The 143,232-nt window shown below is 40.8% G+C and overlaps 11 protein-coding genes, 1 non-coding gene and 1 pseudogene across 12 annotated transcripts; 2 read left to right on the forward strand and 11 right to left on the reverse strand.

Annotated features, from left to right (window-relative positions):
• Positions 1-1,600: 1,600 nt before the first annotated feature.
• LOC146669234 (uncharacterized) lies at positions 1,601-3,451 on the reverse strand (annotated as a pseudogene).
• Positions 3,452-7,196: 3,745 nt separating this feature from the next.
• On the reverse strand, positions 7,197-9,048 carry LOC146669235 (uncharacterized). Its single transcript, XM_085405732.1, has one exon. It carries the CDS (start codon positions 8,591-8,593, stop codon positions 7,199-7,201), a length of 1,395 nt encoding a protein of 464 aa, XP_085261858.1. The 5' UTR covers positions 8,594-9,048; the 3' UTR covers positions 7,197-7,198.
• A 3,747-nt stretch (positions 9,049-12,795) lies between these two features.
• Positions 12,796-14,645, reverse strand: LOC146669236 (uncharacterized). The gene has a single exon (XM_085405733.1). It carries the CDS (start codon positions 14,188-14,190, stop codon positions 12,796-12,798), a length of 1,395 nt encoding a protein of 464 aa, XP_085261859.1. The 5' UTR covers positions 14,191-14,645.
• Positions 14,646-18,230: 3,585 nt separating this feature from the next.
• Positions 18,231-20,326, reverse strand: LOC146669237 (uncharacterized). Its single transcript, XM_085405734.1, has one exon. It carries the CDS (start codon positions 19,869-19,871, stop codon positions 18,477-18,479), a length of 1,395 nt encoding a protein of 464 aa, XP_085261860.1. The 5' UTR covers positions 19,872-20,326; the 3' UTR covers positions 18,231-18,476.
• A 3,745-nt stretch (positions 20,327-24,071) lies between these two features.
• On the reverse strand, positions 24,072-25,923 carry LOC146669238 (uncharacterized). The gene has a single exon (XM_085405735.1). The coding sequence runs from the start codon at positions 25,466-25,468 to the stop codon at positions 24,074-24,076; it is 1,395 nt and encodes a 464-aa protein (XP_085261861.1). The 5' UTR covers positions 25,469-25,923; the 3' UTR covers positions 24,072-24,073.
• Positions 25,924-29,668: 3,745 nt separating this feature from the next.
• On the reverse strand, positions 29,669-31,520 carry LOC146669239 (uncharacterized). Its single transcript, XM_085405736.1, has one exon. The coding sequence runs from the start codon at positions 31,063-31,065 to the stop codon at positions 29,671-29,673; it is 1,395 nt and encodes a 464-aa protein (XP_085261862.1). The 5' UTR covers positions 31,066-31,520; the 3' UTR covers positions 29,669-29,670.
• Positions 31,521-35,022: 3,502 nt separating this feature from the next.
• LOC146669240 (uncharacterized) lies at positions 35,023-37,118 on the reverse strand. Its single transcript, XM_085405738.1, has one exon. It carries the CDS (start codon positions 36,661-36,663, stop codon positions 35,269-35,271), a length of 1,395 nt encoding a protein of 464 aa, XP_085261864.1. The 5' UTR covers positions 36,664-37,118; the 3' UTR covers positions 35,023-35,268.
• Positions 37,119-40,863: 3,745 nt separating this feature from the next.
• On the reverse strand, positions 40,864-42,715 carry LOC146669241 (uncharacterized). The gene has a single exon (XM_085405739.1). The coding sequence runs from the start codon at positions 42,258-42,260 to the stop codon at positions 40,866-40,868; it is 1,395 nt and encodes a 464-aa protein (XP_085261865.1). The 5' UTR covers positions 42,261-42,715; the 3' UTR covers positions 40,864-40,865.
• A 3,502-nt stretch (positions 42,716-46,217) lies between these two features.
• Positions 46,218-48,311, reverse strand: LOC146669242 (uncharacterized). Its single transcript, XM_085405740.1, has one exon. It carries the CDS (start codon positions 47,854-47,856, stop codon positions 46,462-46,464), a length of 1,395 nt encoding a protein of 464 aa, XP_085261866.1. The 5' UTR covers positions 47,857-48,311; the 3' UTR covers positions 46,218-46,461.
• A 3,747-nt stretch (positions 48,312-52,058) lies between these two features.
• On the reverse strand, positions 52,059-53,910 carry LOC146669243 (uncharacterized). The gene has a single exon (XM_085405741.1). The coding sequence runs from the start codon at positions 53,453-53,455 to the stop codon at positions 52,061-52,063; it is 1,395 nt and encodes a 464-aa protein (XP_085261867.1). The 5' UTR covers positions 53,456-53,910; the 3' UTR covers positions 52,059-52,060.
• Positions 53,911-59,336: 5,426 nt separating this feature from the next.
• LOC146669244 (N-acylethanolamine-hydrolyzing acid amidase-like) lies at positions 59,337-71,460 on the forward strand. Its single transcript, XM_085405742.1, has 11 exons — positions 59,337-59,573; positions 68,577-68,741; positions 68,824-68,947; positions 69,050-69,140; positions 69,217-69,302; positions 69,388-69,560; positions 69,654-69,716; positions 69,797-69,863; positions 69,956-69,984; positions 71,041-71,110; positions 71,218-71,460. Exons 1-11 carry the CDS (start codon positions 59,401-59,403, stop codon positions 71,236-71,238), a joined length of 1,062 nt encoding a protein of 353 aa, XP_085261868.1. The 5' UTR covers positions 59,337-59,400; the 3' UTR covers positions 71,239-71,460.
• A 1,561-nt stretch (positions 71,461-73,021) lies between these two features.
• arl8bb (ADP-ribosylation factor-like 8Bb) lies at positions 73,022-79,786 on the forward strand. Its single transcript, XM_085405743.1, has 7 exons — positions 73,022-73,248; positions 75,536-75,616; positions 75,744-75,817; positions 75,950-76,043; positions 76,458-76,525; positions 77,169-77,239; positions 77,863-79,786. Exons 1-7 carry the CDS (start codon positions 73,126-73,128, stop codon positions 77,910-77,912), a joined length of 561 nt encoding a protein of 186 aa, XP_085261869.1. The 5' UTR covers positions 73,022-73,125; the 3' UTR covers positions 77,913-79,786.
• Positions 79,787-105,008: 25,222 nt separating this feature from the next.
• On the reverse strand, positions 105,009-105,081 carry trnah-aug (transfer RNA histidin (anticodon AUG)). The gene has a single exon. It is a non-coding gene; the product is annotated as a tRNA-His (tRNA).
• Between the last annotated feature and the right edge of the window lie 38,151 nt (positions 105,082-143,232).

Raw genomic sequence — 143,232 nt, forward strand, 5'->3', positions numbered from 1 at the left:
GTCAAACAATGAGAGAACTTGAAACAGTAACATCACCTAGCAGCTTATTTTAATTAGTGCTAACGTTTTGTTTGCTGGCTAACATTGCTATTATTATAGTCACAGTTAATTGACTTTGAATAGCTTTATTTCAAAAGTAATTTTACAATTTCACAGCCATTTAGCTGTGTTAACTGTACATGCTGTAGGTCATAAGGCGTGCATGGATCATTTTTATAATCAGCCTCTTATCTTTTGTCCACCACAGGCTTTGCCATGATAAATTGGTCAGTTGACAACCAGGAGCCGTACACCTTAACCTCAGAGGCCAGGACATCCAGGGGCAGTGTGAACACGCACTTGCTTAAATGGGACGCAAGACGGACTATAGAGGGCCACCCGCTTGCCAGACAACCAAGTGCTGTCCCTGTCCACGGCCAGTGTGAGAAGGACTCTCACTAAAGTCAACCCACACAAAGCTGCTGGACCAGACAATATACCTGGACGCGTGCTCGGAGCCCGTGCTGACCAGCTGACTGATGTCCTAGCGGGCATCTTTAACATCTCCCTGAGTCAAGCTGTTGTGCCACAGTGCTTTAAAACCACCACCATCATACCTGTCCCCAGACCTTCCCAAAGCCTAATTCCACAATGATTGCCTGAGCCTATTCTTGTTAAATGATGAAAAACTCAAAGGCACGTTTGGGCAGTGGATCTGTGTGAAATCAGCAGCTTGCAAAACGAAATCAAAATGTGTGCAATTGATTCTAAAAATAGAAATCACAATAAAGTTCAACATTTACTAAAACCGCCATTCAGTCATCTGAGAGTCTTTACTCATGAAATTATAACGGTTAGATGAATGTATATGCAGTGATTTACTGATCAATGATAAAAGGGGAGATTTATGCAATAACGAAGACTGTCATGAAAAGTATTTGGCATCTGATCTCCTGTAACCTGCGGAGCTAAGCTGTTTTACCAGCTCTGCTCTCTGATTTTTCTTTTTTCTTTTATGAAAAAACACAAGTTGTCAAAGTTATTTGTTTGCAAATGTATTTCAGAAATATCAACATACTTTTTTTTAATCAGCAGAAACTTTATGTCAGTAGTGCAAAAACCTGCACTGATCTGACCTCATTTCTTCCTCATCCTGATTCCTGACCTGGGAAGGGAGAGAAATATTTGTTTTTGTTTGTCTTCTTGTTTTATTTAATTCCTTGTGGGATTTGGATCCAACACGTAAAGTATGCATATTATGCACACACACAAACACACATGCAGCTATTACCCATTTCTTGTATTCTTGAATAAAGACATTGATTTGACACATTTAATTAGTGACCAATTGTTTTTATTGTTCAATTATTAAGAAAAAAGAAAAGGTGGGGGTGGGTGGGATGGAAAGTAAAGGGAGAGAGGAGAGAAAACCCCAACAATCCCCTCTGAGCAAGCACTAGGCGACAGTGGATAGGAAAAACTCCCTTTAAAGGAAGAAACCTATGACAGAACCAGGCTCTAGAGGGGGCAGTCAACTGTCGGGACTGGTTGGGGGGTGACTGTGAAAAAACGGGAGGGAGATGGGAGAGGTGTTAGTAGTTAAGGAGGGGGGGGGGGGGGATTAAGCTGGAACAGAGGTGGGAGAGGAAGAGGTGACATTGGCAGTACTGAAAGAAGGAGTGTTCCTCCTCCAGAAGAAGCAGAAGCGTTTTTTCTTTTTCTTCAGCTGCTCTTCCACGAGCACCTTTTTCTCGAGGATGAGGATTTTCAGCTCCTCGATTGTTTCGGTGTTTTGCTTCTGCAGCTTGTTGCATTTTTTCTCCACTTCTTCTATTTCAGCTTGTTTTTCTTCCAACCTTTCTTTCAGCACTTTAGATGTTGCCTCCTGTTTCTCAAACTCCTGGAGAAGAAGTTTTTCTTCTCTCTGCTTACTGACCAGCTGTTCTCTCTCTTGAAGCAGGTCTTGATATTTGTGCAGTGTCTCTTCGAACTTTACCTGCAGCATCCTGTTGTTTCCCTCCATGAGCTGGAGTTGGCACTCCATGTCTCCCTGCTTTCTGTCCAGCTGCTCTTTCTCTTGAAGGATTTCTTTATTTTGTCGCAGAGCTTCATCAAGCTTTCCTTGCAAGCTTTCATTTTGTTGCTTGATGCTCTGCAGATTGGAATCCATTTCTTTTTGTTTGATTTCTTGTTCCCTTTTCTCTTGGAGAAGCTTCTCATTTGCTTGCTCTGTGCGATCAAGCCTTTTTTTGTCAACATTGTACATTAGCTCCATGTCTCGGAGATTGGAGTGCAGCCCTCTCTTCTTCGTGCTGTCTTTCATCTTCTCCTGGAGGAGTTTTCTATTTTGCCGCAGAGCTTGATCAAGCTTTCCTTGCAAGCTTTCGTTGTGTTGCTTGATGCTCTGAAGCTTGGAATGCATTTCTTTTTCTTTTAACTCCTGTTGCCTTTTCTCTTGGAGGAGCTTCTCATTTGCTTGCGCTGTGCGATCAAGCCTTTTTTTGTCTACACTGTACATTAGCTCCATTTCTTGGAGATTGCTGTGCAGCCCTCTCTTCTTCATGCCGTCTTGTTTCTTCTCTTGGACAAGTTTTTTATTTTGTTGCAGGGCTTCATCAAGTTTTCCTTGGAGCTCCTGGTTCTTTTTGTCCATGTCATGGAGATCCTGTTGTTTCCCCTCAATAATAGCTTCCTTTTCTTGAAGCTGGAATGACAACTTTTTTAGTTGAGCGCTCTTTTGCTCATTTTCCTCCATCAAGAACTTAATCTTCTCTGCGTTTCTGAGCGCTTCATCCTCCAGTTCTTCCAAACGCTTTTCCTCTAGTTCCACTTGGTCACACCAGGGAAGAGAGGAAAGGGAAGAGTCTAGTGGCTCATCCCAAGGAAGAGCGTATGGGTCAACTTCTTGTCCCTTTGGATTTTTTTTGAGACATGTTGGGTCTGGATACAGTTACAATTGCAAAGGATCCAAATATTTCAAAAGGCTTTTCTGGCGAACGGTTCAATGCTGCACACATCAAGGCTGCGAGAAACGGACTAAAAGTCGTTGCTCTTCACCCCTATTTATAGGTTTTTGGATCAAAGGAAAGAATGGTGGTAAGATTCTACGTGTGTGACGTCATAATTCTGTAAGGCAATGAGGTTGTCACGTGATATTTTTGGAGGAGGGCATTTTTCAACTTGGACAAATTATCAGTAAAGTTTCAATCTCTGTTATTTTCCCCAAAAAACGTGTTGTCGCAATCATGTTTTCTACTGTAATTGGTGCCAACAGATGGCGCAGTTTAAAGTTGGCTGTTACTCTGCCCAGGCTGCTACCATAGAAGAAGAATGTAGACCAATAGTACTTTAACGATGTCCGCTGATCGTTTCCGTGTAAATCTTAGCATTGCTTTAGCCGTCAAGCTAAAGGTTTAGCTTCATACTGCCATATTTTCAGAGTAACAAAATATTTAAACGGTCTCAGATCATGGTGAGTATTTGAAAAAATGTTTATTTAATGTGAAGCCTGTGATGTGGAAAGGTTAGCAAGCGTAATTTTGCCTATTGTGTTATACACGGGTGCTTACATCCGAGTAGTGTTGATCTTTTCTAAGGTCCATGGGTTTATCCAACGAGCAGCTAAGTCACCGTTATAGCTGTAATTTTGTGTGCAACGTCTTAATGCAAAAAACAAAAACAAAAACACAATGCGTTTTTAAGCTCTCTCTGCGTTCACTGCCTCTGCAAGTGTCAAACTTCCTCGCTTTAGCTGATGCTAACCAACATTAGCGCTTACGGTTCGTATATAAACACAACTGTCAGCCCTTCACTTTTGGTGCCGACAACATTTTGAGCATTTTCTACAGTTTGTGAAATGGTCGCCATTGGCATTACATGCCAGTAGTGTTCGCTAATTGACTTTACCGGGGATTATATTTATTACAACGTTACTGCGTGGAAGTGATCATAGTGTATGCTTATGAACGTGAGTGGTAGGTGTTATTAGTGCGACTTTACCCTTAATTAGTTTTCCCACCGGAAGTAGAGTTGTTTATGCGACGTGATGGCTAGAGCAGTCCCAAACAATCGATTGCGTTTCTTAACAGACCAATTCTCTCCAAACTTTTAGGGTAAGCTAGACTCGAGATATGGTTGCAATAATACGAACAAGAGCGCAACAGCATATTGACAATGGCGAGAACTTTAATATTTACATTGTGTTAGTGCACCCATCGCTCCGCATCCTTAACGCTACATTGATGTCGAGAGTCTCTGACACAGCTGTGCTCTGCAGCACAGACACCCTGCTTATCTGTGATTCGGCCAGACTGGTGTTGAACTCCAAAGACATGCGCGGGGTTAGGTTAGTTGGCTGTTGGTGTGAGTGGTTGTCTGAGTCTCTCTAATAACCCTCCAACAGACTGGCGACCTGTCCAGGGTGTACTTTTGCCCTATGACAGCTGAAATACAACCTGAATAAAATAAGTAGGAGAAAATGAATGATGTTTATGAACTGTAGTTAATGTAGTCAGACAATAAGTTACCGAGCAACAGGCCACAAGTCTTGGTGCAGAATCATACTAAGATTTAAAAAATAAAATGTTGGCACTGGTGTTTGAAACAGTATACTGTCAGTAAGACTGGAGCAACTGCACACATCTGGAAACTAATAACTAGAGTAGTTAGTAACATTTTGTTACTGCATCCATTTAGCCAGGTATAATTAGCATGTCTACATACATGTCATTTCTAATGTGGTCCTATGTGGTATGTTGTAGGACAGTGAAGTGTCTGACACTGACCATGTACCAGTGCCTGAGAACACTGGTATGGAGGGGGAGAACGCACCTCTTTACTGTATTTGTCGGAAACCAGACATCAACTGCTTCATGATGTAAGTATATATCAGTTTTATATTTGCAGTATGCGCAGTAGGGGTGGGCGCTAGCTTCAGCAATGTTATCAGAGGTTTTTTTTTTTAAATGAAGAGCTTCTATTTCGAGAAAACTACCAATAAGGATATATGCACAGATATAGAAAACAATACTGTAACATTTTATTGATGCTTGCAGTTTGGAGGCAGCAGTATTTGCAAGTGTAACTAAATTCCAGGCATTTTCCATCCTTCTTTTCCTATCAGCTTTTTTCTAGTTGTCAGTGTGAACCAAGGTGTCAGCAGCAGCATTATAGTGCAAAAGTAGTGACCCAGCATAGATCAAATGTAAGCACAAAAGTAGCCAAGGTAGTGTTTTTCCTGGAAATTTTAAGTGAAAGGATAAAGTAACTGCTTACCACTTTAGTTTAACAATGATTAATGAAATGTAACCGTGTAACTCATCAGCAGTCTGCACAGTATGGTCACATATTAAAACTGAAGAATATGTTGTACTTGTTGTAGTGTTTCATCATGGGTCCAGTTTTTACCCAGGTGCTTAAAGCCCTTCTTTACCCTCATGTAACACCAACAGTAATTTCCAACCACTATTTCCTGTTCCTGTCAGTCAAACAAACAGACGACAAACATCTTCTATAAACAGGAATAATGTCATTTTATCGGATTAGAAAACATCTAATCTAGCGTTGATATTACACTGCTGTTTAGTGTCTGGCTGATCTCAGTGTCACCAAAATATCTGCCCTACGTGTCAAACAATGAGAGAACTTGAAACAGTAACATCACCTAGCAGCTTATTTTAATTAGTGCTAACGTTTTGTTTGCTGGCTAACATTGCTATTATTATAGTCACAGTTAATTGACTTTGAATAGCTTTATTTCAAAAGTAATTTTACAATTTCACAGCCATTTAGCTGTGTTAACTGTACATGCTGTAGGTCATAAGGCGTGCATGGATCATTTTTATAATCAGCCTCTTATCTTTTGTCCACCACAGGCTTTGCCATGATAAATTGGTCAGTTGACAACCAGGAGCCGTACACCTTAACCTCAGAGGCCAGGACATCCAGGGGCAGTGTGAACACGCACTTGCTTAAATGGGACGCAAGACGGACTATAGAGGGCCACCCGCTTGCCAGACAACCAAGTGCTGTCCCTGTCCACGGCCAGTGTGAGAAGGACTCTCACTAAAGTCAACCCACACAAAGCTGCTGGACCAGACAATATACCTGGACGCGTGCTCGGAGCCCGTGCTGACCAGCTGACTGATGTCCTAGCGGGCATCTTTAACATCTCCCTGAGTCAAGCTGTTGTGCCACAGTGCTTTAAAACCACCACCATCATACCTGTCCCCAGACCTTCCCAAAGCCTAATTCCACAATGATTGCCTGAGCCTATTCTTGTTAAATGATGAAAAACTCAAAGGCACGTTTGGGCAGTGGATCTGTGTGAAATCAGCAGCTTGCAAAACGAAATCAAAATGTGTGCAATTGATTCTAAAAATAGAAATCACAATAAAGTTCAACATTTACTAAAACCGCCATTCAGTCATCTGAGAGTCTTTACTCATGAAATTATAACGGTTAGATGAATGTATATGCAGTGATTTACTGATCAATGATAAAAGGGGAGATTTATGCAATAACGAAGACTGTCATGAAAAGTATTTGGCATCTGATCTCCTGTAACCTGCGGAGCTAAGCTGTTTTACCAGCTCTGCTCTCTGATTTTTCTTTTTTCTTTTATGAAAAAACACAAGTTGTCAAAGTTATTTGTTTGCAAATGTATTTCAGAAATATCAACATACTTTTTTTTAATCAGCAGAAACTTTATGTCAGTAGTGCAAAAACCTGCACTGATCTGACCTCATTTCTTCCTCATCCTGATTCCTGACCTGGGAAGGGAGAGAAATATTTGTTTTTGTTTGTCTTCTTGTTTTATTTAATTCCTTGTGGGATTTGGATCCAACACGTAAAGTATGCATATTATGCACACACACAAACACACATGCAGCTATTACCCATTTCTTGTATTCTTGAATAAAGACATTGATTTGACACATTTAATTAGTGACCAATTGTTTTTATTGTTCAATTATTAAGAAAAAAGAAAAGGTGGGGGTGGGTGGGATGGAAAGTAAAGGGAGAGAGGAGAGAAAACCCCAACAATCCCCTCTGAGCAAGCACTAGGCGACAGTGGATAGGAAAAACTCCCTTTAAAGGAAGAAACCTATGACAGAACCAGGCTCTAGAGGGGGCAGTCAACTGTCGGGACTGGTTGGGGGGTGACTGTGAAAAAACGGGAGGGAGATGGGAGAGGTGTTAGTAGTTAAGGGGGGGGGGATTAAGCTGGAACAGAGGTGGGAGAGGAAGAGGTGACATTGGCAGTACTGAAAGAAGGAGTGTTCCTCCTCCAGAAGAAGCAGAAGCGTTTTTTCTTTTTCTTCAGCTGCTCTTCCACGAGCACCTTTTTCTCGAGGATGAGGATTTTCAGCTCCTCGATTGTTTCGGTGTTTTGCTTCTGCAGCTTGTTGCATTTTTTCTCCACTTCTTCTATTTCAGCTTGTTTTTCTTCCAACCTTTCTTTCAGCACTTTAGATGTTGCCTCCTGTTTCTCAAACTCCTGGAGAAGAAGTTTTTCTTCTCTCTGCTTACTGACCAGCTGTTCTCTCTCTTGAAGCAGGTCTTGATATTTGTGCAGTGTCTCTTCGAACTTTACCTGCAGCATCCTGTTGTTTCCCTCCATGAGCTGGAGTTGGCACTCCATGTCTCCCTGCTTTCTGTCCAGCTGCTCTTTCTCTTGAAGGATTTCTTTATTTTGTCGCAGAGCTTCATCAAGCTTTCCTTGCAAGCTTTCATTTTGTTGCTTGATGCTCTGCAGATTGGAATCCATTTCTTTTTGTTTGATTTCTTGTTCCCTTTTCTCTTGGAGAAGCTTCTCATTTGCTTGCTCTGTGCGATCAAGCCTTTTTTTGTCAACATTGTACATTAGCTCCATGTCTCGGAGATTGGAGTGCAGCCCTCTCTTCTTCGTGCTGTCTTTCATCTTCTCCTGGAGGAGTTTTCTATTTTGCCGCAGAGCTTGATCAAGCTTTCCTTGCAAGCTTTCGTTGTGTTGCTTGATGCTCTGAAGCTTGGAATGCATTTCTTTTTCTTTTAACTCCTGTTGCCTTTTCTCTTGGAGGAGCTTCTCATTTGCTTGCGCTGTGCGATCAAGCCTTTTTTTGTCTACACTGTACATTAGCTCCATTTCTTGGAGATTGCTGTGCAGCCCTCTCTTCTTCATGCCGTCTTGTTTCTTCTCTTGGACAAGTTTTTTATTTTGTTGCAGGGCTTCATCAAGTTTTCCTTGGAGCTCCTGGTTCTTTTTGTCCATGTCATGGAGATCCTGTTGTTTCCCCTCAATAATAGCTTCCTTTTCTTGAAGCTGGAATGACAACTTTTTTAGTTGAGCGCTCTTTTGCTCATTTTCCTCCATCAAGAACTTAATCTTCTCTGCGTTTCTGAGCGCTTCATCCTCCAGTTCTTCCAAACGCTTTTCCTCTAGTTCCACTTGGTCACACCAGGGAAGAGAGGAAAGGGAAGAGTCTAGTGGCTCATCCCAAGGAAGAGCGTATGGGTCAACTTCTTGTCCCTTTGGATTTTTTTGAGACATGTTGGGTCTGGATACAGTTACAATTGCAAAGGATCCAAATATTTCAAAAGGCTTTTCTGGCGAACGGTTCAATGCTGCACACATCAAGGCTGCGAGAAACGGACTAAAAGTCGTTGCTCTTCACCCCTATTTATAGGTTTTTGGATCAAAGGAAAGAATGGTGGTAAGATTCTACGTGTGTGACGTCATAATTCTGTAAGGCAATGAGGTTGTCACGTGATATTTTTGGAGGAGGGCATTTTTCAACTTGGACAAATTATCAGTAAAGTTTCAATCTCTGTTATTTTCCCCAAAAAACGTGTTGTCGCAATCATGTTTTCTACTGTAATTGGTGCCAACAGATGGCGCAGTTTAAAGTTGGCTGTTACTCTGCCCAGGCTGCTACCATAGAAGAAGAATGTAGACCAATAGTACTTTAACGATGTCCGCTGATCGTTTCCGTGTAAATCTTAGCATTGCTTTAGCCGTCAAGCTAAAGGTTTAGCTTCATACTGCCATATTTTCAGAGTAACAAAATATTTAAACGGTCTCAGATCATGGTGAGTATTTGAAAAAATGTTTATTTAATGTGAAGCCTGTGATGTGGAAAGGTTAGCAAGCGTAATTTTGCCTATTGTGTTATACACGGGTGCTTACATCCGAGTAGTGTTGATCTTTTCTAAGGTCCATGGGTTTATCCAACGAGCAGCTAAGTCACCGTTATAGCTGTAATTTTGTGTGCAACGTCTTAATGCAAAAAACAAAAACAAAAACACAATGCGTTTTTAAGCTCTCTCTGCGTTCACTGCCTCTGCAAGTGTCAAACTTCCTCGCTTTAGCTGATGCTAACCAACATTAGCGCTTACGGTTCGTATATAAACACAACTGTCAGCCCTTCACTTTTGGTGCCGACAACATTTTGAGCATTTTCTACAGTTTGTGAAATGGTCGCCATTGGCATTACATGCCAGTAGTGTTCGCTAATTGACTTTACCGGGGATTATATTTATTACAACGTTACTGCGTGGAAGTGATCATAGTGTATGCTTATGAACGTGAGTGGTAGGTGTTATTAGTGCGACTTTACCCTTAATTAGTTTTCCCACCGGAAGTAGAGTTGTTTATGCGACGTGATGGCTAGAGCAGTCCCAAACAATCGATTGCGTTTCTTAACAGACCAATTCTCTCCAAACTTTTAGGGTAAGCTAGACTCGAGATATGGTTGCAATAATACGAACAAGAGCGCAACAGCATATTGACAATGGCGAGAACTTTAATATTTACATTGTGTTAGTGCACCCATCGCTCCGCATCCTTAACGCTACATTGATGTCGAGAGTCTCTGACACAGCTGTGCTCTGCAGCACAGACACCCTGCTTATCTGTGATTCGGCCAGACTGGTGTTGAACTCCAAAGACATGCGCGGGGTTAGGTTAGTTGGCTGTTGGTGTGAGTGGTTGTCTGAGTCTCTCTAATAACCCTCCAACAGACTGGCGACCTGTCCAGGGTGTACTTTTGCCCTATGACAGCTGAAATACAACCTGAATAAAATAAGTAGGAGAAAATGAATGATGTTTATGAACTGTAGTTAATGTAGTCAGACAATAAGTTACCGAGCAACAGGCCACAAGTCTTGGTGCAGAATCATACTAAGATTTAAAAAATAAAATGTTGGCACTGGTGTTTGAAACAGTATACTGTCAGTAAGACTGGAGCAACTGCACACATCTGGAAACTAATAACTAGAGTAGTTAGTAACATTTTGTTACTGCATCCATTTAGCCAGGTATAATTAGCATGTCTACATACATGTCATTTCTAATGTGGTCCTATGTGGTATGTTGTAGGACAGTGAAGTGTCTGACACTGACCATGTACCAGTGCCTGAGAACACTGGTATGGAGGGGGAGAACGCACCTCTTTACTGTATTTGTCGGAAACCAGACATCAACTGCTTCATGATGTAAGTATATATCAGTTTTATATTTGCAGTATGCACAGTAGGGGTGGGCGCTAGCTTCAGCAATGTTATCAGAGGTTTTTTTTTTTAAATGAAGAGCTTCTATTTCGAGAAAACTACCAATAAGGATATATGCACAGATATAGAAAACAATACTGTAACATTTTATTGATGCTTGCAGTTTGGAGGCAGCAGTATTTGCAAGTGTAACTAAATTCCAGGCATTTTCCATCCTTCTTTTCCTATCAGCTTTTTTCTAGTTGTCAGTGTGAACCAAGGTGTCAGCAGCAGCATTATAGTGCAAAAGTAGTGACCCAGCATAGATCAAATGTAAGCACAAAAGTAGCCAAGGTAGTGTTTTTCCTGGAAATTTTAAGTGAAAGGATAAAGTAACTGCTTACCACTTTAGTTTAACAATGATTAATGAAATGTAACCGTGTAACTCATCAGCAGTCTGCACAGTATGGTCACATATTAAAACTGAAGAATATGTTGTACTTGTTGTAGTGTTTCATCATGGGTCCAGTTTTTACCCAGGTGCTTAAAGCCCTTCTTTACCCTCATGTAACACCAACAGTAATTTCCAACCACTGTTTCCTGTTCCTGTCAGTCAAACAAACAGACGACAAACATCTTCTATAAACAGGAATAATGTCATTTTATCGGATTAGAAAACATCTAATCTAGCGTTGATATTACACTGCTGTTTAGTGTCTGGCTGATCTCAGTGTCACCAAAATATCTGCCCTACGTGTCAAACAATGAGAGAACTTGAAACAGTAACATCACCTAGCAGCTTATTTTAATTAGTGCTAACGTTTTGTTTGCTGGCTAACATTGCTATTATTATAGTCACAGTTAATTGACTTTGAATAGCTTTATTTCAAAAGTAATTTTACAATTTCACAGCCATTTAGCTGTGTTAACTGTACATGCTGTAGGTCATAAGGCGTGCATGGATCATTTTTATAATCAGCCTCTTATCTTTTGTCCACCACAGGCTTTGCCATGATAAATTGGTCAGTTGACAACCAGGAGCCGTACACCTTAACCTCAGAGGCCAGGACATCCAGGGGCAGTGTGAACACGCACTTGCTTAAATGGGACGCAAGACGGACTATAGAGGGCCACCCGCTTGCCAGACAACCAAGTGCTGTCCCTGTCCACGGCCAGTGTGAGAAGGACTCTCACTAAAGTCAACCCACACAAAGCTGCTGGACCAGACAATATACCTGGACGCGTGCTCGGAGCCCGTGCTGACCAGCTGACTGATGTCCTAGCGGGCATCTTTAACATCTCCCTGAGTCAAGCTGTTGTGCCACAGTGCTTTAAAACCACCACCATCATACCTGTCCCCAGACCTTCCCAAAGCCTAATTCCACAATGATTGCCTGAGCCTATTCTTGTTAAATGATGAAAAACTCAAAGGCACGTTTGGGCAGTGGATCTGTGTGAAATCAGCAGCTTGCAAAACGAAATCAAAATGTGTGCAATTGATTCTAAAAATAGAAATCACAATAAAGTTCAACATTTACTAAAACCGCCATTCAGTCATCTGAGAGTCTTTACTCATGAAATTATAACGGTTAGATGAATGTATATGCAGTGATTTACTGATCAATGATAAAAGGGGAGATTTATGCAATAACGAAGACTGTCATGAAAAGTATTTGGCATCTGATCTCCTGTAACCTGCGGAGCTAAGCTGTTTTACCAGCTCTGCTCTCTGATTTTTCTTTTTTCTTTTATGAAAAAACACAAGTTGTCAAAGTTATTTGTTTGCAAATGTATTTCAGAAATATCAACATACTTTTTTTTAATCAGCAGAAACTTTATGTCAGTAGTGCAAAAACCTGCACTGATCTGACCTCATTTCTTCCTCATCCTGATTCCTGACCTGGGAAGGGAGAGAAATATTTGTTTTTGTTTGTCTTCTTGTTTTATTTAATTCCTTGTGGGATTTGTATCCAACACGTAAAGTATGCATATTATGCACACACACAAACACACATGCAGCTATTACCCATTTCTTGTATTCTTGAATAAAGACATTGATTTGACACATTTAATTAGTGACCAATTGTTTTTATTGTTCAATTATTAAGAAAAAAGAAAAGGTGGGGGTGGGTGGGATGGAAAGTAAAGGGAGAGAGGAGAGAAAACCCCAACAATGCCCTCTGAGCAAGCACTAGGCGACAGTGGATAGGAAAAACTCCCTTTAAAGGAAGAAACCTATGACAGAACCAGGCTCTAGAGGGGGCAGTCAACTGTCGGGACTGGTTGGGGGGTGACTGTGAAAAAACGGGAGGGAGATGGGAGAGGTGTTAGTAGTTAAGGGGGGGGGGATTAAGCTGGAACAGAGGTGGGAGAGGAAGAGGTGACATTGGCAGTACTGAAAGAAGGAGTGTTCCTCCTCCAGAAGAAGCAGAAGCGTTTTTTCTTTTTCTTCAGCTGCTCTTCCACGAGCACCTTTTTCTCGAGGATGAGGATTTTCAGCTCCTCGATTGTTTCGGTGTTTTGCTTCTGCAGCTTGTTGCATTTTTTCTCCACTTCTTCTATTTCAGCTTGTTTTTCTTCCAACCTTTCTTTCAGCACTTTAGATGTTGCCTCCTGTTTCTCAAACTCCTGGAGAAGAAGTTTTTCTTCTCTCTGCTTACTGACCAGCTGTTCTCTCTCTTGAAGCAGGTCTTGATATTTGTGCAGTGTCTCTTCGAACTTTACCTGCAGCATCCTGTTGTTTCCCTCCATGAGCTGGAGTTGGCACTCCATGTCTCCCTGCTTTCTGTCCAGCTGCTCTTTCTCTTGAAGGATTTCTTTATTTTGTCGCAGAGCTTCATCAAGCTTTCCTTGCAAGCTTTCATTTTGTTGCTTGATGCTCTGCAGATTGGAATCCATTTCTTTTTGTTTGATTTCTTGTTCCCTTTTCTCTTGGAGAAGCTTCTCATTTGCTTGCTCTGTGCGATCAAGCCTTTTTTTGTCAACATTGTACATTAGCTCCATGTCTCGGAGATTGGAGTGCAGCCCTCTCTTCTTCGTGCTGTCTTTCATCTTCTCCTGGAGGAGTTTTCTATTTTGCCGCAGAGCTTGATCAAGCTTTCCTTGCAAGCTTTCGTTGTGTTGCTTGATGCTCTGAAGCTTGGAATGCATTTCTTTTTCTTTTAACTCCTGTTGCCTTTTCTCTTGGAGGAGCTTCTCATTTGCTTGCGCTGTGCGATCAAGCCTTTTTTTGTCTACACTGTACATTAGCTCCATTTCTTGGAGATTGCTGTGCAGCCCTCTCTTCTTCATGCCGTCTTGTTTCTTCTCTTGGACAAGTTTTTTATTTTGTTGCAGGGCTTCATCAAGTTTTCCTTGGAGCTCCTGGTTCTTTTTGTCCATGTCATGGAGATCCTGTTGTTTCCCCTCAATAATAGCTTCCTTTTCTTGAAGCTGGAATGACAACTTTTTTAGTTGAGCGCTCTTTTGCTCATTTTCCTCCATCAAGAACTTAATCTTCTCTGCGTTTCTGAGCGCTTCATCCTCCAGTTCTTCCAAACGCTTTTCCTCTAGTTCCACTTGGTCACACCAGGGAAGAGAGGAAAGGGAAGAGTCTAGTGGCTCATCCCAAGGAAGAGCGTATGGGTCAACTTCTTGTCCCTTTGGATTTTTTTGAGACATGTTGGGTCTGGATACAGTTACAATTGCAAAGGATCCAAATATTTCAAAAGGCTTTTCTGGCGAACGGTTCAATGCTGCACACATCAAGGCTGCGAGAAACGGACTAAAAGTCGTTGCTCTTCACCCCTATTTATAGGTTTTTGGATCAAAGGAAAGAATGGTGGTAAGATTCTACGTGTGTGACGTCATAATTCTGTAAGGCAATGAGGTTGTCACGTGATATTTTTGGAGGAGGGCATTTTTCAACTTGGACAAATTATCAGTAAAGTTTCAATCTCTGTTATTTTCCCCAAAAAACGTGTTGTCGCAATCATGTTTTCTACTGTAATTGGTGCCAACAGATGGCGCAGTTTAAAGTTGGCTGTTACTCTGCCCAGGCTGCTACCATAGAAGAAGAATGTAGACCAATAGTACTTTAACGATGTCCGCTGATCGTTTCCGTGTAAATCTTAGCATTGCTTTAGCCGTCAAGCTAAAGGTTTAGCTTCATACTGCCATATTTTCAGAGTAACAAAATATTTAAACGGTCTCAGATCATGGTGAGTATTTGAAAAAATGTTTATTTAATGTGAAGCCTGTGATGTGGAAAGGTTAGCAAGCGTAATTTTGCCTATTGTGTTATACACGGGTGCTTACATCCGAGTAGTGTTGATCTTTTCTAAGGTCCATGGGTTTATCCAACGAGCAGCTAAGTCACCGTTATAGCTGTAATTTTGTGTGCAACGTCTTAATGCAAAAAACAAAAACAAAAACGCAATGCGTTTTTAAGCTCTCTCTGCGTTCACTGCCTCTGCAAGTGTCAAACTTCCTCGCTTTAGCTGATGCTAACCAACATTAGCGCTTACGGTTCGTATATAAACACAACTGTCAGCCCTTCACTTTTGGTGCCGACAACATTTTGAGCATTTTCTACAGTTTGTGAAATGGTCGCCATTGGCATTACATGCCAGTAGTGTTCGCTAATTGACTTTACCGGGGATTATATTTATTACAACGTTACTGCGTGGAAGTGATCATAGTGTATGCTTATGAACGTGAGTGGTAGGTGTTATTAGTGCGACTTTACCCTTAATTAGTTTTCCCACCGGAAGTAGAGTTGTTTATGCGACGTGATGGCTAGAGCAGTCCCAAACAATCGATTGCGTTTCTTAACAGACCAATTCTCTCCAAACTTTTAGGGTAAGCTAGACTCGAGATATGGTTGCAATAATACGAACAAGAGCGCAACAGCATATTGACAATGGCGAGAACTTTAATATTTACATTGTGTTAGTGCACCCATCGCTCCGCATCCTTAACGCTACATTGATGTCGAGAGTCTCTGACACAGCTGTGCTCTGCAGCACAGACACCCTGCTTATCTGTGATTCGGCCAGACTGGTGTTGAACTCCAAAGACATGCGCGGGGTTAGATTAGATTAGATTAGATTAGATAGAACTTTATTAATCCCTCGGGTGGGTTCCTCTGGGAAATTCGATTTCCAAAAAAGCACAGGTTAGTTGGCTGTTGGTGTGAGTGGTTGTCTGAGTCTCTCTAATAACCCTCCAACAGACTGGCGACCTGTCCAGGGTGTACTTTTGCCCTATGACAGCTGAAATACAACCTGAATAAAATAAGTAGGAGAAAATGAATGATGTTTATGAACTGTAGTTAATGTAGTCAGACAATAAGTTACCGAGCAACAGGCCACAAGTCTTGGTGCAGAATCATACTAAGATTTAAAAAATAAAATGTTGGCACTGGTGTTTGAAACAGTATACTGTCAGTAAGACTGGAGCAACTGCACACATCTGGAAACTAATAACTAGAGTAGTTAGTAACATTTTGTTACTGCATCCATTTAGCCAGGTATAATTAGCATGTCTACATACATGTCATTTCTAATGTGGTCCTATGTGGTATGTTGTAGGACAGTGAAGTGTCTGACACTGACCATGTACCAGTGCCTGAGAACACTGGTATGGAGGGGGAGAACGCACCTCTTTACTGTATTTGTCGGAAACCAGACATCAACTGCTTCATGATGTAAGTATATATCAGTTTTATATTTGCAGTATGCGCAGTAGGGGTGGGCGCTAGCTTCAGCAATGTTATCAGAGGTTTTTTTTTTTAAATGAAGAGCTTCTATTTCGAGAAAACTACCAATAAGGATATATGCACAGATATAGAAAACAATACTGTAACATTTTATTGATGCTTGCAGTTTGGAGGCAGCAGTATTTGCAAGTGTAACTAAATTCCAGGCATTTTCCATCCTTCTTTTCCTATCAGCTTTTTTCTAGTTGTCAGTGTGAACCAAGGTGTCAGCAGCAGCATTATAGTGCAAAAGTAGTGACCCAGCATAGATCAAATGTAAGCACAAAAGTAGCCAAGGTAGTGTTTTTCCTGGAAATTTTAAGTGAAAGGATAAAGTAACTGCTTACCACTTTAGTTTAACAATGATTAATGAAATGTAACCGTGTAACTCATCAGCAGTCTGCACAGTATGGTCACATATTAAAACTGAAGAATATGTTGTACTTGTTGTAGTGTTTCATCATGGGTCCAGTTTTTACCCAGGTGCTTAAAGCCCTTCTTTACCCTCATGTAACACCAACAGTAATTTCCAACCACTATTTCCTGTTCCTGTCAGTCAAACAAACAGACGACAAACATCTTCTATAAACAGGAATAATGTCATTTTATCGGATTAGAAAACATCTAATCTAGCGTTGATATTACACTGCTGTTTAGTGTCTGGCTGATCTCAGTGTCACCAAAATATCTGCCCTACGTGTCAAACAATGAGAGAACTTGAAACAGTAACATCACCTAGCAGCTTATTTTAATTAGTGCTAACGTTTTGTTTGCTGGCTAACATTGCTATTATTATAGTCACAGTTAATTGACTTTGAATAGCTTTATTTCAAAAGTAATTTTACAATTTCACAGCCATTTAGCTGTGTTAACTGTACATGCTGTAGGTCATAAGGCGTGCATGGATCATTTTTATAATCAGCCTCTTATCTTTTGTCCACCACAGGCTTTGCCATGATAAATTGGTCAGTTGACAACCAGGAGCCGTACACCTTAACCTCAGAGGCCAGGACATCCAGGGGCAGTGTGAACACGCACTTGCTTAAATGGGACGCAAGACGGACTATAGAGGGCCACCCGCTTGCCAGACAACCAAGTGCTGTCCCTGTCCACGGCCAGTGTGAGAAGGACTCTCACTAAAGTCAACCCACACAAAGCTGCTGGACCAGACAATATACCTGGACGCGTGCTCGGAGCCCGTGCTGACCAGCTGACTGATGTCCTAGCGGGCATCTTTAACATCTCCCTGAGTCAAGCTGTTGTGCCACAGTGCTTTAAAACCACCACCATCATACCTGTCCCCAGACCTTCCCAAAGCCTAATTCCACAATGATTGCCTGAGCCTATTCTTGTTAAATGATGAAAAACTCAAAGGCACGTTTGGGCAGTGGATCTGTGTGAAATCAGCAGCTTGCAAAACGAAATCAAAATGTGTGCAATTGATTCTAAAAATAGAAATCACAATAAAGTTCAACATTTACTAAAACCGCCATTCAGTCATCTGAGAGTCTTTACTCATGAAATTATAACGGTTAGATGAATGTATATGCAGTGATTTACTGATCAATGATAAAAGGGGAGATTTATGCAATAACGAAGACTGTCATGAAAAGTATTTGGCATCTGATCTCCTGTAACCTGCGGAGCTAAGCTGTTTTACCAGCTCTGCTCTCTGATTTTTCTTTTTTCTTTTATGAAAAAACACAAGTTGTCAAAGTTATTTGTTTGCAAATGTATTTCAGAAATATCAACATACTTTTTTTTAATCAGCAGAAACTTTATGTCAGTAGTGCAAAAACCTGCACTGATCTGACCTCATTTCTTCCTCATCCTGATTCCTGACCTGGGAAGGGAGAGAAATATTTGTTTTTGTTTGTCTTCTTGTTTTATTTAATTCCTTGTGGGATTTGGATCCAACACGTAAAGTATGCATATTATGCACACACACAAACACACATGCAGCTATTACCCATTTCTTGTATTCTTGAATAAAGACATTGATTTGACACATTTAATTAGTGACCAATTGTTTTTATTGTTCAATTATTAAGAAAAAAGAAAAGGTGGGGGTGGGTGGGATGGAAAGTAAAGGGAGAGAGGAGAGAAAACCCCAACAATCCCCTCTGAGCAAGCACTAGGCGACAGTGGATAGGAAAAACTCCCTTTAAAGGAAGAAACCTATGACAGAACCAGGCTCTAGAGGGGGCAGTCAACTGTCGGGACTGGTTGGGGGGTGACTGTGAAAAAACGGGAGGGAGATGGGAGAGGTGTTAGTAGTTAAGGGGGGGGGGGATTAAGCTGGAACAGAGGTGGGAGAGGAAGAGGTGACATTGGCAGTACTGAAAGAAGGAGTGTTCCTCCTCCAGAAGAAGCAGAAGCGTTTTTTCTTTTTCTTCAGCTGCTCTTCCACGAGCACCTTTTTCTCGAGGATGAGGATTTTCAGCTCCTCGATTGTTTCGGTGTTTTGCTTCTGCAGCTTGTTGCATTTTTTCTCCACTTCTTCTATTTCAGCTTGTTTTTCTTCCAACCTTTCTTTCAGCACTTTAGATGTTGCCTCCTGTTTCTCAAACTCCTGGAGAAGAAGTTTTTCTTCTCTCTGCTTACTGACCAGCTGTTCTCTCTCTTGAAGCAGGTCTTGATATTTGTGCAGTGTCTCTTCGAACTTTACCTGCAGCATCCTGTTGTTTCCCTCCATGAGCTGGAGTTGGCACTCCATGTCTCCCTGCTTTCTGTCCAGCTGCTCTTTCTCTTGAAGGATTTCTTTATTTTGTCGCAGAGCTTCATCAAGCTTTCCTTGCAAGCTTTCATTTTGTTGCTTGATGCTCTGCAGATTGGAATCCATTTCTTTTTGTTTGATTTCTTGTTCCCTTTTCTCTTGGAGAAGCTTCTCATTTGCTTGCTCTGTGCGATCAAGCCTTTTTTTGTCAACATTGTACATTAGCTCCATGTCTCGGAGATTGGAGTGCAGCCCTCTCTTCTTCGTGCTGTCTTTCATCTTCTCCTGGAGGAGTTTTCTATTTTGCCGCAGAGCTTGATCAAGCTTTCCTTGCAAGCTTTCGTTGTGTTGCTTGATGCTCTGAAGCTTGGAATGCATTTCTTTTTCTTTTAACTCCTGTTGCCTTTTCTCTTGGAGGAGCTTCTCATTTGCTTGCGCTGTGCGATCAAGCCTTTTTTTGTCTACACTGTACATTAGCTCCATTTCTTGGAGATTGCTGTGCAGCCCTCTCTTCTTCATGCCGTCTTGTTTCTTCTCTTGGACAAGTTTTTTATTTTGTTGCAGGGCTTCATCAAGTTTTCCTTGGAGCTCCTGGTTCTTTTTGTCCATGTCATGGAGATCCTGTTGTTTCCCCTCAATAATAGCTTCCTTTTCTTGAAGCTGGAATGACAACTTTTTTAGTTGAGCGCTCTTTTGCTCATTTTCCTCCATCAAGAACTTAATCTTCTCTGCGTTTCTGAGCGCTTCATCCTCCAGTTCTTCCAAACGCTTTTCCTCTAGTTCCACTTGGTCACACCAGGGAAGAGAGGAAAGGGAAGAGTCTAGTGGCTCATCCCAAGGAAGAGCGTATGGGTCAACTTCTTGTCCCTTTGGATTTTTTTGAGACATGTTGGGTCTGGATACAGTTACAATTGCAAAGGATCCAAATATTTCAAAAGGCTTTTCTGGCGAACGGTTCAATGCTGCACACATCAAGGCTGCGAGAAACGGACTAAAAGTCGTTGCTCTTCACCCCTATTTATAGGTTTTTGGATCAAAGGAAAGAATGGTGGTAAGATTCTACGTGTGTGACGTCATAATTCTGTAAGGCAATGAGGTTGTCACGTGATATTTTTGGAGGAGGGCATTTTTCAACTTGGACAAATTATCAGTAAAGTTTCAATCTCTGTTATTTTCCCCAAAAAACGTGTTGTCGCAATCATGTTTTCTACTGTAATTGGTGCCAACAGATGGCGCAGTTTAAAGTTGGCTGTTACTCTGCCCAGGCTGCTACCATAGAAGAAGAATGTAGACCAATAGTACTTTAACGATGTCCGCTGATCGTTTCCGTGTAAATCTTAGCATTGCTTTAGCCGTCAAGCTAAAGGTTTAGCTTCATACTGCCATATTTTCAGAGTAACAAAATATTTAAACGGTCTCAGATCATGGTGAGTATTTGAAAAAATGTTTATTTAATGTGAAGCCTGTGATGTGGAAAGGTTAGCAAGCGTAATTTTGCCTATTGTGTTATACACGGGTGCTTACATCCGAGTAGTGTTGATCTTTTCTAAGGTCCATGGGTTTATCCAACGAGCAGCTAAGTCACCGTTATAGCTGTAATTTTGTGTGCAACGTCTTAATGCAAAAAACAAAAACAAAAACACAATGCGTTTTTAAGCTCTCTCTGCGTTCACTGCCTCTGCAAGTGTCAAACTTCCTCGCTTTAGCTGATGCTAACCAACATTAGCGCTTACGGTTCGTATATAAACACAACTGTCAGCCCTTCACTTTTGGTGCCGACAACATTTTGAGCATTTTCTACAGTTTGTGAAATGGTCGCCATTGGCATTACATGCCAGTAGTGTTCGCTAATTGACTTTACCGGGGATTATATTTATTACAACGTTACTGCGTGGAAGTGATCATAGTGTATGCTTATGAACGTGAGTGGTAGGTGTTATTAGTGCGACTTTACCCTTAATTAGTTTTCCCACCGGAAGTAGAGTTGTTTATGCGACGTGATGGCTAGAGCAGTCCCAAACAATCGATTGCGTTTCTTAACAGACCAATTCTCTCCAAACTTTTAGGGTAAGCTAGACTCGAGATATGGTTGCAATAATACGAACAAGAGCGCAACAGCATATTGACAATGGCGAGAACTTTAATATTTACATTGTGTTAGTGCACCCATCGCTCCGCATCCTTAACGCTACATTGATGTCGAGAGTCTCTGACACAGCTGTGCTCTGCAGCACAGACACCCTGCTTATCTGTGATTCGGCCAGACTGGTGTTGAACTCCAAAGACATGCGCGGGGTTAGGTTAGTTGGCTGTTGGTGTGAGTGGTTGTCTGAGTCTCTCTAATAACCCTCCAACAGACTGGCGACCTGTCCAGGGTGTACTTTTGCCCTATGACAGCTGAAATACAACCTGAATAAAATAAGTAGGAGAAAATGAATGATGTTTATGAACTGTAGTTAATGTAGTCAGACAATAAGTTACCGAGCAACAGGCCACAAGTCTTGGTGCAGAATCATACTAAGATTTAAAAAATAAAATGTTGGCACTGGTGTTTGAAACAGTATACTGTCAGTAAGACTGGAGCAACTGCACACATCTGGAAACTAATAACTAGAGTAGTTAGTAACATTTTGTTACTGCATCCATTTAGCCAGGTATAATTAGCATGTCTACATACATGTCATTTCTAATGTGGTCCTATGTGGTATGTTGTAGGACAGTGAAGTGTCTGACACTGACCATGTACCAGTGCCTGAGAACACTGGTATGGAGGGGGAGAACGCACCTCTTTACTGTATTTGTCGGAAACCAGACATCAACTGCTTCATGATGTAAGTATATATCAGTTTTATATTTGCAGTATGCGCAGTAGGGGTGGGCGCTAGCTTCAGCAATGTTATCAGAGGTTTTTTTTTTTAAATGAAGAGCTTCTATTTCGAGAAAACTACCAATAAGGATATATGCACAGATATAGAAAACAATACTGTAACATTTTATTGATGCTTGCAGTTTGGAGGCAGCAGTATTTGCAAGTGTAACTAAATTCCAGGCATTTTCCATCCTTCTTTTCCTATCAGCTTTTTTCTAGTTGTCAGTGTGAACCAAGGTGTCAGCAGCAGCATTATAGTGCAAAAGTAGTGACCCAGCATAGATCAAATGTAAGCACAAAAGTAGCCAAGGTAGTGTTTTTCCTGGAAATTTTAAGTGAAAGGATAAAGTAACTGCTTACCACTTTAGTTTAACAATGATTAATGAAATGTAACCGTGTAACTCATCAGCAGTCTGCACAGTATGGTCACATATTAAAACTGAAGAATATGTTGTACTTGTTGTAGTGTTTCATCATGGGTCCAGTTTTTACCCAGGTGCTTAAAGCCCTTCTTTACCCTCATGTAACACCAACAGTAATTTCCAACCACTATTTCCTGTTCCTGTCAGTCAAACAAACAGACGACAAACATCTTCTATAAACAGGAATAATGTCATTTTATCGGATTAGAAAACATCTAATCTAGCGTTGATATTACACTGCTGTTTAGTGTCTGGCTGATCTCAGTGTCACCAAAATATCTGCCCTACGTGTCAAACAATGAGAGAACTTGAAACAGTAACATCACCTAGCAGCTTATTTTAATTAGTGCTAACGTTTTGTTTGCTGGCTAACATTGCTATTATTATAGTCACAGTTAATTGACTTTGAATAGCTTTATTTCAAAAGTAATTTTACAATTTCACAGCCATTTAGCTGTGTTAACTGTACATGCTGTAGGTCATAAGGCGTGCATGGATCATTTTTATAATCAGCCTCTTATCTTTTGTCCACCACAGGCTTTGCCATGATAAATTGGTCAGTTGACAACCAGGAGCCGTACACCTTAACCTCAGAGGCCAGGACATCCAGGGGCAGTGTGAACACGCACTTGCTTAAATGGGACGCAAGACGGACTATAGAGGGCCACCCGCTTGCCAGACAACCAAGTGCTGTCCCTGTCCACGGCCAGTGTGAGAAGGACTCTCACTAAAGTCAACCCACACAAAGCTGCTGGACCAGACAATATACCTGGACGCGTGCTCGGAGCCCGTGCTGACCAGCTGACTGATGTCCTAGCGGGCATCTTTAACATCTCCCTGAGTCAAGCTGTTGTGCCACAGTGCTTTAAAACCACCACCATCATACCTGTCCCCAGACCTTCCCAAAGCCTAATTACACAATGATTGCCTGAGCCTATTCTTGTTAAATGATGAAAAACTCAAAGGCACGTTTGGGCAGTGGATCTGTGTGAAATCAGCAGCTTGCAAAACGAAATCAAAATGTGTGCAATTGATTCTAAAAATAGAAATCACAATAAAGTTCAACATTTACTAAAACCGCCATTCAGTCATCTGAGAGTCTTTACTCATGAAATTATAACGGTTAGATGAATGTATATGCAGTGATTTACTGATCAATGATAAAAGGGGAGATTTATGCAATAACGAAGACTGTCATGAAAAGTATTTGGCATCTGATCTCCTGTAACCTGCGGAGCTAAGCTGTTTTACCAGCTCTGCTCTCTGATTTTTCTTTTTTCTTTTATGAAAAAACACAAGTTGTCAAAGTTATTTGTTTGCAAATGTATTTCAGAAATATCAACATACTTTTTTTTAATCAGCAGAAACTTTATGTCAGTAGTGCAAAAACCTGCACTGATCTGACCTCATTTCTTCCTCATCCTGATTCCTGACCTGGGAAGGGAGAGAAATATTTGTTTTTGTTTGTCTTCTTGTTTTATTTAATTCCTTGTGGGATTTGGATCCAACACGTAAAGTATGCATATTATGCACACACACAAACACACATGCAGCTATTACCCATTTCTTGTATTCTTGAATAAAGACATTGATTTGACACATTTAATTAGTGACCAATTGTTTTTATTGTTCAATTATTAAGAAAAAAGAAAAGGTGGGGGTGGGTGGGATGGAAAGTAAAGGGAGAGAGGAGAGAAAACCCCAACAATCCCCTCTGAGCAAGCACTAGGCGACAGTGGATAGGAAAAACTCCCTTTAAAGGAAGAAACCTATGACAGAACCAGGCTCTAGAGGGGGCAGTCAACTGTCGGGACTGGTTGGGGGGTGACTGTGAAAAAACGGGAGGGAGATGGGAGAGGTGTTAGTAGTTAAGGGGGGGGGGATTAAGCTGGAACAGAGGTGGGAGAGGAAGAGGTGACATTGGCAGTACTGAAAGAAGGAGTGTTCCTCCTCCAGAAGAAGCAGAAGCGTTTTTTCTTTTTCTTCAGCTGCTCTTCCACGAGCACCTTTTTCTCGAGGATGAGGATTTTCAGCTCCTCGATTGTTTCGGTGTTTTGCTTCTGCAGCTTGTTGCATTTTTTCTCCACTTCTTCTATTTCAGCTTGTTTTTCTTCCAACCTTTCTTTCAGCACTTTAGATGTTGCCTCCTGTTTCTCAAACTCCTGGAGAAGAAGTTTTTCTTCTCTCTGCTTACTGACCAGCTGTTCTCTCTCTTGAAGCAGGTCTTGATATTTGTGCAGTGTCTCTTCGAACTTTACCTGCAGCATCCTGTTGTTTCCCTCCATGAGCTGGAGTTGGCACTCCATGTCTCCCTGCTTTCTGTCCAGCTGCTCTTTCTCTTGAAGGATTTCTTTATTTTGTCGCAGAGCTTCATCAAGCTTTCCTTGCAAGCTTTCATTTTGTTGCTTGATGCTCTGCAGATTGGAATCCATTTCTTTTTGTTTGATTTCTTGTTCCCTTTTCTCTTGGAGAAGCTTCTCATTTGCTTGCTCTGTGCGATCAAGCCTTTTTTTGTCAACATTGTACATTAGCTCCATGTCTCGGAGATTGGAGTGCAGCCCTCTCTTCTTCGTGCTGTCTTTCATCTTCTCCTGGAGGAGTTTTCTATTTTGCCGCAGAGCTTGATCAAGCTTTCCTTGCAAGCTTTCGTTGTGTTGCTTGATGCTCTGAAGCTTGGAATGCATTTCTTTTTCTTTTAACTCCTGTTGCCTTTTCTCTTGGAGGAGCTTCTCATTTGCTTGCGCTGTGCGATCAAGCCTTTTTTTGTCTACACTGTACATTAGCTCCATTTCTTGGAGATTGCTGTGCAGCCCTCTCTTCTTCATGCCGTCTTGTTTCTTCTCTTGGACAAGTTTTTTATTTTGTTGCAGGGCTTCATCAAGTTTTCCTTGGAGCTCCTGGTTCTTTTTGTCCATGTCATGGAGATCCTGTTGTTTCCCCTCAATAATAGCTTCCTTTTCTTGAAGCTGGAATGACAACTTTTTTAGTTGAGCGCTCTTTTGCTCATTTTCCTCCATCAAGAACTTAATCTTCTCTGCGTTTCTGAGCGCTTCATCCTCCAGTTCTTCCAAACGCTTTTCCTCTAGTTCCACTTGGTCACACCAGGGAAGAGAGGAAAGGGAAGAGTCTAGTGGCTCATCCCAAGGAAGAGCGTATGGGTCAACTTCTTGTCCCTTTGGATTTTTTTGAGACATGTTGGGTCTGGATACAGTTACAATTGCAAAGGATCCAAATATTTCAAAAGGCTTTTCTGGCGAACGGTTCAATGCTGCACACATCAAGGCTGCGAGAAACGGACTAAAAGTCGTTGCTCTTCACCCCTATTTATAGGTTTTTGGATCAAAGGAAAGAATGGTGGTAAGATTCTACGTGTGTGACGTCATAATTCTGTAAGGCAATGAGGTTGTCACGTGATATTTTTGGAGGAGGGCATTTTTCAACTTGGACAAATTATCAGTAAAGTTTCAATCTCTGTTATTTTCCCCAAAAAACGTGTTGTCGCAATCATGTTTTCTACTGTAATTGGTGCCAACAGATGGCGCAGTTTAAAGTTGGCTGTTACTCTGCCCAGGCTGCTACCATAGAAGAAGAATGTAGACCAATAGTACTTTAACGATGTCCGCTGATCGTTTCCGTGTAAATCTTAGCATTGCTTTAGCCGTCAAGCTAAAGGTTTAGCTTCATACTGCCATATTTTCAGAGTAACAAAATATTTAAACGGTCTCAGATCATGGTGAGTATTTGAAAAAATGTTTATTTAATGTGAAGCCTGTGATGTGGAAAGGTTAGCAAGCGTAATTTTGCCTATTGTGTTATACACGGGTGCTTACATCCGAGTAGTGTTGATCTTTTCTAAGGTCCATGGGTTTATCCAACGAGCAGCTAAGTCACCGTTATAGCTGTAATTTTGTGTGCAACGTCTTAATGCAAAAAACAAAAACAAAAACACAATGCGTTTTTAAGCTCTCTCTGCGTTCACTGCCTCTGCAAGTGTCAAACTTCCTCGCTTTAGCTGATGCTAACCAACATTAGCGCTTACGGTTCGTATATAAACACAACTGTCAGCCCTTCACTTTTGGTGCCGACAACATTTTGAGCATTTTCTACAGTTTGTGAAATGGTCGCCATTGGCATTACATGCCAGTAGTGTTCGCTAATTGACTTTACCGGGGATTATATTTATTACAACGTTACTGCGTGGAAGTGATCATAGTGTATGCTTATGAACGTGAGTGGTAGGTGTTATTAGTGCGACTTTACCCTTAATTAGTTTTCCCACCGGAAGTAGAGTTGTTTATGCGACGTGATGGCTAGAGCAGTCCCAAACAATCGATTGCGTTTCTTAACAGACCAATTCTCTCCAAACTTTTAGGGTAAGCTAGACTCGAGATATGGTTGCAATAATACGAACAAGAGCGCAACAGCATATTGACAATGGCGAGAACTTTAATATTTACATTGTGTTAGTGCACCCATCGCTCCGCATCCTTAACGCTACATTGATGTCGAGAGTCTCTGACACAGCTGTGCTCTGCAGCACAGACACCCTGCTTATCTGTGATTCGGCCAGACTGGTGTTGAACTCCAAAGACATGCGCGGGGTTAGGTTAGTTGGCTGTTGGTGTGAGTGGTTGTCTGAGTCTCTCTAATAACCCTCCAACAGACTGGCGACCTGTCCAGGGTGTACTTTTGCCCTATGACAGCTGAAATACAACCTGAATAAAATAAGTAGGAGAAAATGAATGATGTTTATGAACTGTAGTTAATGTAGTCAGACAATAAGTTACCGAGCAACAGGCCACAAGTCTTGGTGCAGAATCATACTAAGATTTAAAAAATAAAATGTTGGCACTGGTGTTTGAAACAGTATACTGTCAGTAAGACTGGAGCAACTGCACACATCTGGAAACTAATAACTAGAGTAGTTAGTAACATTTTGTTACTGCATCCATTTAGCCAGGTATAATTAGCATGTCTACATACATGTCATTTCTAATGTGGTCCTATGTGGTATGTTGTAGGACAGTGAAGTGTCTGACACTGACCATGTACCAGTGCCTGAGAACACTGGTATGGAGGGGGAGAACGCACCTCTTTACTGTATTTGTCGGAAACCAGACATCAACTGCTTCATGATGTAAGTATATATCAGTTTTATATTTGCAGTATGCGCAGTAGGGGTGGGCGCTAGCTTCAGCAATGTTATCAGAGGTTTTTTTTTTTAAATGAAGAGCTTCTATTTCGAGAAAACTACCAATAAGGATATATGCACAGATATAGAAAACAATACTGTAACATTTTATTGATGCTTGCAGTTTGGAGGCAGCAGTATTTGCAAGTGTAACTAAATTCCAGGCATTTTCCATCCTTCTTTTCCTATCAGCTTTTTTCTAGTTGTCAGTGTGAACCAAGGTGTCAGCAGCAGCATTATAGTGCAAAAGTAGTGACCCAGCATAGATCAAATGTAAGCACAAAAGTAGCCAAGGTAGTGTTTTTCCTGGAAATTTTAAGTGAAAGGATAAAGTAACTGCTTACCACTTTAGTTTAACAATGATTAATGAAATGTAACCGTGTAACTCATCAGCAGTCTGCACAGTATGGTCACATATTAAAACTGAAGAATATGTTGTACTTGTTGTAGTGTTTCATCATGGGTCCAGTTTTTACCCAGGTGCTTAAAGCCCTTCTTTACCCTCATGTAACACCAACAGTAATTTCCAACCACTATTTCCTGTTCCTGTCAGTCAAACAAACAGACGACAAACATCTTCTATAAACAGGAATAATGTCATTTTATCGGATTAGAAAACATCTAATCTAGCGTTGATATTACACTGCTGTTTAGTGTCTGGCTGATCTCAGTGTCACCAAAATATCTGCCCTACGTGTCAAACAATGAGAGAACTTGAAACAGTAACATCACCTAGCAGCTTATTTTAATTAGTGCTAACGTTTTGTTTGCTGGCTAACATTGCTATTATTATAGTCACAGTTAATTGACTTTGAATAGCTTTATTTCAAAAGTAATTTTACAATTTCACAGCCATTTAGCTGTGTTAACTGTACATGCTGTAGGTCATAAGGCGTGCATGGATCATTTTTATAATCAGCCTCTTATCTTTTGTCCACCACAGGCTTTGCCATGATAAATTGGTCAGTTGACAACCAGGAGCCGTACACCTTAACCTCAGAGGCCAGGACATCCAGGGGCAGTGTGAACACGCACTTGCTTAAATGGGACGCAAGACGGACTATAGAGGGCCACCCGCTTGCCAGACAACCAAGTGCTGTCCCTGTCCACGGCCAGTGTGAGAAGGACTCTCACTAAAGTCAACCCACACAAAGCTGCTGGACCAGACAATATACCTGGACGCGTGCTCGGAGCCCGTGCTGACCAGCTGACTGATGTCCTAGCGGGCATCTTTAACATCTCCCTGAGTCAAGCTGTTGTGCCACAGTGCTTTAAAACCACCACCATCATACCTGTCCCCAGACCTTCCCAAAGCCTAATTCCACAATGATTGCCTGAGCCTATTCTTGTTAAATGATGAAAAACTCAAAGGCACGTTTGGGCAGTGGATCTGTGTGAAATCAGCAGCTTGCAAAACGAAATCAAAATGTGTGCAATTGATTCTAAAAATAGAAATCACAATAAAGTTCAACATTTACTAAAACCGCCATTCAGTCATCTGAGAGTCTTTACTCATGAAATTATAACGGTTAGATGAATGTATATGCAGTGATTTACTGATCAATGATAAAAGGGGAGATTTATGCAATAACGAAGACTGTCATGAAAAGTATTTGGCATCTGATCTCCTGTAACCTGCGGAGCTAAGCTGTTTTACCAGCTCTGCTCTCTGATTTTTCTTTTTTCTTTTATGAAAAAACACAAGTTGTCAAAGTTATTTGTTTGCAAATGTATTTCAGAAATATCAACATACTTTTTTTTAATCAGCAGAAACTTTATGTCAGTAGTGCAAAAACCTGCACTGATCTGACCTCATTTCTTCCTCATCCTGATTCCTGACCTGGGAAGGGAGAGAAATATTTGTTTTTGTTTGTCTTCTTGTTTTATTTAATTCCTTGTGGGATTTGTATCCAACACGTAAAGTATGCATATTATGCACACACACAAACACACATGCAGCTATTACCCATTTCTTGTATTCTTGAATAAAGACATTGATTTGACACATTTAATTAGTGACCAATTGTTTTTATTGTTCAATTATTAAGAAAAAAGAAAAGGTGGGGGTGGGTGGGATGGAAAGTAAAGGGAGAGAGGAGAGAAAACCCCAACAATCCCCTCTGAGCAAGCACTAGGCGACAGTGGATAGGAAAAACTCCCTTTAAAGGAAGAAACCTATGACAGAACCAGGCTCTAGAGGGGGCAGTCAACTGTCGGGACTGGTTGGGGGGTGACTGTGAAAAAACGGGAGGGAGATGGGAGAGGTGTTAGTAGTTAAGGGGGGGGGGATTAAGCTGGAACAGAGGTGGGAGAGGAAGAGGTGACATTGGCAGTACTGAAAGAAGGAGTGTTCCTCCTCCAGAAGAAGCAGAAGCGTTTTTTCTTTTTCTTCAGCTGCTCTTCCACGAGCACCTTTTTCTCGAGGATGAGGATTTTCAGCTCCTCGATTGTTTCGGTGTTTTGCTTCTGCAGCTTGTTGCATTTTTTCTCCACTTCTTCTATTTCAGCTTGTTTTTCTTCCAACCTTTCTTTCAGCACTTTAGATGTTGCCTCCTGTTTCTCAAACTCCTGGAGAAGAAGTTTTTCTTCTCTCTGCTTACTGACCAGCTGTTCTCTCTCTTGAAGCAGGTCTTGATATTTGTGCAGTGTCTCTTCGAACTTTACCTGCAGCATCCTGTTGTTTCCCTCCATGAGCTGGAGTTGGCACTCCATGTCTCCCTGCTTTCTGTCCAGCTGCTCTTTCTCTTGAAGGATTTCTTTATTTTGTCGCAGAGCTTCATCAAGCTTTCCTTGCAAGCTTTCATTTTGTTGCTTGATGCTCTGCAGATTGGAATCCATTTCTTTTTGTTTGATTTCTTGTTCCCTTTTCTCTTGGAGAAGCTTCTCATTTGCTTGCTCTGTGCGATCAAGCCTTTTTTTGTCAACATTGTACATTAGCTCCATGTCTCGGAGATTGGAGTGCAGCCCTCTCTTCTTCGTGCTGTCTTTCATCTTCTCCTGGAGGAGTTTTCTATTTTGCCGCAGAGCTTGATCAAGCTTTCCTTGCAAGCTTTCGTTGTGTTGCTTGATGCTCTGAAGCTTGGAATGCATTTCTTTTTCTTTTAACTCCTGTTGCCTTTTCTCTTGGAGGAGCTTCTCATTTGCTTGCGCTGTGCGATCAAGCCTTTTTTTGTCTACACTGTACATTAGCTCCATTTCTTGGAGATTGCTGTGCAGCCCTCTCTTCTTCATGCCGTCTTGTTTCTTCTCTTGGACAAGTTTTTTATTTTGTTGCAGGGCTTCATCAAGTTTTCCTTGGAGCTCCTGGTTCTTTTTGTCCATGTCATGGAGATCCTGTTGTTTCCCCTCAATAATAGCTTCCTTTTCTTGAAGCTGGAATGACAACTTTTTTAGTTGAGCGCTCTTTTGCTCATTTTCCTCCATCAAGAACTTAATCTTCTCTGCGTTTCTGAGCGCTTCATCCTCCAGTTCTTCCAAACGCTTTTCCTCTAGTTCCACTTGGTCACACCAGGGAAGAGAGGAAAGGGAAGAGTCTAGTGGCTCATCCCAAGGAAGAGCGTATGGGTCAACTTCTTGTCCCTTTGGATTTTTTTGAGACATGTTGGGTCTGGATACAGTTACAATTGCAAAGGATCCAAATATTTCAAAAGGCTTTTCTGGCGAACGGTTCAATGCTGCACACATCAAGGCTGCGAGAAACGGACTAAAAGTCGTTGCTCTTCACCCCTATTTATAGGTTTTTGGATCAAAGGAAAGAATGGTGGTAAGATTCTACGTGTGTGACGTCATAATTCTGTAAGGCAATGAGGTTGTCACGTGATATTTTTGGAGGAGGGCATTTTTCAACTTGGACAAATTATCAGTAAAGTTTCAATCTCTGTTATTTTCCCCAAAAAACGTGTTGTCGCAATCATGTTTTCTACTGTAATTGGTGCCAACAGATGGCGCAGTTTAAAGTTGGCTGTTACTCTGCCCAGGCTGCTACCATAGAAGAAGAATGTAGACCAATAGTACTTTAACGATGTCCGCTGATCGTTTCCGTGTAAATCTTAGCATTGCTTTAGCCGTCAAGCTAAAGGTTTAGCTTCATACTGCCATATTTTCAGAGTAACAAAATATTTAAACGGTCTCAGATCATGGTGAGTATTTGAAAAAATGTTTATTTAATGTGAAGCCTGTGATGTGGAAAGGTTAGCAAGCGTAATTTTGCCTATTGTGTTATACACGGGTGCTTACATCCGAGTAGTGTTGATCTTTTCTAAGGTCCATGGGTTTATCCAACGAGCAGCTAAGTCACCGTTATAGCTGTAATTTTGTGTGCAACGTCTTAATGCAAAAAACAAAAACAAAAACACAATGCGTTTTTAAGCTCTCTCTGCGTTCACTGCCTCTGCAAGTGTCAAACTTCCTCGCTTTAGCTGATGCTAACCAACATTAGCGCTTACGGTTCGTATATAAACACAACTGTCAGCCCTTCACTTTTGGTGCCGACAACATTTTGAGCATTTTCTACAGTTTGTGAAATGGTCGCCATTGGCATTACATGCCAGTAGTGTTCGCTAATTGACTTTACCGGGGATTATATTTATTACAACGTTACTGCGTGGAAGTGATCATAGTGTATGCTTATGAACGTGAGTGGTAGGTGTTATTAGTGCGACTTTACCCTTAATTAGTTTTCCCACCGGAAGTAGAGTTGTTTATGCGACGTGATGGCTAGAGCAGTCCCAAACAATCGATTGCGTTTCTTAACAGACCAATTCTCTCCAAACTTTTAGGGTAAGCTAGACTCGAGATATGGTTGCAATAATACGAACAAGAGCGCAACAGCATATTGACAATGGCGAGAACTTTAATATTTACATTGTGTTAGTGCACCCATCGCTCCGCATCCTTAACGCTACATTGATGTCGAGAGTCTCTGACACAGCTGTGCTCTGCAGCACAGACACCCTGCTTATCTGTGATTCGGCCAGACTGGTGTTGAACTCCAAAGACATGCGCGGGGTTAGGTTAGTTGGCTGTTGGTGTGAGTGGTTGTCTGAGTCTCTCTAATAACCCTCCAACAGACTGGCGACCTGTCCAGGGTGTACTTTTGCCCTATGACAGCTGAAATACAACCTGAATAAAATAAGTAGGAGAAAATGAATGATGTTTATGAACTGTAGTTAATGTAGTCAGACAATAAGTTACCGAGCAACAGGCCACAAGTCTTGGTGCAGAATCATACTAAGATTTAAAAAATAAAATGTTGGCACTGGTGTTTGAAACAGTATACTGTCAGTAAGACTGGAGCAACTGCACACATCTGGAAACTAATAACTAGAGTAGTTAGTAACATTTTGTTACTGCATCCATTTAGCCAGGTATAATTAGCATGTCTACATACATGTCATTTCTAATGTGGTCCTATGTGGTATGTTGTAGGACAGTGAAGTGTCTGACACTGACCATGTACCAGTGCCTGAGAACACTGGTATGGAGGGGGAGAACGCACCTCTTTACTGTATTTGTCGGAAACCAGACATCAACTGCTTCATGATGTAAGTATATATCAGTTTTATATTTGCAGTATGCGCAGTAGGGGTGGGCGCTAGCTTCAGCAATGTTATCAGAGGTTTTTTTTTTTAAATGAAGAGCTTCTATTTCGAGAAAACTACCAATAAGGATATATGCACAGATATAGAAAACAATACTGTAACATTTTATTGATGCTTGCAGTTTGGAGGCAGCAGTATTTGCAAGTGTAACTAAATTCCAGGCATTTTCCATCCTTCTTTTCCTATCAGCTTTTTTCTAGTTGTCAGTGTGAACCAAGGTGTCAGCAGCAGCATTATAGTGCAAAAGTAGTGACCCAGCATAGATCAAATGTAAGCACAAAAGTAGCCAAGGTAGTGTTTTTCCTGGAAATTTTAAGTGAAAGGATAAAGTAACTGCTTACCACTTTAGTTTAACAATGATTAATGAAATGTAACCGTGTAACTCATCAGCAGTCTGCACAGTATGGTCACATATTAAAACTGAAGAATATGTTGTACTTGTTGTAGTGTTTCATCATGGGTCCAGTTTTTACCCAGGTGCTTAAAGCCCTTCTTTACCCTCATGTAACACCAACAGTAATTTCCAACCACTATTTCCTGTTCCTGTCAGTCAAACAAACAGACGACAAACATCTTCTATAAACAGGAATAATGTCATTTTATCGGATTAGAAAACATCTAATCTAGCGTTGATATTACACTGCTGTTTAGTGTCTGGCTGATCTCAGTGTCACCAAAATATCTGCCCTACGTGTCAAACAATGAGAGAACTTGAAACAGTAACATCACCTAGCAGCTTATTTTAATTAGTGCTAACGTTTTGTTTGCTGGCTAACATTGCTATTATTATAGTCACAGTTAATTGACTTTGAATAGCTTTATTTCAAAAGTAATTTTACAATTTCACAGCCATTTAGCTGTGTTAACTGTACATGCTGTAGGTCATAAGGCGTGCATGGATCATTTTTATAATCAGCCTCTTATCTTTTGTCCACCACAGGCTTTGCCATGATAAATTGGTCAGTTGACAACCAGGAGCCGTACACCTTAACCTCAGAGGCCAGGACATCCAGGGGCAGTGTGAACACGCACTTGCTTAAATGGGACGCAAGACGGACTATAGAGGGCCACCCGCTTGCCAGACAACCAAGTGCTGTCCCTGTCCACGGCCAGTGTGAGAAGGACTCTCACTAAAGTCAACCCACACAAAGCTGCTGGACCAGACAATATACCTGGACGCGTGCTCGGAGCCCGTGCTGACCAGCTGACTGATGTCCTAGCGGGCATCTTTAACATCTCCCTGAGTCAAGCTGTTGTGCCACAGTGCTTTAAAACCACCACCATCATACCTGTCCCCAGACCTTCCCAAAGCCTAATTCCACAATGATTGCCTGAGCCTATTCTTGTTAAATGATGAAAAACTCAAAGGCACGTTTGGGCAGTGGATCTGTGTGAAATCAGCAGCTTGCAAAACGAAATCAAAATGTGTGCAATTGATTCTAAAAATAGAAATCACAATAAAGTTCAACATTTACTAAAACCGCCATTCAGTCATCTGAGAGTCTTTACTCATGAAATTATAACGGTTAGATGAATGTATATGCAGTGATTTACTGATCAATGATAAAAGGGGAGATTTATGCAATAACGAAGACTGTCATGAAAAGTATTTGGCATCTGATCTCCTGTAACCTGCGGAGCTAAGCTGTTTTACCAGCTCTGCTCTCTGATTTTTCTTTTTTCTTTTATGAAAAAACACAAGTTGTCAAAGTTATTTGTTTGCAAATGTATTTCAGAAATATCAACATACTTTTTTTTAATCAGCAGAAACTTTATGTCAGTAGTGCAAAAACCTGCACTGATCTGACCTCATTTCTTCCTCATCCTGATTCCTGACCTGGGAAGGGAGAGAAATATTTGTTTTTGTTTGTCTTCTTGTTTTATTTAATTCCTTGTGGGATTTGTATCCAACACGTAAAGTATGCATATTATGCACACACACAAACACACATGCAGCTATTACCCATTTCTTGTATTCTTGAATAAAGACATTGATTTGACACATTTAATTAGTGACCAATTGTTTTTATTGTTCAATTATTAAGAAAAAAGAAAAGGTGGGGGTGGGTGGGATGGAAAGTAAAGGGAGAGAGGAGAGAAAACCCCAACAATCCCCTCTGAGCAAGCACTAGGCGACAGTGGATAGGAAAAACTCCCTTTAAAGGAAGAAACCTATGACAGAACCAGGCTCTAGAGGGGGCAGTCAACTGTCGGGACTGGTTGGGGGGTGACTGTGAAAAAACGGGAGGGAGATGGGAGAGGTGTTAGTAGTTAAGGGGGGGGGGGATTAAGCTGGAACAGAGGTGGGAGAGGAAGAGGTGACATTGGCAGTACTGAAAGAAGGAGTGTTCCTCCTCCAGAAGAAGCAGAAGCGTTTTTTCTTTTTCTTCAGCTGCTCTTCCACGAGCACCTTTTTCTCGAGGATGAGGATTTTCAGCTCCTCGATTGTTTCGGTGTTTTGCTTCTGCAGCTTGTTGCATTTTTTCTCCACTTCTTCTATTACGGCTTGTTTTTCTTCCAACCTTTCTTTCAGCACTTTAGATGTTGCCTCCTGTTTCTCAAACTCCTGGAGAAGAAGTTTTTCTTCTCTCTGCTTACTGACCAGCTGTTCTCTCTCTTGAAGCAGGTCTTGATATTTGTGCAGTGTCTCTTCGAACTTTACCTGCAGCATCCTGTTGTTTCCCTCCATGAGCTGGAGTTGGCACTCCATGTCTCCCTGCTTTCTGTCCAGCTGCTCTTTCTCTTGAAGGATTTCTTTATTTTGTCGCAGAGCTTCATCAAGCTTTCCTTGCAAGCTTTCATTTTGTTGCTTGATGCTCTGCAGATTGGAATCCATTTCTTTTTGTTTGATTTCTTGTTCCCTTTTCTCTTGGAGAAGCTTCTCATTTGCTTGCTCTGTGCGATCAAGCCTTTTTTTGTCAACATTGTACATTAGCTCCATGTCTCGGAGATTGGAGTGCAGCCCTCTCTTCTTCGTGCTGTCTTTCATCTTCTCCTGGAGGAGTTTTCTATTTTGCCGCAGAGCTTGATCAAGCTTTCCTTGCAAGCTTTCGTTGTGTTGCTTGATGCTCTGAAGCTTGGAATGCATTTCTTTTTCTTTTAACTCCTGTTGCCTTTTCTCTTGGAGGAGCTTCTCATTTGCTTGCGCTGTGCGATCAAGCCTTTTTTTGTCTACACTGTACATTAGCTCCATTTCTTGGAGATTGCTGTGCAGCCCTCTCTTCTTCATGCCGTCTTGTTTCTTCTCTTGGACAAGTTTTTTATTTTGTTGCAGGGCTTCATCAAGTTTTCCTTGGAGCTCCTGGTTCTTTTTGTCCATGTCATGGAGATCCTGTTGTTTCCCCTCAATAATAGCTTCCTTTTCTTGAAGCTGGAATGACAACTTTTTTAGTTGAGCGCTCTTTTGCTCATTTTCCTCCATCAAGAACTTAATCTTCTCTGCGTTTCTGAGCGCTTCATCCTCCAGTTCTTCCAAACGCTTTTCCTCTAGTTCCACTTGGTCACACCAGGGAAGAGAGGAAAGGGAAGAGTCTAGTGGCTCATCCCAAGGAAGAGCGTATGGGTCAACTTCTTGTCCCTTTGGATTTTTTTGAGACATGTTGGGTCTGGATACAGTTACAATTGCAAAGGATCCAAATATTTCAAAAGGCTTTTCTGGCGAACGGTTCAATGCTGCACACATCAAGGCTGCGAGAAACGGACTAAAAGTCGTTGCTCTTCACCCCTATTTATAGGTTTTTGGATCAAAGGAAAGAATGGTGGTAAGATTCTACGTGTGTGACGTCATAATTCTGTAAGGCAATGAGGTTGTCACGTGATATTTTTGGAGGAGGGCATTTTTCAACTTGGACAAATTATCAGTAAAGTTTCAATCTCTGTTATTTTCCCCAAAAAACGTGTTGTCGCAATCATGTTTTCTACTGTAATTGGTGCCAACAGATGGCGCAGTTTAAAGTTGGCTGTTACTCTGCCCAGGCTGCTACCATAGAAGAAGAATGTAGACCAATAGTACTTTAACGATGTCCGCTGATCGTTTCCGTGTAAATCTTAGCATTGCTTTAGCCGTCAAGCTAAAGGTTTAGCTTCATACTGCCATATTTTCAGAGTAACAAAATATTTAAACGGTCTCAGATCATGGTGAGTATTTGAAAAAATGTTTATTTAATGTGAAGCCTGTGATGTGGAAAGGTTAGCAAGCGTAATTTTGCCTATTGTGTTATACACGGGTGCTTACATCCGAGTAGTGTTGATCTTTTCTAAGGTCCATGGGTTTATCCAACGAGCAGCTAAGTCACCGTTATAGCTGTAATTTTGTGTGCAACGTCTTAATGCAAAAAACAAAAACAAAAACACAATGCGTTTTTAAGCTCTCTCTGCGTTCACTGCCTCTGCAAGTGTCAAACTTCCTCGCTTTAGCTGATGCTAACCAACATTAGCGCTTACGGTTCGTATATAAACACAACTGTCAGCCCTTCACTTTTGGTGCCGACAACATTTTGAGCATTTTCTACAGTTTGTGAAATGGTCGCCATTGGCATTACATGCCAGTAGTGTTCGCTAATTGACTTTACCGGGGATTATATTTATTACAACGTTACTGCGTGGAAGTGATCATAGTGTATGCTTATGAACGTGAGTGGTAGGTGTTATTAGTGCGACTTTACCCTTAATTAGTTTTCCCACCGGAAGTAGAGTTGTTTATGCGACGTGATGGCTAGAGCAGTCCCAAACAATCGATTGCGTTTCTTAACAGACCAATTCTCTCCAAACTTTTAGGGTAAGCTAGACTCGAGATATGGTTGCAATAATACGAACAAGAGCGCAACAGCATATTGACAATGGCGAGAACTTTAATATTTACATTGTGTTAGTGCACCCATCGCTCCGCATCCTTAACGCTACATTGATGTCGAGAGTCTCTGACACAGCTGTGCTCTGCAGCACAGACACCCTGCTTATCTGTGATTCGGCCAGACTGGTGTTGAACTCCAAAGACATGCGCGGGGTTAGGTTAGTTGGCTGTTGGTGTGAGTGGTTGTCTGAGTCTCTCTAATAACCCTCCAACAGACTGGCGACCTGTCCAGGGTGTACTTTTGCCCTATGACAGCTGAAATACAACCTGAATAAAATAAGTAGGAGAAAATGAATGATGTTTATGAACTGTAGTTAATGTAGTCAGACAATAAGTTACCGAGCAACAGGCCACAAGTCTTGGTGCAGAATCATACTAAGATTTAAAAAATAAAATGTTGGCACTGGTGTTTGAAACAGTATACTGTCAGTAAGACTGGAGCAACTGCACACATCTGGAAACTAATAACTAGAGTAGTTAGTAACATTTTGTTACTGCATCCATTTAGCCAGGTATAATTAGCATGTCTACATACATGTCATTTCTAATGTGGTCCTATGTGGTATGTTGTAGGACAGTGAAGTGTCTGACACTGACCATGTACCAGTGCCTGAGAACACTGGTATGGAGGGGGAGAACGCACCTCTTTACTGTATTTGTCGGAAACCAGACATCAACTGCTTCATGATGTAAGTATATATCAGTTTTATATTTGCAGTATGCGCAGTAGGGGTGGGCGCTAGCTTCAGCAATGTTATCAGAGGTTTTTTTTTTTAAATGAAGAGCTTCTATTTCGAGAAAACTACCAATAAGGATATATGCACAGATATAGAAAACAATACTGTAACATTTTATTGATGCTTGCAGTTTGGAGGCAGCAGTATTTGCAAGTGTAACTAAATTCCAGGCATTTTCCATCCTTCTTTTCCTATCAGCTTTTTTCTAGTTGTCAGTGTGAACCAAGGTGTCAGCAGCAGCATTATAGTGCAAAAGTAGTGACCCAGCATAGATCAAATGTAAGCACAAAAGTAGCCAAGGTAGTGTTTTTCCTGGAAATTTTAAGTGAAAGGATAAAGTAACTGCTTACCACTTTAGTTTAACAATGATTAATGAAATGTAACCGTGTAACTCATCAGCAGTCTGCACAGTATGGTCACATATTAAAACTGAAGAATATGTTGTACTTGTTGTAGTGTTTCATCATGGGTCCAGTTTTTACCCAGGTGCTTAAAGCCCTTCTTTACCCTCATGTAACACCAACAGTAATTTCCAACCACTATTTCCTGTTCCTGTCAGTCAAACAAACAGACGACAAACATCTTCTATAAACAGGAATAATGTCATTTTATCGGATTAGAAAACATCTAATCTAGCGTTGATATTACACTGCTGTTTAGTGTCTGGCTGATCTCAGTGTCACCAAAATATCTGCCCTACGTGTCAAACAATGAGAGAACTTGAAACAGTAACATCACCTAGCAGCTTATTTTAATTAGTGCTAACGTTTTGTTTGCTGGCTAACATTGCTATTATTATAGTCACAGTTAATTGACTTTGAATAGCTTTATTTCAAAAGTAATTTTACAATTTCACAGCCATTTAGCTGTGTTAACTGTACATGCTGTAGGTCATAAGGCGTGCATGGATCATTTTTATAATCAGCCTCTTATCTTTTGTCCACCACAGGCTTTGCCATGATAAATTGGTCAGTTGACAACCAGGAGCCGTACACCTTAACCTCAGAGGCCAGGACATCCAGGGGCAGTGTGAACACGCACTTGCTTAAATGGGACGCAAGACGGACTATAGAGGGCCACCCGCTTGCCAGACAACCAAGTGCTGTCCCTGTCCACGGCCAGTGTGAGAAGGACTCTCACTAAAGTCAACCCACACAAAGCTGCTGGACCAGACAATATACCTGGACGCGTGCTCGGAGCCCGTGCTGACCAGCTGACTGATGTCCTAGCGGGCATCTTTAACATCTCCCTGAGTCAAGCTGTTGTGCCACAGTGCTTTAAAACCACCACCATCATACCTGTCCCCAGACCTTCCCAAAGCCTAATTCCACAATGATTGCCTGAGCCTATTCTTGTTAAATGATGAAAAACTCAAAGGCACGTTTGGGCAGTGGATCTGTGTGAAATCAGCAGCTTGCAAAACGAAATCAAAATGTGTGCAATTGATTCTAAAAATAGAAATCACAATAAAGTTCAACATTTACTAAAACCGCCATTCAGTCATCTGAGAGTCTTTACTCATGAAATTATAACGGTTAGATGAATGTATATGCAGTGATTTACTGATCAATGATAAAAGGGGAGATTTATGCAATAACGAAGACTGTCATGAAAAGTATTTGGCATCTGATCTCCTGTAACCTGCGGAGCTAAGCTGTTTTACCAGCTCTGCTCTCTGATTTTTCTTTTTTCTTTTATGAAAAAACACAAGTTGTCAAAGTTATTTGTTTGCAAATGTATTTCAGAAATATCAACATACTTTTTTTTAATCAGCAGAAACTTTATGTCAGTAGTGCAAAAACCTGCACTGATCTGACCTCATTTCTTCCTCATCCTGATTCCTGACCTGGGAAGGGAGAGAAATATTTGTTTTTGTTTGTCTTCTTGTTTTATTTAATTCCTTGTGGGATTTGTATCCAACACGTAAAGTATGCATATTATGCACACACACAAACACACATGCAGCTATTACCCATTTCTTGTATTCTTGAATAAAGACATTGATTTGACACATTTAATTAGTGACCAATTGTTTTTATTGTTCAATTATTAAGAAAAAAGAAAAGGTGGGGGTGGGTGGGATGGAAAGTAAAGGGAGAGAGGAGAGAAAACCCCAACAATCCCCTCTGAGCAAGCACTAGGCGACAGTGGATAGGAAAAACTCCCTTTAAAGGAAGAAACCTATGACAGAACCAGGCTCTAGAGGGGGCAGTCAACTGTCGGGACTGGTTGGGGGGTGACTGTGAAAAAACGGGAGGGAGATGGGAGAGGTGTTAGTAGTTAAGGGGGGGGGGATTAAGCTGGAACAGAGGTGGGAGAGGAAGAGGTGACATTGGCAGTACTGAAAGAAGGAGTGTTCCTCCTCCAGAAGAAGCAGAAGCGTTTTTTCTTTTTCTTCAGCTGCTCTTCCACGAGCACCTTTTTCTCGAGGATGAGGATTTTCAGCTCCTCGATTGTTTCGGTGTTTTGCTTCTGCAGCTTGTTGCATTTTTTCTCCACTTCTTCTATTTCAGCTTGTTTTTCTTCCAACCTTTCTTTCAGCACTTTAGATGTTGCCTCCTGTTTCTCAAACTCCTGGAGAAGAAGTTTTTCTTCTCTCTGCTTACTGACCAGCTGTTCTCTCTCTTGAAGCAGGTCTTGATATTTGTGCAGTGTCTCTTCGAACTTTACCTGCAGCATCCTGTTGTTTCCCTCCATGAGCTGGAGTTGGCACTCCATGTCTCCCTGCTTTCTGTCCAGCTGCTCTTTCTCTTGAAGGATTTCTTTATTTTGTCGCAGAGCTTCATCAAGCTTTCCTTGCAAGCTTTCATTTTGTTGCTTGATGCTCTGCAGATTGGAATCCATTTCTTTTTGTTTGATTTCTTGTTCCCTTTTCTCTTGGAGAAGCTTCTCATTTGCTTGCTCTGTGCGATCAAGCCTTTTTTTGTCAACATTGTACATTAGCTCCATGTCTCGGAGATTGGAGTGCAGCCCTCTCTTCTTCGTGCTGTCTTTCATCTTCTCCTGGAGGAGTTTTCTATTTTGCCGCAGAGCTTGATCAAGCTTTCCTTGCAAGCTTTCGTTGTGTTGCTTGATGCTCTGAAGCTTGGAATGCATTTCTTTTTCTTTTAACTCCTGTTGCCTTTTCTCTTGGAGGAGCTTCTCATTTGCTTGCGCTGTGCGATCAAGCCTTTTTTTGTCTACACTGTACATTAGCTCCATTTCTTGGAGATTGCTGTGCAGCCCTCTCTTCTTCATGCCGTCTTGTTTCTTCTCTTGGACAAGTTTTTTATTTTGTTGCAGGGCTTCATCAAGTTTTCCTTGGAGCTCCTGGTTCTTTTTGTCCATGTCATGGAGATCCTGTTGTTTCCCCTCAATAATAGCTTCCTTTTCTTGAAGCTGGAATGACAACTTTTTTAGTTGAGCGCTCTTTTGCTCATTTTCCTCCATCAAGAACTTAATCTTCTCTGCGTTTCTGAGCGCTTCATCCTCCAGTTCTTCCAAACGCTTTTCCTCTAGTTCCACTTGGTCACACCAGGGAAGAGAGGAAAGGGAAGAGTCTAGTGGCTCATCCCAAGGAAGAGCGTATGGGTCAACTTCTTGTCCCTTTGGATTTTTTTGAGACATGTTGGGTCTGGATACAGTTACAATTGCAAAGGATCCAAATATTTCAAAAGGCTTTTCTGGCGAACGGTTCAATGCTGCACACATCAAGGCTGCGAGAAACGGACTAAAAGTCGTTGCTCTTCACCCCTATTTATAGGTTTTTGGATCAAAGGAAAGAATGGTGGTAAGATTCTACGTGTGTGACGTCATAATTCTGTAAGGCAATGAGGTTGTCACGTGATATTTTTGGAGGAGGGCATTTTTCAACTTGGACAAATTATCAGTAAAGTTTCAATCTCTGTTATTTTCCCCAAAAAACGTGTTGTCGCAATCATGTTTTCTACTGTAATTGGTGCCAACAGATGGCGCAGTTTAAAGTTGGCTGTTACTCTGCCCAGGCTGCTACCATAGAAGAAGAATGTAGACCAATAGTACTTTAACGATGTCCGCTGATCGTTTCCGTGTAAATCTTAGCATTGCTTTAGCCGTCAAGCTAAAGGTTTAGCTTCATACTGCCATATTTTCAGAGTAACAAAATATTTAAACGGTCTCAGATCATGGTGAGTATTTGAAAAAATGTTTATTTAATGTGAAGCCTGTGATGTGGAAAGGTTAGCAAGCGTAATTTTGCCTATTGTGTTATACACGGGTGCTTACATCCGAGTAGTGTTGATCTTTTCTAAGGTCCATGGGTTTATCCAACGAGCAGCTAAGTCACCGTTATAGCTGTAATTTTGTGTGCAACGTCTTAATGCAAAAAACAAAAACAAAAACACAATGCGTTTTTAAGCTCTCTCTGCGTTCACTGCCTCTGCAAGTGTCAAACTTCCTCGCTTTAGCTGATGCTAACCAACATTAGCGCTTACGGTTCGTATATAAACACAACTGTCAGCCCTTCACTTTTGGTGCCGACAACATTTTGAGCATTTTCTACAGTTTGTGAAATGGTCGCCATTGGCATTACATGCCAGTAGTGTTCGCTAATTGACTTTACCGGGGATTATATTTATTACAACGTTACTGCGTGGAAGTGATCATAGTGTATGCTTATGAACGTGAGTGGTAGGTGTTATTAGTGCGACTTTACCCTTAATTAGTTTTCCCACCGGAAGTAGAGTTGTTTATGCGACGTGATGGCTAGAGCAGTCCCAAACAATCGATTGCGTTTCTTAACAGACCAATTCTCTCCAAACTTTTAGGGTAAGCTAGACTCGAGATATGGTTGCAATAATACGAACAAGAGCGCAACAGCATATTGACAATGGCGAGAACTTTAATATTTACATTGTGTTAGTGCACCCATCGCTCCGCATCCTTAACGCTACATTGATGTCGAGAGTCTCTGACACAGCTGTGCTCTGCAGCACAGACACCCTGCTTATCTGTGATTCGGCCAGACTGGTGTTGAACTCCAAAGACATGCGCGGGGTTAGGTTAGTTGGCTGTTGGTGTGAGTGGTTGTCTGAGTCTCTCTAATAACCCTCCAACAGACTGGCGACCTGTCCAGGGTGTACTTTTGCCCTATGACAGCTGAAATACAACCTGAATAAAATAAGTAGGAGAAAATGAATGATGTTTATGAACTGTAGTTAATGTAGTCAGACAATAAGTTACCGAGCAACAGGCCACAAGTCTTGGTGCAGAATCATACTAAGATTTAAAAAAATAAAATGTTGGCACTGGTGTTTGAAACAGTATACTGTCAGTAAGACTGGAGCAACTGCACACATCTGGAAACTAATAACTAGAGTAGTTAGTAACATTTTGTTACTGCATCCATTTAGCCAGGTATAATTAGCATGTCTACATACATGTCATTTCTAATGTGGTCCTATGTGGTATGTTGTAGGACAGTGAAGTGTCTGACACTGACCATGTACCAGTGCCTGAGAACACTGGTATGGAGGGGGAGAACGCACCTCTTTACTGTATTTGTCGGAAACCAGACATCAACTGCTTCATGATGTAAGTATATATCAGTTTTATATTTGCAGTATGCGCAGTAGGGGTGGGTGCTAGCTTCAGCAATGTTATCAGAGGTTTTTTTTTTTAAATGAAGAGCTTCTATTTCGAGAAAACTACCAATAAGGATATATGCACAGATATAGAAAACAATACTGTAACATTTTATTGATGCTTGCAGTTTGGAGGCAGCAGTATTTGCAAGTGTAACTAAATTCCAGGCATTTTCCATCCTTCTTTTCCTATCAGCTTTTTTCTAGTTGTCAGTGTGAACCAAGGTGTCAGCAGCAGCATTATAGTGCAAAAGTAGTGACCCAGCATAGATCAAATGTAAGCACAAAAGTAGCCAAGGTAGTGTTTTTCCTGGAAATTTTAAGTGAAAGGATAAAGTAACTGCTTACCACTTTAGTTTAACAATGATTAATGAAATGTAACCGTGTAACTCATCAGCAGTCTGCACAGTATGGTCACATATTAAAACTGAAGAATATGTTGTACTTGTTGTAGTGTTTCATCATGGGTCCAGTTTTTACCCAGGTGCTTAAAGCCCTTCTTTACCCTCATGTAACACCAACAGTAATTTCCAACCACTATTTCCTGTTCCTGTCAGTCAAACAAACAGACGACAAACATCTTCTATAAACAGGAATAATGTCATTTTATCGGATTAGAAAACATCTAATCTAGCGTTGATATTACACTGCTGTTTAGTGTCTGGCTGATCTCAGTGTCACCAAAATATCTGCCCTACGTGTCAAACAATGAGAGAACTTGAAACAGTAACATCACCTAGCAGCTTATTTTAATTAGTGCTAACGTTTTGTTTGCTGGCTAACATTGCTATTATTATAGTCACAGTTAATTGACTTTGAATAGCTTTATTTCAAAAGTAATTTTACAATTTCACAGCCATTTAGCTGTGTTAACTGTACATGCTGTAGGTCATAAGGCGTGCATGGATCATTTTTATAATCAGCCTCTTATCTTTTGTCCACCACAGGCTTTGCCATGATAAATTGGTCAGTTGACAACCAGGAGCCGTACACCTTAACCTCAGAGGCCAGGACATCCAGGGGCAGTGTGAACACGCACTTGCTTAAATGGGACGCAAGACGGACTATAGAGGGCCACCCGCTTGCCAGACAACCAAGTGCTGTCCCTGTCCACGGCCAGTGTGAGAAGGACTCTCACTAAAGTCAACCCACACAAAGCTGCTGGACCAGACAATATACCTGGACGCGTGCTCGGAGCCCGTGCTGACCAGCTGACTGATGTCCTAGCGGGCATCTTTAACATCTCCCTGAGTCAAGCTGTTGTGCCACAGTGCTTTAAAACCACCACCATCATACCTGTCCCCAGACCTTCCCAAAGCCTAATTACACAATGATTGCCTGAGCCTATTCTTGTTAAATGATGAAAAACTCAAAGGCACGTTTGGGCAGTGGATCTGTGTGAAATCAGCAGCTTGCAAAACGAAATCAAAATGTGTGCAATTGATTCTAAAAATAGAAATCACAATAAAGTTCAACATTTACTAAAACCGCCATTCAGTCATCTGAGAGTCTTTACTCATGAAATTATAACGGTTAGATGAATGTATATGCAGTGATTTACTGATCAATGATAAAAGGGGAGATTTATGCAATAACGAAGACTGTCATGAAAAGTATTTGGCATCTGATCTCCTGTAACCTGCGGAGCTAAGCTGTTTTACCAGCTCTGCTCTCTGATTTTTCTTTTTTCTTTTATGAAAAAACACAAGTTGTCAAAGTTATTTGTTTGCAAATGTATTTCAGAAATATCGACATACTTTTTTTAATCAGCAGAAACTTTATGTCAGTAGTGCAAAAACCTGCACTGATCTGACCTCATTTCTTCCTCATCCTGATTCCTGACCTGGGAAGGGAGAGAAATATTTGTTTTTGTTTGTCTTCTTGTTTTATTTAATTCCTTGTGGGATTTGGATCCAACACGTAAAGTATGCATATTATGCACACACACAAACACACATGCAGCTATTACCCATTTCTTGTATTCTTGAATAAAGACATTGATTTGACACATTTAATTAGTGACCAATTGTTTTTATTGTTCAATTATTAAGAAAAAAGAAAAGGTGGGGGTGGGTGGGATGGAAAGTAAAGGGAGAGAGGAGAGAAAACCCCAACAATCCCCTCTGAGCAAGCACTAGGCGACAGTGGATAGGAAAAACTCCCTTTAAAGGAAGAAACCTATGACAGAACCAGGCTCTAGAGGGGGCAGTCAACTGTCGGGACTGGTTGGGGGGTGACTGTGAAAAAACGGGAGGGAGATGGGAGAGGTGTTAGTAGTTAAGGGGGGGGGATTAAGCTGGAACAGAGGTGGGAGAGGAAGAGGTGACATTGGCAGTACTGAAAGAAGGAGTGTTCCTCCTCCAGAAGAAGCAGAAGCGTTTTTTCTTTTTCTTCAGCTGCTCTTCCACGAGCACCTTTTTCTCGAGGATGAGGATTTTCAGCTCCTCGATTGTTTCGGTGTTTTGCTTCTGCAGCTTGTTGCATTTTTTCTCCACTTCTTCTATTTCAGCTTGTTTTTCTTCCAACCTTTCTTTCAGCACTTTAGATGTTGCCTCCTGTTTCTCAAACTCCTGGAGAAGAAGTTTTTCTTTTCTCTGCTTATTGACCAGCTGTTCTCTCTCTTGAAGCAGGTCTTGATATTTGTGCAGTGTCTCTTCGAACTTTACCTGCAGCATCCTGTTGTTTCCCTCCATGAGCTGGAGTTGGCACTCCATGTCTCCCTGCTTTCTGTCCAGCTGCTCTTTCTCTTGAAGGATTTCTTTATTTTGTCGCAGAGCTTCATCAAGCTTTCCTTGCAAGCTTTCATTTTGTTGCTTGATGCTCTGCAGATTGGAATCCATTTCTTTTTGTTTGATTTCTTGTTCCCTTTTCTCTTGGAGAAGCTTCTCATTTGCTTGCTCTGTGCGATCAAGCCTTTTTTTGTCAACATTGTACATTAGCTCCATGTCTCGGAGATTGGAGTGCAGCCCTCTCTTCTTCGTGCTGTCTTTCATCTTCTCCTGGAGGAGTTTTCTATTTTGCCGCAGAGCTTGATCAAGCTTTCCTTGCAAGCTTTCGTTGTGTTGCTTGATGCTCTGAAGCTTGGAATGCATTTCTTTTTCTTTTAACTCCTGTTGCCTTTTCTCTTGGAGGAGCTTCTCATTTGCTTGCTCTGTGCGATCAAGCCTTTTTTTGTCTACACTGTACATTAGCTCCATTTCTTGGAGATTGCTGTGCAGCCCTCTCTTCTTCATGCCGTCTTGTTTCTTCTCTTGGACAAGTTTTTTATTTTGTTGCAGGGCTTCATCAAGTTTTCCTTGGAGCTCCTGGTTCTTTTTGTCCATGTCATGGAGATCCTGTTGTTTCCCCTCAATAATAGCTTCCTTTTCTTGAAGCTGGAATGACAACTTTTTTAGTTGAGCGCTCTTTTGCTCATTTTCCTCCATCAAGAACTTAATCTTCTCTGCGTTTCTGAGCGCTTCATCCTCCAGTTCTTCCAAACGCTTTTCCTCTAGTTCCACTTGGTCACACCAAGGAAGAGAGGAAAGGGAAGAGTCTAGTGGCTCATCCCAAGGAAGAGCGTATGGGTCAACTTCTTGTCCCTTTGGATTTTTTTGAGACATGTTGGGTCTGGATACAGTTACAATTGCAAAGGATCCAAATATTTCAAAAGGCTTTTCTGGCGAACGGTTCAATGCTGCACACATCAAGGCTGCGAGAAACGGACTAAAAGTCGTTGCTCTTCACCCCTATTTATAGGTTTTTGGATCAAAGGAAAGAATGGTGGTAAGATTCTACGTGTGTGACGTCATAATTCTGTAAGGCAATGAGGTTGTCACGTGATATTTTTGGAGGAGGGCATTTTTCAACTTGGACAAATTATCAGTAAAGTTTCAATCTCTGTTATTTTCCCCAAAAAACGTGTTGTCGCAATCATGTTTTCTACTGTAATTGGTGCCAACAGATGGCGCAGTTTAAAGTTGGCTGTTACTCTGCCCAGGCTGCTACCATAGAAGAAGAATGTAGACCAATAGTACTTTAACGATGTCCGCTGATCGTTTCCGTGTAAATCTTAGCATTGCTTTAGCCGTCAAGCTAAAGGTTTAGCTTCATACTGCCATATTTTCAGAGTAACAAAATATTTAAACGGTCTCAGATCATGGTGAGTATTTGAAAAAATGTTTATTTAATGTGAAGCCTGTGATGTGGAAAGGTTAGCAAGCGTAATTTTGCCTATTGTGTTATACACGGGTGCTTACATCCGAGTAGTGTTGATCTTTTCTAAGGTCCATGGGTTTATCCAACGAGCAGCTAAGTCACCGTTATAGCTGTAATTTTGTGTGCAACGTCTTAATGCAAAAAAACAAACAAAAACACAATGCGTTTTTAAGCTCTCTCTGCGTTCACTGCCTCTGCAAGTGTCAAACTTCCTCGCTTTAGCTGATGCTAACCAACATTAGCGCTTACGGTTCGTATATAAACACAACTGTCAGCCCTTCACTTTTGGTGCCGACAACATTTTGAGCATTTTCTACAGTTTGTGAAATGGTCGCCATTGGCATTACATGCCAGTAGTGTTCGCTAATTGACTTTACCGGGGATTATATTTATTACAACGTTACTGCGTGGAAGTGATCATAGTGTATGCTTATGAACGTGAGTGGTAGGTGTTATTAGTGCGACTTTACCCTTAATTAGTTTTCCCACCGGAAGTAGAGTTGTTTATGCGACGTGATGGCTAGAGCAGTCCCAAACAATCGATTGCGTTTCTTAACAGACCAATTCTCTCCAAACTTTTAGGGTAAGCTAGACTCGAGATATGGTTGCAATAATACGAACAAGAGCGCAACAGCATATTGACAATGGCGAGAACTTTAATATTTACATTGTGTTAGTGCACCCATCGCTCCGCATCCTTAACGCTACATTGATGTCGAGAGTCTCTGACACAGCTGTGCTCTGCAGCACAGACACCCTGCTTATCTGTGATTCGGCCAGACTGGTGTTGAACTCCAAAGACATGCGCGGGGTTAGGTTAGTTGGCTGTTGGTGTGAGTGGTTGTCTGAGTCTCTCTAATAACCCTCCAACAGACTGGCGACCTGTCCAGGGTGTACTTTTGCCCTATGACAGCTGAAATACAACCTGAATAAAATAAGTAGGAGAAAATGAATGATGTTTATGAACTGTAGTTAATGTAGTCAGACAATAAGTTACCGAGCAACAGGCCACAAGTCTTGGTGCAGAATCATACTAAGATTTAAAAAATAAAATGTTGGCACTGGTGTTTGAAACAGTATACTGTCAGTAAGACTGGAGCAACTGCACACATCTGGAAACTAATAACTAGAGTAGTTAGTAACATTTTGTTACTGCATCCATTTAGCCAGGTATAATTAGCATGTCTACATACATGTCATTTCTAATGTGGTCCTATGTGGTATGTTGTAGGACAGTGAAGTGTCTGACACTGACCATGTACCAGTGCCTGAGAACACTGGTATGGAGGGGGAGAACGCACCTCTTTACTGTATTTGTCGGAAACCAGATATCAACTGCTCCATGATGTAAGTATATATCAGTTTTATATTTGCAGTATGCGCAGTAGGGGTGGGCGCTAGCTTCAGCAATGTTATCAGAGGTTTTTTTTTTTTTTTAAATGAAGAGCTTCTATTTCGAGAAAACTACCAATAAGGATATATGCACAGATATAGAAAACAATACTGTAACATTTTATTGATGCTTGCAGTTTGGAGGCAGCAGTATTTGCAAGTGTAACTAAATTCCAGGCATTTTCCATCCTTCTTTTCCTATCAGCTTTTTTCTAGTTGTCAGTGTGAACCAAGGTGTCAGCAGCAGCATTATAGTGCAAAAGTAGTGACCCAGCATAGATCAAATGTAAGCACAAAAGTAGCCAAGGTAGTGTTTTTCCTGGAAATTTTAAGTGAAAGGATAAAGTAACTGCTTACCACTTTAGTTTAACAATGATTAATGAAATGTAACCGTGTAACTCATCAGCAGTCTGCACAGTATGGTCACATATTAAAACTGAAGAATATGTTGTACTTGTTGTAGTGTTTCATCATGGGTCCAGTTTTTACCCAGGTGCTTAAAGCCCTTCTTTACCCTCATGTAACACCAACAGTAATTTCCAACCACTATTTCCTGTTCCTGTCAGTCAAACAAACAGACGACAAACATCTTCTATAAACAGGAATAATGTCATTTTATCGGATTAGAAAACATCTAATCTAGCGTTGATATTACACTGCTGTTTAGTGTCTGGCTGATCTCAGTGTCACCAAAATATCTGCCCTACATGTCAAACAATGAGAGAACTTGAAACAGTAACATCACCTAGCAGCTTATTTTAATTAGTGCTAACGTTTTGTTTGCTGGCTAACATTGCTATTATTATAGTCACAGTTAATTGACTTTGAATAGCTTTATTTCAAAAGTAATTTTACAATTTCACAGCCATTTAGCTGTGTTAACTGTACATGCTGTAGGTCATAAGGCGTGCATGGATCATTTTTATAATCAGCCTCTTATCTTTTGTCCACCACAGGCTTTGCCATGATAAATTGGTCAGTTGACAACCAGGAGCCGTACACCTTAACCTCAGAGGCCAGGACATCCAGGGGCAGTGTGAACACGCACTTGCTTAAATGGGACGCAAGACGGACTATAGAGGGCCACCCGCTTGCCAGACAACCAAGTGCTGTCCCTGTCCACGGCCAGTGTGAGAAGGACTCTCACTAAAGTCAACCCACACAAAGCTGCTGGACCAGACAATATACCTGGACGCGTGCTCGGAGCCCGTGCTGACCAGCTGACTGATGTCCTAGCGGGCATCTTTAACATCTCCCTGAGTCAAGCTGTTGTGCCACAGTGCTTTAAAACCACCACCATCATACCTGTCCCCAGACCTTCCCAAAGCCTAATTACACAATGATTGCCTGAGCCTATTCTTGTTAAATGATGAAAAACTCAAAGGCACGTTTGGGCAGTGGATCTGTGTGAAATCAGCAGCTTGCAAAACGAAATCAAAATGTGTGCAATTGATTCTAAAAATAGAAATCACAATAAAGTTCAACATTTACTAAAACCGCCATTCAGTCATCTGAGAGTCTTTACTCATGAAATTATAACGGTTAGATGAATGTATATGCAGTGATTTACTGATCAATGATAAAAGGGGAGATTTATGCAATAACGAAGACTGTCATGAAAAGTATTTGGCATCTGATCTCCTGTAACCTGCGGAGCTAAGCTGTTTTACCAGCTCTGCTCTCTGATTTTTCTTTTTTCTTTTATGAAAAAACACAAGTTGTCAAAGTTATTTGTTTGCAAATGTATTTCAGAAATATCGACATACTTTTTTTAATCAGCAGAAACTTTATGTCAGTAGTGCAAAAACCTGCACTGATCTGACCTCATTTCTTCCTCATCCTGATTCCTGACCTGGGAAGGGAGAGAAATATTTGTTTTTGTTTGTCTTCTTGTTTTATTTAATTCCTTGTGGGATTTGGATCCAACACGTAAAGTATGCATATTATGCACACACACAAACACACATGCAGCTATTACCCATTTCTTGTATTCTTGAATAAAGACATTGATTTGACACATTTAATTAGTGACCAATTGTTTTTATTGTTCAATTATTAAGAAAAAAGAAAAGGTGGGGGTGGGTGGGATGGAAAGTAAAGGGAGAGAGGAGAGAAAACCCCAACAATCCCCTCTGAGCAAGCACTAGGCGACAGTGGATAGGAAAAACTCCCTTTAAAGGAAGAAACCTATGACAGAACCAGGCTCTAGAGGGGGCAGTCAACTGTCGGGACTGGTTGGGGGGTGACTGTGAAAAAACGGGAGGGAGATGGGAGAGGTGTTAGTAGTTAAGGGGGGGGGGATTAAGCTGGAACAGAGGTGGGAGAGGAAGAGGTGACATTGGCAGTACTGAAAGAAGGAGTGTTCCTCCTCCAGAAGAAGCAGAAGCGTTTTTTCTTTTTCTTCAGCTGCTCTTCCACGAGCACCTTTTTCTCGAGGATGAGGATTTTCAGCTCCTCGATTGTTTCGGTGTTTTGCTTCTGCAGCTTGTTGCATTTTTTCTCCACTTCTTCTATTTCAGCTTGTTTTTCTTCCAACCTTTCTTTCAGCACTTTAGATGTTGCCTCCTGTTTCTCAAACTCCTGGAGAAGAAGTTTTTCTTCTCTCTGCTTACTGACCAGCTGTTCTCTCTCTTGAAGCAGGTCTTGATATTTGTGCAGTGTCTCTTCGAACTTTACCTGCAGCATCCTGTTGTTTCCCTCCATGAGCTGGAGTTGGCACTCCATGTCTCCCTGCTTTCTGTCCAGCTGCTCTTTCTCTTGAAGGATTTCTTTATTTTGTCGCAGAGCTTCATCAAGCTTTCCTTGCAAGCTTTCATTTTGTTGCTTGATGCTCTGCAGATTGGAATCCATTTCTTTTTGTTTGATTTCTTGTTCCCTTTTCTCTTGGAGAAGCTTCTCATTTGCTTGCTCTGTGCGATCAAGCCTTTTTTTGTCAACGTTGTACATTAGCTCCATGTCTCGGAGATTGGAGTGCAGCCCTCTCTTCTTCGTGCTGTCTTTCATCTTCTCCTGGAGGAGTTTTCTATTTTGCCGCAGAGCTTGATCAAGCTTTCCTTGCAAGCTTTCGTTGTGTTGCTTGATGCTCTGAAGCTTGGAATGCATTTCTTTTTCTTTTAACTCCTGTTGCCTTTTCTCTTGGAGGAGCTTCTCATTTGCTTGCTCTGTGCGATCAAGCCTTGTTTTGTCTACACTGTACATTAGCTCCATGTCTCTGAGATTGCTGTGCAGCCCTCTCTTCTTCATGCCGTCTTGTTTCTTCTCTTGGACAAGTTTTTTATTTTGTTGCAGGGCTTCATCAAGTTTTCCTTGGAGCTCCTGGTTCTTTTTGTCCATGTCATGGAGATCCTGTTGTTTCCCCTCAATAATAGCTTCCTTTTCTTGAAGCTGGAATGACAACTTTTTTAGTTGAGCGCTCTTTTGCTCATTTTCCTCCATCAAGAACTTAATCTTCTCTGCGTTTCTGAGCGCTTCATCCTCCAGTTCTTCCAAACGCTTTTCCTCTAGTTCCACTTGGTCACACCAAGGAAGAGAGGAAAGGGAAGAGTCTAGTGGCTCATCCCAAGGAAGAGCGTATGGGTCAACTTCTTGTCCCTTTGGATTTTTTTGAGACATGTTGGGTCTGGATACAGTTACAATTGCAAAGGATCCAAATATTTCAAAAGGCTTTTCTGGCGAACGGTTCAATGCTGCACACATCAAGGCTGCGAGAAACGGACTAAAAGTCGTTGCTCTTCACCCCTATTTATAGGTTTTTGGATCAAAGGAAAGAATGGTGGTAAGATTCTACGTGTGTGACGTCATAATTCTGTAAGGCAATGAGGTTGTCACGTGATATTTTTGGAGGAGGGCATTTTTCAACTTGGACAAATTATCAGTAAAGTTTCAATCTCTGTTATTTTCCCCAAAAAACGTGTTGTCGCAATCATGTTTTCTACTGTAATTGGTGCCAACAGATGGCGCAGTTTAAAGTTGGCTGTTACTCTGCCCAGGCTGCTACCATAGAAGAAGAATGTAGACCAATAGTACTTTAACGATGTCCGCTGATCGTTTCCGTGTAAATCTTAGCATTGCTTTAGCCGTCAAGCTAAAGGTTTAGCTTCATACTGCCATATTTTCAGAGTAACAAAATATTTAAACGGTCTCAGATCATGGTGAGTATTTGAAAAAATGTTTATTTAATGTGAAGCCTGTGATGTGGAAAGGTTAGCAAGCGTAATTTTGCCTATTGTGTTATACACGGGTGCTTACATCCGAGTAGTGTTGATCTTTTCTAAGGTCCATGGGTTTATCCAACGAGCAGCTAAGTCACCGTTATAGCTGTAATTTTGTGTGCAACGTCTTAATGCAAAAAACAAAAACAAAAACACAATGCGTTTTTAAGCTCTCTCTGCGTTCACTGCCTCTGCAAGTGTCAAACTTCCTCGCTTTAGCTGATGCTAACCAACATTAGCGCTTACGGTTCGTATATAAACACAACTGTCAGCCCTTCACTTTTGGTGCCGACAACATTTTGAGCATTTTCTACAGTTTGTGAAATGGTCGCCATTGGCATTACATGCCAGTAGTGTTCGCTAATTGACTTTACCGGGGATTATATTTATTACAACGTTACTGCGTGGAAGTGATCATAGTGTATGCTTATGAACGTGAGTGGTAGGTGTTATTAGTGCGACTTTACCCTTAATTAGTTTTCCCACCGGAAGTAGAGTTGTTTATGCGACGTGATGGCTAGAGCAGTCCCAAACAATCGATTGCGTTTCTTAACAGACCAATTCTCTCCAAACTTTTAGGGTAAGCTAGACTCGAGATATGGTTGCAATAATACGAACAAGAGCGCAACAGCATATTGACAATGGCGAGAACTTTAATATTTACATTGTGTTAGTGCACCCATCGCTCCGCATCCTTAACGCTACATTGATGTCGAGAGTCTCTGACACAGCTGTGCTCTGCAGCACAGACACCCTGCTTATCTGTGATTCGGCCAGACTGGTGTTGAACTCCAAAGACATGCGCGGGGTTAGGTTAGTTGGCTGTTGGTGTGAGTGGTTGTCTGAGTCTCTCTAATAACCCTCCAACAGACTGGCGACCTGTCCAGGGTGTACTTTTGCCCTATGACAGCTGAAATACAACCTGAATAAAATAAGTAGGAGAAAATGAATGATGTTTATGAACTGTAGTTAATGTAGTCAGACAATAAGTTACCGAGCAACAGGCCACAAGTCTTGGTGCAGAATCATACTAAGATTTAAAAAATAAAATGTTGGCACTGGTGTTTGAAACAGTATACTGTCAGTAAGACTGGAGCAACTGCACACATCTGGAAACTAATAACTAGAGTAGTTAGTAACATTTTGTTACTGCATCCATTTAGCCAGGTATAATTAGCATGTCTACATACATGTCATTTCTAATGTGGTCCTATGTGGTATGTTGTAGGACAGTGAAGTGTCTGACACTGACCATGTACCAGTGCCTGAGAACACTGGTATGGAGGGGGAGAACGCACCTCTTTACTGTATTTGTCGGAAACCAGACATCAACTGCTTCATGATGTAAGTATATATCAGTTTTATATTTGCAGTATGCGCAGTAGGGGTGGGCGCTAGCTTCAGCAATGTTATCAGAGGTTTTTTTTTTTTAAAATGAAGAGCTTCTATTTCGAGAAAACTACCAATAAGGATATATGCACAGATATAGAAAACAATACTGTAACATTTTATTGATGCTTGCAGTTTGGAGGCAGCAGTATTTGCAAGTGTAACTAAATTCCAGGCATTTTCCATCCTTCTTTTCCTATCAGCTTTTTTCTAGTTGTCAGTGTGAACCAAGGTGTCAGCAGCAGCATTATAGTGCAAAAGTAGTGACCCAGCATAGATCAAATGTAAGCACAAAAGTAGCCAAGGTAGTGTTTTTCCTGGAAATTTTAAGTGAAAGGATAAAGTAACTGCTTACCACTTTAGTTTAACAATGATTAATGAAATGTAACCGTGTAACTCATCAGCAGTCTGCACAGTATGGTCACATATTAAAACTGAAGAATATGTTGTACTTGTTGTAGTGTTTCATCATGGGTCCAGTTTTTACCCAGGTGCTTAAAGCCCTTCTTTACCCTCATGTAACACCAACAGTAATTTCCAACCACTATTTCCTGTTCCTGTCAGTCAAACAAACAGACGACAAACATCTTCTATAAACAGGAATAATGTCATTTTATCGGATTAGAAAACATCTAATCTAGCGTTGATATTACACTGCTGTTTAGTGTCTGGCTGATCTCAGTGTCACCAAAATATCTGCCCTACATGTCAAACAATGAGAGAACTTGAAACAGTAACATCACCTAGCAGCTTATTTTAATTAGTGCTAACGTTTTGTTTGCTGGCTAACATTGCTATTATTATAGTCACAGTTAATTGACTTTGAATAGCTTTATTTCAAAAGTAATTTTACAATTTCACAGCCATTTAGCTGTGTTAACTGTACATGCTGTAGGTCATAAGGCGTGCATGGATCATTTTTATAATCAGCCTCTTATCTTTTGTCCACCACAGGCTTTGCCATGATAAATTGGTCAGTTGACAACCAGGAGCCGTACACCTTAACCTCAGAGGCCAGGACATCCAGGGGCAGTGTGAACACGCACTTGCTTAAATGGGACGCAAGACGGACTATAGAGGGCCACCCGCTTGCCAGACAACCAAGTGCTGTCCCTGTCCACGGCCAGTGTGAGAAGGACTCTCACTAAAGTCAACCCACACAAAGCTGCTGGACCAGACAATATACCTGGACGCGTGCTCGGAGCCCGTGCTGACCAGCTGACTGATGTCCTAGCGGGCATCTTTAACATCTCCCTGAGTCAAGCTGTTGTGCCACAGTGCTTTAAAACCACCACCATCATACCTGTCCCCAGACCTTCCCAAAGCCTAATTCCACAATGATTGCCTGAGCCTATTCTTGTTAAATGATGAAAAACTCAAAGGCACGTTTGGGCAGTGGATCTGTGTGAAATCAGCAGCTTGCAAAACGAAATCAAAATGTGTGCTATTGATTCTAAAAATAGAAATCACAATAAAGTTAAACATTTACTAAAACCGGAGTCTCGGAGTTTTAAGACAATGGATGATTCGATCTCATTGGCACTCCACATAGCCCTATCACAACTGGATCAACGCAACACCCACCTAAGAATGCTGTTCACTGATTTCATCTTAGCATTCAACACCATCATTGCCCAGCAGCTGATCGGCAAGCTGGACCTGCTCAGACTAAGCAACTCCACCTTCAACAGGATGCTGGACTTTCTTACTTTGTATGAAAACGTAATAAATTGGTATTAGTATGTAAAACCTATGTTTGTCTGGCGTTAGAGCATTTTTTTTTGTAAATTAGCATTTTCGATCCCTTTTCACTGTGTGTACATTGTCCACTGCAGCAGCCTGGTAGGGGTGAGAAGCCATTTCTGTTGACTCGGTTTTCTCCTGTTTTTCACTTAGGTCAGGTAAGTCTTTTGGTTGGTGTTTTGTTTTTTTTTTATAGGGAAGTTTAGGGATGTTTAGGGGTTTGTTATTTTGGCATTGCTCACTGCCAATGTAAGTAAATGTCTTCATAGTGCTTTGAAAAGTACCGTAGTTTTCGGGTCATAAGCCGATACTTTTTTCCCCACACCGTGAACACTTATACTGACGTGCGGCTAATGCATTTTTTTTTTCATGCGGCCAAAAAATTTTTGCCTGGTAACAGTAGACTAGTAAAACCTGGACCTGCATGCATCCACATTCCTCTCATTAAGCAGGCATTAAAATCAAAAGTTACAATTCCACGAACAGCGTAAACATGTCCAAAACCAGTCAAGCCTACAGTCATTTTACATGAATGAAAATCAGTTAATAAAGGTGGGCGGATTGATCTGAGGTTGATCCCAACCTATAAGAATAATATAATCTTGATATAATATCCTTAAGTTGTTTGACAACATTCATTTCTGTACAATATAGTCTGGCTTTACCACAGTCTGCTAGAGGCGGGCGGATCAATCGATTGATACCAACCAGTTTCAATAGTGTTATCGGCAATATTGATCCTGCATTTACTTGGTATTGGATCAATAATTGGCAGAAAGATTGCACCAGCTGTGGACTCATAACCCCTTTTGTGAGTGATTATCTAACATGCCAACATATCCTGCTGCTTTGGGCACATCTGTGATATGAAGATCACGCAGTGATGTGTTTAAACAGAGAAGACTGAAGCCCAAAAGTCATATTTTAGATCACATATTCTCTTCCAGATCTCTGCCACTTTTTGATTAGTGGCAACTGACCCATGTAGGGTTGCTATAGTTTGATAGTAGTTTCAAGTTTATTTATTTATATAGTACTTTTAAAAACAACAGTTGTTGACCAAAGTACTGTACAGTAAAATAGTCAAAGCAGAAGACATACCAAATAAAATAGAATATAGATTAAGAGAAAATTGAATCATGGAATGAACAATAGAAACAGAGCCATCTTGATTTAAAAGCCAGAGAATAAAAGTGAGTCTTTTGACATGTTTTGAAAGTCTCAAGTGTTGGAGAGGTCCTGATATGCAAGGGCAATGAGTACACTGCTGTGGCATAATAAACCGTTTCAACTTATAATAATAATATGATCTTTGTATAATATCCTTGAGTTGTTTGACAACATTTGTATGATGTGTATAACCACTGTCGATCCAGATATTGATATTATCAGTACCAGTGTTGGTATTAGTAGACTGATATACTTTGTTTGTATCCTCTAAGTTAGTATGTGTACCACTGAACAGGGTCAAATACATAAAAAAGACTACCTCAAACATCTACTATGAAAAAAACCTTTTTGTCTTGACTGCAGTGTTTTTTTTAATTTATTATTATTTACAGCCTATATCACATTTAAACAACAGAAGCTGAATGAAAGTGTGTTAGTGACAGGCACATTTAAATTCCAGGTCTCCAAAAAACAACAACAGAGTTTCGAAATACACAAAAAGCTAAAAGGAGTGTTTCTGTTCCTGTTTTTGCTTATGAGACTATATATAGATGACATTTAGTGCTGAATGAAATGGCTATGTAGGAGTTTAAATTGGTTTATCCACTCAAAATCGGGGACAAGCTGGAATCTCAGTGACCTTGACATTAAGGTCAGGGCAGAGGTCAAATTTTCTGAAGATCTTGTGAATGTGATTACTCCAGAAGGGGATCACTTAGGATTCACAAAATGATACCACAGATGGAGTTTGAATCCTGCTGACATCCACGTCAAGGTCAGAGGTCAGCTTACTGAAAATCAACCAAATCACCACTGGGTTTACTTTTACTGTCTTCCTGTTTCTAGCTGGGAAGAATGGTAACTGCGGGTGAGAGAACATTATTATTATTAGTAGTAGAAGTAGTTGGAGGAGAAGGAGCAGTACTTAATGTATGCTAGTTGTCCATTGATGTTCCAATATTGTGATCAAGTTCAACGCCTTCGTTTTGCGGAAGCGCTGCTCAGTTTGCATGAGTAAGTTCGCCGTTTCTTTCTTTTGTTGTGAAAAGCTTGAAGCGGAAATGTCGTCGTTATCGTTGCCCGCCAGAGGCAGAGGAGTCGGCTGTCTCCGGTGCAGACGATCGAAAGATGGAGCGGACAACGCTGCTGCTGCTGCTCGGACTCGCTGTGTCGTGCCGTGCACAGTTTGCTCCACCCACGGTGAACATCAGTCTGGATGAAGATCCAGCAGTGCGATGGATGCCTCTTGCGAAAGTCTTCGACATAGACTACGTGAATAAAGCTGCTGTAGAGGTCATTGAGTAAGTTTGCCAGAAAGTATGCAACAAAAAAGTGCCACTTGCGAACTTTATCTTCGAAGTGGGTTTCGGGGGGTTTGAAGGGTTACTTCAAACATGCCTCTGTTTCAGCGCAGATTACAAAATCCGTGGTTTTAAATGTGGTTGGTGACGTATTGCGTTAGGTTGCTCAAAGCGATTAACATGTTTAAAGTACTCGGTAATTCTACATCATTGTTTGCTTGATCTTGTGTAACGATGCGATTTAAAAGCGATCTTCACATAATATTGCTACCGGAAGAAAGCAGGGGTCGCTCTCATGAGGTCCGCCTGGCAGATTTTCTGAAGTTTTTCTTGACCTTTTGTTTGCGACAGTACTATTTTTTTTATTTAGGTTGTGCAATCAAAAAGTGGTTGCCGGGAGGCGTAGACTGCGGTCAAGTGAGCCCTCACTTACGAAGTCGCAGTCAAGCTAGCCGCCCCGCCAGCCGCACCGAAAATGTGGTTGCACTACTCTTACGTATATTACGGTATGGGTGAAGACCGGCTTAGAAACGCAGTGTTTTGTGTCCTGACACTATTTTACTTCACAATCCACTCCCATTTTTAGTGTATCTCCACTTTCCCCCCTGTGATCCACAGCCCAAATTACTGTATGATTCAGAGAAAATTAACAATAAAATTTACCCAATTTACTCAACTATACTTTTAATGTCCTCATCTTTGACCTCAGATTACAGGAAAACTGTAAGAGGTGACGCAGATATTTCACTGGATTCTGACTCTAGGCTGTCGCCACTCTTCACCCTGTGATCCACAGCCAAAATTACTGTATGGATTTTGAGAAAATTCATAGCAAAATCTTCTCATTATGCTTTACTGTACTCCACATATTGACATCTTTGAGCTCTGATTACAGGAAAACTGTAAGAGGTGACACAGATATTTCACTGGATTCTGACTCTGGGGGACCCCCACTCTGCACCCTGTGATCCACAGCCAAAATTACTGTACGGATTTTGAGAAAATTGATAGTAAACTTTGCACAATTTACTCTACTGTACTCTATATATTCTCATCTTTGAGCTTAGATTAAAGGAAAACTGTAAGAGGTGACGCAGATATCTCACTGGATTATGACTCTGGGTGACCCCCACTGCACCCTGTGATCCACAGCAAAAATTACTGTATGGATTTTGAGAAAATTCATAGCAAAATCTTCCCATTTTGCTTTACTGTACTTTATACATTGACATCTTTGATCTCCGATTACAGGAAAACTGTAAGAGGTGACGCAGATATTTCACTGGATTATGAATCTAGGCTGTTGCCACTCTTCACCCTGTGATCCACAGCCAAAATTACTGTACAGTTTTTGAGAAAATTGATAGTAAACTTTGCACAATTTACTCTACTGTACTCTATATATTCTCATCTTTGAGCTCAGATTACAGGAAAACTATAAGAGGTGACACAGATATCTCACTGGATTATGACTCTGGGTGACCCCCACTCTTCACCCTGTTATCCACAGCCCAAATTACTGTACGGATTTTTAGAAAATTGATAGTAAACTTTGCACAATTTACTGTACTATACTCTATATATTCTTATCTTTGAGCTCAGATTACAGGAAAACTGTAAGAGGTGACGCAGATATTTCACTGGATTATGAATCTAGGCTGTCGCCACTCTGCACCCTGTCATCCACAGCCAAAATTACTGTACGGATTTTGAGAAAATTGATAGTAAAATCTTCCCATTTTGCTTTACTGTACTCTACATATTGACATCTTTGAGCTCAGATTACAGGAAAACTATAAGAGGTGACGCAGATATTTCACTGGATTCTGACTCTAGGCTGTCTCCACTCTGCACCCTGTGATCCACAGCCAAAATTACTGTACGGATTTTGAGAAAATTGATAGTAAACTTTGCACAATTTACTGTACTGTACTTTATATATTGACATCTTTGAGCTCAGATTACAGGAAAACTGTAAGAGGTGACGCAGATATCTCACTGGATTATGACTCTAGGCTGTCGCCACTCTTCACCCTGTGATCCACAGAAAAAATTACTGTACGGTTTTTGAGAAAATTGATAGTAAACTTTGCACAATTTACTCTACTGTACTTTTAATATTCTCATCTTTGACCTCAGATTACAGGAAAACTATAAGAGGTGACGCAGATATCTCACTGGATTATGACTCTGGGTGACCCCCACTCTGCACCCTGTGATCCACAGCCAAAATTACTGTACGGATTTCTGATAAAATTAAATCCTATTCCATTACCAAACAAAATGAGTTCATTGAAGTATTTGCTTAACTACAAGAAATGTCTTTCCACACACAATTTAAATTTTTCAAAATGTCATTCACACACCACCTCAAGTATCAACTTCAGTTTTAGACATTATTTATTCAGTGCTTAATCACAACAATAGTCAACTTAAGGCACTTACATAATAAGTTAAACCTTACAATAATACATACAGAGAAAAACCCAACAATCATATGACCCCCTATGAGCAACAGTGGGAAGGAAAAACTCCCTTTTAACAGGAAGAAACCTCCGGCAGAACCAGGCTCAGGGAGGGGCGGCCATCTGCCTCAACCGGTCAGGGTGAGAAATTACATTTCTCAGATTACTGATTTCTCATATTACTACTACACAGTTTAGATACACTCAACAAAAATATAAACGCAACACCTTTGTTACTGCTCCCATTCCCCATGGGATGGACGTAGAGACCGAAAATTCATTCCAGATACACAATATAACCATCCCTCCCAAACAGTGGTCACAAATCAGTCCAAATGTGTGGTAGTGGGCACATCTGCCATATTGAGATAATCCATCCCACCTCACAGGTGTGCCACATCAGGATGCTGATCTGACATCATGAGTAGTGCACAGGTGTACCTCAGACTGCCCACAACAAAAGGCCACCCTGGAATGTGCAGTTTTTTGCGCTATTGGGGGTCTGGGGACCCAGAACCGGTCAGTATCTGGTGTGACCACCATTTGCCTCATGCAGTGCAACACATCGTCGCATGGAGTCTATCAGATTGTCAATTGTGGCCTTTGGAATGTTGGTCCACTCCACTTCAATGGCTGTGCGAGGTTGTTGGATATTCGTGGGAACTGGTACACGCTGTCGTATACGCCGGTCAAGCACATCCCGAACATGCTCAATGGGTGACATGTCCGGTGAGTATGCTGGCCATGCAAGAACTGGGACATTCTCAGCTGCCATCTGCCCTGAACAATGTGAACCATGATTCATCCGTGAAGCGCACACCTCTCCAACGTGCCAGACGCCATCGAATGTGAGCATTTGCCCACACAAGTCTGTTACGGCGACGAGCTGGAGTCAGGTCAAGACCCCGATGAGGACGACGGGCATGCAGTTGAGCTTCCCTGAGACGGTTTCTGACAGTTTGTGCAGAAAGTGTTTGGTTGTGCAAACCAATTGTTCCAGCAGCTGTCTGGGTGGCTGGTCTCAGACGATCTTGGAGGTGAACCTGCTGGATGTGGAGGTCCTGGGCTGGTGTGGTTACACGAGGTCTGCGGTTGTGAGGCCGGTTGGATGTGCTGCCATATTCTCTGAAACGCCTGTGGAGACGGCTTATGGTTGAGAAATGAACATTCAATGCACGGGCGACAGATCTGGTTGACATTCCTGCTGTCAGCATGCCAATTGCACGCTCCCTCATTGCTTGTGGCATCTGTGGCATTTTGCTGTGAGACAAAACTGCACATTCCAGGGTGGCCTTTTGTTGTGGGCAGTCTGAGGTACACCTGTGCACTACTCATGATGTCAGATCAGCATCCTGATGTGACACACCTGTGAGGTGGGATGGATTATCTCAATATGGCAGATGTGCCCACTACCACACATTTGGACTGATTTGTGACCACTGTTTGGGAGGGATGGTTATATTGTGTATCTGGAATGAATTTTCGGTCTCTACGTCCATCCCATGGGGAATGGGAGCAGTAACAAAGGTGTTGCGTTTATATTTTTGTTGAGTGTATCTAAACTGTGTAGTAGTAATATGAGAAATCAGTAATCTGAGAAATGTAATTTCTCACCCTGACCGGTTGAGGCAGATGGCCGCCCCTCCCTGAGCCTGGTTCTGCCGGAGGTTTCTTCCTGTTAAAAGGGAGTTTTTCCTTCCCACTGTTGCTCATAGGGGGTCATATGATTGTTGGGTTTTTCTCTGTATGTATTATTGTAAGGTTTAACTTATTATGTAAGTGCCTTAAGTTGACTATTGTTGTGATTAAGCACTGAATAAATAATGTCTAAAACTGAAGTTGATACTTGAGGTGGTGTGTGAATGACATTTTGAAAAATTTAAATTGTGTGTGGAAAGACATTTCTTGTAGTTAAGCAAATACTTCAATGAACTCATTTTGTTTGGTAATGGAATAGGATTTAATTTTATCAGAAATCCGTACAGTAATTTTGGCTGTGGATCACAGGGTGCAGAGTGGGGGTCACCCAGAGTCATAATCCAGTGAGATATCTGCGTCACCTCTTACAGTTTTCCTGTAATCTGAGCTCAAAGATGTCAATATATAAAGTACAGTAGAGTAAATTGTGCAAAGTTTACTATCAATTTTCTCAAAATCCGTACAGTAATTTTGGCTGTGGATCACAGGGTGCAGAGTGGAGATGGCCTAGAGTCATAATCCAGTGAAATATCTGCGTCACCTCTTATAGTTTTCCTGTAATCTGAGCTCAAAGATGTCAATATGTAGAGTACAGTAAAGCAAAATGGGAAGATTTTACTATCAATTTTCTCAAAAACCGTACAGTAATTTTGGCTGTGGATCACAGGGTGCAGAGTGGCAACAGCCTAGATTCATAATCCAGTGAAATATCTGCGTCACCTCTTATAGTTTTCCTGTAATCTGAGCTCAAAGATGAGAATATATAGAGTACAGTACAGTAAATTGTGCAAAGTTTACTATCAATTTTCTAAAAATCCGTACAGTAATTTTGGCTGTGGATAACAGGGTGCAGAGTGGCAACAGCCTAGATTCATAATCCAGTGAAATATCTGCGTCACCTCTTACAGTTTTCCTGTAATCGGAACTCAAAGATGTCAATATGTAGAGTACAGTAAAGCAAAATGGGAAGATTTTACTATCAATTTTCTCAAAATCCATACAGTAATTTTTGCTGTGGATCACAGGGTGCAGAGTGGAGATGGCCTAGATTCATAATCCAGTGAGATATCTGCGTCACCTCTTACAGTTTTCCTGTAATCTGAGCTCAAAGATGTCAATATATAAAGTACAGTACAGTAAATTGTGCAAAGTTTACTATCAATTTTCTCAAAATCCGTACAGTAATTTTGGCTGTGGATCACAGGGTGAAGAGTGGGGGTCACCCAGAGTCATAATCCAGTGAGATATCTGTGTCACCTCTTATAGTTTTCCTGTAATCTGAGCTCAAAGATGAGAATATATAGAGTACAGTAGAGTAAATTGTGCAAAGTTTACTATCAATTTTCTCAAAAACCGTACAGTAATTTTGGCTGTGGATCACAGGGTGCAGAGTGGCGACAGCCTAGAGTCAGAATCCAGTGAGATATCTGCGTCACCTCTTATAGTTTTCCTGTAATCTGAGGCCAAAGATGTCAATATGTAGAGTACAGTAAAGCAAAATGGGAAGATTTTGCTATGAATTTTCTCAAAATCCATACAGTAATTTTTGCTGTGGATCACAGGGTGCAGTGGGGGTCACCCAGAGTCATAATCCAGTGAGATATCTGCGTCACCTCTTACAGTTTTCCTGTAATCTAAGCTCAAAGATGAGAATATATAGAGTACAGTAGAGTAAATTGTGCAAAGTTTACTATCAATTTTCTCAAAATCCGTACAGTAATTTTGGCTGTGGATCACAGGGTGCAGAGTGGGGGTCACCCAGAGTCATAATCCAGTGAGATATCTGCGTCACCTCTTACAGTTTTCCTGTAATCTAAGCTCAAAGATGAGAATATATAGAGTACAGTAGAGTAAATTGTGCAAAGTTTGCTATCAATTTTCTCAAAATCCGTACAGTAATTTTGGCTGTGGATCACAGGGTGAAGAGTGGAGATGGCCTAGATTCATAATCCAGTGAAATATCTGTGTCACCTCTTACAGTTTTCCTGTAATCGGAGATCAAAGATGTCAATATGTAGAGTACAGTAAAGCAAAATGGGAAGATTTTACTATCAATTTTCTCAAAAACTGTACAGTAATTTTGGCTGTGGATCACAGCATGCAGAGTGGGGGTCACCCAGAGTCAGAATCCAGTGAGATATCTGCGTCACCTCTTTCAGTTTTCCTGTAATCTGAGCTCAAAGATGAGGACATTAAAAGTATAGTTGAGTAAATTGGGTAAATTTTATTGTTAATTTTCTCTGAATCATACAGTAATTTGGGCTGTGGATCACAGGGGTGAAAGTGGAGATTAACCAAAACTGGGAGTGGATTGTGAAGTAAAATAGTGTCAGGACAGAAAACACTGCGTTTCTAAGCCAGTCGGCACCTATACCGTAATATGCGTAAGAGTAGTGCAACAACATTTTAGGTGCGGCTGGCGGGGCGGCTAGCTTGACTGCGACTTCGTAAGTGAGGGCTCACTTGACCGCAGTAGGCGTAGGCAGTCAAAACAATAACTGCCTATGCTTCCAAGCAGTTATTGTTTTAACTGACATCAACCTCATTGGCAGGAGAACCAGGCTTACAAGAAAAACTGGGTTTCTACACGCGGTTTTTACCAACGTTTCAATTCTGTGAAATGTTAAGAATGCATGTCAGTATTAAAAGTTGCCACATTATGTTTTAATTAAACCTGGGATCTGTTTAACATGAATGACTGGGTGGCCGGTAACACTGATGTTATAGAGTGTTACCAGAGTAAAAGGGCAGAGCAGCTAGTTGTTACTGTTTTATTACTTTATCGAGCACACACCTGTAAATTTATGACTGGATGTTGTGAAAGGCAGTTTTATTCAAAGGGGGGAAGTGGGAGTCCCTTTTACATGAGGTGTCTTCAAGGTTGTGATTGCTCTCACAAACACGTTCACACTTACAAGTAAAGATCTGCTAGTATACTTGTCACCCATCAACTGTCAGCGCCTGCAGCACCTCTGTTTTCCTGATAGTTGGAAATTCGAGCAGCAAGAGTCCAGTTAAACTAGAAACTGCTTTTCAATTTTAGTATCATGGTCCTTTGAATGTTCTTGGATTTGTGTTGATTCTTTTTGGTTTCACTGCTGCTTTAGTGCTCTTAGCTTTTGATAGTTGTCAGGAGTTTTTTGGTTTATGTTTTGTTTTCATCATGATTCTGTTCATTTGGATTTTGCTTCTTGTTGCATTTAGAGGTCTAGTTAATGTTTAAGTCAGATTCTTGGTAATGTAACAAGATTAGAATTTTACGGCTCTGGTCTGGTGACATTACTATCTTCCTGGGTGTGTGTTTTGCTTTATGTCTTATTTAAGTTTTGGTTTCTGTCACGTTTTTTTGTTCCTCCTTCTGTCTGATCTTTCTGTTAGTGATATATTAACATGTTCAGTGTGAACCCTCTCGTTTTGTGGGCTGTTTCCTGTTCTGCTTTGACTTTGGCTTTCTCTTGAGCCATGTTTCGGTGTTATTTCCCGTTTGTCCAGTTGTGGTTGTTACTTTTGCCTGTGTCTCCTTCAGCTTGTGTTTATCAGCCCCGGTCAGCCCTCTGGTTTTGAAAACATTTTGTTGTGTCCTTTGTGGACTCTATTATCAGCTATTATCTACAGTGGTCCTGAGAGATCAAATGTACTGCAGCTTAAGAAAACACCAGCAAATAGAAAAAGGCTGTAGAAGAACAAAACACAGTGGAAGTTGAATAAGACACAAAAATGTCTCAAAAGCTCACAAAAATAAATGAATACAAAAAGAAAAGTTCACAAAAAAATGTAACTTTTTGTGCGTTTGTTTTCTTCTGTTGTATTTATTTCACTTTTGTTGTGTTCTGTTTTGTCTCCATAAACCTCTATTGCATTTTATTCAGCTTTCACTGTGTTTTTTTGCTTTTGCAGCATTTTTCTGTTGCCTGGTGTTTCTTTAATTTACAGTATGTTTGACCCCTTAGGACCACTGTACCCAAGTGTACCCCAGCATTTGGGCATTTTAACTTAATCGTGATTTTCATACATAATACAGACTTTAATAGAGTAAACTGTAAAATTGAATTTTGTAGTCTGCTTACTACCTGTTTTTGGGGGGGTTGGATTCTTAATACTTAGCTCTAACATATAACGGTTTCCAGTGAAAATCGAAAACTTTATTGATTCGTTGACTTTATTGACTTTATCGGACTCGTGTCTCCTTCATTTGCCTGTGATCTAAAAATAGCAGCAGCCCTGCGTTCCACAGGCGTATGAGAAAATTAACTTGAAGGGGAGGACGGACAAAATGTAATCATAATGGCTTTTGATTTCCTTACGCCACACCACTTTAAGCTACATGTAGTCGGTGTATTAGAAAGTGGAAGATACTGATGCGAGCAGTGCCTAAGCTAAGCAATGCACTGTAGTGCATGTATGTAGGGAACCACTGTTAGCCACTTAAACACAGGCTGCCTGAAAAACGCCAAGGCAGTCAGTCCAGGGGAAGCATTGCAGGCACTACACACAACTAGCTCTACAGCAGAAAAGCAGAGTATCTTCAGAGATTGACACCATCAAACTCGCACTATGTTGCTTTGAGACACCAAAACACAAAGAGCATTGAGCCTCACAAAGGATTATTTTATGTACAGTGTTTTTTTTATTGTGTTTTTGTTGCTTTTTCCCCATCCATTGTTTGAGTAGTTGCAAAGGACAACTCACTGAAACCCTCACAGCACAGATTAAACTTAACCTCCTCTCTCATTGCTTTATCTTATTTCTGCCTTTGCTGTGTTGTCATGTTTATCTTCCACTACATCTCTGCTGACAGGGATTGGAGACCAACATGCTAAAGTTGCTTTGTTTGCTCCAGTTCCACGATTCCAAAATGGTTGCATCATGCAGTCAAACCTATTGTGATGGCCCTGGAAAAGTACGTTCCTCAGCCATATGCGGGGGAGATCCGCGGCCTGGCCTCACACTTGGGAGGAACGCTGTCCGATGTCATCCTGCTCAACTTTGCCTATGAAGTATCTGCGTATGTGTGATTTTTAAATCCACCTAGACATTTGTAGTGAAGCCCCACAGTGAGCACACTAAACAACTTCATCCACTTCCAGATTCTGCACAAGCATTGTGGCTCAGGACACAAAGGGGCACGTGTACCACGGCAGGAACCTCGATTACCCGCATCCTGTTCTGAAGAATCTGACTTTTAACGCAGTCTTCCTCAAGAATGGAAAGGTACATCATGCATTAGCAGGTGCACAGCTAAAGTAATTACGTAGCAACTTTAATTTTTCAGACATTAAATCCAGTTTGTGTTTTATTGACACACCATTTCAGGAGGTATACCGTGGAACTTCGTTTGCGGGCTATGTCGGGCTATGGACGGGACAAAGCCCTAACAAGTTTACTGTCTCAGGTGACCAGCGAGGTAAGACCACACATGGCTGTGGAAAAGGTAGCATCTTCATTTTTCTTCTTGTCTCCAAGCTTGTTTTTTTCCTAAGGAACTGAACACTGGTATAACTGGTGGAAGAACATCGTCTCTGCTTTCCTGTATAAGAGATCCCCCGTTAGTTGGCTGGTGAGGGAGGTGAGAAAAATTAGTGTAGGGAAAAAGAAAAAAGAAAAAGTTGACAATATGCGGAAGTGAAAGTATTCTTTGTGTGGCCTGACAGACACTGGAGGAAGCAGAGGACTTTCAGGATGCAGTCATGCGTCTTTCAAAAGTCCCCATCATCACTGGGGTGTATTACATAGTCGGCGGGGTGCGAGCCGGGGAAGGGGTCGTGATCACCAGAGATCGAGAGGGCCCTGCTGATATCTGGCCTCTGGAAACTGCAAAGGGAGGGTAGGTGAAAAAAAAAAGATCTGAGGAGGAGGATGGAAAATGATTGTATCGCTCAGTAAGCATTTCAATGTGTGTTTTGGGGATTGCTTTCAGATGGTTCAGAGTGGAGACAAACTTTGACCACTGGCTTCCTCCTCCTGCTAAAGATCATCGGAGGTGAGTCATGTCTCATGATGAGCAGGCTTGCTGTGTTGCTGCTGCTGTTATTACACCGCTGCTGTGTGCTCATTTCTTAGAGAAGCGGCTAACAAAGCTCTAAATGCTACTGGCCAGGCGCACATCAATATGAATACACTCTATCAGGTAAGTCAATTAACCTCAACCTTGGTTCACGAAGTCACACTTCTGGTAATCGGAGACGATGTATGGGCTTATAACTCTGTCTCTTCCCCCAGGTTTTGTCCCTGAATCCAGTGTGTAATGGGTAAGAAGGACGTTATTCCTGTTTGATGCCCTTATTTGTCCTCCAGCAACTCTATAAATGCTGGTGTTGCTTAGATGGGATAGTTCACTTAGTGTGTTCATCACATACTTCCCCTTTTCCGACTTCAGCAGTTATGTCAGTGGGCCCTTCGTTGACATGTAGCACATACACTGTATTGCCAAACGAATTCGATCACCCATCCAAATGATTGAGTTCAGGTGTTCCAATCACGTCCATGGCCACAGGTGTATAAAATCAAACACCTAGACATGGAGGCCGCTTCTACAAACATTTGTGAAAGAATGGCTCCCTCTCAGGAGCTCAGTGAATCCCAGTGTGGTACTGTGATAGGATGCCAGCTGTGCAACAAGTCCAGACGTGAAATTTCCTCAGAATTCAAAATTCCACAGTCAACTGTTAGTGGTATTATTAACAGTGTGTAAATGATTGGGAACGACGGCAGCTCAGCCATGAAGTGATAGGCCACGCACTGTTGGGATTGTGGGATCGTTGTTTAGAAGTTGGGCTCAACTCTTTACTTCCAGTGAAAGGAACTCTTCATGCTCCAACATACCAAGAGATTTTGGATGATTCCATACGCCCAACTTTGAGGGGACAGTTTGGGGATAGCTCCTTCCTGTTACAACATGACTGTGCACCAGCACACAAAACAATGTCCATGAAGACACGGATGAGCGAGTTTTGTGTGGGAGATCTTAACTGGCCTGCACAGAGTCCCGACCAAATCTGATAGGACACCTTTGGGTTGAATGAGAGTGGAGAGTGCGAGCCAGGCCTTCTCATCCAACATCAATGTCTGACTTCACTGACATCACATTAAACCCTATGGATTAAGAATGGGATGTCACTCAAATTCATATGTGTGTTAAAGCAGAAGAGTGAATACTTTTGACGGTATAGTGTAGCAAGTAGATTACAGAGAAACAATAGCTGAATGAATATCTCGATGTCTATTTTTCTGCTTTTTAAAAAATAAAACCTCACGCAATGAATCGCATTAAATAGTGACCGTCGTCTGTCTTAATATCCTCCCAGAATTACTATTTACACGACAGTGATGAGCGCAGCAGCCCCTGAGAAGTACATCACACTCCTTAGGCTGCAGGTAATTCAGTTTACACCTTAAACATTTATGCTCAATGAGGCGGTGATAATGTCAATGAAAAAAAATATATAACATTTACTCAATTGTCTCTTCAAATCTTTTTCAAGGACTGCAACAAGACAGACTGAGCTGACAGAGGTGGAGCAGTAAAGGACGCAGACTCCTTTTTCTTGCGGCAGGCGGCGATCTTCACGACTACTTGGAGGCTGCGCGATCAATGAGATGACAAGGGAATGCACCTGAAATATTCAATGACACTGTGCTAGTGCCTTTAATAAAATAACATTTGCTGTGATTGTTTTTGCCATTTTATGCACCTTATCTTCCAATAAAACGTGGCTTTATTTTAATTATTGTCCTTACTTTATAAGCATGACGAGAAGGACGCCCTGCCGGTTTCACGTCGTTAACTGCCAAGTGCAACAGATTATGCGATGCAGTGCGCTCATGTTGTTTGCATGTTGTTTGTTATTTAAATGAAAACCATGCACGCACACTCAAACCCTATTAGTTTGTGTTTCTAATGTGTCTATTCAGAAGGTGGCGGTGTACAGTTTTAGCTATCAGTTTATTGGTGTCCAGAACGTTTGGTCCTCTATTATAACCAGATCAAAGAATGGAAGGTGAAGAGAAATGCTTTTCTAGTCTTGTTTTTTGTGCTGATCTATCACCGCATAATGTGTAAAATGTACCTGCAGGGCGCACTTTGAAGTGCACATGTTCATGTTCGTTACTAAAATTAACATTACCGCGCTAGCGAGAGGTTGCGGGTGGAAAAATCAGAGTCAGCTTTCATGTTTTGGTGACCCAAAACATACTAAAACCCTGGTGCCAGCTGGAGGAAAGACGCCTATGCTCTAACCTTTATTCCAGAGAGTTGATCAAGATCTGCTAAATCCTGAGATAAGACACGCGAAAAATGATAACTTCTGCATTTCCAAATAGCGCAATAGTGAGTCATCTGGCACACAACAAGCAAATTCACATATTTCTAAGTTAAAAAAGGTGAGCCCAGCAGGCTTAAACGTGTGAGGAAACACACGCATGAGTGGAGGACGAAAGAGTGCGATCACAGGCACACACATTTGTTTATTAAAATCAGACGGAGAGGAGACTGTGGAAAGGCTGGGAACAGAACTGGGCTTGCTAGATTATAGTGAGACAACTGCATTCAACGATGAGGTAGGAGAGAAAAGAGGATACGAGGGATGCCAAGCTCATTTTATGTCACCGGCCACATACAGCCCACTTTGAAACCCCCCTTTCTGTCAGTGTAAAGAAGTTTAACTACTCATTTAATTGATGGGATATCGTCTTTTTTTTTATAATATAAAAAGTGTAATTTCAGCAGTACGTCTTACTTTTTATTGCACGATAAAGATGTGCCTCTGTAGTAGATGAAAGAAATCTGTCAGCGTGGTTCTTTGAGCTTAAATGTAAGAAGTAAATTAATTATTTTGGTTTAGTATGAATGCTCACGGGGAGGTCTTTATTGATAGGAAAAGCTGTAAGCCCTGTGAAAGTACAGTTAAAATTTAAAAAAAAAATTATGTCCTCCTTCATGATGATGTTATTTGAGTCTTTGCTGGGCTGATTTTGCCCCCTGGGCCCTCTGTTGTATGATACAGTCATAATCAGTAAGGCTGAACACTGGGGAAAGTAATGTTTTCGTAACTACTGTCAGGTGTCATAAACAACAGAGCACGCGCATGTTAGTCACAGGAACTTTGACTGTGACATGATACAAGGAAAGAGTAGCAGGAGTAAAGATCATACCGGAGCAGGAAGGGCATCACTGTGCACCAGACCTGACAGCCTGGACAGGGTTTCTCCAGGAGATGGCAGTAGTGCACCACATAAGGTGCCATTAAAACCCCTCAGAAGAAGAAGAGAATCACTTCTCCTGTCGCCAGGATCACATGATATGACAAAGCAGCTAGCTGCTTCCTGTGAACGCCGCTTCCCAATTTCCATCCTGACGGCCGCATAGACTTGCGACTACAGTTTCATACGAGATGCTGGCCCTTATAAACAGGCTCTTGGACTGGTTCAGGTCCCTCTTTTGGAAAGAAGAGATGGAGCTTACTTTAGTGGGACTTCAGTACTCCGGAAAAACCACATTCGTCAATGTGATAGCGGTAAGCAGCTGACGATTGCGAAGTCGCACAGTCACAGTGCGGGCCCAGGCTGTTACCTTATATAGGTCGCAGAAGGAGGTTTCAGTACGTGCTGTGTATAACTTTAACTTGTCTGCATTTCTACACCGTAACTTCTAAAGACAATGCGACATGGCTGCTTAGCCGGGTCGCAAAGCTACAAGTGTACCGCAGTAGCTGCAGCATTAGCTGCGGTACTCCCTGTCGTTGTTTTGCTAGCTGCGGTGACGAACTTGGTTGGTATGATATGCGCTTACGTGTGAAACGGTCATGTGAACGGAGCCGTCAGTGCTTTCGTTGCTGCCAATGTGTCAACACAAGCGGTATGTCGACAACACGGGCTGTTATTTGGTTTTGAACACAGTCTGCCTCGTCATGTTGCTAGCAGGGTGTACCGGGGACGACGACACTTGAGTAATCATGGCTGCAGGCTGCCAGCTGCGAATACTTGCATAGTCTGTCATCAAAATATTTCCTAATCTTTCAAAGTGACATCCTCTAAGCTAACAAGAGCAGTCCTCCCACTTTCGTTTGAGTTGTATTTTTATGGCTTGTTGTCACGCAGCAGGCAGCGTGGACGCTATAAAAGTTAACCCCTCACTTTGTTGTTGTGTCTGACAGTCACAGTGACAGCTGTGGGCGGATGTGAGGTTAGTGATGATTCCACGTTTGATTGTGTCATTTTAAGGTCTCGAGCCATTTTCCCTCACACATTGATTGCATACATGACAGTTTAGACCTTTTTGCATATGTAAATCTGTTGACCTCTTATACATTTTCCTCGCTTCTTTCTAAACGTACAAAGTTCTCACTGCTGAGTCATGACCTCAGTCGATGTAAGACTGTGTTGTACTGACCAAAACAGTTTCCCATTTAGAATTAAGGTATTTGGTGCTTTAAACCTGTGGAATGTGTGATCACGGTGCAAAGGTTGGTATCAGAAAGCGTGGTTATTACAGGAGGTATGTGAGCAGTTTACACATTTTTGTTGTTTTGGTTCTCTGTTCCTGCATGTTTAGTTTGAAATAATAACGTACATCCAAGTGCCACGTCATAGTGTGTCAGAGTTGAGGGCTTCAAAAGTATTTGGATTCTTGGATATTAAGTTAAAAGTGGCCAGGCTAAAGATGTGAATATACATAAACAAAGGATAATCAAGTCTGTCAAAGGTTGGTTGTTGGGCATAATCACCAGGTCAGGTGATCACATCTTGTGGCTGCATGGGACAAGAATGCTCTTCAGGATGTAGACTACATAAATGTTTTTTTTTCTTTGTCAGTGGGTGAAACAAATCTTTGAGATCAGAACCTCATGGGACTCAGTACAGAATGCAACCTCATGCTAAGCATTCAAAAACACACAGATTGGGTAAAGCTGTGAAACAAAGTACATTGAAAGGCAAGTGTGAAGAAAGTGGGAGACCTTGAGAGCCAAAGCATACCACCCCTCATTTGGAAAGCCTGATGGTGCTGTTATGGTTGCCTGGGGAACTGGCACACTGACATTTATTGATGATTTCTCTGCTGTCAGAAGCAGCAGTGTTAATGTAGAAGCTTATAGGAGGATTTTTGTGTTTTTTAGATCCCACCAGTTTCACTGGACCTCTATTCATAATTAAATGTAAAGAGGTGCAATATCCATGCCTGGCTGAGTCACACCTGATCTCGATGACTGGCCAAAGAGCAGAGTAAAGAGAGAAAGACCTTGTAGCAACCCAAAGCTGTTAGCTGCAGTGAAGGCCTGGGAGAATCACCAGGGAAGATGCAAGCAGTGTGCTTGTGTCTGTGGGTTCAGATACTGGCTGCAGTAAAGTTTGTCTTCATGTAAATGTGTCCAATTTTTTTATTTTTTTTTATTTAACCTTTAGACCATTTCCATCCAATTTCGTTTTCCAGTGATGCAAACCCACTCCAATTACAGCTGAAACCTCATGACTTTATTCTTTATCCATTATTGTATTTCATATTGATTGAGCTGAAACAAAACACGAAGCAGTCCGATTACTTGTGATGTGAACTTTGTGCTGACACATAGATGGCACCATCTTATGATTCATGTAGTTAAAATGGCAAATGCTCAAATTCAGCTAGAAGAAAATAACCCTTGTAATTCAATTATTTCCTAATTTAATCGTGCACAGAAGTGACTAGTGTGCACAGTGTTTTTCATGTGGCTTTTAGATCAGATTAAAGCATGCTGACTTCAAAAAGGAAGCATGCAGTCTTGACTAATATGAGATTGTCCTTTGTCTGCTATTTGTCTCGTGCAGTCAGGACAGTTCAGTGAAGACATGATCCCCACAGTTGGTTTCAACATGCGGAAGGTTACTAAAGGCAACGTGACAATAAAGGTAAGCTAGCAAAAATGGGTATGCAGCTGGTTGCTAAGTAAAAATGTAAATGGGACTATTTACAATGTTTACAGATAAAATGGTGTGTGTGTCGTTTCTGACTCAATTTTGTGCTTTCTTGCGTCAGATATGGGACATAGGTGGACAGCCCCGCTTCAGAAGCATGTGGGAGCGCTACTGTAGAGGAGTCAATGCTATTGTGTAAGTGTGTTGCCAAAAAGGTACAACATGTTCCCTTTGTGGCTGCATGAAAAATGTAGCAAATTGCACATTAATATTCAGAAATGCCTTGTTTCAGTGAGCTCTAATTTGATTATCTCTCCCCATCCTTAGTTACATGGTGGACGCAGCAGACCGAGAGAAGATAGAAGCTTCCAGAAATGAACTGCACAACCTTTTAGACAAACCACAGCTACAAGGAATTCCAGTAAGAGACCTCTTGTTAATTTTTTTTATTTTTTAAAAACACCAGAAGCTTGTGGTGTTACAGCAGGCACTCGATGATCAGGATCCAGTGACAGTCACAAGCAGTCATTAAAGTCATAGTTAGCAATTGCAGAAAGCCATTAGATGCAGTGACTCAGGCTTGATGATGTTACACTTGTTGGTAATATGAAACAGAGCTTGAATTATGGATGTATTTTTTATTTTTTTTTCATTGAGTTGACGGAGTGCGATTTGATGAATCCATAAGATTTCCTGCTTCCTCGACTCAGCACTTCACGCAGGCAGTTTATTTTGCCTTAACAGTAAAGATTGTGTGATGGTTGAGGCATCTGAAGAGAGAGATGCTGATACATTGCTGCATTAGGTATTGATCAGCCCTGTCTTTCTTTTCCAGGTGCTAGTCCTTGGTAACAAACGAGACCTACCCAATGCACTTGATGAGAAGCAGCTTATTGAAAAAATGTAAGAAATGAACTCCTGCCAAATGTTCTGTTAGTGGTGTTTTTACATAATAAGTGTCTACTTGACCAGTGTTTGATGATTCCTAATAACCCCATAGACTTTTTCTAAGATGAACATGAAGTACAAGTTTGAAAATTGAGGCCACTGCATTCTTTCTGATAGCCAGCAGGGGTCCTTGTTTGCAAAAATATATCATGTACAGAGGTCCATGAGAACATTTCCATACTCCTCAATTGCTGTGACCTGAGTAAACAATTTTCTTATGAGTTTATGATCCCCTCACTAGTTTCATTAAAATAATTCAATCCACTTTCATGTAAAATTTGTAATTTACGGTCACAATTATTAATTTGTATGATAAAGTAGGGTGTGCTTTAGGGCGGGGCTTCACACTGTACATGTGTACAGTGTGCTTGGTTTCTCAGTCAGATCTACCTCTTGCTCATCATGGTTCAAGAAACCAAACCAGGTCAATTCTTGAAAACTGGACTTGAGAAGTTGATGGGTAACATTGCAGTTTATACAGTCTATGGGATTTTTTGCGAATGTCAATCTGTAAGATAAGCTAGTGACTGATGCGGTGGTCACGTATCCATGGACTACTACCATTTGAATTTCACATTTCTCACTTTCCTCATTACAGGAATCTATCTGCCATTCAGGACCGAGAGATCTGCTGCTACTCTGTGTCCTGCAAAGAGAAAGACAACATAGGTAAGTATCTGAGGATTTGTGGAAGTCATGAAATGATCATTCAGGGGTTTAAAAGAACTTGAATCAACTTAACCTTCATTTTCAGTCTCAGGTTAATGTCAGGCATTGTTGGCAGTGCTGTGACTATTCTGTTGAAAATGACGTTATCTTGGCATTATCTTTAATGCAGCATAACTGAAATGAAGCTCGGTATACACGGGATGTAGGCAGTTACATAAAGTATTTAGTCTGTTGATATGGATTATGATTTGTTCTCATATTCTAACCAGGTATTATTCTAGATGATAGAGAGGCATAGCATGCAGAACTACTCTTTATAGTTGTCAGTTAGGTCCTCTTTCAGCCTTCAGGGTGGATTTGGTTGATATCTTGTGGTTTCCTTTTGTCTGTCATGCTGATTAAAGTGCTGTGCAGAAGACAGCTTAAACAGCAAAACAATCTGATGTAGAAGGGATGAACACATGCATAAAGGAATAGCATTTATGATACAAAGAAATTAATAAAGTGAGCAGACCAAGAAATCCATTGTGGCCCTCATCAGTTTAAGTGTACTGCCTAATCCTTCACAGATAGTGTTTGCTTGGGTGTTAAAGATCTGTTGACTGTTCCTCCTCCACCTACAGATATCACACTGCAGTGGCTCATCCAGCATTCAAAGTCACGGAGAAGCTGAAAGTAAAGCCCCGCCCTCCTCTCCCTCCCGGTCGCAGCTCTGGCCTCAGCCCCACTTTACGGTCATGGGTCCTTGACAGTCAACCCCTTCCACTGCCTCTGTGACGTATTCCAGCTCTCTCCGCTCACTACTGTTGCCACGCGCACCATCCACTACACTACCATAGATGTGTAGCCTCCCCCTGTACAGCACTACCACCACCCCAAAACCACCTGGAGTCTTGAAAAGTTGTCTCACTACTGTGCTAGCAGGTGGATTGTTCATACCCATCATGCCTTATCGCTCATCATTACAGACATGATGTGGGTCTGTGTACATCATGGAGTTTTTCTTTTAAATGTTGCAGTATACTGTTCCCCAGCTACATTAGGATGGAGCTCCTCTAATCCCACAATCAAACATGTGCTCTGTTGCCTGTCAACATTTGGTGTTTACGTGACATTGTGCGATTGTAGTTTTTAAACAGTTATTTGCCAAATGGTGATGATGATGATGGTCACTTGTGCTAAATGCCTTCAATTCCTGATAATCTCTTTAGCAATGTAGCCTGCGTTTTTATTTGCTGGTGTATGGAAGCACTGTTCTAATAAATGACTTGAATCAAAGTTTACACGTAACATAACGATCAATAGAAGGTAAGACTTTAAGTGGCGGCTGCGTCTGGGGCAACAATCCTGAGCAAAGTTTTAAGTGCCTTCAGCTGAGAGCGTTCCCGATCAGACAGTTATTGCCCAACGCACTTTTTGAAGCCTCTATTATAAACAAACACTCAGTACAGACACAGCAGAAATCCCTTGATTACACTTAACGCCGCCTCTCGACAATCTCATTCTGTTTTGTAATCACACAAACGCATTACGACGTCTGAGAAAAAGGCAGTGGCGGGCTAACGCTGAGGATGAAGTAATGAATGAGTGACGAGCGAGTGAGACAATGTTACATGTTTGGTTGCTGGGTACTTTGAAGCCTGCAGGCTGTGAATTCTTATGTAGCTTTTTGAAGCGTAACTTTTGCTTGCAGTTCTCAGGTCGTTCTCAGTCTGAGCGCAGCGTGGGCGTGCCCGAGTCTGTGTGTCCATAATCTTCTTGTTTGAGTTGGATAAGTGGAAGGCAGTGTTAGCTGTGATGATGGAGCACACTGAGAACAGAGGGCAGTCTATGAGTTCAGAGTGTTGAATGCTTGATGTCGTCCATTCTTTGCGATACTCTTATCCGAGTCCTGATGTCTGATTTTCTTTTTTCTTGCTCTTGTGAAAGCCTTAGCAGTCCAAGGACAGTACTGTGTCCTCAGAAAACGACATATTGATTGACGAGCAGTGTCCTTGCAGCGAAAAGACAATGACCCCCCACCCCCCGGTTAAAGAAAACAAAAAGTATGAGCACTGTATACTATTAATCCACCCCCTGCTTGGCCAGTACATCACTATGAAATGTCTTTTTCTTCTGGTTTTCTATGCCCCCCTCCCCCCAGTTTAAAGTGACCTATTCCTTCTGCTCCCATATTTGTATGTAGGCCTGCTCGGCTCGTGTATTTCACTGCAATACCGTCGACAAGTCCATCACGCTCCGTCGTCTCACATTGTTTTTCAGCGTCTGTTGGAAATCGTCGTAATCATAGATGTCGATTGTTGGGACCACAGCAGCGGTGAGGGGCTGTATAATCTGGTGACTGTATGGGAAATTTGGGGAAAGCTTTTGTTAACTGTGTAATAATCTAGCCTATTTGCAATTTGTATGTGCATGTGCTCAACTTATTCACATTCAACTGCAGACTTTGTAAATAAGAAGTTGGCGTTTTTATTCCAACAAATGCTCTGTAGATGTCATGCATTCTTTCCCTGTGATTGCTAATAAATTTGTTTTTATTTTTAAGGATTTCAAGTGTGGCATCACTTATTTTGTGCGTGTGTGTGGATTGTCTATAAATGTTTTGCCACTAGATGGAAGCAGAGGACTTTGCAAAGCTGGAGGTTTAGTGTTTCTTAAACACTCCTAGGTTTGTCAGAGGGTTTGTTCTGCTGCATTGTGCTGCGGCTTTCCTCTGCCCTGGGACTCTGGAGTAAACTCTTAACTCAAAGGTTATTTCTTTGAGTCGTCCATAGCACTGGAAATATATATTTATTATTGGCAGACATTTAGAATGAGACAAAGTGTATGTGATCACAATAATCATGCCATATTTTTCATCTTTCATTCAGTTAAATTTGATTTTATTTACATAGCACTAAATCACAACAACAGTCACCTCAAAGATCTTTATATATTAAGGTAGAGACCCTACAGTAATAGAGAGGAAACCCCAACAATCAGCTGTCCCCAATGAGCAAGCACTTGGTGATGGTGAGAAGGAAAAACTCCCTTTTAATAGGAAGGAACCTCCAGCAGAACCAGGCTCAGGGAGGAGTGACCATCTGCCATCTGGCTGAAGGAGAGGAGACCCTGTGGAAGAGAGCAAGACATTAATAATGACTAATGATTAAATCTAGAGTGGTGTATAAACATACAGTGAGTTTAGAAGAAACACTCTGGGCTGGTGGCTTCCCATGATGCACTAAATATAAGTTTTATCAAAACAAAGTTTTAAGCGTAATCTTAAAAGTAGAGAAGATTTGGGAACTGGTTTCACAGAAGAGAGGCTCCTATATAAAAACAAAATAAAACTCGATCCCCCTAATGTACAAAAGAAAAACTTGGTGCTACGTTTGTGGATATATTGTTTTACCGCTATTGTGTAATAGAAGATTAGCACCTCTGTGTTTCTTGGCAGCAAATTAACTATTATGCAAAGAAATGTAACACCCATAACGTTAAGGCAAACGCCGGGAGGGCGTTGCAAACTAGGGGGCAATAAAGCGAACGGTGATCGCGGGCCTGTGCCGTTCAAGCTGGAACACCTTAATTAATCTCATTTCTTAAATGCAGCGTTTAATGAACACCATCTGGCATTTACTGCAGTCAGAAGGTGCGGAGAGATCCAGGTGTTTTCCGGCGGAGAAACGCAGGGTGTGCGTGTCCACATGGGGTCTTTAGGTATGTGCGTCTGCGGTTTACAGTTGCTGTTGGGATTGTGCAGTGCTTACAAACCACAGAGGGAAGGTCACACAGACGACCTAAAGGCGTGGCAAACTCTTAGCGTAGCTGCATCCTGTTACTAGTTCACCCATGCTGTAATACACCACCCGCCACTGCAGCATTGTTGGCATTTCTTGTGTGTACAAACTTGTGAGCTTGCCCTGTGAATGATCGTCAGCCAAATTACAGGAGCTCTAATGAGAAGAATTCCTCAGTGTTCCTGCAAATATGATTTGCTTTCTCTCTACTTCACAGCTACAACTCTGAGCTTAATGAGCTTAAACTTTCCTAATTAATGACAATGCAACTGGGCTGCTCTACAGCTATCTGACATCCATTCAGCGTCTTGTCTATAAAATACTCCATGTATAAATGTGAATAACAGGTTCACTTTGAAGCTGCTGTCACTCATACGTTGGACATTCTCACTCAGCACTGGTGCTGTATAATACTTCAATTTTTGTTTTTGATATGATGCCAAGTAAACCTCTGCTCAGCACTGCATGTGTATGGAATCCTGCGCTTTCCTTTCCAAACATGGAGACAGTGTTGCACTTTTATCCGTTTTAAAAAGGGGAAATATTAAATATCTGCCCAGTTACAGGATAACTTCCTCCTGACGTACAGTCATAAGCACGCTGAGTTTATTTAGCTGGTTCCACTGAAGCATTAGTGACGACTGAACTATCCCTATAAAAGCAAGAGCGTTCCCATTTCCTTCCTTCCTTCCTTCTTCCTCTACCTTGGTGTCATTATAAACTGTTTTTATGTCTTCCAGACAGGGCTGTAATAATATTTAGTTCACTTCCAGCATTTAGACTTTTAGGTCATGCTGTTTATAATATACAGCATTTGCAGCGCACCCATGGAGCATCTCACTAAATCCTGGAGCTGAGAACATGTAGTTCAAGGAGGTCACGGTTGTTTCGTGTCTGATTTACAGCATCTGTGCTGATATGAGTTTTAAACAACAAGCTATTAAATCTAAACTTCAGCTCAGTTACAAAGATGTATGGCATGAAAATGATAGAAAACTCAAATTCAAACCACCACACGCTGAGTACGTATGTAAGTCAACCAACTCCTGGACTCCTGACTTTCATATTTCAGATTTTTTTTCCAGGTCTTTGTCAGACTGCTTTGTTCATGTGACAGCAGTGAGGGCAGAGTATCACTGTGTTTAGCTGAGCTAAGTGTGGGGCAATTTGTCCAGGGATCTGAAAAGCTTGTTTTATGATACATAAATAATGTGTTCCAAAGTTGTTAAAACTATAGTGTTGGGATTAGAGGTTTGGAGCTCAGCATTGACAGGCATCTGCAAGCACTTCATTCAGTTCCCTGTGCGGACCGTAATTTGGCACTAATCACTATGTGTGGAATGTCACATGATTCATACAGAGCTGCATGGTACATATCACCATCCTTAGTGCTCGGCACCCTGTAAAAGACAGATGGTGACGTGCACACACACACACCCTGTAGTAACCCAGCTTAATGGGGCTCCATAGACAACTGCATTCCTGCACTTAGCTGTTTTACCCCAGCCTTTTATGAATGTTTATTAGTGTGGATACATGAGTGAGTGTTTGAGTCAAATTAGCTGTGGTTAAGCAATCTCATTAGACTTTTTTTCTCTTTAATGAAACTTTGTTAGATAAATGAAAGCTCCTCTCAGGAGATACTTATTCACAAGCAGGCACCACAGCAGGTAGAGCCATATATTTGATTTGGCAGATCTTTACATCCTGATATAACCTCCAGGGGATTTGAGTCTCCTCCAGGGACTGAGTATGGGATCCCTCACTTGTTTGTTAAATATGTAAAGTACTACACTATGAAGCCACTGATTACTTGGTTAAATTAAATACAAAATTAAATTTTCACACCAAAAGAATTTATTGTATGTAGAAGTGACCCACCTTGCTTTCTTTTTAATATCCAGAAGGGGGCGACTCCTGGGATGCAAAAGAATTTGGTCGTATTGTCTGTGAAAAAAAGGCATTGCGCTCCCTCATTCTGTAAGCTAAGTTAATGTTTCCTGTTTTTATTTATTGTCTTTATTCTCTATTTTATATTGTTGACTGAATTTGTTATATTGACTGAATATGAAATTCATTTAGGAAATTATGGTTATTATTAGAATCAGAAGGGAGATTTCCCAGTGTGTGCTCAATAAATAATAACTTTACAGTAATAACCAGTGAACGTTTCACAGTCAGAACCACCACTCATTCATCATGCCTGGTTTCTCGTTTACGCCATAGATGACACTAAATGATAGATGTAGCTACTATGATTCATTTATTAGTTCATTTCCCTGTGTGGACCTGCATTCTATTTCATGGCCAGCAGGGGGCGATCCCTCTGGTTGCAAAAGAATTCTGGTTGTATAGAAGTCTGTGGAGAAAACCTTGTTTAAGCGAGTGAGTGTGTCCTCTTGGTGTTTTTTAAATCAAATGTGGTGATGAGGGTGGGTCTGACTGAAGCTATATGCTCATTAGCTGCCAACTTGTCAGTTACAAGTTGGCATTCAGTGAGTATATCTTGGATAATCCTCTTTTCTCAAACTTAGACTGACTAAAATTTTAAAAATAGCTCATTGTTATATATAATATAAACCGAAATTAGCAACTGAAAACACGAACCGAGCTGCAAAGTGTTTATGGAGGTCCTGGCAATTTCCTATAGACTTCTATAGGACCTAAAGTCTTTTTGCAACCCCACTTATTGCCTACTGGTGGCCATTAACTAGAATAGCTTGACTTTTGAGCTCTGGAAGCTATGCCAATCTTTTACACCATAACCATGTTAGCAAGCTATTACTAGCGTCGGGCGAGGTACTGCAAGCATGGTTTTACGCAGGCATTGTTAATAATAGGCATATTATTTTATATTAATACTTATCTGTTCAAGGCTCTTTTTTTTGTAATTTTTGTGAAACAACCAAGTTTTCTTTCATTACTATTTTTTCAACCAATTAATCAGGTAAAACGTAAAAATATATGACAAAAACTGCTTCAACCAACACACATGCTTTATACTTGAAACAGAGATTTTCATTAGTCACGTAGTTAAGAGTGTACTCGAGCTGCAAGTGAGAAACTTGTTTTTGATTTGACATAAACCTTTTTTTTGCGTGATTGTAGGAGTCCGAAAAAGCTGCTGAGACCTTCAAATGCAATAATTCCATTTCCACTCAGTGAGAGTAATCTTTCAGGTCCATTCTGTTATCCGGTGTCCTCTCAGATAGCCAGCTCCCCTGTGAATGCTTTCATACTCTCACCTCCCTGCCTCGGCTCTGACACTCTCCCCTCCTCTGATTCCATTAAAAATCATAACTTCAGCTCCTGGGACTCTGATCAAACAGGGCGGCTAATGCATTTTTACTGCGTTTTGATTTTTTTTTTTCCTGTGTACCTCATATTTACATATAGATTGAGTATTTATCAGTCTGCGTTTTAAGGCAGATTCACTGTAGTCCACTTTATTAAACCATGTTGGATTTATGTATATTTAATGAAAAGTTGGTGTAGGGAGTGTAATTCTTTGAACAAGGGAGTGTATTTGCTATGTGGGGTGAATAGTAATGCAGGGACTGAGCACAAGCCTGAACCTCTTCTCTCAGGAGCTCCACACATGTGCAACCTTCAACATGTGATTAATAATGCAAAACAATACATCAAAATCTTCCTCCGAGCGCAAAAATCTTTATTGGTTGTCTGGACTCCAGGAAGTCATTGCACCTGGCTAAGACATAGTCCCACACATAATTCACTACTGTTTTTTTAGGCATGTGTTACATATATAGATTTATAACATCTAATAATTTGAGGTGCTGACATCTAATTTTGCTGTGTTTGGGCCAATCTGGCTCCTTTCATCTCCTTCCGGTCTGTAGCTAAGCTAAATTAAGTAGCTAGCAGCACAGCAATAGTAGAAAGCAAGAGGTAATATGCTAACTGTTACATAGCACACAGGAGAGGTGAAAAAAAAAGGCTTTTTTTTAGTTGAAAACCAAGGGTAGATATTGGGTAATTGCTACCCACACAATGCATACAATTAGTTTCCAGTAGTGCAAACACAACACTGTTCTCTATCTCACCGTAATTAGGCGGGTTTATTCATTAACATGCCCTGGGAGGTCTTTAAACCATGACAAACACAATTGTGAAGAGTGGAATAAAAGAGCATGTCGCCATAAAATGTGTCTTTTCTGATAAATGTTGTCCAAATCCCTACAAAGGAAGTCTTCACTGTGCGCTTCCAGCGTTCATAGCTGAAGGCTTGAAGAATCCGCTGCTCTTTGTTTGCCTTAGCACCAGGTATGAGTGTGTTAGAGGACTTTGCAGGGGCCGTGTGACTCCTTTATCCTCCAGTCACCGTAACTTCAGGTTGACAATGGCTGTAAACCCCCATGGATCATGAATAGATAGCACTGACAGGACAAATGGTGCACTGTAGGCTGGAATGTTGAGGGGGAAAAAAAAGATTAACAATAGGGGCAAAATAATGTGGTGCAGACAATGTAGCAAATGAGCAAAGGGTCAGCCGTGCTGATTTTTTTCCCCTTTCAAAAACATGGAGCGTTGTTTCACTTCCATTGCTCCAAGCACTAAGCCTGGCTGCCAGAAAGAGTTAAATATCATAGGCCACCTTTATTCCTCTAAATAAGGCCTTGATGAGACTTTGGACTCAGTTCAGTGAGAGGGACAGATGTTCTCAAACGAATTGGAAACCAAGCGACAGCTGGATTTAGACCAGGTAGCCTGCCTTTGATATCAGCACTGCAGGTAGCCTTGGCAGAGAACATGAGGCCAATCAGATGTAAGTACAGCCTTACCTTGGTTTGATCCCCTGCCAGGGCACACCCTACACCTCCAAGCTGACACGGTGTGCATATTCATCCTTACTGCGTGTCAAGTTGCATCGGCAGCAATGATGGAGTTAGCATAGCTCCAGATAAAAAGTGATTTATGAAGAAGCCTCCAGTGTTTTGTGAGATGGCGATCTGTTGCTCTTCTTCTGACTCAGTCTTCTTGGCTACATTTGTTTGAATTCTATTTTTTTCAGATTACCTTAGGGAAATATCTACAGCACTGTCTCTCGAGCACCATGATTTATTCTTGCTCATACAGTACAAGTAACATTTGTCCCCCTGGGTTTGGGCTCCATTATAAACTATGAAGAGGCTGAAGTTTTGCTGATGAGAAACAGCTGCAGCACAAGTTACCTCAGTCGCATGAAGACATAGGAAAAAATAGCAACTTGGCAACTTTTAGCCAGCTACCTGGACATGCACACTTTTCAGCTACAAGCAGCCTGCAGAGGGAAACAGAGAAAAGCGTGCTATGGGACAGCAACGTCTCTCAAATGCATACTAGATACTGAGTTTCGCTATGACATCCTTTTTTCCTTCCTGTAACATGTTCATGTTTTCCACACTGTATTCTAAGTGTGTGACTTTAATGGATTGTCCGTTTTAATTATGCTGACTTGCTTGCACTGGTTTGCAAATGGTAGTTTTGCTTTAGCAGTGTTGTTGTTGAGATTTTTCCAAAGCAAACTTTCCAGTCATTAATTCGCTTGCCTATACAACCACTTCTATGTGTTATGGTGTAATTAAAGAAGTGTTTGAACATGATCTGATGAAGAAAAGTGTTTGGCTACACAGAAAAGGAGATGAGGCATGGCAATCACAGCCGGAGAAAGAATTACATTCTTTGACATAGTTAGCATGTCCTTCACACTCACTCCGTTGCCAAGTTAAAAGCATTTCTGGGAGCCTGATTAAAGGTTGCATACAGAACAGCACTGGAGCACAGCATATGCAGGTCTTTGAGAGCAGAGTCCTTCAATAAAAAAGCATGATGAAGCAGGACTGGAACGCTATTGTTTTTTCAGGAATGTTGTTTCCTTGCTGCTGGCATTCGCCTCCGAAATGAGAACATGTTACTATTTCTGGTGCAGAATGTCTCATTGTGTCAGACCACAATGAGGACAATGCCCTCTGAAGGTGACACTTCATAAAGGTTGGTTGGTGGTAAACAATAACCCGGGCCAGGGATCCAATGCCTGGGAGCTCAAAACTAAATGCCAGTTCAGATGAGAACTCAGAGGCAATAAAAAAGCCTTGTACCTTACACTCCATTTATACCTCCTCATATTATTCTTAAAGGAGTTTGAACTGTTGGAAAAATTTATTTTTTAAAATCAGACGTTTAATTATTTGTAAATGAGCTACTTTAAAGTATGTGGTATTTAGGTATTTGCTTGGTTACTAAACTACAAAAACTTAAAGATCAGACACCGTTTGACACCTTCAAGTTAAACTGACTGGTTCTTACATAGTCTGTCTGAGAACACAAAGCACTTTTTTCCCTATATAAATGCTTTCTGTCTAACATACACACACACACAGAGCAAAGTGCAGTTAGTATCTTGCCCGAGGACACATTCCACACAAACTGGAGCAGCCGGGATCGAACCACTAACCTTCCAGATAGTAGATGACCTGCTCTATTTCCTGAGCTGCAGCCACCCCAAAAGCAGAGAAATTTAACAAGTAAGTAAAATCTGTTTTCTGCATGTTAATCTAGAAGTTTTGAAATTTTAGGTATCATATAAAAGTAAAAAACTGACATTTAAGATGGTAGTCTAGTCTCTCGCATGCATCATATTTTAGGCTGTTAAGAAAATGAGTGCAATGAATTCTGACTTAAACATAATAATGAACTCTGTTATAAACAGAAATTGATGCGTTATTATTTGTCATAAAACACTTTTTTCCTTCACTTAGAGAACATACAGTAAAATGTCAGGTTGCTATGTCGACAGCAGGCTAGCTGTCTCTTTCAGTTTCCACTCTTTCAGGCACTAGCTGTAGCTTTGCACTTGGCTTGCTAGCTAATAAGCGAGCGGCACAAATCTTCTATTCTAACTGTTGCACAGAATACAAATAAAACAATAAACAAAAAAACAAAAGAAAAAATGGAGTGATGAGATTTTTTTTCACCAGCAGCCCTAAGTCGGGTCATTTCCAGCTTCCATCAACTTAGCATTAACATTGTCCAGACACTACACATGCTGAGGTAACTTATTTTAAGCATGCAAACAAATCTAATGCTTGGAAACAATTAAAAGCACTATCTTTTTATGTCAATAGAAAAGAGAATTAAATCATGTTTGCAGACTTCCTGTTCTCCTCCCATCATGTGCACCTGCAAGAGGCTAATTCTGAGTAAACATGAGAGGGAAATTATTATTTGTTCTTGTGAAATTGGTTATATTTTCTTTGGAGCCACACAGACAAGTTCCTGGCTTGAGCCCACAGTATGAGCCTGAGAGGATATGGACACAGAGAGAGGTTGTCCATACTGACAAGCTGCAGAACAGGTTTTCCAGTTTATATGTTTGCACTGAATAGTTTACAGTCTTGGCTATTTCTCACTTTAAAAGAAATGTTTTTGTGGATTTTTTTTTCAGTCTCCAAGCATATCCTATTTTTATGTCTGAAATGTGGCCTATAGTTGTAAAAAAGGAGGGCTTTCATTTTCCTGTGACACTTGCATTGTGTGCCTTGTTTACAGGCCTGGCGTGTGGAATGCATGTGTAGCTTTCTCTGGCTTATTGCATTCTCATTAAGCTATAAAGGTTCTCTGGAGCTGGCCTGTTTTCTGCAGCTACGGTGGTCTTCTCAGCGAAAGACGTGTCATGTCCCACGTCATTGTGAACTACCGTCTCCACCCTTTCACTCAGAGACACGTCACCTCTGCCTCTCAACATGCGAAACGTCACAAACTCCTAATAATCGCCATGCATGATTTCTCTGGAGAGGGTTGACAACTATCTTTGTGTCCTTAGCGCTGCCTCTCGCTCTCGAGAGGCTCTGTGCATTCCTGCAGCCGTTGGTCACTGAGTCGTTTCCATTGTGGCTGGAGAGCATGGGAGAGCTGTGCGTCTCCGGACTGATGGATGGCCTGTCTGACTTTATCTGAGCAGGACGGACGCTGCGTTGGCTGTGACCCAGAGATTGTCACTTCTGACTGCTTTATCAAGGCCTGACTTATAGAGCTGTCATCCTCTTAGAGCAAGGTTCCCAGGCACCTCGTCCAGCCATTCCCTCCTTCTGTCTGTCACAGTGCCACCCAGGGACCTTGGCCTGTATGGCTTCATGCTTGACTGGATGCCTGCATCCTACCCACCCAGGGACTCATTCATTAAAAAAAAACAAAAAAACTTGTCTTGATCCATCAGCCCCACCCTTACTTGTTGTAAGAGCCACTCTATTGCCAAGTGGTTTAGATGTTCACATTTTAGATATACAGCAGATAGACTGAGTGTAAGTAAAAGATGTTTCCTGAGCAATTTCATAAGATGCCCGTTCCTGTTACATCTTCCTTGTCTTATGTGCTCAAAAGACATGACTTTCAAACACTTTCAGTACCATGGTGGATATGCCTCTTTTTCTGCTCTTCACACTACAAAGCCCGAGTGTAAAAAAAAAAGAAGAGAGAGAGAAAAAAGATGGCAATTTTTCAAACATATTCTTAAAAGCTCAGTCCAAGCTCGAGCTTGCTATGAAACCACAGCGGAGTTCCTTCCTTATTCTCACTTTGATGAGCCATTGGAGAGCTTGGCAGGAAGCCAGGCGAAGTCTGGGGCCCTCTTGCACATTCTGATGTTTTGTTTCAAACAGAGCAGCTTTTGTTCAGCTGTCGGAAAGGGAGGGATTGGCAGCACGTCGGAGTGTGTTTAGCAACCACAAACACACTGCGTGTGTTTATTTTTCTTTTTAATTTTTTTTTACCAAGGTAATAAAGACGCAGTTACACGTGTTTCATACCGCCACCATGAGCATCATCAATTAAGAATGTGAGGAATCGTGCCCGTGTTTGCGTGCGTGTGTGTACGCTCATCTCTAACAGATAAATGGGCTCAAGGATATTCCAGAGGGTAAAAGATCAGTTACAGAGTTTCGTCTTCAGATCTGTCCTTTGACTTCTGTTGACAAAACCCGATGTCCTTTGAGCAAATCCATAAATAAAATATAAAAATGACCATTAAATTCTTTTCAGCATGGTTTGTCACTTGGAGGCTACCTATGGCAGGGTCTTTTGGTTACTTTGCTCATCGTAGACTTTACTTGTACAAACTGTATAAACTGTAAATAAGGCACATGCCATTCAGCTCACTGCTCATCAGTACTTTGCTGTAATGCATATTGTGACCATCAAAACTGAGACACCAGGGACTCGTTAGGACCACTCGGCATTTTGACTCCAGATGTGAGGCCGTTTGAGTGCATTCACACTAATTTCCCCAAGAGACTGAGAGTGTAAATGACTGCGGTTTCACTGAGAGTGGCTTTCTGAACAGTAATGGCAAAAACAAAACCTTCCCCCCCCCCCCACAAACTGTGTTTATCCTATTCGTAGCCATGGCTACAGGTGTGTTAATCTGTCAGTGTGTTGCTGCTTTATCATCTGGCATAATGGCGTATCATATATCTAACTTCTGTGGGACGCCTGAGAGCGCAGATACAAACTTGGCTTTTCACGTCGAGTCCTATTTCACTACGTGGGTGAATGGGCTGTTACATTATCATGCATTTATAGATACACTGTGATCCTTCACTTAAATGTGATGTATAGCACTAGACTGGATTTTGACCATCTGAAATCAAAAGCACCAGCATCCCTATGGTAATAAACCTTGAGAGTGGAGAATGGGGCCAGTGTGTCAGCCAGAGTCATTCCAGGCAAGCTGGAGTCTTTCCTGTAGCCCCCTCCATTGCTCTGCTTTCCATCCAATCTGGATCATATGCCTTTAATAGCGTGTAATCTCTTAAAGGGTGAGATTTATGTCCTCCTCCTCTAGTAGGGGTCTGCAATCTTTTAGGAAGAGTGAGCGAATGCTCCTGTGGGAAGAAACGATCAACCTTCTGTAAATTTGTGTGGGAAAAATTTCAAGCAAAGCATCTATAGTATTTAAGAACGAGCTTAAGCTGGACACATTTTTCATGTACCTTTCTCACTTTTAACGCACTGGTCGAGATTCCACATTATACAGAGCAGGTAACAAATATGTGGACAGCTTGGCCATCAGCTTGCAGCTTATATAACCTCAATAGCTGTATTGTGCCAGTTTATTTCCTGAAACTGTTGCTGTGATGGTTCTGTGAAACTTAGTATTGTGTTAGATGATGGAATTCATGCAGAAACAATGCACATTTGTTGCGCTTATAAAAGAACAATGCCTTTGCTGATTTATGGCAACTCTCTTTGGTGGGCTGAAGTTGCTCATAGTTTTGATATACTGGCTAGTTCCTCGATAAGCTGCTCTGCTACTCCAGCTTCAGTGTGTATGGAACATATTAACTCTGGGAAAATCTCAGATCAGAATTAAATGCTCAGTCAAAAAGTGCGCTTCCAAAATTGAAATTTCAGTTCTTGTCAAATTAAATGCTCAAACCTTCACTTTAATATGACTAAAGGTTATCAGCTCTGTATTTATCTGCCTGTACTAAGCCCATAGACGGTATAAACGATGCATGTAACTACCATGACACTCACTGATTTGTGGTGTCCCTTCCTGGAGCCTTGAGGTGAACGTTTCCACTGTTGCGGTCCCAAAAATCTGGATGCAATGTGGCGGCGCGTCTGACTGTGAAACCACACGCTCACTGGCTAATGACTTGTGATTGATAATCCTTTAGCCAATGACTGCACAGTTTCATACCACAGATAATACCACAATCTGAAACATGGTTTGACCAAGATTTAGAAAATACCCTTGCGTTTTTATTCACTTTTATTCATTTATCTCACTTATTTTTGGTCATTTATGATCAAAAATGAGTGAAAGAGCCATCAACTCAACAGGAAATGTTTACAGGGGTCAACTCAGAGAGCTATTTTACCATTACTGTTATAATTTAGGGTGTTAGCATTTTCTGTTTGGCCATAAACACAAATTACAACTGTAGGCTCCAACAGTTGCAGGTCACTGAGCAATGTTTGGGACAAAGTTGGTGAGCTGTGTAAAAAAAAAACTAATCATGCTTGTGCAAATTGCCTCAATGAATATCCAATAGATGCTGAGGCCTTTCAAGAGAAAAGCATGCTGTCAGCACAATGCCATAACTTTTTTTTTAACGTGTTTTAATATATCAGGTTAATCTGTCCGGTCCCTGTTGCCACTATGTAGCCGTTTTACAGACTTCAGTATCTTTCTTTGATCAAGCTCGTGTTGCATTTCTCAGAAGAACAAATGAGCCACTTAACATACTAATCTAAGCCAGCCTGTTGAAGTTAACCAGGAGAATATTTCTTGCAATGGCAGCTCACAGCCCACATACATCATGACAAGCACATTTCTGGATGTGTAACATGTAACATTAACTGGGCTTTTCTACGCATTAGCTTGTCCAGCTTGTGAAATTCTAGCCTTTCTTGATTATAGCTGATGCATAAATCAAGGATGACTTTATCTTGTGAAAGCAACACAGTCTCGATGAGCGAAAAGGTTATTGGATTAATGGTGCCGGCAGCAGCATTTACAAGGCTGCAGTACCTTTGATGTCTCTCTTAATGCAAGCCTCATGGATGAAGGACATACATCTATCATCACAGACTGATGAGTTTGTTTGGCTGAAATATAGAAGCCAAGTAAGATTCAGTGGCCTTACCTCACTCTCTGTGCTGAGGTCAGACTTTGAAGTAGATGCAGGTCCTTTCAGATGAAACTTTGCCATTATTTTCAATGATTTATGCATTGTTTGCATCAAAGAAATAATTGTGAATGTATTCATATGGTGCTGGTGAAGGATTACTTCAAGTATCATGTCCTGCTGATTTATCTACATATCTGCCGCAGGGATTTAATGACCTGAAGAAGAAACTTTTCAGCTGAAAGCATAGCAGCTGTGGCAACAGATGCTTCAAGAATTACTTGTATTTGTTTTAGATAAATGCTGATTGGTTGAGCCCATTTCTTGTACTCAGCTGCATTTATGCCTACTCACGGTCCCATTTTTAAAAGAAGCCAAACTTCCTTCTGTGAACAGTACTGCAGCAAAGACACTAAGACATTCTGAGTTCAAAGTCTTAGATGCTTACCAGCTGTTTTGTCTTTCACTCCAGCAATGCCCTGTCGCTGAGGTTACATGTCTGTACGCAGAACTGACCCATGTGACCTGGCAGAGTGCCCAGGTAGACAGTGCCACCCTCTGCCAAGGTGACCTGTCACCACAGGCTTTTATACCAGTCTGCCATGGGCCTTGCATTGCCCAGGGGAGCTGTAAAAGTGTTAACACCATGCTCACTTGGAGCACTGGTATTAATGAAAGGCCTGGTTACAAGAATAGCCACCTGTTCTCATCTGGTCTGGGATGACTGCCCCGACTGTCCCCAAGGACCCCATTCCAACCACAGCTTCCACAGACACACTGACAGGAGAGGCAAAGCAAAACAAACACACCACTGTGGCTCATTGTGGAACTCAGTTTGTGGACTGTCACTCAAAGTAGTATTGCACTGCAATTTGCAAGGCCTCTGACAGAATATCTACGATAGCTGAAATCCTATTATCCAAACTGATTCTTCTGTTCAATGCTATTATTTGTTTAGGCTACTTAAAAAAAACAACACAATTTTGTAGTCATAACTATACACTGATTAGTTTGTAATTACGTATTCCAATATAGCGATGAGTTTTTGTAAACGTATATTATTGCATTAAAAATAGAAGTCACCAAGTTTCCCCAACATCCTTAATACAGTGGCTGAGATGGGCATCGCTGTTCAGCCTGAACATGTTTTATTTATGCAACTAGACAGTGGCCACAGATATATGTTACTTATAAAGAACAATTAATAGCTTTTTCCAAATATATATGACCATTTAACATTTGTACATCATCTCTTCCTCATTATGTCTTTCATGTCCTCCACCACAGCTTTCTCTCCTCTCTCTTCCTCATTACCTCAAGCATCATCCCCTAAACTGAAGTCAAGGATCTCGTTCCTGAAAATGTGCATACAAATGCTTATTTATTTCCAATATTGTTGCAATTACTGTCAGCAGATTAGACAGGCAACCGTCCTGACTCTGGAAAGCTAACAACAAGCCAGCTAAAAAACAGCTGCTGGTTGTAAGCTAACATTTTGTTAGCTAATACTAGGCTAGAGTGTCCTAAAGATCACATGTTCTCTCTGATAAACAGTTTGACTCACGTCATGTGAGAGTTTATATGCTAAGTGTTTGAGTCCAACAATTCTAGATCCACTTCAAAGAAAGTTTCACTAATGCCAGCTAACAGCAGCTAACAGCGACAAACACAACAGCGCTTACCAACAGAAAAGTTGGGGATATCATCAACAACTCACCTCATTATCACTGTAATTGGACAGAAGTGATATTCACTGACTCCTCAACTCATATTGGACTCATTTTGCAAAGTTTTATAGCCTCCTCGAGATGAAATAGCTGGTCAATTGAAGCTAATAGCGGACTGACAGCCTACTCTACAGAAGAATGGTTGCCAGAGTTGTTTGTCCTACATTGTGGCCACTATAGCTAGGATCATGCACATAAATTGGGAAAGGTAAGAAAACAAAATCACGATGACTGCACTCTGCAGTCTACCAACACCTAGTGGTGAACCTTTACACACTACAACCTAAATGTGAATTCCTACTACAGTACTTGATTTTCCCTCAAACACACAGTTGTACCAGCTGCTGACTTCCACTCTATATTCACAAATGTACTGTATATGTGTAGGATATTTAATATAATTTTTATTTGTATTTTTAAGGCATCACACAGGAACATTTAATGTAATCTAAAGCCTAATTAGCTATTCATAACTTTAAAACCTTGTTTTAAAATGATCAGGGATTTCTAGCATGACTATTGAAATTGACACGTAGCCAGCTTTTTCACTGGTAGTCTGAGCACTCAGCAAAATGGCCAAGAATATTTTAAACAGCTGTCAACTTGTCACAATGCTGGCCTAACTACACAACAGTCTAAACTGGCAAAACCAAAACACACTCCAGCTTTCACACTTATGCAGCAGCAATAGGAGGTTCCTCCACATCACAACAGGTTTTGTTTTGGTTACAATAGAAGAAATGTCCTGATATGTAGTGACAAAACCAAGAAAAAGGGAATTATATGTTACAAGTGCTTCCAAGCTTTCACTGCACCAACCATGTTTGGAGTTTATAAAGTACAGTTTAAGCTAACACAACTGATATCAAGTGAAGACAAAATGCTTTAAGATGGCGCAGTTATCTGCACACCTCTATAAGTTTAATCATAAACAGGTTGATAAAAACATGCGTAAATCTCTTTCTTAAACAATCATGTAAGCTTTAAATTAATTATTAAGCCTTTTATATAACCAGATTTTAAGCAAATATATAAAGTGGAACCAATTTTCCAATGCTCTCTAGACGTTTTTCTCAACATAAGGAAACCATATTGGCAACATCAATGGGGAATTATCTTGGGTCGAAACCAGACATCTGTCTCAAAGAACTGGAAGTGAGCCATAACTGTTATTTCAGTTTGTTCAGTGGTCACTGGAAGCCTTACCTGCATGTAAAGGCTCGTCAAAAAAGGCTGTTGTCAACACCACTATAGTTGGCTGAGCAGGTGACTTCCTGCCATTTCCCCCCCTTTCCCCCCCTTCTCATTCCCCAGTCAAATAAAAGCCAAAAACGCACCCAAAATAATAATCAAAAATTGTCCCAAATAAAGTTTCTATGTGCAGTTTCACAGTATTTTTACTTCATTTATGGCTTTGTCCCTTACTGTTTGGATATATTTACAAATCTATATATTCTGAACTTTTCTTCTTGTTTTTCTTTCCCGTCCCCGAGTCCAGTCTGGCCTGATTACAATAACTTAGAATGAAAATAACTAATAAAGATCAAATAAACTATGACAATCAAGTGGACCAGTATAGCAAAAAGCCCACTTGGGAAAGTAAATCTGTTGGACATTTTTCTTGGCCTTCAGACAATAATTCTGATTGCTACAGTGCCAGACAGGACACAAAAAAACAAAACAAATCTATAAAGCACTTCAGAAATAACAACTAATAAAACTGACAGTTCAGGGATGGGCAGGATCCAACAAGGTGCGTATGTACAGGTTAAGTTGCCTTATCTCTGTTGGCTGCAAAGTCAAGACTACAAATGGTAAATGGCCTGTATTTATATAGCGCTTTACCAGTCCTTAAGGACCCCAAAGCGCTTTACATATCCAGTCATCCACCCATTCACTCACGATGGCAAGCTACATTGTAGCCACAGCCACCCTGGGGCGCACTGACAGAGGCGAGGCTGCCGGACACTGGCGCCACCGGGCCCTCTGACCACCACCAGTAGGCAACGGGTGAAGTGTCTTGCCCAAGGACACAACGACCGAGACTGTCCAAGCCGGGGCTCGAACCGGTAACCTTCCGTTTACAAGGCGAACTCCCAACTCTTGAGCCACGATCGCCCACTACAAGGTTATTGTGGGTCATTTATGTCAACTGATGAAAAACATTTCATGAAATAAGGACTATGGTATTTCTAGTTCTGCTACATTACTTTTGATTCCTGAGGCTGACAGTGTAGCACTCATTTAATAGAAACAGGCTGCGATTGCCTTGTCATTTGCTCCCCTCCTCCTCGTTCACCAGACACACGCACGCACGCACGTGTTTCAGGTGTTCAGCTAAACGGCACACAGATGGAGACAAAACCTCTGGGCACTGTTTCCATTTACCTTTCAAAATAAAGATCTTGCACTGTGTTTATTTTATGCATGATGGCTGATTACATATAAGTAATGTTTATTTAGATGGCTGCAGACCAAAGCGAGATTTCCTGAGCTGTTTTTTTTCACAATTTATTATCTCAATCTCGTAAGGGCATCATTAAGCTGTTTGTCAGAGTCAGTTTAGAGTATTAATGGCTAATTATATGACCGCTTTTCCAGCTCAAAGTCGCTTACAAGTGCAATAATTAATTCATCGTCTTTTTTTTCAGTGAAGGCACATATTTAATCATTCTGTCATCAGTGCTCTTTTCTGTGGGCCTTTTGGAAAGTATTGTAAGGGAGGAAATGAAGGCACATTTTCAAACCCACCATGCCTTTGTTCCTTCTTTTTACACCCGCAACTTTCTGCACTTCTACATCTGGGGCAGCTACTCAGAATAAAGGAGGTGCTGTTCAGTTTGCATGTAGAACTCCACACTTTTAAAGCCCAATGCTGACTAGTGGCTTGGGTCAGAATGACAGTTTTTCCATTCGGTCAGTCCATTGTGGATTCTGTGCAAAAAGAAAAAAAACCCTAGGTGTAAGGAAAAGGGTGCAGTCCCTTTTAGATTCCAGGATCTGCAGCCAATGTCATCCTCACTGCAGCTGTTGGTGGAGGCCTTCCTTTATAGCTGATTACCTCACCATAACCGGGTTATGAAAATATCATCACTCGTTATACTTGTGCGTAAGGACATAGCGTGGCACTTCCCTCGCTGCTAAATCGAGAATGGTCAGCAATGATTGTGTGTCACTTACAAGAGGTAGAAAGCTTCCAAGGAATCTCTAATATCCAGCTGTGATTTGAACGTTTCTGTGCTTGTTGTCTTTTAAATCGTTGCATTTCAAATGAATTCATTTAACCTCTTTTCTTTTTTTTATAGGCGGTAAACCCATCGCTGTGTAAGAAAGACCTGACTTATGCCTATTTCAAGCCACATCTATTTCTCTTCCCTGAAGTTTCCATCCTCCACTTTGACATCCCTCACTGAAAAGCTGATGTCACTCCAATTTTCTTTTCACGCTCTCGTTTTCTTTTCTAAAACTTGTTGTCAAAACCTTCCACACTTTCAGAAAAAGCTTGTTTACTGGAGCAGAAAGTGCAGCGAGAGCGGCTCAAAGGGGGTCTGAGTTTCTTTTTGTACAGAGGTAATTATGTCAAAACAGAGGACTCTTTTTTTTTTGTTTTTCTTTTCCACCTAAATTATCTTCCAAGTTTGCCAGCAGCTGTCACGGGCAATTTTTGCTCTTGAAAAGATGAGGAGGGGAAAAAAGAAAAAAGGAGAGAAAGAAAAGGGCCCAGGAGACATATTTAGACATAAAACAGAGAGGCGCAGAACAGATGATAAGTTCCTCGTGAAACAGTATCCAGTAGTTTTACCCAGTGCCTGTTTGCCTTTTTACACACCTGTTCTCCTCACCTTTCTCCTGAATGAGTCTTTAAGATTCTTCCTTATTCATTCATATCAGCAAATTTGACTCATCTGTGCAGCATGCGACCATCCTGAATCTCAGCGTTAATGGATCAGCGTCCTTTTCTGTCCTCCTGGTAAAAATTTAAAACTACTTTTATTGCTTCTAGAGAACTGAGCTCGCACCATGCGGGAACTCAAAGCGTAGAGGTCCCTGCCGGCTGCTTCCTCATAAACAACATGAACGGGCGCGTGGCCTCGCAACAAAGTTGAGCATAAATTAGACAGAGGTTATGATCTGGGGCCCCAACGCTTGTCAGACGGTGGAGGTGAGTGCGTGTTCGGGTGAAGAGGTGAGCAATAGATTGTTTAGAGGCAGACGGAGACAGGAGAGGTCAGAACCGGCAGAACAGCGAGAACGTGGACACCAGAACTTGCCTTGGCTCACACATTCTGTTTAGTACTGTAAGCGCATGTTGTGAGTTAAGGACAAATTTTCAGGTGAAGAGCTGATTTGAGGTTAGGTTAGGTAAGCTGCTAAACTGTGTGTGTGTGCTTGTGTGTGTGTGGGTTCCATTCAGGTTGGTTATGAGACATCCTGTGTGAGGAGCACAGAGGCTTCTCTATTTATTGTAATGGCTAACATTAAAGTGCACAACACTTTAAATAGACTAATACAACAGCTGTGCGGGAGAAAAAAGTTGGGAAAAACATGCGCAATCTGATTATAATGTGTAAAATCTGATTATGAACCAAAATTAGATTATGGTGCATAATCTCTTTTTTGTTGGAGAAAGCATTACAACTAAGAAAAGTAAGAAGTATTTCCATAGCAAGAAATCAACCACATCTTTCAGTCTTTTAGTTTTTCTTTTTGTCTGTTTTCAGTGAACAGAAGGATGAAAATGCAGAAAATGTGAAAGAATCTGGTAAAAACAGAAAATGATCTTTTCATGTTTTCACTCAGATTTGACACAGGGATTAAAAATACACATAGAGGAAATCTGCAAATGTAAATGCAAATGAACAAGTCCTGCTGTTCCACAAGTATTCGGGACACTATTGAGACACTATGCAGTCAGAACTCATTATCAATATGGAACTGCATGTACCACAAAAACGTAATACTTCTTCTCATTGCTCCACCCAGATCTAAAGTTGATTCCCTCTGGACATTTTCCTATTTCATTAGTTTTTCTTATGACCTGAAGGATTTCTTCCTCATTTATCCAACTCCAGTTTTTATCACAATCACCATCCATACGTCTGTCTAATAGGTTCATTACAAAACTGATACAAAAAAGTCAGTTTTGTAATTGCAAGGGAAATTTTTTTTATAGTATTGTTAAGATGAGGATTTTCTGTTAGCTGTTGCAGTCATAGATCTCATCCAGTCAGTTTTAATTACCAGTGAGACCGGCTGGATGAGTGCTCGGGGTGCACTGGGCTAAATTGACCTTAGCAGTTGAGTCTCCAGTTTGACTCTTGAGTGCCCCATCTCACCACATTCTCTGTCTTTCTATGCAGCTACTACCTTGAATAAAGGGAAGTAAAAGGACTGGTTCTTAGATATTGCTGCTCTACTGTACTTTAACATTCAGAGCACTTTATACATCAAGCCTCATTCGCAGAGTCATACTACAGCTTTGTGTCTACTCCTAAGCAGAGGTGTGGACTCGAGTCACATGACTTGGACTCGAGTCAGACTCGAGTCATTAATTTTATGACTTTAGACTTGACTTGAAAAAATGTTCTAAGACTTGTGACTTGACTTGGACTTTTACACCAATGACTTGGGACTTGAATTGGACTTGAACCGGTTTACTTGAAAAGACTTGATATTTTACCCCAAATATAAAATTTAACATGCATATTATATAGAGATTGAAAATGTGACGTCATTCACGGGTAGAACCGCAAAGGATTCTGGGAACTCGTGGCAAGCGGTACTAGCGCACGCAGGCTTTCAATTAAAATCAGTTATACAGCGATAAAAAGAAACACAAAAATGTCAAGAAGCCGTTGTATGATTAACTGCAATAGCCGGTCGCATGACAGCCACGGGAAGCCGACGGGTAAAGAGATCGGTTGTTATCGGATTACGTCGTTGAAGAGAAATTGTTCAAGCCATGTTTCCGAAGTAACAAAGACGCGACGGATGGCCTGGATTGCAGCCATTCAAAGATCAAATATAACATCCCAGAACACTCCAGCTCACAGGTTAGTCTGCTCCAAGCATTTACACGAAGGTCAGTGGTTTTTAGTAGTTAATACGTCATTTTCATAACATAATTGGTGATATAGGTTACAAGCAAGTCTGGCGCTGAACAGAAATTGTCGCGCTATGCTCCTTTATTTATTGTGCATAAATAGTGAATTGTCCTGACACAATATTGCGTTTCGCTTCTGTTATTATGGTACATTGACAAAAACATATACTTTTATTCACAGGGTAAAACAGTTGTTTTGTATCACTAATTGCCCAGTACGATTACAGCATACAGTATTATTGTCACTGCTACATTTCTGTGATGCTACCAGAAATTATTTCCACTACTAATTAATTACCGTTGAGCTCAAAGGTCCTATTAATAAACGGTTAACGAATGTGTATTTATGAAGACGATTTGTGAGACTGGTAAACTTATGATACGTACGATGGTCTTTCGTTCTACACGGTGCAGTTCAAGGTCCTGTACCCATCCGTCGGTAAACTGTACCTGGGCTTGTTGCAGTGACCGTAAGTTACTAAACTTCATGAGTGTATGCGCTCACTCCAAGAACCGTATGATTATAAATATGCATATAAATATGCTAAGATGAGATAGCTGACTTCATCTAACTAGCAAATGTTGTCCAGGCTACGTTGGTGATGCAGTTTTTTTTAATGTGTATGATATTTTTGTCATGCGATTTTAAAGCTGGTCCTACAACCGCATCCAAGAATAACATGCAGCTTATCTCAGAACTGTCGGTGAAAATTATTCTAGGAGCTAGGTTTAATTGAGCTGCATTTTATAGAGGTGCAATTTCACAATTTGTGTATATTTTCTAAGTTCACTATTTTGTCATGTGTTGAGAAAAACACAGATTTTAAAATTACATGGTCTAATATTTACATTTAGCATATAACTGCAACATTTTTTCGTTGTTTTTTTTTTTTAAAGACTCGAAAGACTTGAAATTCAAAGTTTCAGACTTGTGACTTGACTCGGACTTTTACACCAGTGACTTGAGACTCAACTCTGACTTGCCTGACATTACTTGAGACTTGACTTGAGACTTGAGGATAAAGACTTGAGACTTACTTGAGACTTGCAAAACAATGACTTGGTCCCACCTCTGCTCCTAAGTACTTTCTAACATTCACACTCTGATGAACACATCAGAGAGCAACTTGGGACTCCGTATGTTGCCAAAAAGTATGCTGGCATGCAGAGTGGAGCAATCAGGGATATAACCACCAACCATCTGACTTGTAGATGACCGACTCGACCTTCTGCCTGCCTGTCTACCAAAAAGTAAATGGGTATGAAAGGAGAAGATCTCTTTCCTAGTAAAAAAAAGAAAGAAAGAAAGAAAGAAAGAAAGAAAGAAAGAAAGAAAGAAAGAAAGAAAGAAAGAAAGAAAGAAAGAAAGAAAGAGTTAAAAATGAAAAATGGGTTGGTGAAAAGATGTCTCTGCAGATGACCAGCAAATTAAAACCCAGAACCTTTTTGCTATTATGAGGCAGCGTTAATCCCTGACACACTAGCATGTAGGAGGAGAGTTGCTACTTTCTGGAGGCTAACCATGCAAAACAGGACAAAACAAAACAAAACAGACAATAAAAAAACTGATAAATATGGCTTTTATATTTCAAAGTAATTCCCAGTGTAGTCTGGTAATGCAGTTCTTTTATTTGGTCACAACCAAAAAAATATGAAATGTATTCCTTAAAAAAACATTCATAAATTTGTGATTTCTCACCTTTCAAACTAATTTAAATGTAAAACAACTGGATTTGACCCAGAACACATTCCCCATGCGTACTTTTTGGGGAAAGTTATGTAGCAGTCTGTAAATAAGTAGCTCATTTAGCACTTGGGAGTGATTTTCAGACCCAGTGAAATACTTGTTTTATCTCTGGTAACTGCAGTATTTCCAATAACATTGAAATTTGCTGAAAAATGATCATATTAACAAATTCCCTGAACAGAATGATGTCCCTTTGGATATTACACTGGATGTTCTCATACATATACAGTGAAACTCAAGTTATGACTCATGTGTAAAGTCCACTTGCTATGTAGTGAAACAGAGAAAGGAACGCATGTACTGACAAATAACTTTGTGAGTCACCTGCAGTGAGCCTTACTGTAACACAACCTAGGGATGGGTATCGAAAACCGGTTCTTGTTGAGAACCGGTTCCCACTGTTTCAATTCCTTGGAATTGTTTGCCATTTTTGCAAACAATTCCCTTATCGATTCCAGTCGCCCCGAATGACGTCACCACGTTGCGGAGCGTCATTTACCTGGCAGGAAACATGGTAACTAAGCGGCTCAAACGCTCAAAAGTTTGGTTATACTTTACGAGAACAGATGACAGCAGGGCAACTTGCAATACTTGAAAAGTAGATATTTCATTTAAGGGAGGAAACACTATGAATATGCAAAAACATTTGCTCACAAAACACACGATGACCTTAAATGAATGTCGTGTTTTTAATTCCGCTCCGGACTCGTGAATCTCAACCCAGCAGCAGCGGTAACGTTTGCACGTCCTCTCCCGTTAATGCGGTAGGTAGGTAAATAATCAACTAACAGTGCATGTTATTAGGGCTGCTCAATTATGGCAAAAATGATAATCACGATTATTTTCACTGAAATTGAGATCTCGATTATTTGACGATATTTATTTAACCCTTTAAGACCTACTATAGAACCAAGTCCGCCAGAGCTTATATTATATTTTTACATGCTGTAGTGCCATTTGTGGGAGCATTTCAAGTTGCTATACAACTGTTATAGCCCATATTTTAATAATATGTATGCATTAAGTCCATAGTAACTGCATTAATTGCAAAAAAGTGCAATAAACTACAAAAAAAATTGAAAATCGTTTTTGTTTTTTTAAAAAATATATTTCTACTTGGAGAAATTTAAGAGGTTTATCCCTCAAAACTTTAAATACAAAAAGTTGCAAAAAATATTTTACAACAACAGGAAATTTATTTTGAGTGTTTTCATAGTTTTAATTTGGAGATACACCAATTTTTATATACTGCAGGAAAAAGGCCTACAAGTAAAAAACTACATTTTCCGCGAAAATGACGTCACTTCCGGTTTCGGGCAGGAAATGGCGGACATGCGACAGTTCGCGCTGAGTCTGTTTCACTGTGGGAAGTGTTATCCTGAAAACCATACATTTCACACCTGAGCCTCAACTCTCGTGGCCTGGTACCAAACGACTCATGGACCGGTACCGGTCCAAGGCCCGGGGGTTGGGGACCGCTGCTCTTAATTGTTGTGACGCGTGTTCGAAATGCAGAGAGGTGCGCTGGATTTGCCAGACGGAGCAGCGCGAGAGTAAAGCATGAGGGAGGGGCTAATAATCGGCTCAGTCATTTTTAATGATCGTTGAAAGCCCAGATCGTAATCGTGATTAAAATTCGATTAATTGAGCAGCCCTACATATTATGTTAGCGTGATCTGCCTTATTTCAAAACCTGCCATTACTGTGCATTTAGGCGACCATGATGAGACAGACAGAGTCTGGTTGGCTCAGATGCTGGCAGTTCTCACTGCGTCTCCTTTCAGGCCAGGATAGACGAATGTCAACGAGCAGTGACTAAGTTTGTGGTCAAAGGCTTGAACCCATTTGCTACAGCAGATGCCCCCGATTTTCAGTAAGTGAATGTGTTTAATTGTAGGCAGGGACATTACTGGATATTCTTGTGTAATTTCTACAGAATAATTTATGTTATACTTTGTTATTGCTACAGAAGAAGATTTATTTTATTATTTTACATTTACAATTTTTTTTCCTGGGGACCCTGTGACACCCATTGAAGAGCCGTAGGCTGTGGAGCTCTTAAGATCTCACTGTTGGGTTTGTAAGGCCATGTTACTCCTAAATTTCTATCTTGTTCAAAGAGAAGATATAAAACAAAGTTCTAAGCTAATCAACCTTAGTGTTCCCCTTTTTAAAAAAAAAGAATCGATAAGAGAATCGAATCGTTAAACAGAATCGAAAATGGAATCGGAATCGTGAAAATCTTCTCAATACCAATCCCTAACACAACCTCTTACGTTTTATTTATTTTTGAGTTACAAAAAAAAGAAAAGAAAAAACACAAAGTTTATATTTAGATTAATCTATGCACATTTATTTTAAGCACAGAGTTTTTATCAGTGCACTTTCTATGAAACATGAGACAATAATTGTAAGAACAGCAACCATGGCTGAAAAGCTGGAGCTGCTGATGAAAGGAAGTGGGTGATCTGACCTTGGGCCACTAATTTTACCTTCTTACCGGCATGTGAGAGCTCACTGTACATCTGTCATCTTGCCCAGGATCATTGTTATGATTTGAGAGTTGGATTACATGCTGGCAGTACCTTTTTCTTTGTTACTTTCTTCATGTGGGGCCCTAAAGTTGATACTCTGTGGTCCAGTCAGACCATTCTCATTCGCAGGGCATCAAACACTGCAACTTCAAAGCTGTATCACTGCATTTAGATGTAGGATTACAGCAGTAAAGGGTTAAGCCACATGTGGTACACAAAGAGATATTAATCATTTGGGAAACAACTTGAGCCAGCCAGGAGTCGAACCTGGAAACTTCTGATCCATAGTCAGACGTGTTATCCATTGTACCACTGGCCCATGAGATGAGGAGCAACGCATCGCTCAATTAGCATCTACATCCTGAACACAGGCTATCCTGACATTTAGAAGAACTTTGTCTGTAGTTATAAAATGATATCATCCAATATCGCTGCAGCCAGTGCATCAAAACGTCAACAGACACCTCGTTCATGTTTCTGCAATGTCAGTATGAGACGTCTTTTTTTTTTTTTTTGGTTTTGTTTTGTTTTTGTTTTTTTGGCTTATTCAAAAGGCCACCCACTCCATGAGCTCCATATGAGGAGCTTTTGAAGTTTTGCTTCAGTACATCAGTCTGTGTCTTTGTAATCAGATTGTGGTTTGAGCTGTGTTGTTACTATATCCCTCCGCAAGACTACATGTCATGCACATTATGTCACTGACCACAATTATTGTTTTACATCATTCATCCCTTCACTGTAACCGCTTATATTTGGGATACATTATCAGGCTGGAACAAAGAGCGGCTCGTGCGCGGCTCGTTTTAGTTTTAGTTTCTCTTTTTTTTGTTCACCTAAATAGAATCCTGCACCTCATCAATCTACCTCTGTCTGTCGTGTTCATTCAAAATGTATGTTTGCATGACGATAAGACAAAACAAAAGATGCGTATCTTTTTCACATGATCTCATCACAGTTCAAGCTGATTAGGCCTGTCCCCACTTTATCCATTTTCCCCCTGCAGACAGGAAAGTTATGTATTTTAAATCAGTGTCATCTTGATTACGAAGAGGAAGAATCCAGTCTTTCATCTGTTTGAATGACGCGAAGCAGACGCTATTGTGTGTCGTGTCAGCTGATATCAGTCGGGCCTCTGTAGCGGTCGGACGGATTCACCCTGTTTAGCTGAAGCTTTATCTCCCTGTCTCGTACCATCATTCTGGATCACTGCGTTACAAGACAACGTTATGTGGGTTGCCACTTCTCATTAAATGTGTCGCCACTTAGGGGAGGATGGAGATAAAAAGCGGCATGTTTTTGAAAAACTATCTGTGTACATACGCAAAAACATCCAGGGCGCTTACGGGGAAAACAAGTATGTACAGCTGCTTGATGGAAAAACAAGGTAATATGGAAATAAAATATTTTTAAAAACAGTGTGTTCATGTCTGCATGGTGAACTGCTTTCTCTAAATATAAAAAACTAAACTAAACTAAATATAACAGCAATTCTGTCCAATATTTGGTTCTTGGTTATGGAGCTAAAGTCTGGATTACCAAAGTTATTGAAATACATCCTGAGAGAAACATGAAAGTTGTAATGAACACAAAGGTTAACTTCATAATGGAATGATAGGAAAGTCATGTGAGAAGGATTTCTGTGCCAATCTGTCATGTAGCTGTTACATGGACCGATTCTTAATTCTTAAGCGCTTTCTACTCTGAGTACTTAAAGTGCTTTACATAAATTGTACATTCACCCAATGACTTCTTCCCCCCTTTTTCCTACATGCATCGTAGAGCAACATGGGGTTAATATCTGGCGCAAGGATGTTTAGCATGCAGACTGGGATCAAACCACCAAGCTTCCAGTTAGTAGGTGACCTGTTCTACCATCTGAGCTACACCCACACCATAGCAACAGAAAAGCTCAGGAAGCATCATAGCTATATATACAATAGTTGTCAAGAAGCAAACTATTTAAACTTCAACACTGGGCTTGAGTGAGTCCCTTCTTAGATAAAACTCTGTAACTGTGTCAGATTAGATGAAATAAGACTCATACAATCAAGTATAGCTTGCTGTTCTCTACATAGGAAGTGCCAAAAGCCAGTTACAAATAACAAGTTAGTGAGCATTAGAATCAGTGAAACCAGCTAGATTTGTTTTATAAAAACCAGAAAAAAAAGAAAGTCTGATTAGGGACATATGCATGAGTAAAAAGGACCGTAAAAGGTTATTTGCCTTTAAGCATCTTTGAGTCATACTGTTTAATTTTGTTTTGGATCAAAATGAAAGTTTCAAAACCTTCTGGCATGCCAGTCCTTCTTTCTGGAAGTTTTGGGGGGTCCCACAGGCAGTGTTGGTCAAGTTACTTGAAAAAAGTAATCAGTAACTAATTACTCATTACTTCCCCCAAAAAGTAATCCCGTTACTTTACTGATTACTTATTTTCAAAAGTAATTAATTACTTAGTTACTCAGTTACTTTTTTAAAACACGATTTACAACCTGAGGAGGTGATAAAGCGATAGATCTTTCAGCCCAATTCTACTTTTTCTGCATAATCCATCATACAAAATGTAATCAAATGGAAAAGTCTCTATAAAACTTGTTTTATTAGTTTTAATCTTTTAATTGTATGCATGAAGCAAAAATAAAATTATATGCACCATTCTCTGTCTTGAATAAATTTGTTTAACATTTAAACCTATTTTCTGCACATTCCAGCACATAAAATAAAATATTTTTTGTGTTTACACTCAGTCTTTCAAATAGATGCAAGTAAAACACAGCAGAAAATAAATAAAATCAAAGACTAGCGGTCCTTTTGCTCTATTTTCACCTGTAAAGCAGGAGTGGGGTAGGCGGAGGTTTACCCTGGTGCAGGTGTGCCGCGGTCAGTGGAAGAATCCGCGAGTTTCTCTGTGAGTTTCCCATTACCTCGTTGCGCACTCGGTGCTTGTTTAGGGTTTTTTTTTCGCTGTGAAAAGAAGTTTTCTTCCCACGCACAGCGGACACTAATGTTTTTGCCACTTTTTATGGAATCAAACTCAAAGTAAGGTCAGTACTTCCACGCTTTAAACGCTGCACACTCATACTCTCTCCCACAATCGATATGTGATCCACTGTTGATCTGCACACAGCTGTTGTCATGAACGTTGCACTCGCTTACGTCACTGTCATGAGACATTCTCGCAAAAAAAATCACGGTTTTAGTAACGCAGCGTTACTACGGAAAGTAACGTAATCTAATTACCGTTTTTGCAATAGTAATCCCTTATTTTACTAGTTACTTGAAAAAAGTAATCAGATTACAGTAACGCATTACAAGTAACGCGTTACTGTAATCTGATTACTTTACTGCCCATCTCTGCCCACAGGGGCCGTTGTCCGATACACCAAGTCTGTTGTTGTACCAACAGACTATATATAAAAGATGGATTCAGTGAACATGATGTCACCCACTAGTGTGACTGCCACCTTTTTAAACTAGATATCACCGTAGCAAGAGGAGGATCTGACTTACCCGGCACAGCACATTCATACAATAGCAGCTCATAAATCATCAAGTGAAATGTCCCAGTGAAAACTAGAAACTGATTCAATGAGTCGTTACTCATTGAATCAGTAAATCACTTTCTCTTTTATGCAACTAAACTTCCTTTTGCAGGCTTTGTACACCTTTGTATACAGTCTATGTTACTGCCGGATACTCGTTTGCTCTCCTGCTTCACATCGCAAAGACTTCTCAAGACTCTGGTTGTTTTCACCATATTGTGCAGTGTGACATCAACACAAAGCAATAACCACGTCAATAAGGTTCAGCGTCTGGGAACCGTGAACATCTCAGCTAAATTTCATGGGCACTGAGCCGGTAGTTGTTGTTACTTTACTTATGTGAGAGATCATTGAGAGTCGTTTACACTTGCAAAGACAGAGAAAAAGGGAAAAAAGAAAAGTGACATTTGGGTTTTAGAGAATATAGTTAATCATACGGAAAAGACATTTCTCTCCATGCACCACTGGAGTCACACAGCAATAACAAAGAACAGTTCAGCAGCTGTGGTCACATTTGGCGCATGATATGCCACTTTGTTTGTGTCCAGTATCCAACAGGACTACATAACTGAGTGAGGCGCAGAACAGGACCTGTTTTCATTAGAGCTTTTCCTGAAGGGAACTGCAATTTTCCTTTATTAAGCTTTAAAGTTAGAGATGAAGATGGATTGTGTTTCCTTCATACTGGGGAACGAGTGCCAGGCATGACTAACTTGAAGTCATTTTAAGGGTTCCCCCAGTGTGTACACACAGCATGTAGGCATGCACAATCTTGCACATACTGTGCGTGTGTATGTGCAGCGGAACATATTTAAATGCATATACACAAGTGGCAGCATTTATTTTCCTTTCACACACTTCGCACGCACGCCCAAAGCACTTCTGTTCTCTTTGAAAATCAAATTAGGGTTGTCAAAAAAACCAACCCCCCCCCCCCCGCCCCCCCCAAAAGAAAAAACAAAGAAAAAAACAGGCACTGTAAGTTAAAGAAGACTTTTAGACTCTGTGATGCAAAACAAATATCACCTTAACCTTTTCAAGCTGACAAGCTGTTTCAGCTGCACCTATTACTCTGAAAGGAAACCACATTTTTGATATTCATCTGACATGTGCTAATTTATCCGTCTTTACATGAGATGCAATGGAACATGATGCATTATTAACATGGAGAAAGGAGGATTTCAGGTTGGATTTACGCTTTTGATCCTTTTGGAGAGTCTTTTTTTTTTTTCATTTTCAAAGCCAGTTGAGGAATATTTGGGAAGAAAGGAATTTTAATTTCCAGAAATTCAAACCAACACACAAAGTGATATACTCCCCACTCCTTCTAGCCCCCTGCTGGTTAACTAATAGGTTAGGAGTGATTGACAGGAGAGATTCACGCCTCCTGCCTCTCATGCGTCTGCTTGTTAGGATCCATGGCTTTCTGCACATTTCAGCTTAAAATTAGGAAAGCACTGGGATGTGACCGGCTCTTTCTCTGAGATGCACAATTCAGTTTATCTTTTGGCTACCAACCTTTGAATCTCAGAGCTTTAATCTGAATTCCAGCCACTAAATAGCCATGAAAAGATATGATCTAGATTCCCCAAAGCGTTAACAACTATCTTCACGCTGTTTTACCTCTCATCGGCTTTTCTTTGCTTCCTGTGTAGCATGCTTCTGATCCCACATTTCCTGTTGTTTCATTATTATCCTGCTTCAAGATTTAATTCCCAGAAGGTTTATGAGCTCCGTACTCTGTTACCTGCTGACACTAATCTACATTGAAAGTCTCCAGCTGCTACAAGGCCCAACATCTAGCTGCAAAAAGCTTTTCAGGTCCCTCTGTACATCCACTTCCTTTCAGCTGAGTTGTAATGTGGCTTGTATGTCTGCAAATATGTCCTTGACATTGGTCGACCCGCTGGTGACATGCATGAGTGTGCATTTCCCTGCAGTCTGTGGTCTTTAGAGGATGAGTCCGTCAATAAAACAACAAATCTTTTTTTTAAGTTTTTCTAACATTTGTTGAATGCACCGTACATGTGTAATTTTCCTGATGAAAGCCTTGTGCTACCTCTGGACTGGCAACACTGCCAGATTCTGTCCCGGGATAGGCTTTCAGCCCCCTCAGTGACCCCATTAAGTGGTTAAGAAAATGGACTGATGGAAGTGACCTGACAACATGACACAAACACCTTTAAATGCTGTTTCACAAGTGCTGAGCAAATTTTAGTGTCTTGATTTGTGCGGCCTTGTGTGACAGCTCACAATCAGCCTTGAGAAGACTTCACCGTGTCTCTTAAAAGTCCCAAACTTCTAAAAAGTTTGTTTTTTTTACCATGACTGTTATAAATATGTCAGCACGCACAAGTTGTGTGTACAGGCATCAGGAGACCCGATACTGATCGATGAGGAGAAAGCGTTGCTGTGAAACAGGAGAGCTCGTGCATCACAGTGATGTTACGTCATCACAGTTTGGACGTGTTTTCAAGCTCTGTTTGCAAATTCTGCATCATAATCATGTGCAATTTGTTAGAGCTGGCATGGAAAAAATGTCCTTTTGTCAACAAAGGCCCAAAAAAATCATCACGTTTTAGTTATACTGAATTAATTCGTAGCCAAAAGTTCACTAAACATTCTCTGATTCGAAGCCTGACGAGGAAATGATGTGACGACGGGCGACAAACATGGCAGACACGACGTCAGCTAGAATGTTTTTTCAACATTAGCTTTCATCAGCCAACCAAAAATACCCACATTTTTTGCCTTGAAAGATTACAGAAATAGCGCACAGGGAAACATTGCCCAGCATGTAGATTGAGTGATAAGCCATACAGTGAAGCCATCCTCTTGGGTATAATCACTGTAACATTTGCTTTATGGGCACATGCTAAAGCTGGAAGCTGTCAGCTGAATGGACACAAACGCAACTCTTTCAGGCCTAATGACTTGTGGAAAATGATGCTGACTTTTTTGAATGGGATACTATTTGAGGCAGAAAATATTTTGGGTGAGCACCTAGAAACAATCAGTAGTATTTCACTTTAAGGTATTTTGCCACCGGCTTCACTTTTTAGACTCGGTGACTACATCTGATATTTTAAACACAGTCTCTTTGTGCTATTCATTAGACTAAGTTGTGCTTTCACACATCCTTCCATGGCCCAGAAGTTGTTTCCCTCCACCATCATGGAGAATTTCCAATTTCATAGACTGTACCTTGAGGACAATGGGAAATACTATGGGAAGAGCTTAGAGTGAGGAAACAAAGGTGTGTGTGTGTGTGTGTGTGTGATAAAGTGTTTTATCGTGTGAGGTGACGTAGATATAGATTTATCAGCTTCTCCACAAAATTCACTCAGTGTGATTTTGATATAGTCAAATATGAAAATATAAATGATTACGAGAGTACCTGAGTATTTTTTTTAATGTATGATATTATCTGCAGTGGGGACATTTCTAGTTGTGTTTTCTTTAACATATAGGTGGCTACTCATTACTTTTTCTATTTCAGCCATTGTGTTGTAGATTTGCTATTGTTCTTGGGATCATTGGCCTTTTGCATGAACCAGTTTGAGCCAAGCTTTATGTGTCAGACAGATGGCTTCACGTTTGGCTCTGGAATACTTTGGTATTCAGAGGAGTTCCTATCCGACTCAATCACTGCAAGACGCCCAGGTACTGTGACTGCAATACAAGCCCAAATCATCATCCCTCCACCACCGTGCTTGACAGACGCTGTGAGGTGCAGGTGCTGATATGTTATGGTCAAGCATGGCCGCTTCGATCTCATCTGTTCAAATGACATTGGTCCTGATCTTACAGTTCGTTCAGATGTTGCTTTTCAAAGGGAAGTCTTTTTCTTTTTTAAGAGAAGATGTTTTTCTCCTGGCAACTCTTTCAAGTAAGGCATACTTCAGTCTATTTCTACTTGTACTGTCATGAACTTTAATTTTTAACTTGCTAACCGAAGCTTTTAGAGTCTGCAATGTAACTCTTGGGTTTTTTACAGTTTCTATGAGCATTACTCGGTCTGACCATGGGGTGATTTTCCTGGGACACCCACTCCTGGGCTGATTGACAACTGCAGTGAATGTTTTGCACTTAAAAATGATCTTTTTCACTTTATTTTACTAACACATGTGCTCCAGAATAGAAAAACTGCCATAACCCCTGCTTTTATATGCGGTGCTCACACTTTCTGATCATCAGTGCATTTGATTAGCAGCACCTGGCTGCTACTTATCCTTGTAATTTCTATGGAAGCAGTAAGGCTGTTCTTAGTTTTTGCACACACCGCTTCTGCACTTTGTCTGAATTCTTGGTGAACAAATAATGACACTGTGTAATATGCCATGTGTTGTGCTTCACCTCAGGATGCACCTATTTTTACCACCTAATTTTAAGGATCGGATTATTTTCATTATGTTCTTATACATAAAACCATAGAATTTAAAGAGATTTACTTTCTTTTTACAATAACTATATTTTCACCACACAGCTTATTGCCAGTGGGGTTTTTTTGGATTAAAAAAATACCCAAAATAAATACAGTGAAGTGCTACAACAGTAATAGAGGCTACTGCTTTCTACATTGCAGTCTGAATGGTAAAGTGCATTTATATATAAATAGTCAACAGATTTGGATAATGGGTGCTTGCTTTATGGGAGTAAACGACTACACTAAAATTATCTTTTGAGCAGGGAATACCAGAATTATCGCTGTTGGTACTTGCACGTGCTTATTTATTGTAATTCAGGCATAAAAGTATTATAACACTTGCCCCAAACCATTTTAACACTCTCACTGGGCTCTTTTATTACATACATTATTAGGTGTATCTGCTGGGCCTGCATTTTCTCTCTGATTCCAAGGCTTCTCTTGGCACATAAATGTACCACGAGTCAAACAAACGTGGCGCAAAATGGATTAACTGTAATAATTTACCTGGTTTGAGCAATTTGCAGCAGGCCTCTGCAAGTTCATTTCCTCAGAGTAATCAAATAAAACAGAAACCAACGACTGCTTTTGAGGCTAAAAAAACACAAAAAACACAAACACAAGTTTGTAAATATATTACAAGTTTCGGAGAATAAATGGGAATATAAAGAATTTTTGATGTGTTGTTTAAACATGCAGGAGCACTGGTTTATGCAGAAAGAAAAAGTTGTTTGTCACTAGAGTATCTATGTTTTTCTCTGCTCATCGTGCAAATACAAATTGCTAAGCACACTGGGAAACTTCTTTGTGATTTATCATTTGTGCTTTGCGAACAAGCATGTTAGGATTTGGGAAAATGCATTTGTTGCTCAGAAACTGGCTGCATACTGTAGCTGCAATTAGAGTGTAATTTATCAAAGCAGAGCTCAGTCAAGCCATGGCAGAGGTAGTGTGTTGTACCCCCTGCTACCAGCTAAATTTCCACATTTTTGTTCAGCCAGAATGACTTCATCTGGATGAGGAAAAATATAAAAATATGGGGAAGGAACTCACTTTACTAGGCAGTCTTGGTAATTAAAAATGATTGACAGACAGCCAGGTTAATCCTTCAATCCAGCCTTTGCAAAAAAAAAGAAAAAAAGAAAACCTCCCCCAGAGCTGTTTTGGGTCCTGGCTTGGTTCCACCCAGGTCCTGAACACATGTGGTTTCCAGATGTGGCTCCTGGGATGGATGCAGTCAGGCACGTGGATGACTCTCTGTAGAGAAGCACTAAGGAGAGACTCAGTGGTTAAAACACTCACACATTTACATCCCTCATGTGTGTCCCTCAAGGGAGGATCCTCCTGCCAAGACACAGTGGTTTAAGGGGAGCTGCAGCTCTTATAATTGATATTTTGGTAAAAGCTCCCCCCCCAGGCTTTATAGAGCTTCACTGAGAGACTAAGTAACCAAATCTGTCATAAAGTTGTTTTTGGGCAGTTTAAATATCTGTGAAACACCACTGTAACACTACCCACTCACTGTCAGTCACTAGGTGGTTAAACTAGGAGAGCATACAGAGGTAAACATCTCCCTTGGGGGGTTTGAAGAGGACATCAACAGTTAAGGGATAGCTGGGTCCAGAAGTTTAATTTCCCCCAATTCTCTAGTCCTATTTTAGTTTTTTGTTTGACCAACATCCTTATCTCATAGATAAACCACGTACATTTATATGGCTTTTTCTTTCTTTCATGCTTTATATATCACTCTGGCATAGTGAACAGATTTCATCACTATAATACACACTGTACACGTTGTCCAGGACAACCTCTGGAAATGTAAAAAAAATGCAGTGAAACCTCAAACATCACTTTGGAGAAACGTTGCCAAACTTTTGACGTGGTTTGTATTTGATTAACTGGTGATTTTATACAGATGAGGACAAAATGATTACAGTCCCGTGTTCCACCCATTCAAAATTTCATTTTTTTTTTAAAAAGTTTTGAGGTTCTTTTAAACAGAGCTTAAAGAGAACACTGGTTTTCAAAAGGATGCTAACATTGTTTTACACAGAAAAACAAAAACTACCAGGTTTAAAATTATTAACTCGCCTGGTGCTAATAGTAAGTTGTTTTTCATTTTTTTACTGGATAACAGCCTGCAGTGATTTGTTATAGTTTTCAACACACCTCCTGAGCAATCCCAGCCCATTCTTCTTTGGCAAATCTTTCAAGCTCCTCCAGATTTGATGGTTATCTGACATGGACCTTGTCTTTAGTTCACCCCACAGATTTTCAAAGGGATACAAGTCAGGGCTTTGTGCAGTCCAGCCAGTAATGTTCACTCTGGTCTTCTGGAGGTAGTTTTCCACTAAGAATGATGTATGTTTTGGGCCGTTGTCATGTTGGGCTACAAAAGGAGTTTTGCTGCTGACTGCTTGAAGTTTTCTTTAGAAGTCTTCACACATCCTTCTTTCTTCATGATTAATTCAACTTTGACAAGGTTCCTGGTTGCAAATGTACTGAACCATCACCACAGCATAATACTCCCACCACCATGTTTCACAGTGGGGACCGTGCTCGTTGTATGGCTCTCTCTTCTAAACATAAGCAGGGTTTCTGTGACCAAAGAGCTCTAATTTTGTCTAATCTGGCCAAAGGACACACTTCTAGTATGCAATATCTTTCTCCAGGTTTTCCTTAGGATACTTTAGTCTGGCCTAAAAGGGTCTCTTCTGCAGACGGGGAGTTTTCTCAGCATGCAACCTCATAGTCCATTCCTGTGTAGAGGCTTGTTCAGTGCTGTGTGGCACTCTTTGAATTTTTGGATGTTATGTCTCACTCCAGTTCATCAAGTGCCCTGATAATTCGTTGTTTCTTTTCTGAAATTATTTTGTTACTGTGTGCAAATAATAATTTATGCTTTGTAAAGAAAACTAGTTTGTTTAGAAATGCTATGCTGAAAATCCCTCAAAAACTTCATTTTCAGAGGGAAACATCTAAGACAATATAACCTCAGCTTGTAGCCTGCCACCATGAGCGTTTGTGGACTGAGGGTGACAGGAAATACTTAAGGTTACATCTTACCAGAGTGGTCAAAAGCAAAAAGAGTGCTTTTCTTGAGGCCTTAGATGAAGGATGCTCCAGGCACAGAAATCATAGCTGTTATCTCTGGGACGAACGCATTAAAGAACTAATACTCCTTCCTCAAATTCAGACTTTTTAGTTTGGACAACTGGACAGCTCTCTCAGTTCAAGAGTTTGCAGTTCTGTTTGATCATTTTTTGAGTTTTTGCTAACCCTAACAAGTCTTAGAGACATCCTCACCATGTGGCTCCATCACAGTTTGAGAGAAAAGAGTGCACATATCTCTGATCTCGACCAAAATCCCCAGAGAGCAGGTTTTCATCTCTATTCTTGATAAATCTCTGAACAAAAACAAGAGATTCTGATGTTCTTCAAAGCGGGCTGAGAAAATCTATAACCCGTCTGGGCGGAGCCTTTCATCAATATCACATGAGGATGTTAGAGCATTCTCATATGAAGCTGGCAAGGGGAGGTTTTGTTTCTCCGCTGAAACTCTGGCCACGCAATGCTGGCTTTTCTGTGTGGAGCTGTGGGAATGTGGCAGTAGAGGACACACTGTGGCCACTGAAAACCAAGCAGGTCTTGACAGGTTGAAGGTCTCGCTCAACGAGAGATTGTAAAGGTTTGCCTGCAGCTGTAGCTGTTTTAATTGGCTGGAACTTCCACGTGAGAAGAAGTAGTCGTCTTTTTCGATCGTCACAAGTTCTCCTTCAAAGGAACAGATCAAAGATCTTAACATACCTGCCTGTTGAGGGCTAAATGCTGGATTGATGGATGCAGACCTGTAACATTTACTGAAAGTTGTAGTCATTCAGTTTGGATTTCTGTACTGACAAGGAAAACAAAATAATTTGAATCATTAAATAAAATAAAATTGTAATTAAATACAATGAATTAAATAGATGAAGTCTCTTGGAAATAACCGCATTATGAATCCCCCCCCCCCCCCTCCCTTGTTTCTGGAGGTCTGTTGAATTTTTGTCTCATATTTCACTCTTTGGTCAGCTCTGTTTTGCTTCAACCTACTAAATGTTCCAATTATTTTGAGCAGCAAGTTGGAAACATCAACTGTCTTCTGTTTGGAGTTGGACGGGCAATTAACATTTAGATTTTACAGGTTTTCCAGTGAAAATAGGTGCAAGCAGAAGTTTAATGTGTGTCACAGGCTGGAAATTCATAACACTGAGCTGACATGTTTTGTAAACGAAAACTCATAATTAAATGTGCATTCGTTACCCTTTGTACACGCTTGATCCTTTAAAGTGGGATTTTTTGTACTTGTAGAGTTTTTGCTCTATATTAAAGAATCACTTTGCTATAAAAGAAACTTTCTCAAGTGGAAACTCAAAGCTCCAGCTCCCTCCACAGATTTTCTCCAGGATTGAGATCCGGAAACTGACTGAGCCACTCAGTGACCTTAATGTGCTTCTTCTTTAACCATTCCTTTGTATGTTTTCAGGACCCATCTTCAGTGTCCTGGCTGAGGGAAGGAGGTTATTGTCCAAGACTTCACAGTACATGGCCCCATCCATTGGTCCTTAGCTGTTATCAGAAAAACACCCCCAAAGCATAATGTTTGCACCTGAGGGGATGATGTTCTTTCCACCAAAGAACTTGATTCTGATTTCACTTGACCACAGCATTTCAAACCAAGCCTTCTCTGAATCATTTAGATGCTTAAGAAGGTACAGCCACAATCGCGTGCCAGAATTGTGGCTGAGTTCAAGGAAACCAAGTACTTATTTCACTTAAGTTTTTTGTAATGTGTGTTTTTGTGGATTTTTGTTTGATATTCTGTCTGTCTCTATTAAAATTAAAGTATCATAAAAATGAGAGACTGTTTATTTCTTTGTGAGCAAATTTACAAATTTAGCAGGTTATCAAAAAACTGATCTCCATGTACATGTTTACATCAGGGTCCAGATGCATAAATCTGTGTGGGGTTTTATGTATGTCAGTGGATTCACTACCCTTGCTTGCACTCACACAATTAGCCACAAATGAACATGTAAACAGCGTTGTGGCAGCTCTACCACTCAGACCTGTCAGCAGGAAAAACAACAAATGAGGTAGAGTCAACCACATTGTGTCTTCACATCACCTGGTAGATGTGGTTGTGGTTTGCACCACTAATTTATCACTATGCATGCCTGGTCCGAGGTCTAAGTGACTCATTCTTACTGTGATTATTTTATAAATGTTAGTTTTTGTGTGGGAAAAGGTGCAAACATGCTGTATGCTTCAAGTTTTCTCTTGAAAATGTACGAAACAGTTTTCATATAAGTTATAAACACATATTTATCTCACAATTTGCCTCAAAATAATAAAAACAACCCCAACGAACAGTTCCTATCAGCCGTATGAATGCCTTTCCTTCTCCCTGTCATCTGTTAGTGAACCGTTATCTGTCTTTTCATACTTGGCAGCACCGCTCATCAACAGCAGCCACACCTGTACGTCTGTCAGTGTTCCTCCCTCTCCACTGCTCTCCTCTCATTACATACAAAGCATGCACTGTATGAACCAGTGCCCAAGGAACAACCACCTTTATTCATCTTCACTCATCTATTTGTTCTTCTGCTCCTCTACCCGCTTTGCAAAACACAGACACCAGAAGAAGGTTATTATCTGGAGGAAGGATGATGAAAATCACAACAAATCTTTCATTTCAGCAGTCCCGAGGACTAGTCTGGGTCTCGCAGGCAGGACATTCTGATCGCTTGATCTGGAACTGATACTGTTTAGGGAAAAACATGGAAGGAAATCCTTGAGTCTTACTGAGACAAAGCGAGGGAGTGCAGCATAAAGACCTCGTGTCAGATATGGAACATTTATGTTGCACAAAATCCTTAAGTCTTCGTGCTTCAGAGCACTTCCTGGCATTATCTATATGCACTGGTACACACATTGTCATCTTGTAGATTAAGCCAGGAAAGAATAACAACGCCTGACCACACATTATATACAGTGTTGCTTTCTTACTGATGGGTCCTGTGACACGACGGGATAAAGAGGACCAAGTGCACTGGCCCTATTTGTGGTTGCACAGAGTCTGGTATGTGCAGAATTTGTCTGAAAGTTTCTGTGTCAGTGCTGTGGCTTGACCTCTCTCTGGGTCTCATCAGGGGTCTCTCGGCCTGAGACGAGGAGGCAGGAGGGGACTGGCACTTCACTCCAGAGGAAATGAAAGAGCCAAAGGTACCCAGTCCCTGCTGACCTCTTACCCTTTACATTGTCACTCATAGTGACCTCATAGAACCTGCCAACAGCTTGCCCTGTTTTAAATGCTGCTGATTTAAAATGCATACTGTGGTGCCTCCCAGTGATTTCAATGGGAGGAATGAGCCTGATGTCTGTCAAAATGAGCGTTTCCTCTCTTGATTTGACAGATGAAAAAAATAACAGCTATGTGACACAAAACAAACCCCATAGCCACCTTTTCAAACCATCAGGCATTTGGGTTGGTTGCATTTCCGACTCATATATAAAAAGCACCTTTCTGTGCCACATGTGCACGCACCATGACATTAAAACTGCACGTGTCCAGTCTAGCCAAAAGCACAACTCAGTTTACCATGACAGCGGCACCATATTTGCCACTCTGAATTTGTGGTCCTAGAAACTGGAAGTCCCTGATATCAGAGAGAAGGCTTACAAAAATAATAACTGGTCCAGGGAGCTTTTACTGTATTAGCAAATTGAAATTGAATGAAAATCAGTTTTCATTTGATCTTTGACATCATCCTTTTTCTAAGTTTAACATACAGATTTTAGGTCTGACCAACAGCCTCAGCTGTCAAAGATGATGTCTAGTGATAGTTATTAAAATATATATATATATATTATATGTTATTTTACATTTTTGAAATATAATTTATTATACAAATCTCACTAATCAAAATAGTCCCAGGTATAGTATTTGATGCATAAACTTAAGTGAGAAAACACAAAGTCTAAGGTCAGTGCAAGCTTTTGCCCCAGGTTGGCTAAACTCTTCAGTATCCTGAAAACTTCAGTTGCTGTCCTCCCTGATGGACCACCCTGTATGTGGCCTGCACAGAAAAACAGAAACATGTCCAAGTAGTCAGCTGGAACTTAATGATGCTCCTTTACGGAAACATGAATGAATGTCTACTATGAAATTTTTAAAAACCTAAATCATCTTAAATCAATACAACATACCTGCACAGAGGAACAGGAAAATGTGGCATCAGTGTTTGCAGTTTGAAATGGTAAATAGACTGGTTCTTGTATAGGACTCAAAATGCTTTATACAACATGTCTCATTAACCCACACATCTGTACAAGCACCTTTTTTTCTACATCTAAGTGCTTTCTATCTGATATTCTCATACATTCACACCCTGATGACTCAGGTCAACTCAGCGCCCTATATCTCACTCAGTTTTACAATGACGTGCAGACTGGAGCAGCCGGGGATTAGACCATCAACCTTCTGATTAGAATATGCCCTGCTCTACGTCTTAAGCCACAGTGTTGAGTATGAGTGCAATCAAATACACCTGCCTTTGATAAACCTAACCCAAGCACATCCATTGCCCACAGCAATTGGGAAACACACACAAAACCACTCTCAAATAATTGACAATTTCCTGCTGCAAAACAGAAGTGAGGCAGTGTGTTGGTCTACCACGTTATATGACTTTAAAACCCTTTCACCCCATCACAAGGTAGATGTTGGCATTTTCACAAGTTGTAGATCCGTAAAGAAGACACTGAAATAGAGCTGTAGCACTACAGAGCATCAATGTGTGAAAAAAACTTATCTCAGAAAAGAACATGGCAACATGGCAAAAACAAAACAACCAAGATTTCTTGAACAATGTCCTTTAGAAAGATGAGACAAAAGCAGAGATGATTGGCCATAATGCAGAGTGCTGCGTTTGGAGATAACCAACCACAGCACATCAGCACAAACACCTCACACCAACTGTCAAACACGGTTTTGGAGGGGTGATGATTTGGGTTTGTTTTGCAGCACAGGACCAGGGCATCTTTTAGTTGTTGAGCTGACCTTGAACTCCTCTGTATACCAAAATAGTCCATAGTCATACATGAGGCATAAAGTTTGGCCTAAAGTCATGCAACAGAATAATGATCCTAAAAGCAGCAGAAAGGGGGAAGAAGGCGTTGCAATGGTCCAGACCCACTGCTGTGGTGGGACCTTGACAAAGACCTGGGCATAAATGAAAGCCAGCAAACCTCGATGAACTGAAGCAGCATAAGAAGAGTGGGCCAGAGTTCCTCCACAACAATGTGAGAGACTCGATGAAGTCAAAAAGCTAAGTTAGTGCTGCTAAAGGTGGTTATACAAGCCTTTGAATCATGGTGTGTATTAAGTTTCACATGAATGTTTACCCCAGTATTAGTGACAGAGGAGACAATGAAACATTCAGAGGTCTGGTTCGATTTTGCTAGAATCCATTTAAAAATTTTGTGCATAGTGTGAGTTTTTCTGTCACTCTTGTGCGTTTAAATGAAACCGTGATGAACATTAAAACAAAAGTGACCAGTGTCTGAAAGAATGCTATCACTTTGCTAGCTTGAAGAGGCTAGCAGTACCACTGTGCCATGTCTGAAAAGGTCTACAGCAAGTCAGGTTAATATACTATAAACTGTTCCTGTCCTATGTCACAGGGTTAGTGGGGTGCAAAGAGGGTCTGAATGGAGCGTGTGTGTGTGTCCATGAGTAAACATGGAGTCATTAGCCACTTCCTCCTGTGTCTCCTTTGCACAGCCACAGCTACTTGACCCTCATAAAAGTGATTAACAGCGTGTCTAGAGATCCTTACTCATATGAACGCAGTGAAAGCTAAAAAAGTTTAAACTTTCACCCTGTAGGACACATTTACTGTTGGCTCACCTCATATTGACAGAGACAAACAATAACTTCTCAAACTCACATGACCTAACTCCCAGTGCCTCATCAAATCAGTCTATAAGGCTTCACGCACTTCCTTTGAGTCATGTAGAGGTTTTAAGATGTTTCAGGACAGAATAGCCCATCGCCCGACAAACATATGACATCGGTTAATGTGGAGCCAGGTTTGTTTCATGGGCTTCACTGTAACGTTACACCACAAGTTGGAGGGCATTTGCTGTGCTTGTGTGATTTTAATGGAACCAAGGGAGAATAGAGGCTCCGGCTTCCTACCTCAACTCTTCCAGTGCACAGACTAACAAGTTTGTTCAAACATTTTCCTTCCTTTCTCACAAAAGATGTATACAATTCCCGTTAGTGTCTGCTAACAATGACTTTTATAGATTATAGATGTCAGCCAGCACATTGGTTTCTATATTGTGCTGCCTCATTTTTCATTCTTTAAAGCCTGTCATGCAGTATGGAGGGATGTGGTTAAAGTTTACCGTTTACTATAAGCATGTCAGCGATAGTATATGGGTCTACTCTAGTTATATCAACTTGAGTAAGTAACCCCCTCAACAACCACACGTTATGATAGTATTAAATCTTGAGATCTGTAAGTGACATACAATACCAGAAGAATGAGTGTGGAGACCACATTTTTATGATTTTCTTCAATAATTAATCCTCCTAATCCAGCTATCATCCTGTTGTATACCTTGAAAACAATTTTCAGTCTTTTATTTGACTTTAGGTTTGTTCAGCAGTCGGCCTGCACCATCCACACCTAATTAACATCGTTCACTTTAACGGTGGAGTAACTCGACACTAAGCAGAATACCCAATAAAGGCAAAACATTCCCACCCTTACCTGATCCAATAAGCAAGAAGTGGTAGGAGGGCTCATTACGGCTCACACGGGGCACAGTGTCATAGCACGACTCATAAAAAAACATGGCCACAGCAGCTGTGGGGGCTACACAGCTCACTTACACAGGCTTTATTTGTGTTTGGTGTGTTTGGGGGGTGGTAAGAGCATTTTGGTACACTGTCTGTTATGCTGCTGGAGGGGTCCAACCTGGGCTTCATTTTATAAGTCCTTGGTGCCAGGGGCCCCTGCTCACATCAGCGTGGGAACGACGCCTAGGTTATGTGGAAGTTTTTACAGTGTATTGTCCAAAGGAGTTGGAGGAGGGTGCCTCAGAGACCATGACCTTTATAACATCCATATAGCCATACAAAATTGCTCACAACCCGAAACTCAAACTTTCCTGGTCTTTGTGTTAATTAAAACATAAACAGAGACGATGATTTATATGCATGTTAGTTGTCTTGATGGTAAGCCATAGTTTTTCTTGCTCATCTCTGCCCTGTAATGGATGTATTCAGCCAGGATGTATGTGAGCAATGCGTCAGTGGGCTTGACAAATCCACATCTTAGAGTTTTAGTTGTATTTGCTCTGGTCCACCACTGAATCATTGGTCTTTGGTTAATGAATCAGCTTTGACCAAAACCCAGACATGCCTTTTATTATGTTGTCCACATTTTCAATTTAAGAGTCATTAAACATCATAAGCAAAGAATGTTATTTTGTTTTTGCTCATTATAAGAGCAAGACAAGTGAATCCCTGGATTATCTAGGGTTTCATTTTTAAAAGTTGCACATGGTTCAGCTTTTAATATTTGTTACATAAATGAAGTGGGAGGTTACAGACCAAAGGAAGTAAGAAACTGCTGTGAGGCTGTTTCTCAGTTACAGACAAAGAGCTTTTAGATAATATACTAACTCATCATATAAGTATATTAGCTAAAAGGTTAGCTTATATGCTAACTTAGATGTTAGCTTAAACATGATTTCAGTTTCAAAGTTGACCAGGATTTAAGAACTGCACTGCAGAATTAATGATAAAATAAAAAAACAAAGAAAGCATTAAAATATGTGTTGGCTTTGCCCCGCCTCCCGCCTGCCATGCTAATACATATTATTTTACTAAGGTGACAAGTAGGTATTTTCAGCCACCACACAGCTGAAACGACTCTACTGCGAGATTCTGTGCATCTGTGAAATACAGAGCAAAACAAGGTGTTTTACACTGGGATCCAATAACAATTAAATCCAGCATTGCAATAGAAGTAACTGCAACCACATTATTAAGGAATTTGTCACCATTTAGTTTGTTATTCGCACCGTAAATCTCATCTTTACCCACACATGCAGTTATGGCACATTATTTTATGTAGTGATTTATGTGGAAACAGGACATTTTACTGGTGTGAGTTAAGAGGACACAGCTTAGCGTGTATCCTAGCAGGTGTCTCTTCTTCCAGCAGTCTCTTATGTCCCATGTGTCCACTCCATCAAAGCTTAACATTTGAATGGACCTCCCTGTTCTCATGAATGTACATATATAGAATTAGGTTCCCAGGGTAGAGCATGAAAAAGCCTTTAGCAAGATGTGTGCATGCACCTGTTGAGGGGTATGCTGGACTGTTTGCGTGTGTTTGTGTCTGTGAAGTGTATGTATGTGGTCATTGAAAGAATCTGCTAAATATGCCAGTTCAAGACAGGCTGAAGACTGATGTTGGAAGACATTTGTTTCAGGATTTAGATGTTTTTTTCACCTGCTATAGACATTACTTGTGTTACAACTGTCTTGTAATTGCAGTAGAAAGAGGAACCTCCAGCATTTTTTCTATTTTTATAGAATCAGATTAAAATATAAATATTTGATATTTTTGAATATTTTGTTATAAAGTCTCATAATTTTTAGCAGGTAATCGAGCAACCCTGTTGCCTTAAAAACATATTAAAATGTCTGTAGGTATTGTTCAGTGGGGCTTTTATTTTGATGTACTTGACATACTTTCTATAAAAGTTGGGAAATATTTAATATGGCAATTCTTTGTAATTTATCCAAATTGTTGTATTTGGAAGTATTTGTTGACAAAAGGAATTATTTTTTGAATAATATTATTTTATTAATTAAAATTTGCATAAATTTGACTCACACATGGATTATGCCTTGTTTCCACAGATGTTTCACGAGTCCCATCTGGTGATCTATATTACATTATAATAATCCTGCCAACTGCCACTTATCTACTTCTTAGGCTAAACAATCTAAGATATCCCCTGAGCTTTTAATTCATCTGTGTTTCATCATGACATACATCTGGGACCAGTTGTTTGTGGCATTTGAAGCCTCACGATGAGCGGATGGAACCTGAGACTGTGTACGTTCCCATGAGTTCAGGATGAGCTTCATCTCCACTGCTCTGCTGTGCTGCTTCAGCCCAAACCACAACAGATGTTACTGAGTGCACATTAGTAAATATTTACCCTGGTGAGGAGCCTATGAAACTGAGGGAGGTGCACAGTCGATGGCGACGCTGACAGAGCAGCAGATTCTGGCCTCTGAATTAGCCCGGTGTTTTCAGTCTCAGAGGTCGTGTTGAAAACGCACTGTTGTTATGCAGCACGGTCCAATTTTGTAGAAAAGGCTCGGAGGAAGTCTAAACCCAAACTATGGGAGGCAGCCATTAGGGCTGATTTCAGAACTGGCAGAACATGCTCTGAGCTGAAGCCCACAGCCGGAGGAGACTAAGTGAAGAGAGCATTATGCTTCTGATAAGTACTTTCATAGTGCCCCCTATAGTGATTTCACATTACAGAGGTCCCTGCTGAGTGCTGAGTGGGGTGAGATGTAGTGATAAACTCTTTATGATATAAATCTTTGAGCTGATTAGGCTGATTTGAACAGCTAATGTCATGCTTACAAGGATTTTTTAATGAATGAAAGGAAAAGGCTTTGGAAAGTTTAAAAAAAGCGCTTTATTTAATATCTCCCAGGAGAGTTTTCAAGAAATATGTGCAATACATACAAGAAAAGGGAAAAAAAAGAAGATTTACTTTTAGTATGATATGAAACCTGACCTGCTGCCAAGTAATATCCCAGGAGAGGGGGGGTGTAAAAATGTGCCTCACTGCTCTCAGCCTCCTTCTTTCTAATGAAGATAAAACAGGCACGCTGCACTGAAGTCTGCCTGGATGCAAGTCATTACCAAAGCTAATTGGTAATTACTAGATTAATCAGCAAAAGAGGTACCTTTCAACATGTGGAAGTTTTGAATTGAGCGCTTGCTGTGTTTCTGCTAGTTGCCAGCATAAACGCATTGCAAAGTTAATGATAAGACAAGATAAAACAAGCCAGCGACGCTGGTTTTATCACATGTAAATGTGTACTGTGAGCATTTATATATGCAAACATAGGCTTCCGTGAATGTTTCTGAGATGATCCTTCTGCATGCCTTATGAATGTTTGGAGTGTTTCTGACATGCCTACATGGTGTTAGACATGATTTGCGTGTTGTGTCCATGTAGCCGGCAAAAAAACCCACTCCTCTGCTTCCCAACGTGTATCTCCAGAAGGGAATAAAAGCATTAATTATGCATTATTTGAATGATTATACAAGCATATGAGATTAGGAAGTGCAGTGATCTTCCATGTTGCAATAACAGCCTGTCTATGTTGGTACAGCTCGTCTCATTAGCACCATTCCCACAGCTGGATGTGGGCTAACAAGATAGCCGACGTTCACTCTCTAATTAGCTCCTCTGGCACCCCACATTCGCCTCTTGGAGCTCGGCACCGGGCTTTGCTATTGGAGGGGGTGAGAGATATTGATCGCTTCTTTAATGATAAATTCCCTTTGTGCTACGGAAGCCAGTTAGTGAGGTCTGTAGGACTGGCCAGACCTTTTCCTTGTAAAATGGTTTCGGTAAAGAATGAGAAAAATATCTTTGGTGTTCAGAATAAGGAAAATCCAAGGCACCTTTCAATGTGTTGTCTTCAGCTGGCCTTGAGTCCTGAAGCAGAGTGACATAAAAGGGAGGAGGGTCAGTAGTTTCCTCATATGCAACAGGCAGAACATTTGCTTTAATTTTGCTTATGAGTACTGGATTGCAATAGCTGATGTGTTTTCTCAGCAAATCTGCAAAGTTCATTCTTTCATATTTTCCCTATTACTTATCTGCATCCTTGTTAATGACCATGACATTGCAGTTAGCAAGTCATTGTTGGCAGGTCAAACATGTCAGCGGCACTGGGCAAGACAGAATGATAGGTCTCAAAGAGAAAAGGGAACCAAGGGGTTAAAAGGGCACAAGGATGGTCAGAAAGTGGGTACCGGGAACAACTCTTGGTAAGGAACCCTTTCAGCCATGGTGTAGGGTGTCTCCAAACTACATGCCAGTGGTTTATTTAGCACCAGGCAACAAGTTGTGGGGAAACCCAATCTCCTTGCCGGCAAGCGGCTGCTCCGTCTTCGGAAAGGGCCGCCCTGATCTTCGTGGCGTCTTCTCTCTCACTTGTCTGTCTTTCCCTGCATGAAGTCCCCCATTAGGTGACGTCTGAAGCCTCTTATAGCCCACCGCTCAAGCTTTTTCTCCCGTGGCCAAGTTGAAACCTCTCATATTACACTGGATGGTGGGTATCCTGTCAATGATGGCCCAAGGGCAGATGCAACGTTGTAAGGAGGGAGGGTTCATCTGTTGGTTTCCAAGTATGGTAGTTTGAAAATACTCCAAAAGAAATGGGACCTGGTGGTAGACCTTGCTGGTCTATGGGCTTCTGGACCAGGTTAAACATACCAGACTGTGTACTTTTGACCATAATAATATAAATATTTTGAAGTTATTTAGAGGTTCGTAGCTGACCTCTTTAATATATATCCAAAATAAAAACAAGCACATAGCCAACATTTATCCAGGACGACATAACTGAGTCAAAAGCAGTAGTGTTAACCAGCAAGGACTGGACAGGAATGACCGTTTGGATTACTCATATCTCATTAGCATGCAATGAGAACACACGCATGGTCATGGCTGGACAGCGTGATTAATGATGGGAAAGGTCAGTCAAACATGTTCCCTGGCTTTCCACATCCAGACAACAATTAAGGGTGTAGGGTTCACTGTTTGCTATCACTGGTGGATTTATCAGTACTACGCTATCACTGCTGTCTGTTGTAAGGGCCAATGATGTGGCTACAGCTGGTGCCCCTAAATAGACTTGTGACATGAAATTGGATGATCAGAATGAAACTTGGATGGGCTGACCTATTGTTTTAAGACTATCACGTCTAGATAGTATGTGATGTATTACACTCTGCTGTTATTGGAAAAGAAACGTCACTATTTTGGTCTTAGTCAATAATGGCCTGAGAGATTAGTTACTATCTGCTTTGAGAATTGAAACTATGCATTACATGTGCCAGGATACTGATATACTGCACAAGGGCAGTTGCAGACATACTGGTGGTCCTGTGCTGGCCCATGTGTGGACTACCTCTGGCAAACCTAATCTGGGTCACCAAAGGGCCGTCATTCTTTGCTGTATGTGGGCCATGTGTAAGTTGTGTGCAGCCACGGGCCAGTTGCAGACACACTGCTGGCCTTGTGCTGGCCCAGAACAGTTTTAGCTCTGGCCCCAGATGTCAGCCTAATGTGTACCTTCATCAAGCTATGTAATAACAATATGTGCCGGAACATGATAGTGCAAAAGCAACTCTGTTCAGACAGTGAATGGACTGATTCTTATATAGCGCTTTTCTACTATCCCAGATTACTCTATACAACATGCCAAATTTACCCAATCACACACTTTCTCTAAACTAAGTGCTTCCTAACTACATTCATACACATTCACACTCTTGACATGCAGATTGGAGGAGCCAGGAATCGAACCACTAACCTTCCGATCAGTAGGTGACCTGCTCTACCGCCGGAGCTACAGCCTCCCACTGGCAAAGACGAGTAAACCCTCACCAGGTTTTGGATAAAGTGTACACACACAAACCTGGCAAACCTGCACAGTATTGCAACACAACATTTGGGTCTTCTAATTAAAATAGGAAAATAGGAACATAAAGAGTGCCATCATTGCCAAACCTGGCCCACATCTGGTTGACATACACTGTACCATGACACCAGTCAGTCTGAATTGCCAGCTTGACGCCGGATCTGGGCCAGACCTTTTTTCTATGCCTGGGCCACATAAACCAAACCACAATCGGGCCAGTTGTGGCATGCCATCACATAAACGGTGCCATCTATGCCAGGCCTGGCCTATATCTGGATGACATACCACTTACCATGCCAGAAGTCAGCCAGGAGTGCTGGCTTGACACCAGATCCGGGCCAGACTTGTCTGTTATGTGGGTATCTGTTGCTAGAACAATAGCTTTTGGGGAACTGGTTACTCAAAGATGATGTAAGTATAACACATTCCAAAGTATTACTATAACTGTAACAACTGTTGAGGATTTCTAATAAAGGCACTACTTTTATTGTATGAATGGACAAGAGAACGATAGTGGTGTTCAAACATCGTCTAGGAAAGAAACATCTGCACTGCTAACAAAACACTGACTCATGCTAACACAAAGCTAGCAAAGAACCTAGAGCAGGGGTGTCAAACTCAAATACACAGTGGGCCAAATTTCAAAACTGGAACAAAGTCGTGGGCTAACATTAATATTTATTGAAAAAAAAATCTTCCTCCAGATATAAGAATGAATCTTTTCTAATGGACTCAAACACGTTTTGCTGAAAAACTGAATATGGAACAAGCAAAGCTTAATACTAAACAATATACTGTATATATTAGCTGTATAATACCAGTAGGCTAGCTCTAATAGTAATTTGGTATGGCTTCGCGGGCCAAATGTAATTAGGCTGCGGGCCAAATTTGGCCCGCGGGCCAGAGTTTGACACCTATGACCTAGAGTGAGCATATCCCAACCTAAACCCAAAAGCCAAAGTCGAATCTTCAACAGGTAACAAAGGCAATGATGAACAGTAATGTTCATAGCATTGTAGCCTCCATTTGTACATACACATATTTCTACACTAGAATTTAAATCACTTTGAAGTATCTTCAGGCTGGTTTTAAGCTTTACTTTGTGTTGTCAGCTTTGTGTTCAAATTTAAACATGTGTGCCATTAGTACAGGAATTTGATCCTAATGTTTATATTATTAACTTGTAATCATGTGCATTTCAGGTCGTGTTACAATGTAATGCAAAACCAATGAGTAGTGTAACAAATTACTATTTTTGGGGACTAATTAAGTACTTTAAAAAAAGTAATGTGGCAAGCTTAAGCATAAGAAGGAGACAGAGATCTCTATTCTGACTTCAGTTCCTGTGTTCCATACACTGTTCGGCTACAGGAATGCAGCTTTATTAGCATAACACTCCAAAATACAAACAGTGGTACAGCAGTCTCATTCGTGGTGACCATTGCTAGCAATACAGAACAAACAGCTACAATTTTCTTATAAATTAACAATAACAAGGAGAAATCAACATGAGATAACTGGAATAGCTGTTATAATACTGTAACTTAACACATGAACTTCAGCACGAACAGTCCCATTATTCTTTCGGCTAGTGGCCCCTCCCCTTGGCCCACTACATAGCACCCACCTGAAGGCGTCGGTCGTCCGCTACAGTAATGAGTAATGCGTAATTCATATTGTTTTGAGTAACGACCCCAATAATGCATGGAGGTGTTATCACCCCCCACCCATCCTACCCCCCAGAAATAAACTACTTCATGTTTTACAAAGACAAAAGTTCTCAAAAGAAAACAGACAAAAATAAAAAACATGCACATTTGTGTAAATTGCGTGGTGTTACTTACATGCAACTCAATAAACCTGGGTGGCCTGGGATAGCCCTGTATTTATAGAGTGTGATAATTGCTATAGATTCAAATCCAATTAAATTCAATTCTGTTTTATTAGATAGCGCCAAATCACAACAACACTTTCTTCAAGTTGCTTTATGTTGAATGGTAAAGACCCTACAAAAATGAGTCTGCGCGCTTCAAACATTCAGTGTTTTTCCTGTCATAAAATGTTCTGAGCTTACAATGATTGATGCATGGCACTAAAGCTATAAATACTATATGCACAGTATTAGTAGGAAATAAGAAGCAGACATGTAACATCCCCAGCTTCCATTACATGTTGTACTGGAAATGTTCAGCATGGATATTTTCCTATTTTTTTCATGTTCAAAAACACTACTTCATCAGCAGTTTGCCATGAACCACACTTTTTCAATCATCCGCATACGACTTTTATTTTCACCTGATAATCTGTTAAGCACCGTTTGCAAATGTTGAATGGTCACCTGATACTGTGAAACTCTGTGAAAAAATCAAGCTTGAACAGCTGTCTGATGAAAAGCAGATGTACTGAAACAAAACAAAAAAGTGTGCTGTGAAGATGATGTACTATGTGGCAAAAACCCTTGCGGTCACATGACCCCATCTGACTGACATACAGTTATCTTCTGAGCCAGATAACGGAGAAGCTCTGTGGATATGTGAGGCCTGAAACCTGTGTAAGAGTGCTTTAGTCAAACAGGGCTGCATGTGCAAGTGATAAGTGTAAAACCGTCTAAACAAAAAGAATATGAGACATATCTATCTGTGGGCACCTCGACATTCTAACAGTAATGATGAGCACTGGTTCCTTGTGTGACTAAAAAGTTGGGATCAGTCGTAGTACATAAGCCTAGGAACTCATAGAAGAATACACAGGCAGTCTGACATAACAATTAAGGATGATCTAAAAGAGATGTAAAGATACAGCACTATTTTCAGTATAACGAAGTTTAATTTTAGAGTATATAACAACACTGGTGGTATACTGTATGCTCGGCTAGGAAATTAATAACGCTTGTGCTGAAAGCAATGCTGATCCATGCATTCCACAGCAGAAAGCGATTGAGAGCTGCTGCAAATGGTGTGTAGCCACAGCCCACAAGCAATCATGGAGATCTAAGTCAAATACCCCTATTCCCTATCATGGCACAACAAAGGTTTTCCCAGCAGCCACTTGGTATTCCGTGCGGAGGACTTGTGTAAAGATGCCTCGACCCACAGTGGGGGAGAAGCCTCCCCTCTTTTATGTCAGGCATTGTTTTACATATGTCTGTTTTTTGTTTTGAAGTCCAGAGATTAAGGCTCGCTGTGAACAAGGCAGGTAATCCTCAAAGCAATACAGGCAATTAAGGTGATTAAATGATAAGATCAATTTATGAAATATGGTTGTTTAATGCCAGTTATCACGAGGGATATAACTGGCGACTCTGGAGACATGCAGGTAATTAACGGGGCATGAAGGGTGTAAACACCAAGTGGTCACGCGGGAGGCCTGCTCAGATGGAGCTGTGCTTTGTTCATTTACTCACACAAGCTCAAATCGCAGTGTTTTGATATCGTGCAGACCTCAGACATGGAGTAGGTTGCTTATTTGCTTTAAGCAGACGTTGTACAAACATTCACATTTGGTGATGCTCAAGTGCCAGGAAAGTCTGCTTTTGCAGAAGCCTGTCTTCAGTTTACTGTGCAATGAAGCAGTGGCAACTTACAGTGCATAACAGTAGTTAGATTCTTTGCTGGTGCAGCCCACCATACAGATGAAAGGTAAAAACCTTGGGATAATGTCCATTTTTGGACATCTATGGTTTATAATGTACGCTAGGGCAGTATTCATTTGCACCCTGTGCAAGAAACAGTGTGTATACATGCTTGAATAAGTATGAAGTATACAAAAAAAAAAAGTCTCGTCCCCCGTGGAGCAAGAAATTAATAATAATTAATGATTAATTTTAAAGTTGTGTACTAGAGTGAAAACGGGTGAGTGAATGAGTGAGTGGCGTTGTGCGCAAGAGTTAATTGTGTATCTCGTGAGGCACAAAAACCCACACTGAATCAGTGATGATGCCTAGCATGTTTGAATTGTTTTGACTGTCTTACACTGGTAAGTTGAGCAATGTGAGCACAGAGCATCCTGCCAGCCACTGAGTTTTCTTCTATGGCTTGGCTGTGTACAACTGTAGACATGGCTAAGGTAATAGGGAATGATGTCGCCACTACAGGTAGCTGGAATTGTGAAAGGTGGTAACACAAGACCAGCCAGTAACACACACGCAGCTTTGTTTGTCTAGATTCTACCTGCCTGCGAATTACATCATGCAAGAAAGCAGCGAGACAAAAGCCCTGTGCTTCTTTTTGTAGTCCACTTACCATTTGAGTAGTGTTCACAATTTCTGTCTGAGCAGCCTTTGGGTATCAAGAGCAAAAGAAGAACACATTGGCAAAATTTGATACTGAAATCATCAGCCTCATGACACTGTAAAAAACTGCATGCCGCAGCCTAAGCTGCATTTATTAAGCCATTTTCTACCTTCTTTTCACTGCGTTTGTCACTTTGTCACCATTAAAGATATGTTGGAGGATGCAGGTACTCAAAAACCTGCATCACTGAACATATTTGTGTTGTTTTTGCAGGTTGGGGCATGTGGATTGGTTTTCATCCCCGTGAGTTCTATTATTTAATAATGTTAAATTGGATAAATTAGCTCAAATTAACTCACAACAGATGGACATTTGTACACCTGCAAAGACCACCCACCTCAGATTATAGCAAAATTATCTATGATCAGAGAGTACAAAACTTACAATATTTTTAGAATAAGAATCCATCCAGATCATTAGGAATGTGCTCCAGTGGAGGTAATTGAACTTTGCATGCCAAGCATCATAAATATAGTAGCGTGAGTTGGATTTAGTCTTGAGTTGTTTTGCTTTCAGAGCACGCCTGACTGATAAGATTGTTGGAGAGATGGCGGTTGTGATAGCTAAAACCCTGTACTCCCAGTTTGGAGTTTTGCAACTTCACCTGAGTCATAGAGACTCATCTCGGCAAACTAGGAGCATTTACTCACTTTTCAGTCAGTTCTGTTCCGGGAATAACCTTCACACACTTGTGAGCAAACTCAGACACCTTATTTTCTGTTTGCTCTGGGAATGTCATTACTTTATCTGTGATTGAAATATGCATTATTTAGCACAGCACCATATATGTAATTCTTTGGTAAATATCTCTGAGGTTGCATAGGAGACATGGAGATTTTTTAATTTGAAGAGTATGGTGAATCATTTTATTTCCACAGAGAGAGTGAAAAGGTCTTTGTGTACATGTGTGTTTTCTCTGTTTGTGCATTTGTGTGAGTGGGTGAGAATGCATTAGCCAGACCCAGACCCATGGGTCTGACAAGTCTTTAGAAGGAACAGGAACCAAGGCCTGTCGTCACGGCACATTCAGCTGCCACCAGCTTACACTAAAATCAGCTCTGCTCTGCTCTACATCTACTGAGTTTAACTCTACAGGCTGCAGCCAAAGGTCAGTGTCTAAAAAGGCAGATATCCGCTGCACTGTAATATGATGAACTAAAAAAAAAAAAGTGGTCACCTTTTCTGTCAACATTAAACACCGAGACCTGCTTTGGCTCTTCTTTCTTTCCAGTCACACAGTGTGGAATTCACGCTCGCACCCTGATGAAAGGACGTGGAGGCTAACTCATCTAAATGCTAGGTCAGGCCTTCACTGTCAAGGCTGTTTTTCTGCTCGTTCCCTCATTGTGACCTGGCACCTTTCTCAAAGTTCACTTCTTTAAAAATCCCCCATTAAGCCCCTGCTGGCGTAGAATAGTTGGACCTCTACTCCAAATCACCCAGCGATGCCTATCCTCCACCTTTTATTTCATTCGTGAGTGACTCTGAATGCAAAGTATCTATTTATAGATTTGTCATTCATCCCTTTTCCTTAATCAAGCCGTGCTGTTTCGCCAACAGTTATGCTTCCCTACATCTGTTTCTAATTCCTTGGGGGGAAAGCGGGATAATAAATCCACCTCTATCAGTAAAGATTTAGAGAGAAGGGTTAATTGAGATATGTGGATATGGGCATCAGATTACTTCGCTAAAAGCCTTTATTTCAAGAAAGAATAATGGTTCACTTCAAGTACTTTAGTTCTAATTTTGATCTATGTATGGTGTTTAAATTATGTTGTTTGGATTTTAGCCTTGCTGGAACTGCTGTTCCCCAAAATTCCTATGCTTTTCTTTGCATTACAATATGCTGAGCACTCACAAACAAATATGGTTTTATCGATCAGATACAGAAGCTGATTTTTTCAATTAAAGTTCAGTTCAATACAGTGTGAGCTCCACTGTATAGTGTGAGTCAAGATATTGAGCATGTTAATAAAATTGTCCAGTATTCAGTCAACAACAACTCAAACTGTTTGATCCATAGGTACGTGGGCATAAAAGACTCAATTAATGAAAATCAAGCAACATACCTGATTTCAGTTTGGCTGTCCACCCCTTCAAGGTCATCCTCTTGTGCACCTCTGCACTGCTGCTATTTTCAGATTGCTCTGTAAAATCCTGCTCTGACTCCTTTTACTTGTGCACCTTTGATCAAGGTTATTATAATTAACTAAAACTAACAAAAAAAAAAAAAAATCAAAACTTTCCGTAACAGGCTTTGATAGATTTATAGAGATTTCGGATATCTACGACAGCGGTCCCCAACCCCCGGGCCGGTCCGTTAGTAATTTGGTACCAGGCCGCAAAAGTTGAGGCTCGGGTGTGAAATTCATGGTTTTCAGGGTTTTTGTCATTTTTAGCATCATTTTTTTAGCGTTTTTATCGCTAACTTGGTTTCCCTGGGTCCTTTCCCGTGTGTTATGAATGATTTTTTTTTGGGGGGGGACTTGGTTTTATTTTGTTGTATTAATCCGCGACACCTTAAAGGCGGATCCGTGAAAATATTGTCGGACAGAAACCGGTCAGTGGCTCAAAAAAGGTTGGAGACCGCTGATCAACGAGAGTGTGAGTCAAGTGCTTTCGAAAAGTTTGTGTTTTTATTGTAAAACTGATTTTCCTAAATCTTGACTCTGGCATATGCCCTACATCCAATAATAACTAAACTAAAATTAAGAGTAAAACTAATAAAAACTAAATTGAAACAAGCAAACTCACTCTGGAAACTTATTGAAATGAAAACGAATTAAAAGCAAATAATCAAAATGAACTAAAAATAAAAACTAATTACAGTTTATAAAACTTTAATAACTCTATCTGTGACCTCAAACTTTTGATTCAAACTGACCCTCCTTACTGTCACTGCCACTGCTTTTATAAATAAGATGTAAATCTTAAAAATGCAAAATTAAATTATCTTTAGAAAGCTGCAAACACAACTCAAACAGGACAAAGCGAGGCATTTGTTAGGGGATATTTATAGTACTGTTCCTTCAACAGGAACATTTTATGTGTGACTTAAGCAAAATAAACTGTTTCATCCCTCATTGTGATGAAGGAACACAGACTTCACTGTGTGTCATCCAAAGCACTGGGGAAATGTTGTCACAAGCTAAAAACAAGACACCTCCCTTTACCTGTTTCAAATTCTCTTGAGTCAACTGACCTTTAAGTTGACAGGAACCATGGCCTTATTCCTTCTTATTTATTTATTTAGTCAGAGGTCATAGCGATATTGTCCACTGGTGAATTATAAACCGAGATCCTATCAACCCAGCCACACTGGTCCCTCTCCTATCCCATTATGTCATATCTCTTCAACACACTATAACTCGCTTTACACTTTGCCTAGTAGTTTTTGTTGACCTGCACATCTGTATTTGATGATGTTTTCAAGCTGAGTTCAAAGTAAGGTCACTACAAATTACAAGGAAGGTCACCACAATGCTTTTCTGAAGAATGACACCTGGCATTTAAGCTGAAGAGTTACAACAACAAAGAAAAGCGGTTTTCTTTCAGGAAGATACCATCTTTGATAGGCTAATAGTCCACATTATTTCAGTGCATGGGACGCATTGCTGAAAAATGCTTACAGCTGTCACCACAGTATCCTGCGCATCTAACTTTGTGGAACAAGTGTGGATTTTAATTGCATCCAGGAATGGGGGGGGGGGGGGGGGGGGGATAAATGATGTCAATACAGTAGCATTAGTTCGTACAGTCTCCATAACAAGTAATTTTAGATGACATCAGCTTGCTCCTTTGAATAAATTATTTTATAATCCTTTCTCCTTTGGACAAGGCTCACACTAAGCCTGGTGATAATAGGCTGCCATAAGTGAAAGTAGACAAGGACTGAGCTTGTGCAGATAAACAACCAGCTGAGGAAGACGGGAAAGTGAAGAAGGAAAAAGCTCTGACCAAATTCAGCACATTCAGCAATCTGCCTTTTGAGTTTCTTCATGTCTAAACAAGATCATTTTTCATATATACTCATGTTTATGCAGATAATAAATATAAGATAAATACATGCTTTTTTGGTACTTTAAGACAAGGATGGTCTCTCTACTAACATTATGGCCAGAAAAAGCAAATTGAAACGGCACGACCTGGATGAGAAACAATAGATTGCTCTTCACTGGTTTATTCTGTAGCTGGATGTACTATGGTTTCTATTTAATTGACATGTTGGATGCGTTAAAGTTAATGCTTTCACTTCAAAAATCACCACGGGCCAAAAATATGCTTTGAGAGTCTGAAATACAGAGAAAAGACACAGAAGCTCTATATTTATTGACATAACACTCAAACAAACCCCAGGCTGAAATGTTTCATTTCACTATATTGTTATAATGAAGACCAAAGCAAATCATCAGTAGGACTAAAGAACATGCGCATGAAGAAAGTTGTAACATAACAATAACACAAACAACACAATGGTTGTAATTTAAATCAACATCCTTGCTTTAGGACAGTGTTCATCCACACCCGTGTATTGATGTAGCTAGCTACACTAGGAATTTGTTCTCTCCAGATGATATTGTAACAGCTGTACTCATCTCCAGAGTAAATGTGTGAGAGATGCTGTCTTTTGAAGTATGAAGGATAGAGCCAGGCAGTCTTTGCAGGTCAGAGTAATTACAGAGCAACCTGAAGAGAAAGGCCAGAGAGGTCAGAAAGAGGTATCTGGTCTGGCCTCAGATTACCTGCTATGACCCACCACCCCTCAAATCTTATTGTTAACACCACAGATTTTATATTGAGAAATATATTTATAACACACTATAGCTTGAAAATCATGAAAAAGGCTTTTGTAAAAAGGGGAAGACTGTCTTAAGAAATTCCAGGGTTACCTTTTTTTTTTTTATAACATAGTAACCTTAATACAGGACTCTGTGTGTGAGCTGTGTGTTTTTTAGACTACCCACCTTTCTTTGTGTTGGTGATCAAAATCACACTTGCTGTCCACCAGAACAATCTTTTCCAGACAGCATTTCAAGAATTGTCTTTTATTAAATTCATCCCTGTATTTAATGGTTCTTTCCACTGATTTACATATCATAAAACATTCCTCTCAGCCCTGCTAGCTGCTTTAAAGGGCAACACAGAACGTTAAATTTACAATATCACATTTAAAGACATTTCAAAAAGCATACTTTTCTTAATTTAAGGAGATTCATAAAAACAAATACTGATATTACAACCCCAGCTGTCTTAGGGCAAGAGGCATGAGACACTCTGGACAGGTCATCAGTCTAACACATAGACACAGACAACTATTCACATTCACACCTATGGGTAATTTAGAGCTTCCAATTAACCTATCCCCACTAACTGGACATCTTTGGGAGGAAGCCGAGGTACCCACGCAAACACGAGGAGAACATCCGAACTCCACACAGAAAGACCCCGGCCTGATGGTGGATTTGAACTCAGGCCTTTCTTGCTGTGAAGGGACAGTGCTAACCTCCGTGGCACCGTGCTGTCCGACTAGTACAAATGTCCATACATTATTTTCCTAAATAAAAAAATGTAACTGTGTGGGTCTCTTTGTCACTCCTCCATGCTCTTGTCTTGCTGTATGTCATAATGGAGCTGCTGCTGTCTTCACAAACACATTGTAGACAAAAACACTGTAGCATGTAACATGTGAGCCAGCAACGAGGTCAGTGTGTGGGAAAACATGTCTATCTGTGAGTGAATGTGTGCAGAGGCAATGACCCTGACAAGCAGCATTTTAGCACATCCATAAATCAGTTACATCAATGTTTTCTTACGTGTGTGTAGAGTTGATCTCTTCCAACCAAAAACACACCATGCATATCTCTGTTTCAGCAAAAATGACATACATGCATAAATGTCTGGCTTTTATATGTTGACGGGGAGAAAGCCGTTGGTCGCCAAGATGACATCTGCCACCGGTGTCGCTGAGATATGAGTGACTCTCTGTCTCCCTTTTTCTGCAACTCTCTCTGTGTGAGACTGAGACCCAATGACGCCAAGATAAAAGGGGATGTCACTCAGCATCTGCAGCAAGGCTACCCACCTGCTCCAAATACCACACAACTCAACAGCTAATGAGATACCTGTCTGTATTAGCAGAGATGCTGGAATACAGTATTTCATTAAGGGTCACTGCCGGTTGGCTGATTCCAGCCCAGCTCTGGCATTGAGTGGTGGCAAGACATGGTTGCAGGACAATGAGGTGATTATCTGTCATTTGATAATGCTGCCAAATACCAGCAGTACCATGTTGATTGAGCTGCTATCAAATGCCAAGATCTGCGGCTCTGGGGAACAGGTGGTAAATAGTTATCGGAGCCTCATGAGACCTCCTCCACCTATAAACCCAATCTTCAGTTGCACATTAACCTTGCTATAAGCTAGAAATGTCATGGTCTTTTTTTTCATCTTTATTTTTTTATATATAAGCCTTCTTTTATACATATATTCTCCAAGTGTCTTCCTTATCCTTCCTGCGACTCATGTATTTCCCTTTTCTGCATCCCACTGTTGGCTCCGCAACATTTTTCTTGGTTCCTGTTTCAATTTCATCTGTTTCAGCTTTATTTTTTCATGGTTAGTCTGGTATTGTGCGTTCTTTACTGACGCTCTAGTTACTGAAGCTCTAGATGCTTCGAGTTTACCCGAGCTTTATTTTCCCTTTGCTCGACGTTTATATTTAGTCTGTGTGTTCTCCCTCAGTTTTTGTCAAGTTGTCATCTGGTCTGCTTTTTGTTACCGTTATCTTTTGAGCTTTACCAGCATGCCAAGAATGGTCTTCTCTGTTTTCAGATAATTCATGTCAAAGATATTCCTCTAAATCTCGAAATTTCCACCAAGTGTTTTTGTGGTCATCGAATACAAATTCGTGTCCATGCTGTGTCTTCAGCTCGACTGAAACCACATCGCTTTGTGCAAAAAAAAAATCCTATTTCCGAGACATCACCCTTTATGCCATTTATGCAAGTAGCAGCTTCCAAAATGTGACGGAGTGGAAGCTGGTTTTGCACTGTTTGAAGCACTAGCCGAGCAAACTGGCTAAACATGCTCAGACATGATATGGATTACGTATTGTGACTAACCAAAGAAATACTTTTGTAGTTATCAGCAACTTACTGCTTCAATAGATTTAAATGAATCCGAATGCCAGTGTCATCTGGGTGAAAGAAAAATGTTTCAGCACTGAGAAAACGAAAAGGTGACAACACACTGTTGACACAGCAATGGCCTAAGTTCAGAACAGATGAACAACTAAGCCTGCAGACAAGAACAGGTGGCCCAACATTCATGCAGCTCAGTCATGGACATGATCCTTTAACCCTCAGACCCTTGAGGAGACATAAGTAACCTACAGTTTGTTTCACATGTTAAGGAACAGTTGTCCTCTGTCAGCGTTCTTAGAAATAAACAGTTAACTATTAGATTGAAACATTAACTAAGAATAACCAAATCCCCTATGTTACTCTGTGTTTTATTGTATGCATTATACTATGTGAGTCTTACCTGAACCCCTTTTAAGCTAAACAAAACTAATCAGTGAATACATCCATAAATGAATTTTCTATTCTAGCAAAAATAGAAAGGCACTGAACTGGTTCAATTGGAGGTGTCATAAGGTCTCCAAACACAACAGAAAATCAAGATTACATACAAACAAGATGTTATTTGTTTGTATGTGTTGATATAGTGCAACAAATTAAGCATTTCATATTTATTAATGGACGGAGGTCTGCACAGATGCATACTATGTTGTAAAGCACTTTGGGTTTGCATATAAAATATATGATTTTTAAACAGTGTATCACTGTATAACAGCACCGTATCAAAAGGTTTCTCTTGATCTTAGTGATAAATATGCACATTAGAGCACGAGCATGCTCTTGGACGTGTCTGCTCACGGTCAGGTCGAATATTTGGCAGGTTGCTGAGGTGACAGCGTGGTGAATAATAGCTGTTTATGAGAGAGACACATCAGCTCTAAAAGTCACAAGCTGTAAATTATTATTGTTATTAGGAGGGCTATAAAGTCTTCATGTGAGTACAGGCCCTGTGAATTTGAAGCATTAGAACCACAAACTGTCTTTAGTTAAAGCATGGGATCCTGAGTGTGTGATTTACAGAACAGGTCATTTGGTGTGTATCACATCAGGACATTTATAAACACCCATAAACCCTCTCTCCTGGCTTTACATGTCTACAGAGAAGTTATTTATGGGAGCAGTTCCTTCGTACTGGTTAAAGTCTGATTTCTCTTTTAAAGGTGGACCTTTTTCTGTCTTCACTGGCTTATCCCATTTACTTTGTCATTAACAGTTCACATTTAATTCAATGATGTGGTGTAGTTTGGCAAAATGGATGTGTTCTTTAAAAAAAAATCACTCATTGCAGTTTATCACTATTTGTAAAAAGCAAAACAAAAAAACAGTTTAAATATTCATTATCTTTTTTGTTTTGCACATTTATTTATTTATTTTTAAATTTCCCTCTGAAAAATCACCATAAAGGACGAAAGATTTTATTTCATACCATTTATAATCTCTCTGGTTTATTGGCCTGCTGGTTTTGGCAACACTCTCTGGCATAGGCAATCACCAGTTGCTATGGACGCTTCACAATTAAAAGCGAGCGTGAGCTGAGTGCTGCTAATACTGCTCAGAGTAGCATTAGCATGGCTCTGATCTAGGACATGAAAGTGAAACGCGCCAGACTTGCTTCACCCAACTGGGCACATTTACACAGTCTGCACACAATGCTAGCAGAGAATCCCTCCCTTTAAATATGGGGCGGTTGCCATGGATACCACAGACTCAACACCAATTTCAATTACTCTCCATGTGGCACTGTGTGAAGGCCACACTACCTCAGAAATCCGACTCAAAGCAGCAGAAATGAACGCTTTGACCAAACTGACTGTTATTAACTTCATCTTGTCATTCATGAGCTGCATGCATATGGTGAAAAATTAAAGGCATTCCTGAGCTATGAAGGTTTTGGGATTTGTCTTAATCAGGCACATTGGTAACTCCAGTATCAGCCCATGAGTTACCACAAACCCTCATACACATTTATTCATGAGAGCTTTGTGCATAAATACAGTGTTAGGCACACACTACAACCTCAGAATGTTTCAATAATTCAAAACCAAAAGTTTCTCTGCCTGTGTCTCTTCTCTGTTTTTATCACATATTCCTTTTGCTTGGTTGCTCTCCTGGGAGCAACATGGCAAGGCTGGAGATTTTCAGTCTGGTTTATTCATTTTCCTCCCTTCCCACCTCGGATCAAACAGTGACACCTCATCGGTTCTAAATCACCCTACCTGCCATAACCAAAGACTTGGCTTGGGTGCTTTTGAAAGAATCGGACATATTTATTTTTCCGACCCTATCTTTGTCATTGATTAGAGGCCAATAAAACTACCACACTGGGTTGTCAGCATACAGTAAACATAATAATTTGACCCACATGTACAGACCTTGTGGTGATCCAAAAATGGAAACAAAAACATCTAGAATGGATTTGTGCCAGGCAATCAAGTAGATCTTGTGATATTTGACTGGATAAGGGAAAAACCTGGATGTGCTGCTATGACTGACCAGTGAAGTGATTCATGTTATTCTCTGAGGCGACTCAAACTAAACACTACCATGTCATGTATTGGTTGTCCAGGTAAAAGCTCGCAATAGGTGTTAAGGTCACCCAACTCTTTGATCTCTCAAATGTTACTCATGCAGCAGCAGGAGGGTAGTTACCAGCATGTGCACAGGTAAAAGACAAAAAAAATCCCTCCTGCCTCAGTCAGTATTAACTGTTCTCTGTGTGTTGCTGTAAATAAGACTATTTCCTGGTGACAGGCACATTTCCCTGACAACAGACCACCACTGTCCTTCAGCTTGTAATGTAAATACCCACTGTGGAAAACCCCCTCAGGGTGGGGTATAAGTATGAAAGTGTGTGTTTTTATTTGTGTGTGCAAATGTGAGGTGGTCTAGGATGTGGTTGTGTTTGCACTATTGTGCATAACAAAGAGAGTAGAAGAAAGAAAGTGAGCCTTCTGGTTGGGTCAAAGTTCACTGCACAGCTTGCTCATTACAACCTTCAAGGATGGTTCAAGCTGTTTGCTTGCTCAGGATGAAAGATTTATGGAAACCTTTTGAAATTCTACCTTCGGTGACTGACAGAGGTTATTTAACATGTATCAGATCTATAAATGATCATTCAACTCATAATGTTCATATCTGAAAATATTATGTTTGTAGATATAACTTGCTGACAAGCAAGACGCTTCTCTAGTTCAAAAATACCTGTTTTAATAGTTTTACATTTTCATAATTGATTGATCCAGTCCTCAGTGAGATTTATGTAA

This window comes from Rhamphochromis longiceps, linkage group LG5, assembly GCF_057381845.1.
Source record: "Rhamphochromis longiceps isolate RC_006_pf linkage group LG5, R_longiceps_female_GT1.1, whole genome shotgun sequence".
Taxonomy (NCBI): domain Eukaryota; kingdom Metazoa; phylum Chordata; class Actinopteri; order Cichliformes; family Cichlidae; genus Rhamphochromis; species Rhamphochromis longiceps.

Excerpts from the sequence above, each read along its gene's own strand:
- LOC146669235 (XM_085405732.1), bottom strand. The coding sequence starts at position 8,593 with ATGTGTGCAGCATTGAACCGTTCGCCAGAAAAGCCTTTTGAAATATTT.
- LOC146669236 (XM_085405733.1), bottom strand. The coding sequence starts at position 14,190 with ATGTGTGCAGCATTGAACCGTTCGCCAGAAAAGCCTTTTGAAATATTT.
- LOC146669237 (XM_085405734.1), bottom strand. The coding sequence starts at position 19,871 with ATGTGTGCAGCATTGAACCGTTCGCCAGAAAAGCCTTTTGAAATATTT.
- LOC146669238 (XM_085405735.1), bottom strand. The coding sequence starts at position 25,468 with ATGTGTGCAGCATTGAACCGTTCGCCAGAAAAGCCTTTTGAAATATTT.
- LOC146669239 (XM_085405736.1), bottom strand. The coding sequence starts at position 31,065 with ATGTGTGCAGCATTGAACCGTTCGCCAGAAAAGCCTTTTGAAATATTT.
- LOC146669240 (XM_085405738.1), bottom strand. The coding sequence starts at position 36,663 with ATGTGTGCAGCATTGAACCGTTCGCCAGAAAAGCCTTTTGAAATATTT.
- LOC146669241 (XM_085405739.1), bottom strand. The coding sequence starts at position 42,260 with ATGTGTGCAGCATTGAACCGTTCGCCAGAAAAGCCTTTTGAAATATTT.
- LOC146669242 (XM_085405740.1), bottom strand. The coding sequence starts at position 47,856 with ATGTGTGCAGCATTGAACCGTTCGCCAGAAAAGCCTTTTGAAATATTT.
- LOC146669243 (XM_085405741.1), bottom strand. The coding sequence starts at position 53,455 with ATGTGTGCAGCATTGAACCGTTCGCCAGAAAAGCCTTTTGAAATATTT.
- LOC146669244 (XM_085405742.1), top strand. The coding sequence starts at position 59,401 with ATGGAGCGGACAACGCTGCTGCTGCTGCTCGGACTCGCTGTGTCGTGC. Across the intron at positions 59,574-68,576 it reads GCTGCTGTAGAGGTCATTGA|TTCCACGATTCCAAAATGGT; the intron begins GTAAGTTTGCCA and ends TGTTTGCTCCAG. Across the intron at positions 68,742-68,823 it reads TTTGCCTATGAAGTATCTGC|ATTCTGCACAAGCATTGTGG; the intron begins GTATGTGTGATT and ends ATCCACTTCCAG.
- arl8bb (XM_085405743.1), top strand. The coding sequence starts at position 73,126 with ATGCTGGCCCTTATAAACAGGCTCTTGGACTGGTTCAGGTCCCTCTTT. Across the intron at positions 73,249-75,535 it reads CATTCGTCAATGTGATAGCG|TCAGGACAGTTCAGTGAAGA; the intron begins GTAAGCAGCTGA and ends TGTCTCGTGCAG. Across the intron at positions 76,044-76,457 it reads CACAGCTACAAGGAATTCCA|GTGCTAGTCCTTGGTAACAA; the intron begins GTAAGAGACCTC and ends TTTCTTTTCCAG.